Source organism: Zonotrichia leucophrys, chromosome 1A (genome assembly GCF_028769735.1).
Source record: "Zonotrichia leucophrys gambelii isolate GWCS_2022_RI chromosome 1A, RI_Zleu_2.0, whole genome shotgun sequence".
Taxonomy (NCBI): Eukaryota; Metazoa; Chordata; class Aves; order Passeriformes; family Passerellidae; genus Zonotrichia; species Zonotrichia leucophrys.
In genome coordinates this window covers 39,978,937-40,105,919 of record NC_088170.1, presented here as the reverse complement: position 1 = coordinate 40,105,919, position 126,983 = coordinate 39,978,937, and the positions used below count along the sequence as shown (strand labels likewise).

Here is a 126,983-nt window from a genome sequence, read left to right as displayed (position 1 = left end):
CTGTTTTGAAATGATCCTGCGTGATAATCCTGGACACAGCCCTGCCCCTGCCATGCCCCACGTCCCTGGAATGGGTGCCTGCTTCCTCTGTCCCTCACATATCTCTTTGCTCCCAGGTTATGGGAGAGGAGCCACAGAGAAGCTGCTATCTGGTCTCCCTCTGTGATTTTCTCCCTAATCCCCTTTCAACCTCTGCCCAAATCAAACCTGTCAGGTCCCTTCCTGGGGATGTGTTGCCAGGCTTGGCTCTTCCTCGGCGTCCCTCTGCAGCCGTGCTGTGCTCAGGGCCGTGCTATACCCAGTGAGAGGAGCAGTCCTGCAGGCACACTGCACCTGCAGGTCCCATCCTTGTCCTGACACTCCCATGGTGGCAGTGGGGCCACCTGCCCTGCACCAGTCAGCCCCACAAATGCAGGTGCTGGGCCCCGGCCCCTTTTCTGTTCCAGCAGTTCTGGTTTTCGCGCCTGCCCAGGGCAGCAGTGCCAGCAATGACCTCTGGGGAAGGCAGGGCTTTACTCCCGGGGTGATTTCCTCCCACGCTGTAGAGATGCTCTGTGTTATCCTCTGGTGCAGCAGGGCTGCCAGCTGTGCTGGCCATCCCTCCTCTGAACCAAATTCCTTGGCTGCAGCACAGAGGTGAGCTCTTCCCTTAGCAAAGGAGGGGTGTTGGGATGCAGATCAATCCCCTCCAGCCTCACAGCAGGGCCCTGAACAAACACAGACAGCCCGAACCTGGCGCCTTTCCTGTGTGGGGGCCCGCTGCAGTTCAGCTGCAGATCCGTGCTGGAGCATGAGCCATGTCCTTGAAGTCACCTCCCAGAAACTTTGCAGGTGAGAGGGAAATGGTGAGCTGAGCTTCAAACAAAAGCTGATCAAGAGCTTTATCCGTGCCTTACCCACAAGGACACATCAGGGCAAGACAGCCGGGTGCCTCGTGCTTCCGAAAATGATGAGCTGGTGAGCTGTGAGCTGCACAAGCACAGCCCACAGGATCAAAAGCCTGCACAGCAAATTGGGCTGTGTTACCTCATTAAAACTTGTTTTGGCTGTGCCCATAACCTCAGCTTCAAAGCCTGCTGCAGTTCCTAGCAACAACACTAATACCCAGGCAGAGAGCCTCACCTGAGGCTGGAGCCGGCCTGGCCTCCAGAGCTGAGCTCCTTGCAGCTGCACCAGCTCTGGGAGGCAGAAATGGTGTCTGAAAGAGCCAGCTCTAATCCAGGGTGGACTTGGCAGCACAGACAGGGTGCATGCAGCCCCCATGCCCTCCCAGCTCCCATGGGGAAGTGCTGAGAAGGAAATGAAACAAGCTTTCAACACATGCCTGCTGGCCGTGGGGCAGCCTGGGCAGGCTGCATCCAGCCTTCAGCTTGCAGGGCTGGGAAGTTTTGCCAGGGTCCTCTCAAATCCCAGGGATAGCTCAGGATTGAGTGAAGCATTCCGGAAGGGAAGAGCCCGGGCTAGGAGAAAGGATGCTTCCCTTGCTGCTGCACCAGGAGTGCTTCAGTGCCAGGAGTTTGGGGGAGGAAAAGTGAAAGGTGGGCTCAGCTCCTGTGTGATGCTGTTTCTTTATAAGGCAGCACAGGGAGATGTTTCCCTGGATACAGTGGGAATGAAAAGCAGGAAGTTCCTTTGATCACAGTTCCAAGAGTTTGTTGTATTTTTTTCCTTTCTCCTTTTCTTTCCTCTACCAAATCATTGCTTCACCCACAAAGCTCGTGGAGGCTGCCCCACATCTCCTGGCTGTACAGCACAGCATCCCTCCACTTGTAGGCAAATCTCTCTGCTGGCACCACCACCCTCTGCCACCAGAACTTCATGTCTAGTGAGACTTTTTCTTGCCACAGAGCCCTCCTTCAAACTCAGCCTTAAATGAGGTCAGGGATTTGAGCCATGGCTCTTCTCCTAAAAAGGAGCCTAAGGAAGTGATCTATTTGTCCCAAGTGATACACCCTGCCACAACACCCTCTTCCATGACATTCTGCACAAACTCCATCAGAAGTCAATTAGGGCAGTGCTGAATTAAGCCATTCACAGTGTAATTCCAGCTTAATTAGCAGCAAGCAACCACATTATGAGTAACATGGCATTGTGAGGCCAACCACTCCATCATCATTGGTCCTCCACTTCCTCCCTTGCTCTTCCTTAGGGCTGGAGAGCTGAGCAATAGTGAAACCTCCAAGGCAGACTCTGCTGCAGGGTACGTGTCCCACAGCCTCTGCTGCTGCAGGTGAGCAGAGAAGGTGGCCTGCCCTCAGGGCTCCTCCTGCACACCCAAGCCCAGTCCAAAGAGTGGCTGTAGTTTTACCTAATTGGCTTTGCAGTGTCCTTCTCTGTATGTTTTACCCAAATTCAAAGTCTCAGAGAGGGAGGCTGCCCCAACACAGGGAGCTGGCTCCCTGCACTGTTGTAGTGTGTTGTAATGTCCTGTTTTAGACTTCCGGGTCCCGGGTCCCTTCCCAGGTGTGCCAATACCCGTCTCCCTTCCCCCCTCGCCCCCTTGCTGAGTGAGTCCTGTCAATCAGGCTTAACATTCCAGGAAAGGCGTCGTGTGGTTGGTCAGATTCAAAGGATGCCCCTCAGGCCCAGAGGTCATTGGCCTGTCTAGGTGTCCCTCGTCCCTTGAGACCCCGCCCCTCCCACCTGGTTGGTGGCTCACCTGTCCCCTCCCCTCCCCTCCCCCTGAGCTTAAAAGGTGAAGCAGATCATGTGCTCTCTATTCTGTTGGAGCTCTTCCCAAGATTCAGACCTCTGTAACCATGGAATAAACCACTGCATATAACCCTCCTTTTTTCTCTTCACCATCACCTGAAGTCTTCTTCCTAAGGTAAACGGAGTTCCTGACAAGCCTGGACTTGTTTAGTGCCCAGCTGAAACCATCAGCAAGCTAAAGGTGTCTCTGGGGTGATACACCACAGAAGCCGCCTTCGGCCTAGCAGCGAGGGTCAGACTGGCCCAGACACAATCTAACTGCTAATACTGGGATTCATATTCCAATACTGCACCTCTCTCCTCTCATGTACCAGACCAGCATTGCTTCAAGACATTTCACTTTTCCACTTGCTGCATGGCTGCCCAGCTCTTTGTTCTGCTCAGCCACACAGGCTTGAAGTGCTAGCAAGGATGGAAGTCAGAAATTTAGGACAAAAAAGGTTTTGGTTTAGTTTTTTGCTATCCTTATCCTTCTGCTTTTGCTCCCACTGCTGGAGCATCAGGGGAAAGACAAAATTAAACCCAGACAGACAGCAGTTATGCACTAGTACTAGCTCTCTGTCTTGAAACCGGGAATATTGTCTCCAGCATCTCCAGAACAGGCTGAGCTGCCTGAGCTCTAGCTGGGCTGCAGCAGCCTGCATTTTATTTTCAGATCACTCAAACCACTGCTCTGAGACCTCCCTCACACCCTAGGCTGGGAAAGCTGCAATTTCCACCTTAGCTCCCCCACTCCAGGGCCTGTCACTGAGGACTCCCATTCCACAGCCATTGAATCTGCATCCTCATTCTCCATTTACATTAAGTGGTACTTGAATCAATTTGTGGAAGAAATGGAAGAGAGCTAAACCCTAAACCTGGCAGGTCAGTGCTGCTGAGCCCAGGAACCCAGCTGGAACTGCCTCTAATGGCCACTGTCCTTGCTCTGCCCTGGGGGAAGCTGCAGCAGGAGCAAGCAGAGCACTCAGCTGCTCCCCAGGAAAGAAGGCTCTTTGCACAGGATGCTGCTGCAGGGCTGGTGATTCACCTCCATTTCCCAGAGGCTGGGGCTGGGCTGGTGGCTCTGCCCCTCGGTTCTGCTGCTGCAATGGCCTGCGAGGGCCGCACTGTAACCTGCAACAATTTAACATATTTTTAAAGCTTGTTTATTACCTGTAATTATCTGGTTGTCAATCCTTTGTCCCAAAAAAAGGCCCAGTGTAGGAACAGGAATGTTTGTAATCAACATCGTCTCTTACATCTCCCCAAAACCTCTCTATGTTCTTCCCTCTAATTTAGATCCCTTCCACCGCCTGCTGGGATCAGCCCTGAGGCAGGATGGTGTAGACAACAAACAGAGCTCCAGCAACAACTTCCAGAAACTATTTCTGTAGGCCCTATAGAAAAGGTCCCAGCTCAATCTCTCTTCCATGCTGATTACCATTGTAACCATTCACCTACTCAGACCATCCCCAAAATCCCACGAAAAACCACTGTGAAGCATTTACCAGCTCTGGAGAGCCACAGGGGAGCAACTAAGCTGAAGCCATGAGAATCTATCTCCTGGCTTGAGGTTGCACTCTGCAAAGCAGAAAATGGTGAACAGGAGATTTAATTTTTTCCCTTCCATTGGGATGCATAAAAAAAAAATGGAAAGCTGAAGAAAAATACTGTGCCAGTTAAAAGAAAGACACAAGCCTCTTCCATCTTGCACAGGACAGAGCGGCAGCCAAGCAGTGCTCTGGCTCACACTCTGCAAGGCTAAGGATACAAAAAGCAGCCTGAGCTTAAAAGGGTCTTCACAGCACCAGCACAGGTTCTGCTCTGCATCACTGCAGTGCCTGGCCAGTGCTGCCATTTCAAGTTGATCCTCTGATGGGAAAGAAATTTCTGTGCAATTTAAAGGGCACAGTGGTCTCAGAGATAGCCTGCAAGTTTCTGGAAAACACTTTGGGAAAAGATTAAAGCAGCTGAATCAGTAACCTCTCAGATGACACTAAGTCCAGTCCTGTTTTTAACAACAGTTCTATATGTAGGACATTAGCACAGCAATGCCTGTATTCCACACATCATGAGCCCACCCAGCCCCTCATGCCTTAATCCCTACCCAGACTTTCAAAAACTGCAGCCACCATAACAGCTTCAAAAGCAGCTCATTCTCAACTGTCCCTTTATAAAGGGGCTGCACCCACTCGTGCAGCACCACATGGTTAACTGTGCCTGCTCCTCCTGCACTGCCCCTTGGCTTTTTTAACTTCTACTTATGCTGAAGTTTCTTAATGAGCAGCTTTTTCCCCTCCCAACATCTGGTTGGGCCGAAACGCCGTGGGCAGCAGCCACGTGTGCTCCCCAGGGAAGGAGTTTCCTGTAAGCTGCACCCTCCCTGTCGTTGTTTGCCAGACTGGCCTGGCAGCAGCCCCTGCTGGCAGCTCAGGCCCCTCACACTGAGTGCCAGAGCTCCCTCCCCATCGCTGCCACCCAGGGCCGGCCCAGCTCACACTTGGTCAGCAGGGTCTGAATCGCTGCCAGCACAGGATGGGAGGGACGAGCTTGGAGTCAGGAGCTGCTGCTGCTGCACTCCAGCTTCTGCCCTGGCTGGAAGACCAGAATGTGGCACTTCAAGGGACCAGGAAGACCAGAATATGGGCACAAGTTTCTTACTCAATTTCTGGCAAAAATGTAACAAAAAGCAGAGTTTCCACGGCTGCACAGGGTTTTCACTGCACCCAGGAAAGGAGGGAAGGGCAACACACACACATGACTGCAGCACAATAATCTTTATTGGTAACATCAGTGGAGCACCAGTAAACCATTACTGAGTGTAGTGGTGACACACAGCTGAGGCACATGCTAAGGCACTTTTATTATATAAAAAAATTTTAATTCTTCTGTGACAGCAATCTGGACAGGAGGCTCCTCCATTAGGGTGCTTCAGGCATACAGTATGATGCTTTGTATTTAAATCTTACTTTGCTCATAAGTAGGTCTAAATGCAGCATATACAATATGGTTAAGAATACAGGTAAATCCAGCAACCAGTGTACGGTGTAGAAAAGTAAAGACTATCTATATATAACCATGGTCCCAAGAGAAAGGCAGTGATAAAGACCTTTATTTTCTTTTTCTTAATTACTTATTACAAGAAATACAAAGGCCTTACATATATCTGTGCAGATTAAAGGGTTTTTAATATACTCTTAGTCAACGGTGCACAATAACTAATCCCAACCCCTGGTTACAGAGCAGGTGCAAGAGGTTTGGAAACGTCAATAAGAGGAATTTCCCTCCCCTTAGCCCCACCCTCTGCCCACTACCCTATTAAATTCCTCTAGATTCTGTCTATTACCATTAAATATATTTGGTCCCCCAGAGATTCTCAGACAAGCACAAGGACATTGCTCTGCTCCCCCAGCCTGTCATTAACTACTGGTCCACACTACCTTAGATGAAACCGCTCAGAGGCAGAGACACAAACAGGACATCATTGCACTTCAGAGATCTGTCCAGACAGGAAAAAGAAGGAGGGAGGAAAAAAGAAAAAAATGGGAAAAAAAAAGATGCAAGGGAAAAAAAAGAAAAAAAAAAAAAAGACAACTTTGGCAAGTCCCCCAGGTAAGCTATCCCAAGAGGAGTTTCCATCTTCAGCCCTCCCTGGAAACACAGGGAAAGAAGAAAGGGCAAATTGCCATGGCCAAAGCACACCGTTTTTCCTGAAACTGCTCCCAAACCACATGGGTGGGCAGATTAAAAGAGGCAGAAGTCTGAGGTCACTGAACATGATTGCCGAAAGCAAACGAAGAGGGAGGGGAAAGAGTACAGGATGAAGCTTCCCTGCAGCTAGAATTGAAGACAAAAGGAGATTTACAGCAAAAATAATCTTTTCCTAGCCCCACTCCCTCCAAACAATAAGGATTTACCAGCAGACATGGCACAGACAGTTCTACAGGCCTTTGCAGTGGCCAAACTGCTGGTCAAATTTCGGAGCCCTGGCTCTTTGGCATTAAATACAAAGAGGATTAGGAAACTGGAAAGAGGAGAAAACTAGGAACACAGATGCCCGATGGCTCCAGACACACAGACCTGGGCTTGCTCTGCAGATCCCCAGCCAATTTAGGAGGAGAGGGATTGCTGAAAGTCCAATGGAAGAGGGGAGGGTAGGTGGGTCACTCCCTCACATGTAACCTGGGTCAAATGGGAGGAATTATTCAGTAGCTTTGGCATCACCAGCATCTGCTTTGCCATCCACTTCCTCGTCGGACACCGACTCTCCCGTTCCCTTCCTGACCAAGCGGCGCGTCATGACAAAGGGCAGGTCCCCACGCCTAGGGGAGGACACACGGCACATCAGAAGCGTTCCACAAACTCACAGGGGCGGGCTCTGGGAAGAGGCAGGGAAGCACCTGGCCCCGCTGTGTGCTGGGGGCAGCTGCACACAGCCCACGCTGCACTGGCTGCCACGGCGTGGCACAAAACGCTCCTCCTTACCTGAGCTTGCTCTTCAGGGAGCTGACTTCTCTGTTCATGGCATCTGCTGTCTCGGTGGCATCCTCCAGCTCCCGCTGCAGCTTCCTACGGGACGCGTTGGCTCGCTGGGCCTCCTCCTCTGCTTCCTCCAGCTGGCGCTTCAGCTGCTTCAAGCGCATGTTGGCCTTGTCCGCCTGAGCGTGCACGGGGCAAAAAGTGATAAGAACTCAGTGATTGCCCAGAGTTGCAGCACAGTAGTAAGAGCAGTAAAAAACAGAGTTTTCAAAGCCCCCTCTTCCATTTCTGAAGGGAATTTCCTAGGTCTTGAGGGGTCCTAGCTTTTCTTTAAAAGAATCACATTTTTATCTGTCTCATCTTGTAATTATTACAGTGACAGAGAAGAGGAGAAATCTACAGGATGGTGAACGCCTTGGTCGTAGAAGGAAACGCCTGCCCCCCAGAAGACTCACAGACACTGGAGGTATCTGTCAGGTGTCTCACAGACACATCAGGTACCCACCTGATCTTTGAATTGCTCAGCATTACGCCTCTCATCATCCACCTGTAGCAGGATGTCTTTCAGCTTCTTCTCGGCACGGCGCACCTGTTTGCTGGCAGCCTGGCGCTCCCTGAACACAAACACAGGGGGGCTCACACAACAGCTCATCTCCCACTGTTCCCAGCAAGACCACCTAACCTGGGCAAGTCAGAAGTGAGGAAGATAGCAAAAGTCCTCCTTAACTTAGGAAGAAAGGGGGATGGGAAACAATGTTCCCCAGAAATGACCAAAAGGCTGATGTCACATGGACAAGAGCTACAGAGGGGCAACAAATGTACCACAGCTACAGTTTTAGGAGTGGTTGAATTCAGAAGAAGCTGTAAGTGTTTACTGTGAAAAACAAGGAAGATGTGCCAGGATCTTACTTCTGTGCTACCCTGTATATCCAGGGTGAAGCTCTCACTCAGACAAATCAGAATTAAGAAGAGTTTAAAATTCCAGAAGGGATGGAAGCTGGTAAAGCACACAGAGTTTCTTCTAGTACATACTTGGTCTCCATGTCCAACTGCTCTTCCAGCTGTGCTATCTTTGCTTCCAAGGCTGTGATGGTAGCCTTGTACTTGGACTTGACGGCGCTCTCCATCTCCTGCAGTTTGAGCTTGAGCTCCTTGTTCTGGCGCTCCATCTGCTGGCGAGCGTTCTCGTTCTTCTGCGCGTTGCTGCGCTCGGCGTTCAGGTCGGCGTTCATCTGATCGATCTGCACCGAGACACAGATAAGGACTGCTCAGCACAGCCAGTGCTCCTGCTCAAAGGCTCATTTATTGCTCAGAATCAGAAAGAACAATGACCCTGAGGGTGAGCTGAATTCTTGGAATAACTCGGATGCAGAGGGAGCTATCTGTAGGCAGGACACTTCTCAAAGTATCTTAGTTTACCCAGATTTTCAAAGTAATTCCTTGAATAACAGGTTTATCAACTTCCTCTTAGGGCTAACTAAACTTGCCAATCACATTCACTGCCCTCTGGGGCTAAGGCCATGGTCTGGCACTTAACAGTAATTATCAGTCTCTGAATTGCAAAAATCCTGAAGCAAGTGGATTCAATACATGTGCTTTACCAATTTGTTGGTTTTTGGCTGTCTATTTCCAGTACAAAGCAGCAGCTTTAAAATACTGACTTATAGAGGTAAAAGGACAAGAACTTGCCTACTTTCAAGCCAGGGCTCTGGCTGGTAGTCAACCATGTAGAGAACTACACTCTTGTCTATCAGAATTAATAAGCCCTTTGGAAAGCCATCAGCCCAGATCCTTGGCTTTGGAGTGCTAAGAAAACAGCATGCTTGACTCTCAAAGTTGGGCAGACAAAATAAGGCATGCAACAGGCAGACCAAGATCATGGTTTCTATAGCAGCCTAACAAATTTCATATGTTCAGTCCATTTGAAACAGCATAGAACTGGCAGAAAAGTAATTTTCCAAACACACTGTGGCACTTTTCAGCATGTCAGGTTGGAGCAGCATGCCACAGATCATCTTTCTCAATATCCCTTTGTACAGAAAAAATAGACTGGGAGGGAGGTGGTTTGGTTTAAAATAAGCTTGGGAGATTGTTCCAGCTACCCAATGATTTTAAATGGTCAACGCCAGTGAGTTAACATAATTTTGGCTGCATTTTCTGTACTGTGGTATTCAGCTGTTTCATCTCACACCTATGGCCTTCTGAGGGCCTGCACTGTGCACAAGGCAGCTGCTGGCATTACTCAGAGCACAGCTGGACAATTCATAGACACCAGAGAACCCCCAGGGGCTGCTGCAGCCTGAACAGGTACCTGAAGATTTGCCTTCTTGAGCCGGTCATTGATTATCTCTGTGTTGCCCTGTTCTTCTTCCAACTCCTCCTCCAGCTGAGCTATCCGTGCCTCCAGGCGCCTCTTCTCCTCCATGGCCAGTGCTCTGCAGGACACAGAGCCAAGAGAGCATTAATGCAGCACTGATGGCATCAATGCCTTGGGGGAAAACTCACCACTTGTACACAAAATTAGCTCAGTCTTTAGGGACCAGAGGGGATACAGTGTGTGCTGCAGTGTACATAAAAAAAAACAGGCCAAGAAGTGTTCTCTCACAGCAGCTCCTCCTCCCTCAAACGGGGAACATGACTCACCCTTTACCACTGTTGTTGGCAATCTCATCCGCCAGCTCATCCCTCTCTTGCTGGGCCTGGCGCTTGGCACGCTCAGCAGCTGCAAGTTCCTGGAATGAAAACGAGACGGACACTGATCCAATAGGAAGCTACCAATTAATGCAGCACAGGAAAAGGGAGTTACTGGTAATGGCTGGTATGGTCTCCAGCATGATCCAAAGCTAATTCTATGACATGGCCTGTTCCCTGTCCACCCCACAGCTTCCTTTGCTTTGCACACTCCTAACACAGCTGTCAGGAAAGGGCCAAAGTCTGCATTTTGAATTGGACCTCATATTTGAGCAGAGCAAAAAGTACAAAATAAAGGAAATAAACACTCCAGCTTAGACTGCTACATATAGTTCTTGGCCAAAGAAAACAAACCAACTCTTGATTTTCATGCATATTCCATTACCTCCTGCAATTGGATCATCTCTGCCTCCATGCTTTTCAGCTTCTTCTCGTTTTCTTTGGCCTGTGCCAAGATCTCTTCTCTGGAAGTGCGTGTGTCCTCCAGTTCCCGCATGTAATCCTTCATTTGTGCCTAAAACAGAGAATAGAAAGAGATGAATTTCAGAGCATTCCTACTAAGAGATGTGGTTTGTTTGTCTTATGGGAAACATGGATGGAAAACAAATAGGGATTCATTATTCTTCAGCAACCACAAAGGTGGCTGTACAAACAAAAGGATTCATCCTTTTTGCATTTCACAAGTAACATGTAAAAATACCAATAGAAGCAAACAGGATTGCTTTTTGTAGAAAAAAGTTTTGTCAGATAAATAGAGAGGGGAAGGGAAGGTACAAGGAGCTTTCTAGTGAAGCAATGGCATGAACAGCCTAGGGAGGATTTAGTGTTTCCTGAGAACAGGTCAGACAACTACCTGCAGGAATTTAAAAAGCACAACAGAGCCATCTTGGGGCGGGAGTAGGCCTAAATGTTATTTAAGGTCCTCTAGTTTTGCAGCTCTGTAATTCTTTTCAAAAACAGGGACCTTGAAGCAAGCACTAGAGTGGACTTTGCCCACAGCTTGTCTCCCCGGGAGTTAAAAAGGCAGATTGGGATTAGAAGGATGCTTGAGATTGCCAAAAAATCCTTCACAGTGAACTGCTGCAAGATACTGCTGCTCTTGTGACACTGATGCAATGTTCTGGCAAGGTGAAATCTTGCATCCTGTTTCCCTGGGTAAAAACTCTGCCCTGACAGCTGAAACAGCTGCAACACTTCACCTGCAGTTTGCGCAGCTGCTTGATGGCTTCTTCACGATTCTTGTTAGCAGTGTCTATATGGCTTTCCAGATCCTTCAGGTCCATCTCGAGCTTCTTCCTGGCAGCCACAGCCATGGAGCGCTGTTTTCGTTCATCCTCCAGTTCTGCCTCCATCTCCCGGACCTGTGTGGAGCAGCAGAGGCATCAGCATTTCAGCTCCTTCCTTTCCCAGCACCCACTTCTCGCATTCCCCTTTCGAAGGCTGTCTAAGTGCAAGCACGTGACTTATCCTTATTCTCCCTAGCAGGGCATGGGGCTGGCATTCCTCACTAACAAAGTCCCACAGGTTCCTGTGACAAAGACTATTGGAACAACCACACACACAAGGGAGGAAGTCTGTCACAGCTTTGCAATATTGCCTGGAGTATTTACATTAACAACAATCTTTGGATTGGCACTGTCTGCCTGACTGTCTCTGGACACAAGTGCCTTTGTGCACAGAATGCATTGAGGATTTACAGAGCAGTTCTTACTTGTCTGATCAGCTGTTTCTTCTTCTCTTCATTCTGTTCATCACGGCCCTGGAGGTCCCGGTCAAACTGTGCCTTCATAGCCTGCTGGTTCACTTCTAGCCGCAGTTTGGCATCCTCTGTCGCCTGCAGTTCATCCTCCAGCTCTTCCAGCTGTGTCTTCATCTCCTCCACCTGCTGCTCCAGGGCCCGCTTAGCTTTCTCCAGCTCATGGACCTACAACACAGTACCACACGGGAGGTTTCTGCAGAGAGTGCCAACAATTTAATCTACCCTAACAGAAAAAAAGGCTAAGAACAGCCACTCACATCAGACTGGATACAAGAACACTGCACCTTGTCCCTTGTATTAGGGCAGATGCACGCTGCCAGTCTGAACCACAATTACTGTTAGTTCTTGCTGTTAGTGTGTGGTGGTGGGGAGAAAGAGAAAAGCATTTGTCAGCCCAGTTCTGACTTAGTGAAGACTTACCAGAGCTGGACATTGCTGGTTCTGACAGAAATCAAGAAAATACCTCTTAGCCTCTGAATTTATTATTTTCCTTAATTAACATTTCTTTTTTTTTTTTTTTTTAATATTGGAGGTAATGTCTTCCACTGCCTGGCTAATTGCTGTATTTTACATATCAGGTTCACGCCATACCTTCATCTCTGCCACAAGGATACCAAGTAATTTTCAGCTTTGATAATGCCCCATTTGGGTCATTTCCAACCCACCTTTACCACTTAGTGATATAATACAAACATAACATTCACAAACTCACAATGTATCCGGTACTCTCTACAATGTTCGTCTGTGTTACCACTGGCATCAGCTTTTTGCAGTACAGAAGTAACAGTATCAACTATGTGACATTTCCTGCCCAGACACTTAAACGAATACTTACACTTTTCCCAACATCATCCTTTGAGCTCATGAGATCTTCCATCTCTGCACGGAACTGCTTATTCATTCGTTCCATCTCAGCCTTCTGCTCTATGGCTTCTTCCAGGGCTCTGGCCAGGGACAGGGCCTTGGTCTCCTTCTCCCGGGCCTCTGCCTCAGCGCGGTCCCGCTCCTCCGCGTACTTGGCAGAGATGGTCTTCTCCTCTGCCAACAGCTACAAGGGCACAGCATCAGTATTCTGAGAAATTACTGATCATTTGCTAACAAGGTAAACATGCCTCTTTTCATCAGGGCCTTCTTAATAGTGTTCTTCCATGGATAGAAGGAATCAAGAAAATGCAGCTTCAGAGAATGAAGCGCGCCATCCCATCTCTAACAACTGTGCTGAGCCCAAGTAAACAAACCCCTGATTTCCTAGGCCTCCAAACTATTATTTTCAACCTTCTCTGAGATGATTTTCAAATGACACTTCAAACTCAATCTTGGTTTTGATATAAATGTTATCCCTTTGGGAAAAGGAACATTGCTTATATTCCTATTCATAGAACAAAATTAATTCACTTCTATTAAAGCTTTTTTCCTCCACTCTACGTGCTCTGCCTTAGCTCAGAAATAAACTTTATTAAATATCCAAGCAGTATCGCTTGGGTATTCTTAAAGCAGACCTATCAATAAGATGCACCTACTGAATGCTTATGACTGAAGTCATACCTGATCAAACTTCTTCTGCTTTTTCTCTAGGTTGGAGACGATCTGCCGCTGATGGTCCAAGTCCACAGCCAGGTCATCCAGCTCCTGCTGCAGGCGGGTCTTTGTTTTTTCCAGCTTGTCATATGCAGCTGTCTTCTCGTCATATCGCTGGCTCAAGCCCTCCAAGTCCTTCTGCAGCTTCTTCCTGGCTTCCTCTGCTAACTCAAGGCAGCCCAGACCATCATCCATCTTCTTCTTTGCATCTATTGCCTAAAGGACCAGGATTGCACATGAAGCCACAGAAAATGTTCTGTGCAGTTCACCAGCACCAGAAGTTTAGGACTTTCAAGTAAGAGAGTCTGAAGGTACTACTCCCTGCTCAGATAATACTGTATGACTGAATTCCCAAAGGAATTCCTGGACAGAAATCTACAAGCAGCTCATATGATTATCATCAGAGACCACCTCATTTCTTCTCTCACCCAAATCAGCAAAATCTCCCTTGCTCAGGAAAGGCTGTGTTACTAGAAGTCAATTCAGCATTTAAATTTTACTTCTCTCAAGACAGATCTGTACTTATCCTTCCTCTCTACAGTCACTGGTTTATGGGATGCAGACTCTGTACCTGTTGCTGAAGAACAGAGATCTGTTTCTCCAGGTTTCTCTTTGCCTCCTCCTCTTCTTCCAGTTGCTCCTTGAAAGCATTCTTCTCATCCTCCATTTGCTTCAGCTTAGTGCTGAGGCTCAGTTTGAGGCGAGTCTCCTCCTGCAGCAGCTCCTATAAAGCAAACACCCCAGTGGAATTCAGCACCACTCGTTGGATTTAAAGGCTCACAATCCTCATCCACTCTCTCTAGGAGTGCTTCTGAAGTTGAGTTTAAGCATGCAACTAATTTCACAGATAAGACAACTGAAGACAGAATTTAAATAACTGCCTTTCAGTGAGTCAGTATAGAAACAAAATATTCAGAAGGGTCCTATTCTCTCCTACACTCTAATAATTAAAGTAAACTCCCTGGCACACAAGCCTTTCTCAAGGCCTTACCACACAGGCTTTTCCACAGTCCTTTCTCAAGTCCTCCAAGCAGCACAGAAAGTATTCAGACCTTTCCCAACAACAGCATGACTGTACTCTGCTATGTGTCTCTCTCATATTCCAGTATCAAAGGAACACACAACAGACTCAAGTGCTCTTGCATGGTTAAAAACAATGCTGGTCTCAGCAGAACTGTACAGCACTGGTCATTTACCAACTTAGGGCACAACAACATTGACTGACTTATGCTGCCAGTGCTTGAGCTGAAGGATATGTAAAGATTAACCAATCTTCAAACCTAGTGCAGAATTTTTGTATTGTGCCCTGTCTTTGAGTCTGTTTTTTAAAGACTAGTAAGTAGACAGAACATCAATGACTGTCCAAGGCTACTTATTATTGATGTGCTCTTCCTTTCCTTTCCAGCCTTCTTAGCACTCCATGCTTGACCTTAAGAGTCATATTCTGCTAACTGTAAAGGCATGTTTTTCCCAAACTGTAAGACTAAGAATTATTTAACTCCTGAAAAAAATACAAAATTATTTGAATCTATCACTTCCCCAACATCCACTGGGAAATAAAACTTTCTACTTAATTTGACAAATTTACTGGAAATCACACACACATGCACACAGACACCCTGTCAAACACTCGACTATGAAGATCTCAAACAAAAACTTCAAACAAGCATTGCAGGCAGTTGAAGCACTTAAGTGCTCTCAGGTGGAAGAGTGATAAAGGAGGACTTCTAAGCCCAAAACAGGTAAAGTGACATATGTTCCACAGGCTGAAGAAGCAGAAGGAAGATAACCAGCTTTTCTGTAGAAATGCTCTCAGTGCCGTGAAGTTAAAACCCCTTAGCAGGAAAAAAAAAAAAAAAAACCAACAAAAAAACCCCAAAAAAACACCAAAAAAACAAAACCAAAAAAAAAAAAAAAACCCAAAAAACTCCAGACCAAATCCTTTGAATTGTTGTATAATCAGTACTTAATGGCATCCGGAGTGATTTCTCCCTTTACCAATATGTAACAGACACACAGTTGCCTTGGTTTCCAAAGCTCTCACCTGTGTATCCTGAAGCTGTGATTCCAGAGCAGAGAAATCCTTTGCTAATTTGATTGATTTACTGTCAGACTGGTTCAGAAGACCTGTGACATTGTCCAACTCAACCTGAAGGAGATCAGAGTATCAGTTACTGAATGCATCATCAAAAACAAAGACAGGAAGAGGTGAGCAGCTATGAGACTTAAAACTGTAAATGGAGGCACCTCTCAACAGGAGGGCATATGTATAATCCTTCAAGGAATGAACACATCATTTCCACAGACCCACAAAGTAAATATGAGAGGCTGAAATGAGATTTCATTTCAGATCACCTCTATTGCAAACGCCTTCTGATTTTGGTTGGTTTGGGCTAAGGCCTAGATGAGATTTTAGCCTGGTAAGCAATTGTAAAATTTTTTACTACACTCATTCTCTTCTATTTTATACTATCTGCTTCAGGATTATATCTAGAGTCTCAAAATTACATTTTCCTGCTTCAAAAGGTTGTGCATATGCTAGTAGTGTTTGACTTTTAATGGTGACCCTCCATTAAAGGAGAAGGCCAAAGACAATGTTTCGTGTCACCCCCTGTCAGCAGGGATTTGCTGCTCCTTTGAAGAAACCCATAAATTTCCACATCAACCATGTGGCAAAACTTCCAGACATCATCTCCCATAAGAGTTACCCAACCACCTGTTGTGTCTGTGTGTGCCACTCCAGGTGCTCCAGCAGCTGAGTGCTCACAGGGCTGTGCTGTGCAAACCACTGCCAGTCTTCAGGGGGCACAGGCACTCTGACTCCTTGAGCCTTACAAAACTCAAACTCCAACAGCAACTGGTTATTTCACCTTTCCAGGGCTGCTCAAAATAAGTAACATCAATCCAAATATTCTGGTCTGGCAATGAGTTAAGGAGTTTGCATAGCCCTTGGGAAGCAAATGATGGATTTGCCATTTTTATCCCCAGGAGGAGCAGAATTTTTGAACTAGCCATGGGGAAACACCACCCTACAACCTTTTCTCTTGAGAAGCCATGCCACTCACCTGCAGTTTGTTAACCCTCTCAGCCAGTTCAGTCTTCACTCTTTCCCCTTCTGTAAATTTCACCTGCAGCTCCTGGAGCTGAGCATCCACTTTTTTCCGCTTGTGCTCAGCATCGCCTTTGCCCTGCAGAAGAGCCTTCACCTCATTGGACAGTTCAATCTTCTCACTTTCCAGAGCTTGTTTTGCTTTCTCAAGATTTGCTTTCACCTGAAGAGGAAAAGAAAAGGCAATGAAACCCCTCAGACTTTACATATGGCAGGATCCAGTGAATACATGTTTTTCCAACAAGCAAGCTAATTCTGTATGTTTAGCAGTTGCAGACTGCTTACTCAGAAAAAAACAAGATGAACAGCCTGTAACTGATTATCAGGAGACAATCTAACAATCAGAGAACACAACAATATAGAAAAAAGTCCTGCACCATCAGATTTCCAAATTAGAGGTTGTACAAGCTAACAAGTGCTAGCACTGAGAATGTCTTGGATAAGCAATCTAACATGCCTAACAGGAGAAAAAAGAATGAATGGCACTTTTTAGAACAGCTTTATATATGCTTCATGGAGAAAAACGATCTACCAAGGGAAGAACAACACATGTATGAGTATCATGAACACTTTGTGCTCTTCTGCACTGTCATTTCAGGTTGACTGCTTTGACCCTGTGTTTTTTGCTCCACATACCCGTTTGGTTTGCTCTAACTGCTCTGCCAGATCTTCAATAGCTTGTGAATGTTTCTGCCTCATCTCTTGGATTTGAGCTTCATGACTCTTGGCCTCATCTTCAAGAGTCTTCTTCAAAACCGTTACTTCTTGCTCTCTCTTTGATCTGCAAAATTCACAAATTCCATTTAAATGACAAGGAGGGAATCAAACAGAGGTGCATATCCACCAGCACCACCTCTAATGCATGAAAATTTCAAGGTCTGTTTAGGCTATAAAGATACTTTTCAAAGAGGTAGCATTTAGCACTGCATCCTTCTTAAGTGCAAGCTTAAGCTGGCAGCATTATTTCTGCCAAAGAAATAACAGCCTGAAAGTACCAATGCCTCAGGGGAACCACTGATACTTTGGTTAGGGAGCAAATCAACTTTCTGACATCAGGTGAGGTAATACAGTCCTGACTAGGGCTTGCACACCACCTCCTTCTGTAGTCGCTGAGGCTGCTAACCACTGATAAAGGCAAAGGTTTGCTATGGTAAGAGACTGAATATAGCAAAATTATTAAAAACAGCCAAAACCAATCCCCAATAAAGATAACACAGCCGCATGTTGGAGTTACCTCAGCTCCTGCTGGGCAGCTGTAGAATCTAATGTGTCTTCCAGCTCTGTTTTCAATGCCTCCAGCTCTTCTCCCAGATCCCGCTTCTGTTTTTCAGCTTTATTCCTGAATGCTCTCTCTGACTCCAGGTCTTCCTGCAGCTCAGTGATCTGGGATTCCAGTTCTCTGATCTTCTTCAGGGCCATGTTCTTCTGCGCTGCCTCTTCTTCCACTCTGTGTTCAACACAAGGTTCTGGTCAGAGCAAACTTAAGCCATACACAAATTAAGACAACCTGTCCTACCAAAAATAATCAAGAAAAGCTGGTATTGGTCAGCTCTACAGTGTTACATTCAGACTTTGATCCATATATGATCTACAAATCCTAAGCTCTATCTCCCAGTACTTGAGACAGTGCAATTACTCACCTTACAGAAGGGGACAGAGAGGGACTGACAACAGAAGAAAGCAGAAGAGAAAGCACCATTTTACAATGGAAATCAGACACTTTACCGAGTAGATGAATACAGGAACTACCAGAGGGACACCAGTGTGCTGCCACTACTTTTTAATCACAGCTTAAGGATTACTACTCCAGTCAAATGGATGCAGTGCCTACTGCATCCATAGTCTAGTTCTGGACAGAGAATGTGGCAGTGAGCAGCAGCTAAAGAACTCTAATGCCAAGGACATGGATTTTAAATAGTCCACAGGCCAAAATACAACATCCACAGGCTGCATTTATGCCTATTCACCCAATTCCAAGTGACACAAGACAAGAAATACTTCCCAACCAGGTGGTCCCTGAACCCCAAGGTCAGGTTCTCACCTAGCTAAAGCTGCCTGCAGCTCCTCTTCCTTCTTGGCCAGCTGCATTTTGAGTTCTGCAATCTGAGCCTGCAGCTCAGCAATCTGGTCATGCAGATCAGTGGAGTCCCCTTCAAGCTTCCGACGAGTCTTTTCCAACTCCTGCCTCTGCTTTTCCTCGCGTCGCAGGCGTTCTAATGGAGATGGGTCACATTAAGTTACACACTCAGAACATTGTACAAGCACAGAAAAATAGATTTAAGCAATACTTTCTTTCCTGATAACACAACTGTTCAAACTGTAGCTGGACTGCATTATTTTGTCAGGACCTATAGAGTCATCTACTGCATCTACTCTATTTTGCCCTCAAAATTTATCAGGGCGATTTCCCTTCCCCTCACCTTACAGCCAAACCTCCTTTTCCCACTCTCACTGTAACGATGCACACACAATGGCAGCCTCACACCACGCAGGCGTAAGCCCCCATTTAGTGGTGCTGAACACAAGGTCTGCTCTCCCTTTACTGAAACTAAACAGGCAGTCGCCAGAAGAGTATCTTTCTAGAACTCTGAAGAACTTGTGCAAACAGGCTAGCAGAAACAGCACTAACCCTGACAGATCGATGCTGCTGGAAGCAGAAAAGTGGAGACACTTCCACAGCAGGAGAAGAAAGAGAACCAGCCTCTCTTCTCCATTGGCCTGGCTGCTTTGGAGAGGATTTTTATTTAGATCTAGGGCTCAGCTGACAAGGCACATAACCTTCAGCCAGACAAGAGCACAGCTCTATCAAACTGATCAATAGCTCACACACTATAGACTAATTTTTAACCCTTCAGAAACTTGGGAGGACTAAAACTCTTTCAGAAATGAAACTGAAGTTCAACAACTTTTAACAAGAAATCACCTAAAACTAATTAGGTAAGCCTTTACAGGATCTATCTTAAAAAAAAAAACAAAACAAAACCCAAAACTACCTTCAAGGTCAGTGATCATGGCCTCATGCTTGTTCTTCAGTTTGGCTAAACTCTTAGATTTTTCCTCTTCCTCTGTTAGGTTTGTTGTAAATTCAGACATTCTGTCTTCCAAGAGTTTCTTTTCCTGCAGAATTGAGAAAGAAGAATCAAAAGAGTTGCTGGAATAACAGGGTATTTTTCCAGATCTGACTGCTTAGAAATGTCAACGTCATGAGTGCCTATTCCTGCTACAAGGACTCTCAAAGAACGAAATCCTTTCAGAATCACAAAGAGAACTCAAATAAATTTAAAGTTCATTTAAATTTGAATTTAAATGAAAGATACGATAGCCCTTTCAAAACTGAAAGGGAAGTTTGTTCATAAAATAACTTAATACTGATTGGCATAACAATGCATCAGAAAATGTTTGCTCATGGATCATTATTTAGTCAAAGTTATTTACATATCATACAATACTGACTGTTGAGAATACAGGCAGGCAGTTACTTTCAAAAATTCAGGTCAGAATTCTCAAAGACAAGACTGAATTAATTAGTAAGTTTCCCTGTAATAGGGAAAAGGTCAGCCTGCAGTGGTTTTCTCCAAGAGAAACACCAGTGCATCTTTAGCTTGTGGAAGATGATGTGGGAGTCTTACCTTAGCCAATTTGAGATTCTGATCTTCCAGAACTAGCACATCTTCTTCCAATTTCTTCAATTTGGCCTCTGTGGTCACTTTTTCTAGCTGCAGCTTCTGCCTTGCACTTTCCTCTTCCTCAAGCTGCTCCTCTAGTTCCTTCACAACACCCAAAGAAAAGCAAGGTGTTTGTCAGTGCTGCTCACCAATCCATGAACTAGCACAGTAACAATACTAGAAAGGAAAGTTTCTTCACCCTTCCTTCAAGGTATTATCAGTAGGTCCCAGACTGACATCTCTGCCATGACTTAATGCAACATACAGCATTGCCAATCAACAAATTTTCTAGCAGAATAAGCAATGCTATTTTGCAAAGAATACGACCATTCCTAAAACAAAGCAAAGATTTGTCTAATTGTTTGAGAAGTGGCCATCACCTTCAAGAATGGAGCAGCTCATCCAGAGGACTGACGGAATGCCTCAGGCTCAGCACCAGAACTGCTGCATTCTATTGCTGTTTCCACAGATGGATTTTCCCATGCCTCTTTCCACCCCCTTCTCCCTTTCATTTCCCTCCAAGCTGAGGCAGAAGAACCACTCTAACCCTCACTATCCTCTTTACTGACATAGACAGCATTCCTAAGGCATTACCTGGATGTTCTGCTGCATTTTCTTCTTTTCAGCCTGCAGATGTTGACACCGTTCTTCCTCTTCCTCCACCCTTGCTTCCAGATCATGACATATCTCCTCCAGCTCTTGTTTCTTGGCTGTCAGGCGAGCTCTTATCTCCTCAGCTTCAGCACACAGTTCAGTTTCTGCTTGCAACTGTTCCTGCAGCTGCATCTTCTCTGCCATGAGCTACATTGGATGCAAAGCCAGAAATAAGACAAGCTCCAATTTAGCAAAGCACTTAGCAATGTGTGTTAAGTGAAGTTCTGTGCTCCTCTGTTCCACAGTTAGTTTTAAACATTGCAGCAGTCCCCTGCTGTTAACCAAAACCTATCAAAACATGGTTTTAAGTGTGTCTTCTCCTTCACAAATCAGGAGCTGCAACCACAAATTGTTCACAAATTTCTCAAGACCATATCCACTTGAATTGTCTATTTCCACTTACAAAAGTAACAAATAATTATCAGCTCTATGGGAAAAAAACCAACCCTGCTCCCACCTTCTGTGTTCCCAACAAAAAGGATTCCATTAAAGACAAGACTGAGTTCAATCAGCTTGCTGTAACACTCGGCAGCCAAAGGAGACTTTTCTCCTATAATGGCTACAGAAGGGCAATAGGTAGTAACTGTACAGAAAATGAGTAACTGCTGCAGGAAATAAGCTGCAAGAAGGGCAAAGGAAAGTGAACAAAAGGCAGCCAAATCATGTTCCAGTAATTTGGAATCCTGTAGTTTGTCCATCAGACCAAGAAAGCAAAGGAGGTGCTCTCAAGCAGTTGGACAGGCAGAGAGAGAAAAATTTTTACACATCAGATTTGCAAAACTCACCTGAGCCTGGAAGGTCTCCATCTCACTCAGTCTATTTTCTGCAGCCAGCTGCTTCTCCTTGACCTTTATCAGTTCTTCTTCCTTGGCCATCATCTCCTCCTCCTGTCTGCTGACTTGCAGAAGGGGCTTCACCTGAAAGGGAAACCAAGGGAATGAGATGTGTATAAGGAATAACGAAAACATGAAGAAATGCTCTTGTACTTGAGAGAAGCATTGACTAAAATAACATTTTAGGTAAGTTTTTAATTTGAAGGGGGGAACACTGGGGGAATTATACAGAACTAGATGTCATCTACTCTGCCAATAGCACGCTTTCTGCCAGTCCATTTATTCTCCTCCAGGATGGGATGCATCAGGAAAGGGTTCAGTAAATTCTAGACCCTCAAGGGTTAAGTAGTAATAGTGAGAGAATAAAAAAGTTGCCATACAATGGGGAAATTCATAAGTAAGTCAATGTCATATAAGGGGACTTCTGTAAGGTTTTTGGCATGGTACCCCAAGATTTTTCTCTCTAAAATGAAGAAAAATTGATGGATGGAGTGTTTGGTGATCAAAGAACTGTCTGGGCTGAACCCAGAGGAGGATTCTGCCCCTCTTCTCTGGTGAGCCCCCATCTGGAGTGCTGCATCCAGGTCTGGGGTTCTCAGCCCAGGAATGATATGGACTTGTTTCAGTGGGTCCAGAGGGTCACAAAAATGATCAGAGGGCTGGAGCACCTCTGCTATGAAGACAGGCTGAGAGAGTTGGGGCTGTTCAGCCTGGAGAAGAGAAGGCTTCAGGGAGACCTCAGAGCACCTGTCAGCACCTAAAAGGGGGTTCACAAAACAGAGGGGGCCAAACTTGTTAGGAAGGCTTGTTGTGACAAAAAGGTAATGGTTTTAAGCTAACAAAGAGTAGATTCAGACTTGATACAAGGAAGAAGTTTTTTACAATAAAGGTGGTGAAACACCAGAACAGGTTCCCAGAGAGGCGGTGGACAGATGCCCTATCCCTGAAAACATTCAAGGTCAGGTTGGATGGGGCTCTGAGCAAACTGATCTAGTTGGAGATGTCTTAGCTCATGGCAGGGGGATTGCAAAGGGAAAGCTCTTACCTTGGTGAAGAGCCTCCACCACTGCCAGTTCCGCAGCTTCAGATAGGCAGCACAGTTTCTCTGAAGCACTTTCATAGCTGTCAGCTGCTGCTGGCGCTTGGCAAAGGCTCTGCAAAGCAAGTGCAGATAAGACAAAGGAACCCAGAGCAGCACACAATTCACACCATCGAGCCTTTTCTTAGATACTTCTGTGTTTTTTCTTTAGAAGGTTCCCTCCCAAAAAACTAGTGGTTTCCAGTGAACTTTCTCTTGATTTTCATCTTTTTTTTTCTGCTCACATAAGAGTGGCTCTTTTTTCCTTAATCCAGCTTCCTATTTTAACAAAATTTCCCTCATGTCTTCTACTCTGAAAAGCTTTACTATCTTCACTTCCAAGAAGGGAGATCTGAAGCAGAGGTGTGTTTTCCCACCAAACTGACAGGTACTACTTTTGATCTTAGAACTGGACCAATTGCAGCCCTACCTGATAACTTAAGAGAAACCCCACACCTCCTGCATCAGTACCATACTAAGACTTGGCCATTTGCACCTTCACAGCACTTCTGTGAAAAACTTGATCTGCTGCATAGCATTCTTACAGAGAAAAAAAGGCTTTACTGCTCAGGTAGTTTTTTGGATACAGCACACAGAGATTCTTGCACGTGCCAGAAGTCTGGCATTTACAGAGATGAGAAAAACCTAAAAGACCATCAACTGTCGTATACAATAAATAAGTCATGGCCTTTCTGACAAAAAATAATTTCTAGACAATTATTTCATTTTGTTGAAGATAAATTTGTGCTTGAATGGGAGAAATACATGTTTATGATGAAACACATGATTATGACTTCAAAAATCACTGTACTTACTTTCTGGCCAGGTAGCCTCTGCAACATGCTTGGAATCCAATAATGACATCTGTGATCTTCAGGTCTCTCTCTTCTTCAAGATGAGCAAGGACTCCAGCTCGGAAAAACACTTTACTCTGTCCAATTCTGTAAAGGTTGGAATCCAGCTCCAATGCTTTGATCTAAAAAGAGAGAGAGAAGAATTCATGTCCTGCAAAGACTGTTTCATGTGAAACATCACAAAACATATTTGTGGCTCGTGGCTGTAAGACAGCCCTTCTCTACAATGCACCACTCAGGCAAACCAAAGTTGCCAACTCCCAATAAATTCCTGGCCTATCCCAATTAGAGAAGCTGAAGCTCAGCCAAGCACGGCATCAAATGGAGGTAATCAGAGACAGAAAATATGACTGAAAGCATAATTTAATAGAGGTATCACATAAAGTATTCAGAATACAAGGATGCTGTGAGGAATGCATGCCTAGTCTTGAGAGTCCTCTTCCTTTTCTAGAAGAAACACATCTGTTGATCCTTCCCATTTACTTTTTCTCAATCCTATCTTTGTCCAAAAAAGACACCCCAGCCCAACCTTCCTTTCATGGATTTGCTGCCAATGCTTATATTAACTAAGCTAGAAAGAATCAGCTATACTCCTGTAAGACAGAAAAGTGGGAATCCCGTATGATCAAGCTCAATTCAAGCCTAATCATCAAGCTAGAGCCAAAGCTTTCCCTTTGAAGCAGGCAATTCCACAGAAACTAATTGGAGCCTTTGCTGAAAGCATTTGTCAGCAGCAGGCCATTACAAAAAGTTTACTGAAGCTCATACTTTAAGCCTTTGCTAAAGATAGCATTAATGCTTCTGAGCATTTTGATTCTATGAATACTGCTGGCATCTCAAAGTATGCATCTGTGGAAACAGAAAGGACCTCTTGCCTAGGATTATTGAATCTCATGCCAGACAAAAGCCTCCATCCATGAAGCCAAGAGGAAGCTTTTTGCACCCTCCTCTCAGACAAAACATTTGACTTTGGAATTTTGGTCTGTGAGTACAAGTTATTTTTAGCCCACACAACTCCAACTTCTAAACCACACCCATCTAGTTTATTCTATTCAAGGAGAGTTTCTGGGATGTTTTACCATCAGCACACAAGCCTGCTTTCCATCCATAAATCCTTTGGGAATTGCATTTGGAGTTAAGATTTCGTATCTGAAAATGAGAAAGCATCAGACTAGTCACACAAGGGTATTTGAAAACAACAAAACAAAAGAAATCAGTATGCATTCCTATGCTATTGTAAGGTCAACAGTTTTTCAAAAAACACTGCACCTCTAGACAGCATACAATGAAGCAGCAGCCTTGGACATGGTCCTCTATGCCTCACCTTAACTACATCCTTACTGGAGAAATCAAAAATGCTTTTGGGAGGCTTTCTGCCAGGGCATACCAAGGTACAGATGTGTTGTCTTTGCCAATTTTTCCATTTAGTTGCAATAAAAGACTTCCACTTTTGTACTTATGTCTTAACTTTGTCAGGCCAAAGACTGCTTCAGATTCTTTTCTAGAGCTCACCTTTGTCTGAATTCCTGGAACACAACTCTGTTGGGGAAGCCCTGACGACAAATACGGATTCCCTCCAGCACTCCATTACAGCGAAGCTGGTCAAGGACCAAGTGGGGGTCCAGTTTTCCAGCCTAGAGAGGAAAATGTATATTTTATGAATACCACAAAGTTTTTACAAAAAGGTCTTACCCCCTGCCTCTCACCCTCTCTTTCTTGTAAAGGAGCCAGATCTCTCTTCCAGTTAGAAGGAATGGAAAGCTTTTATGCCACCTTAAGAACTGCAAAGATCAGTCCCCACAATTTTAGTAAGCATACAGTTATTTAGGATGATCTTAAAAAACACCCTGAGAAAAGAGGGCCTCTTCCAGATCTCTTGCAAAACCTGACAGAAGCCATCAACCCAGCCACACGCCCAGGAAGCCCATGTAAGAATGCATGGGCTGTGCTGTTATAGCTGTCTTACCTTTTTCTCATGGTTGGGGATAATACAACGGACGAAGTTGGGGTTGGTGTTCCTCAAGGTAGCCATCAGCTTAGCCAACTGTTCTTTGTAGAGCTGTCCCACCGTCCGGAACATTCCCTTCCTGGTTTTAAAGGCCCCCGGCAGCGCTGTATCTGACATACCAGCTACTTGATCCAGCCCAACAATACGGTCCACTAGAGAGAGCACAGGAAAGAGCATTAAAATCCTCCCACAAACAGAGGAAGCATTGGGACATACAAAGAACATCTGGGTAGAACAGGATAAATGAGAGGAGCTGCAGGATCCTTTTTGCTTCATCTCTACACAGATGTTGAGTCCTGTACAAAATTTGTGCAGGGATAGGAGCAGGAAGGAAAAGAAAGCATCAGCTCACTACAGGAAGTTTGAGTGATGGAGTCAAACTTAATCCCAAACACATTCTACTGATGCCCTGGAGGGCAGCACTGGAAGAGCAATCTAGAAGTGAGTTTCAGATGCTTCTACTTGCTTAGCTTAGAATGAAAAACAACAAGAGCTCTAGCTGCTAGCCCACCAGAGTCAACTGTTAGTTAACTCTGATCCAGGAGGGGCCACAGATAGAGAAAAAGCCCAGCTTCACTCTTGCATTACAGGCAGGTCATAACCAATCATCAGAAAAGTCATATCTACTTGTAAACTGAACAAGCACAGTAAAAGGCATGACAAAACCCAAACCTCAGGATACCACTGCTTGAGCTGTTTTTGGAGTACAAGTATTCCATGACACAGACATGAACAACAGCACTAGGAGAAAGTCAGAACTCCCTGCCCAAAGTTTCTCCACTATGCCACAGTGACATCCAAGCATTGATGAAACCATCACCTTGATGAATGGACACCACAGATTTTTTTTTTCCTCAACAGAAGTCAGCTAGATCTAGCTAGTCAGCTAGATAGTAGCAGGGGCAAGAAGAAACTGAAGTTTTACTTTTTCACACTGCTTTTCTACATAGAGATAGAAATTCACCCATCCAGCAAAAACCAACTGTATCACTAGAAATTTCCACACTTCCAATACACTTTTCTTAAGGGCTTCAAGCTACTCTCCACCACCTTTAGTGGTTGGCTGATGTCTACACTCAGGCTCTCAATCTTCACTTCAGAAAATACACCAGCTTGTGCTCAACTGCCTTCTGATTAAAAAAAAATGCAGCTGTTAAGAGACACCCTACAAAAGAATAAGCTAGAAAGAGTATTCTCATTTACAGCTAATATTAGCTAAAAATTGTTCACTTCTAGAGCAGCTGTTGGAATAGGGTCAAGGTTGCCTTATCAGAAAGAAAAGAAGGCTGTTACTAGATGACATCACAGGGAAGTCCACAGAAGTACATCCCAGACTGTGGCTGTGCCGATACTTTTAATCTTGAGCCCTGCAATGTACTTCAGGATAGAGAAAAGAACAGTCACTTCAAAAGAAGATCCATCTAAGAACAGTAAATGAAACTGATAAGCTGTGGTCAGTTCACATTTCAAGCCCAAAAGTAGTCTCACACAGCAAAGGCCTTGTTAGGCACAACTTGCTGATGGCCATTTTTCATCCAGGACGAGTCCTTTTGCCAAACCCTCTTTTAAATTATCAGCTGCTGAAGTGAAATCCCAGTACTAAAACGAATGCCAAACTGGAATTCAGTTTCTATGCAGCCTCAGAAATCTTCCTTCCATATCTTGCAAGAAATACAGCTGAGCTAGCTCTACATTTAAACAGTTGACAGGGATTTGCTCCTACTCAAGTTGTGCAAGAGCAACTTTAAGCACCTGAATGTGTCTGTATTTTTGTATCCACTTTCAAGGTGAGTTTTACTTTTGTTTCAAAGTCCATGAGGAGCTACTAGCACAAAGCAGAGGAAATGAAAAAGAAAGACAGGCAGGTATGACAAAGGGACAAAGAGAAGTTAACGGAAGCATTTCTTGCATGGCTCTAGGATGCATCACACACATGACACGACAGCTGGGTTTCTCAGTCACCTGGTTCTAGATGAAGAATAGGAAAGTGTTGATAGAAATAGGCTCTCTGAACCTTCTGCATCTCTGCAACAGACAGAGACGTCAAAGAAAACCTACCACAGAAAGTGACAGTAACAGTAAGACTCAAAACCAGATAAAACCCAGAGAAGATAGAGTAAAGTACTGAACAACACTGCAGAAAAGGCACACTTAGTTGCAGGATTGAAAACAGGTTCCACTTCAGATCTTGAGTGTTGCAGCTATACAAGCTGCTGGCTCATAATGGTGCATTCATATTTTATCCCAGTATTCCTCACTTAGAGACAGAATTGCTATATATGCAGCAAGTTTAACAGAAGTTGATGCAAATGAACCTTTCTCTTGAGTTACAGTGAACTTTTAATGAAATACCATGACCTAAGTAAAGGATGTTCCAGATAATGCTCATCTTGGTGGCTTAGTCTTCAGAGGGAAAAGCAAAACAGCTCATCACAGGCTTTTGATGCCCAAGCTTTTCACACAAAAAAAGAGCAAACAAATGAAATGCAGTTTAGTTACATACCATCTTTCCACAGCTCAGACACAAACTTATCCGACGACTGGTGCAGAAGAGTGGCGATGTTATCGTTCAGTGGATCCATGTTCTTCATCAGCCATTCGTCTGCCTTGTAATCCACCTGCAGAAGATAAACACATCAAGGAGATTGGGATGAGCAATTTTCTGCAGACCAGTATCCAACATCATCTGGCACAGTCTAGGAAAGTATCACGAAGGTTTGCACAACAACAGATTACCTAACCATTCCTGGATTTACCATCTAAGTAAGCACACCTACAAATTTCCAGCCCTTACAAAAAGCTGCATGTTCTGTTCTGTCACTAAAGGGAATGGATTTGCAATGCCAGTTTGTAATATTCAGAGTGTCACACAAAAAACAGCTGCATCAGCATTTTTGGTGATGAAGTCTTGATGCAGGATTCCTCTGAGCAGTACCTCCAATCTCACCAAGTCACACAGAACAAATTTAAATTGCTGTCAGTCTGACATGTCTTGAACTATAAATACAGATAAAATCGCAGGCAAGTTAGGCTTCCTTAGACCCTGTGAGCTCCTCTGCAATGGAACACCTTCATGAAATCTTCTGATGGTTTCTCATAGGCAACCATTTTGGTAAGCAGCCATTTCTAAGAAGTAATGTTTATGAATTAATCATTCCAACCTTCACATTTAAGTTATTAATTCTTTACCTTGCCAGCATAGTGTATGATACAGAAGTCAGCTTTGTCTTTCAGCTGTTTTGGCTTCTGAAATTTGGGGTGGGTGCCTTGTTCTTGAACAACTTTTTCCACAAAGCTTTTGTCTGTTGCTTTTGGGAACCAGCACTCTTCATCCAGCAGAGCCAGTATACCAGGAGGCCCAGCCTTAAGGAAGGAAAACATCAAAACATCATTAACTACATGACTACAACGATAATTAACACCTTTAGACAGCTAGAGGAGGGGAAAAAAGAACTAAGCCTGATCCATATCACATTCACCTCTTGTGTGATATCAGTTAAACTACTTCCAGTGTAATATAAATTGCTAATAGTTCTTCAATATCCTCATCTGAATTCTGACCATTTTAATGAGAAAGTCTCTTCTGTAACATTTGTCTAGGTTATTTTTTTTGAAAAGATATTTTTATTAGAAGAAATATTATTATACAGTTCTCTAAATATATTCAGGTGTCTAAATGCAAAAGGCCATAGCAGAAAGTTTCACAAACTAGTTCTTACTATTGGAACATCTACTATGAAATTGGCAAATTCTTAAGTATCATTAGAGCAAAATGAAAGCAACAGAGTTCACAGCTTCTCATCACACCTGTAGTTAAGTAAGGAGGTTCACACTACTTATGGCAAGCTGGACGTACATCTAGCATCATGCAGACCTAACAAGTGAGGACAATACAGTGAGAGGGAAAAGTGACCAATTAGATCCATTTTCATGCAGTGTTTCCTACAGAACTGACACTAACAGCTTATTGGTGACACACTTTCATACAAAGAAGAAACTGTTCACTCCTGCTTCTAATTATATTACAGTGCCAGTAGAGGATAACAAAAGCTAGAGGGGCAGAGATGATGTCCTCAAATGACAAAATCAGTGCAGCAATTTCCTGCTTGACAGTAAAACAAACTTACCGGCTTCTCTATGAGGTCAATGCAGGGCTGCAGGTCCAGGCCAAAGTCAATGAAATTCCACTCTATGCCCTCCCTCTGGTACTCCTCTTGCTCAAGAATGAACATGGTGTGGTTAAAGAGCTGCTGCAACTTTTCATTCGTGTAGTTAATACACAGCTGCTCAAAGGAGTTCAGCTAATTAAGAAAAAAGCAGAAAGATGTTTGAGCAATTGTTTGTGAAGACACACCTAGCATCCTATTAGCACAAAAGATCATGTCTGTGGTTCAGGAATCTAAGCTAAAGTGGGGCAGACAGTCCACTGTCAATAACCCCTTTGGATATGAACTGCCTGTTCTGTCACGTGCCACTGCACACTGCTGCAATCCCTAGGGAAGTTCATACACACTGGTTCTCAGACTTTGCAAAAGAATGTTTAGCTGTAAACAGCAGAAGAGTTACTGCAACTACTTAACCCGGGACAAGAAAGGACTCCGTTTTTCTCACAAATGCAGAGCCAGCAAGTCCTCTTCAGAGGAAGAAGCAGCAACAGAAGCCTGAAGACAAATTCCTAAAAGTGTGTGGACTGGAAAGTCCCTTTTTAATTCTCATATAAAATCAGAGCAAGGAAAGTGAGAGAAATTTCTATAAAATTTCCAGATTTCTTTTGGAATGGTAAGGACAAGGTTAATAATCCACAGTGTATTTTTACGTTTGACCACACAAATCTTAATGCAGCTTCTAAAGAAAGTGGTCCTTTTTTAATTCCTCCCTATTTAATAATTCCTAACTATGGTTATTTCTTCTCCTCTTCTTTTCATGAGATCCAGCAACTGTGAAGCCAAAGATATACCAATAAGAGGGAGAAGGAAAAAAAATACCCCCCCAAAACCCAACCAACAAACAAACAAAAAAAACCAAAGCCAACTTTTCTGTGTCTCACTTTTCTATTTCATTAATAAATGGTCCAATTCACTTTGCAGTTGTTCATGAGTTAGACCCAGTGTAACATAACACAGGTTGACAGGAGCTGCCTTGCTGGGATAATGGTAGGATACTTCTTTTTTGATGGCAGTCTGTGGCTGCTTCAGATTATAATGCAAACCACATCCTAAAATTATTTAATAGAATCCCATAACAGCTTGGCCTAACAGTTCACCGTCATCTAGAGAAAGAGCTCACATTTTCCCTCTCTCCCATCTCTCCCTCAGCTTTCCTTCAGCTCCTCCTCTCCTACACTTATCCTGAATGAGACTTGATATTGATTCCCCCTTTTGTGGGCTTCACATCCTTATCAAGACTGCGTTATTTTCCAGTTGTAAAGCTATTTCCTTCTGCGGTCTTTGCTCCATATTAAACTGTGCTGAGTGCAAAGACCTGACATCTCCTTACCTCAAAAATCTCAAAGCCAGCAATGTCAAGGATTCCAATGAAGGAAGCACCCTGTCTCTTGGTCTTGTCCAAAGCCTTGTTGATGCGCATAACCAGCCACCGGAACATCCGCTCGTAAGTGGCTTTGGCCAGTGCTTCAATGGCAAAATCAGCCTAAACAGCAAACACATCAACATCAAAAGCTGTATTATAAACCAAAGAAAGGCACAGATTACACTGCTTCAGCATCTAGCAGCACAACTGTAGTCTGACATTTTCTCTCCACCAGGAAATCCACTGAACAAGGCTTATTTCAGCTTATTCCAAATGAAAAGTAGATGGCATAGTGATATTCAATATATAAGAGCAAAAAATTTGTCTCTAAATTAGTGTGTCAAAACCAAATTTCAGGATCCTACCTGCTGGAGGAAACAAAACCTCGTATTAAAGAAAGAAAAACTATGCCCAGTCACTCCCAAAGACTGTAGTAACGTGGAGTATTTCATAGGCCCAAGGAAACAAACTTCAATTCTTTTCTAACTTTGGATTTATGAAGCCCAATCCCTCCCTGCCACTACCCCACCTTTGCTTGACACAAATACTACATGTAGTAAGAAATTACACATCAAAAGGGACAAGCAGCATGGAAAGGCAACCTCTGACTTTTTCCAGACTTCAATCTCTTACCAATCCTTTCCATGTTACAGGGCCATGTTTCTTTATTTAGAGTATAATGCTGTGTTCATAAAGAAGCCAGGCAATAAGAAAGCACAGGTGTTTGCTCGATGCAAGCAGGCCACAAGCTCCTAGGTCAGGTTTCATTTACAGCACAACCAGTCAAGAGTGTTACCAAATTTCTAGTAAATTTCAAGGGTGAGCAGCAAATTCTTCTATCTTAGTAGCTGACCCACTCAAAAATAGTGCTTTCTGAATTGCACCAACTTGCAAATGTCACCCTTGCATACCACATTGAAAATAACTCCCCAGGGACAGCCGGTTACCAAATTTAGGGGATTTGTGTTCTCTTTTTTTTTTTTTTTTTTTTTAAAGAGAAAAAGTGCTAAGGGACAGGGGTGAATTCCATCTTTACACAGATTATATGAACAAAAAATATATTATGTTAGAAGCAATATATTAAGGTACATCATTCAAGTGTGCTTTCCATGTACTGCCACCATAAAGATGGTTAGTAAACACTACAGAAACCTTTGAAACATTCATTAGCAGTGCAGCAGTAAGATTAGAGACCAAAGTGGTCTCATTCACATTTTGAGAATTTGAGAATGCCTACCTGCTCTTTGGTCTGAGCTTTCTGGACATAATCTCGTCCAACTTTGATGCGAGGAGTCAGGATACCTCTAGTGAAATCTGTCACATTGATACCCAAAAGGTGAGACACCTTCTGAGCAGCTAAAGATAAGGTAAGAGGAGACAAAAAAGATTCATATTACTCTGTTTTTCTCACAGAAAGAAAGAGAAAAAGAAAAACATTCTGACAACTGTCTTTAGAAATGTCAGGAAACAGCTTACAAAAAACACTAAATGAAGAACAGGTTACTAAGACAAAATACCTTCGTAACCAAAAAATCACTCTAAAAAAACTCTCTTGCAACCCATACAACAGTTTACTGAGTTTCTCCAGAAGCCACTAGAATATATTTGAAGTAACAGCCTCATTCAACTAAATTGTTACACAGAAGCTTTAGAAAGGTCATTGTCTGTAATCAATCTAAAAATACATCAGATAATGGATTCTTAATCAAGCTAATTGTTCTGTCTTCATCTACTGATTAGGCTTTGAGACAGCTCTGTATTTCAGATTCAAGATCCCAAACCCAAACAGTTTATTCTCCTCCTTAAAATGGCATTTAGAGCATATTTTAAATAATAACAGCCAAAAAAAAAAACAACCCTTAGTGATAAAATTAGCAACATTTGCACTTTTGCAGTACATCTACAATGAAGGTCTAAGAGTTAAGTCTTCCAACAAATAGTCTTCTATCACGTGAAGCATGGCACTATTTACACATTCAACAATGGGCAGAGCAATTAAAATACGCACACATGCTTCTGTACCCACCATAAAGCTACCCACCACCTTACTCTTACAGTTACCAGACTACCTACAAAGGCAGCACAGAATTAAATCCTTAAAATCTGATAATATAGGTTTGAAGGAGCAATTACTGTAGCTCGTTTAAAGCACACACTCCACATATTCAGCAGAGTAATCCTTTTCATCTGTTCATGGTGTGCACTTCCTGCCTAGCCCTGCCACAGGAACACTGTCACATTCCTGCCCGTGGGTGGCTGCAAACACACGCCTGGCAGAACACTGTGTATTTGTATGGGGCACGCCAGCTCCTCTGACAAATAATTCACCCTGTAAAAACAGGGCTCCGGCATTCCATACATACTGCAAGACATTCTCCCCCTTGCAAGAACTTCCTGGAGGCTTTTTTGCTGCACTTTTCTTTGGTGTGGGGCAGGGGATTGGTTACCTGTATTGTCTGGCATAGAGGCTTGGTCTGTGTTACGCTCCTTCTTGAAGACTATGTTGCCAAGTTGAAGAACACCTGAGATAACCTTCAGCAGACCTTTTAAAATAGTAATAATAACAACAGCTTAGTGTCAGACATCAACAAACTGTGACACAGTTATCCATATCACCCAGTTATCTTTCTTAAGGTGGTAAAGAGGCCCATCTCAGCACCCCAAAAATTGTTCTGAAATTTAGGAAAACACACCAAAGGTTACTCCTCTAAACAACTCTCATTCAGGACAAAGGACTTGCCTTGTCATTCCTATGCAAGACTACACAGCCTAGCAATTTACATATTCTCAACATCTCTATAAAATAGCAAGAGACAGGACTGAGGGTTAAGTGCTACCTACAACAACTGTATTTTTTAATAAAACACTTTCTTCTCTGCTTGAAGATAAAAACTCATGCAGTGAATTCATACTCAATTTTCCTCAACGGTTACTGATGAACAAAGGAAAGAGACAGTTAAGAGTGCACCTCAATTAAAGATTTTGTTTCTTTAACCCTGTAACACTTTCAGTTCCCTGACCAAGATCTGCAGTCCTTACAGACACACATTGTAAAGTACAGAAGGCAGCAGGATGTGGGCGAAAGTGTCTGTACCGTAACTATTACTAATTATATGCTGAAGCACCCCACCCCATTGCTAATGACACATTCATACTCTTCAAATGATGCACGTCACAAAAGCCAAACTATCAGATGCCAAGACAGGGAAGATGGTGTCAATTCAATTTTCACCACATATCAAAGCTCATTGCACAATAGCTTCCAGTTGCCTCGAGCAAAGTAAACTGCCAGTCACTTGAAGGGAATCTTCTAATAAAGGTATTTTTTGTCCCCCCAATTTCTACTTGTTTAGGCTGATTTTGGCTGGGGTAGAAATAATTTTCTTCACAGTAGCTGTTATGGGGCTGTGTTCTGGATTTGTGCTGGAAACAAGTGTTCATAACACTGGAGGAGGCTGGGGGTGCACAAGAAGATGGGGAAGAACACAGCCAGGACAGCTGACCCCAACCTACTCAAGGGATATTCCATACCACATGGCATCATGCTCAGCACATAAAGCTCAGAAAAGAAGGAAGGGGAGGACGTTAGCAGTGATAATGTTTGTCTTCCCAAGTCACTGTATGATGGAGCCCTGCCTTCCTGGGTGTGGCTGAACACCTGCCTGCCTTTGGGAAGTGGTGAATGAATTCCTCATCTTGCTTTGCTTCACTTGCATGTGCAGCTTTTGCTATACCTGTTAAACTGTCTTTATCTTGATCCATGAGTTTACTCACTTTTACTATCTCAATTATCTCTTCCATACTATTGGGCAGGAGTGAGTGAGCAGCCATGTAGGGCTTAGTTGCCAACTGCAGTTAAACCACAACACTCACAAAAAGATTTGTTTTAAGAAAACATCCTTTTGAGGATGAGAGTGAACAAAGGCTCCATTATATGCTACATTAGGAGCAACAGAAAAGAAATATATGTTTGTGATTGTCCCACTCTGCTCTGCACTGGTGTAGCCTCACCTCAGGTCCTGGATGCAGTTTTGGGTACCACAATATCAGAAAGACAAAGCTGTTAGGGACTGCCCTAATGATGGCTATGAAGATAGCAATGAGCCAAGAGAAAGCCACAGGAGGAGTGACTGAGGTCACTTGGTTGTTCAGCCTGGAGAAGAGGAGACTGAGGAGGGGACTTCACAGCATCCTACAGCTTCCTCAGAAGGGGAAGTGGAGGGCGAGGCACCCGTCTATCTGGTGACCAATGACAGGATCCAAGGGAATGGCATGAAGCTTTGTCAGGGGAGGGTTAGGCTGGATCTTGGCAAAAGGGCACTGGCTCCTCAGCAAGTGTAAAACATTAAAGCTATTTTTTCTGTAGTGCCTGGAACCAATAACTCATCTACATGACAGCAAAGACATACCCTAGAGCATACATTAAAAACAACTCAAAACACTGAGCATAGCAGGACACCCTGACAATGAATTAGGCTACCATTTCTTTTTTTTTGGTTTTGACAAATTTCTCTTCACCTCCATACAGAAGTTTCAGTCTCAGATGATTCAGGATATCAAGAAATGTATTAAACTGTCAATAACAACAGCACAGATTTTAACAGCTGGACTGTAAACAGCAGAAGGCACAGGTAAATAAATGTTCCCTACAGCCACAAGAGCTGCAGACTCTAGCAGAGGAGATGATGTCAAACCACAACAGATGCCTGCTTGCTTCAGGGTAGAGAGTAACAGTCCTAGCTTTAGAAGACTACACACATTTCGAAGGTGAGACTTTGCAGAACACTGATTTCCCACCAGCGGGGCAGATAATGAATGAGCGAGCATGAAGCTCTGGTGAATGTGTATCACTGCTTTGTGCTGGCTGTGTGCATTTCTGTTTTCACTGTCATGCTACTGTGCTCCCAGAATCAGACAATATTAATTTCTGATCAGCAGTTCAGTGTTAAGCTGGAAAGAAAGGAACTATGACCAGCCCATTCTCAAAGGACTAATCCAGCAGTGGTTGGATCAGATGCTTTAGAGCCACTGCTAAGGGGTAGGGGGAGCACACAAGCCATGCATTGCATAAGAGCATAAGGGGATTCTTGTATCTTCAATGTGTTTTTCATAAACTGGGTATACAAGCCTCAGATTGAGAACAAAAACAGCAAGCAGAAGCATGTTTTTATTAGCTGCTTGTTCTAGAGTTAACTGTATAACCTGAAACTGTGCTGGTAGATCCTGAGATGGGTCACTCCAAAGGCACTGAATTTTGTTACTTGCACACTGTTCACTCAGGGCAGGGGGAGCAGGAATGGACACAAGCAAAACAAAACCAACAAAATCCCTACACAAAAAGCTAACAAATCAAACCAAAACAAAAAAAAAGAACACCAGAACAAAAAAAATCTCGAGACACAGCCTGTTCCCTTTTTCATTCCTTGCATATTCATACCTATCTGCTCTTCATCTGGGATTCCCATGATCTTCATTGCCTCCATGGTCTCCTGAAACATGTCCTTGTCCTGCTGGCCCGGGATGGTAACATGCCCATTGGAAAGGAAGCGGTATTTGTTGTAAGGCTCCAGCAGCAGGTCATCTTAGGAAAGAATTGAGAAAGAAGTTGCTATGCATTTTTTTTTTTAAACAGACAACAAGCTACCACCAATATCAAATTTCTGACTTGCATATGCTACCAGCTGCTGGATGAATCTAGGATTAAGCTCAGTTTTACTTTGGGCTGAACATTTAATATATTTTAGTAAACACAGGAATTTTCTGTGTTATTTCTTGCTATTCCTTCCTCTGGCCTACTCCACCAAAGCATCATTAGGTCCTCAATCTGTCAATAGTAGGGATTAACTTGAAAGTAAATCTGTCTTTAATTTCAATACCTCATTTGTTTCAAGTCAGATAAAAGTTCATATATTAATTCTTAAAACAGTAGCAGCTATGAGAAAGTCCTCTCCTTGTGTCATTCCTGCAGATTCATTTGCAGCTCTTGCACAACACAGACCCACATTACCATGCTGAGGTATTAAAACAAGGTGTGCTGGGATCCCAGACTGCTAGAGGTGCTCAGAGGCTTGCAGATTTGCTCCACTCAGTTACACACCGAGTGCATCACAGCAGGACCATTCCTGCACCAGAATGGTTTACATCATGCAAGACTAGACTAAACATGGGACAGCGATTTAGATAAGGAAGGGCGTAGAGTCATTGCTGGCAGGGAGACAAGTGCAGGAAGGAACCAGAGCAGCAAGTTTTCAGGAACTGAGAAGGGCAGGGGGAGGACACATGGATGTATGAGTGTATGAAAGAGGTGGAGGAGAGCTGACCATATCCAAAAGGCAGAGAAGGAGGAACTGTGAAGGAACAGGTCTTTGTCTACAAGTGTTCTGAACCCTCTGTTGTTGTAGCTATGGCATTCCCTCACCACAACACAATCATACTTACTCTTCAAATGCTCCCCTGCCCCAGAGAGCAGGTAGTAAAAGATGTGGAAGGTTCTCTCCTCTTTGGCCTGGCGAATTGCACGTGACTTCTCCAGCAGATCTTCAGAGAGTCAAGGCCCATGACAGGACATACAAATCCCTTCCTACTCTATGGCAGGAGAAAAAACTACCTGATGTTTTCTTCATACCAATTGACAGGGGTATCGATTTAGCAATCGTTATCAGTCAATAACCCATTGAGCTTCTGGTCTCAGTTCTGCCAGCCTCTGAATGACAACTATGGTAAGAGAGACTTAATTGGTAAGAAACATAAAAACTGATGCCATCAATCCCCACTTGCCTTGGAAAGAAGCAAGAATGACTTATGAAATTCCATACCTATTCATATTGCTGCAGTTTATGCTTGCATTTCACCTCTTAAGATTCAAATTCATTCATTAACTCAGAAAAGGTCTGCACCATGATCACAAAGATCACAAAATACTACTGAGGAAAGAGGAGACTACAACAGTGATCTTGATAGCAGAAATTTAGAGTGGTTCCAACTGCTTTCTCAACCTAAGTCAGTGGTGATGAGACTGCTAGGTACCATTCCTGACGCCTCTAGAGCCTTGAAACTTTCAAGGGGTTACAGAAAGGATACAGGTTTCAATGTTGGCTCCAACAATGTAGCCGTTGACATCAAAGTTGATTCTGATAAATTTGCCCTAAGAGGAAGACAATAGCATTAAAATTAGTATTCTTTGTGTTTGTAACAACAGTAAACAACAGAGGTAAACCTTCTCTTTTTAATCCAGGAAAGGAAACTCCAAACAGGTCAGGCAGGTTTTAGGCAAAGCATAAGGTCAGCCAATAGGCAATGCCTACTGATCACAAGAGCAATTGAACAAAAAAAGACACCAAGCACTTCCAGACACTTCTGTCATTGTGACAGCCTACAACTCACACTCACTTATGTTTCAACCTAGATTTCCCACAACCAGGGTCCCTTGAATTTCATGTTACACTACCCTGACAGTTCCATCCCTTTCAGTGTTAGCTTCAACCATTTTAATTTGGTTTTGCTCCAGCTCTGCCACCTGCCTCTCAGATGTTGTCCACTGTTCTCCAGAACAAGCAAAATAAAGACGAGTATTTGCTCTCTAGGATACAACCAACTGTAATGATTACAAAAAAAATCAGCACAGGTGATCCTGGCACAGGATCTGGTTTCTTCATTCTAGAGATCTAAAAGATCTATTCTGGATAATTCACCAAATGAAATTAATTTCCCAGATTAATTTTAAAAAAGTCACTCAGTTACTCTATCTCTGACAGCAATTCACCCAAAAACAGAACACTGGAAAGTATAAAATACACTTTTGATGCACTTTTTGAATAAACTCATGACATAATAATACTCACAAATCTTGAGGAGTTGTCATTCTTCACTGTCTTGGCATTTCCAAAGGCTTCCAAGATGGGATTAGCCTGGAGCAACTGTCTCTCCAGTTCTCCCTAGAGAGAAATCCAAAATTAATAAAGTAGGTAGTGGTTCACAGCATTAACCTTGGGTCAAACCAGCGCTGCGGTTTCAATTCACACTAGTTTGGCATCTGTTGCAGAGAAGCCATATTAAACCTTAGGAGATGATCACTTAAACCTTCAAAGGAGACTCATTAGTTATCTGGGTTAAACAGAAACATTCATAAATAAGCCTCATTCCCTTCCTCCCAGTGTGTCTTCCTGTTAGCAAGAAGCCCTTCAAAGTCACTTGGCTGTAACATCCCGCAGACTTCCCAGGGACAAAGTGAAAACCATACCAGCATCCAAGACCAGGCCCTCATCCCAGAAGTGTTCTGCCACAGAGCCTGCAACAGTGAGGCAAATCCTATCTTGCTACTAAAAGACAGCTCTGAACACTGCTACTAGTAGGTTAAGCAGTTAGTCTGAAAAAATCTAATGTTTTGTAAAACCAAACACAAAATGCTTGCACTTCTTATAAGTCTACATCTTACAAAGTACAAACAAGCAAAAATCTCCTTTGTAAGGAGGAACACACAAAAAAGAGAATTAGTGGTATCCCACAAACTGCATGATTGTTTGCAGTCTGCTGCCATATTCACACACTTCTCCCCTCAAGGAATACAAAATGCTAGAATTGTAGAAAAAAGAAATTCAGAAATTTTATCTCTACCCAGTACTAGGCCACTGCAGCATATACACCTTTCCCTGCAGGCTCTACATGTATCCCTAGCACTTTTGAAAAATTACTTGTCCTCTGTGCAAAAAGCATGGTGTTCTCTATATTTCAAGATCAACTAAAAAGCTTCTGGAGACACAAAATTACAGTTTAGATTAATGTTTCTCTTTTTAGCAGTTATCAGTAAGTACTCAAGACTGCCTGTGCATAACAGATGGAAATGAAGTTTGATTTGTGAGAACTGGAATTTATGGGGAAACTATTTAAGGTTACTTCTAAAGGAAAATTGTTCCCATTTGTTCTCAAAGACAGATTAGTTCTTACACAGTGTCTCTAAAAATACAGGCAATAAAAAAAGGAGGAAGATATATGAGAACCTGTACAATGAACTACAAGTCTTGATTTTTTACTTCCACAATCACTTCATGCTTGCAAAGTGCAAGTCCAAACAAGATCCCCAGCCCTGGTGGAACTGCACATACACAGAAGGGGCAGCTGCTGCAAACACCTCCATTCACTGTCAAGTATATGTAACAAGGGGCTTAGCCCTGGTAAGAGAACCTGAGCTGGGACATCATCTGTCTCACAACAGAGCCAGCATCTGGCATTGCAAGGAAAAAAACCCTTGAAACTAGGGCTCAGTCCTTGAAACTGTGTGGTGGTCACATTTCCCCTTGTGTTCTGCCACACGTACTGAAGTTGGAATGCTCTTTGCTCAAACCATTTCTCTTCCCCATCCTGCAGTGAAGCCCTAGGCCTCTGTTTCTAACGGCAATTTATTCCTATTCAAGTGAGAGGTGACAGCAACACAGCACTTAAACCCAGTTAAATGGAACAAGGAGGGAAAAGAGATCAGGCTTTGACATCAAATCTATTTTAATTATTTGGCTATAAATAAAACTGAGGCCATAGTAGCTACACAAAGACGGGAAGTTTATGCAAATCCACATATAATAGACCCTACTGTTACTTAGTACCTCAGGAAAAAGTGTCATTAGTTTCAAGTAGGTGTTGGTAAATTGCAGTTTAGAGGTGATTAGGCCTCTTGAAACACCAAGGTAGCAATATGCATAGAGAATGACAGCTTGGCCTCACAGCAATATGAAGCATTTTCCTTTCCTGGGGAAAGGAAAATGCTGAAGAGTTGGTCAAATCACTGAGCTCTCCTGATTTGCCTCAGCACCATGACACAGTGGGAAAATCCAAGTTCTCAGCACGCCACAGTAACAGCACATAGGGCTACGTGTCTGCAATTACTGTACCCATTCCTCACTGCATGCTGTCTTTGTTTAAAAGGCAATTCCATTATGTTTTAAAAATTTTAGTAAGTTTTTGGGTGGAGTTTGTTGGAGATTTTTTACTTTAAATTTTGATTATCACCTTTCACTGATGGAAGATACTTCATTATTTTTATACAATAGGTAATTTTGCAAAGCAAAACCATTACAAGACAGAGCTGTCCAAGCTTTCTAAAAATCCTAGGGTACCTATCATTAAGATGCTGCCAATTTCCTGGCACTTGTAATTCCCATTCCTTGACCTGAAACAAATTTGTTTAACACTTGGCATTCATTTGAAGTATGTGCAATATTCCTCATGAAAACAGCAGCAGAAAAAGCCACTGGGTCTGTTAGCCTGTGGCTGGCAGTTCCTAACACTTTTCAGTATGCTGTCTTTCTACTGCTCTGAAATTACAAGACAAATTTAAAGCAACTAAAATCCTTGACATCTACCTTGCACTGAATTTTTTTTTCATCTCCTACACTTTTTGAAATGTTTTTTAAGCAAGATAGAAGTCTTTCCAGCTATTTATTCTTCAGAAAGTATGGAGAAAGGCATCCAGAAATCATATCTACCTTTAACAGCATACAATTAAAAAAAAAATATGGGGGTGGTGTTTGGGCTGTTTGGTTTGTTGGAGTTTGTTGTTTTGTTTTTTACGCATTAGGGATTTGCTTTTGTATTTTTCTCTGCAGTCATGTGAGAGATTATCAAATAACTAAATCCCAACACCAGTGGCTGCATGGGGAAAGGAGAAGGATCATCCATAACCAAAGTTTCATTACAAATATTTAAATATCAGCTACTATTGCCCACAGATTTCCGATTAGCTGCAAACACTCACATCTTGAAAAATCATTACATGATTTAATAAGGCAGTAAAGAAGCTGAGATTAAACATGGAAAAACACTGACTTCAACTTCCATAAATAGAAGTTTTAATAAATGAAAAAAAAAAGTTTCTATCATTAGATTCAGTACACCCCCCCAAAAGGAGTCTTAGTGTGCATAGCAGTCACACCATGCAGCTAGAAGCTTATTTAGCTGAATATACTAATGCACTGGGAATGGTGGAATGCACCACTACCTCCAAAACAAGTGAGCTAAAAAGTATGTTTTATAAAGCTGATTTTGCTCTGGCATTTGGAAAAACACCAGTTTACATCCAAAAGTTCACAGTAAAGAAAGTACCACTACTTTCTACAATATCCTTTGCTTAGTTCTGTGCCTAAAGACAAAAGTCTTCCATGACCAGTATACCTGAGATCCTCAAAAAATTAAATGTATTCATCTTCATAAGTTCCTATATTCTGATTCCAAGTTTGCACCATAAGGAAGTGCTGCAGAGCACTCACTGCTGATTAACAAAGTCTTCAGCCTAAATCCCCTCTGGTAACGTCAGTTTAGTAACAAAATATGGGGAGCAGGACTTTTTGAAAAAAATCAAAACTTGGGGAAAAAAATTTGATATCAAGCTTCAGCAAATCACCAACCAGTCCATTACTTAGGACTGTTTTATTCTCCTGAGCAGATTGTCTGTCCTGCTTCAGCAGTTCAAACTTTACTCATGGACAAGCAGTGGAAGAATACTTAACTCAACCCCATGATTCTATTTTCCACACTTAAAAAAACTAAAAAGAAGAATGTTTCTAAATACAGCTACTGACAGACCATGGAAAAAGCCTTCATATGTCTGAAATTTTGGCACATAGAACATTGGGGTTTTTTGGTAGAATTCCAGAAGTTAGTTACTACTATGTGCATGCACACACACAGTGTGCCTGCATGCAGAAATGCCTTCTTATTTATATACTCTACATGCATTAGACATGCCTACACATTAAGCTGCTACAGGAAAACTCTCATGTAGAGATGCAGTGGACACACCTAGCACTTGGCTTTCATTAATAAACATTTCCAACGTGTTCAGATCTGGCTAACAAGTTCTAAAACTCCCTGGCTAAATACTTAAAGACATCAATATTACTAGGAACATCACACACAATATATGCTTAAGAGCCTAGGAAAGCCTTGTCCAGTCCTATCGTCCTGATGGAATACTTCTAAGATGGTATGTGTCTGGGAAAATCCTGCAAGAAAAACTTTAAAGGCAAACTAGTATTGAGCACAGAACACAAGTATTCTTGATATCACTACAGTCTCCAACTGAACATCCTTACAAAAAGATTACTGTGCACCACACAAAAAAAAATAAAAATTGTGAATTGTCTATGGATTTGTTTTAGCTGCAGAAAGTGATATTGGTGTGGAGTGAAAAGCCGCTCAAAAAAATCACACAATGGGACAGAAAATGCATTCCTGGTGCAGAACGTGCAGTAAACGTGCAGCTCACCTACGAGGATACAACTGAAGAATTCGGCAATAGTCCATCGGGGGAGAGGGAGGGGAAAAAAATATAAGTGAGACATCTTTAAAGTCCTCCCACCATCATCACCACCCTCCTCTCATGTGCTGCTAACACTTGGTTTCCCCCCTTTTAATGTTTTCCTACAATTTTTAAGTTTTCAGCTGATGTCCACTAGCCTATCATTGTATTCTCCAGTTCTGAGACAGTACATGTAATGGCCAGACCTAATCTATAATGGCACAGAAGAAAGGAGACAACTTCCCCACAGAAGGATCAGTTTTAAACCACCTACACTGGTTATAAGCAATACAACCATGTGAAAAGATCAGTACAGATGATGCATTTACAGCAGCTCTTACCCATGCATTTGCCCATGAATCCAAGGGGTTGTGGATGAGTTTATGCCCACTGTAGATCCATCGAATTCAAAGGAGTTATGGCTTTGAACAGTGTTCCCTGACTTGCAATTTTTGACAGACTTGTTGTTTCATAGTTCACTGACCTCCTCAATCCCCTGACAGATGTTACCATCTAAGCTTCTACTGAGCAATACGTCTTTTACCAACATCAGCCAATACATATTTAATGTCCAAAGTCTGCAGAGCAATAAAACACCATTAAACCTAGGTCTTACCTGGTCTTTTTTGGACTTGTGCGAGGAAGCAACATGAGCCAGATACTGAATAACCTTCTTGGTGTTCTCTGTTTTACCAGCTCCTGATTCACCTCTGTAAAGAAAATCTACAAGTTATCAACAAACAAGATGTAAGGGGACGTTATCATATTTCTAATCCCAAAAGGGCTACTGACATCCTTAACTGCATTCTGGCCATTACAGCACCTCCCTTAAAACCAAGGGAAAATAAGCTGGGCTGCAGCTGGACTGCAACATGGAAGGCAATAAAGAACAGTGCTTTCTAGTCACTTGGATACAGAGACTGTCAAAGAGGCTGAGGAATAGCTTGGAGGCTGCTGTAGAGGTTGGGGTGAAAGGTAATGAAGTAAATCTTTCAAACAGAAGCCTCCTGACTGCAAGAAGAAACATACCAATTCCTTAAGCATGGCTGAGGGCCAATCAATTTTACTGTGTCTAGAAGACAAACTGCTGCATCAAGAGTATCTGTTACTCTATCAGCCTCATCAGTATGCATGCACTTAAACATAACAGCTGCATCAAGTCTGAAGGATCACTCCAAGCCTTTTCCATTGACAAAGCTGTATTTCTTCAGTAGTTTGAGCACAAAGGGCTGTTTCAAAGCCACCCTTCCTCCATTTATTACAAAAATTATTTTGCAGAAGGAATTGGAGGAACTGTAGTGGGACTTTCCTTGACTCTCCTAATTCTGTAATTCCACTTCCAGTACTTAAAATTAAGAGAGTCCTTCCTTTTTACAAAAATGTAAAAACACAAACTTTGACATGCAGATAAACTGACAATTGGAATTACTCACGTGCAAAGGATGGACTGATCCTCTCGATCTAGAAGAAATTTTAAAAGAGTAGTCAGACTAGAACTCTAAAAGAAAATTTCTCTGACAGAATGAAATCAACACCAAAGACACCAGGAAATAGTAAACACTGAACAAATATCCTCAGAATCACAGTCAAGTAACCCCCTCTCTGGCAAGACACCCACCTCCTACCATATGCCAAAGTATAATGGTATCACAGCAATTTAGTTTTCTTCATCCAGGAAGAATATTATTTGCATTACAATTTTTCTACAAACACTAAAGAAGTCTCCTACTGAATGTTTCTTTACCACACAGCTACAGTGTGATGAGCATCTACTTGTTCTTCAGCCCCTATTGCAGTGGGCCCATACTGACTTACAAAAGTTATCAGCAGAGCAGTGAAAATGGAAGAGGTACGGGGAAAGTGGGACAGCAACTGTTACAAATCCCAAAGTGCCAAAGATTCACATCAAACAGATGCTTTCAGACCAAAACAAACACTGGATACTCAGTGACAAAATATTTGTTACTTATTTTGTACAGACAGGACCCAAAAACTGGAAGACTAAGCAGCAGCCTACATCTTATACAGCTGATTGTTTGTGGCATCATCCCCTATTGTATTAACACAGCAGTTGGTAACAACAGAAACCTTTTCTTTTCCATGTTGACATACCAGCAGACTTACTAATGCCTGTGTTCAATTCCCAGCTGTGGATATCTTTCCAGTTACAGAACTTAATTCACCCAGCCCATTCACCACTATCTTCTCCCACATCTTTAACCTCCTGCCAGCATTCACTTCGTTATGCACAGTCCTGACCAGTCCTTCCACCATGCCTTCATCCCGCAGCTCCTGCACACACTCCACCTATTCTGCCCTGTTTCACTTCCTACACCTGCCCTCCACCCTGTGCCCACCTACCTCCACCCAGATTCCATCCCATTCCTTCACACCACCAGGAATGAGCTGGGAGCACTAGGAAGACTGGAGAGTGCCTGTGCCTACACCAGAACAGCCTCAAGTAGCTTGCAGTCATCACAGGGACAGTGAAACACAGAACAGGTGGGCACAGCAAGTCATTGACTGACAGCCCACAAGAGCCACTGGGGCACTCAGAACACACTGTGCCACCAAACTCAAAATCCCCATTAGGCTGGGAGGCTTTTTGGTTTGATATTAGGTGTTTGTTTATTTTTAAATCAAGACCAGAGGACTCACAGATTATTTAGTCTGAGAAGCTCAGTAACACTGCAGCAGTTAGATGTAATTCAGGCATTCCCACTTCCTTTTTCCACTCATTGCATTGGGCTAACATCTACTCTCTAAAGAGAGAGAAAGCAAGCCCCAAACATCCATGAGAGTATGCAATTCACTGGATCTCTCTAATAATGTTTTTCATTATTAGTGACATCCATTATGTTTGTGTGACTGTCTCCACATTTTAGCTACTGGTTCTTTTAATTCTTTTTCCCCGTAGCTTAGAGAAACCAAGAACGCTCAGTATTCTTCCCACCAGACAGTGCTTAGATGATATAATTAAGTCTGCATTCAAGTTGTTTTGTGCAAGATAAAGAGATTGAGCTGTAATTAGAGAAGGCTTTCTAGTCTGAGAGATCTCAAGTACCTGAAACCTTTTCTATACCATTAAATACTGCTGCTGCAAGCACATTTAGCCTTCCAGTACTAGCATCCTGAATGCCACATTAATCAAGAAAAATCTCCCATACACACAGTTTAAAAAGAGAGGAGTTTATCTAGCCTTTGCACATATTTTTGTGGAATAATGAAAGCTGACAAACCTAACAGGTTTGAGATTCCATCTTAAAATATTCTGAAGCTGATAATGGAAGCATTAAGCTCACATGCTAAGTATATGCAGCTCCTGCTCTTAAGCATCTTTACTGGAAACTGACTGTATGTAGATGAGCACAAAAAATGAGAGGAAAATAATCTGCTTTTTTTCCTGTTAAAACTTAGATTACCTGCCATTACCCTGCTAATACTGTTCTCAGAAAGAGCTGATCAGCCCCAAGCCTGGAAGAAAGCAAGTAGAAGAAAATCACCACTCAATTTTGGCCTGGCAAATTCTTAAGCCTTCAAAACTAGATACTGCAGCTTTATTTAAATTGCATATTCATTTTTTCAAGTGCTGAATTTATTCACTGCCTTTGAGATATACACCCCTTTTGCTGAAGGCCAGGCCAATAATAGATGTTAGCCAGCTCCAAAGGCCTCACACATTTAAGGTTCCCAGTGGGTCAAGGGCTCAGCAGGCACATGCCAGCCCTCTGCATGACTGGGCACTTTGAGGGTGGATCAGGGGAATAACTAATGACTCATTTATGGATTGCCTAAGGAAATGTATTCTTCAGTAGTACAGCACCTGAGTACAATTCTGCACCACAAAGCAGCTATGTGAAAGGACAAGACTGTGCCTCTGAATAACACCTGACTTTCAAAAGCTTGAATAAAAACAAGCAGTTCACTTGTCCAGAAAAGGTTATGCTCACATTCAGGTACTACAGAGGCTCTTCTAAGAAGCAGATTTGAGAGAAAGAAAAAAAAAATTTAAAAAGGCAATTCTAAATAAGGTGGTCCTTATTGCTGGTAACCAGCTCTGACCTTGGAATTATGAGTTGGGGCTTCTCAAACAGGCTGTGGAGCCCCAGGCACTTGAATAGCACCTGCCTTCCCATTTCCATCCTAGAGATGATCCAGCAAAAGAATACCCATAAGCAGACAGATAAACTGACTGTTCAACAGAAAAAGAGATTATCACCATCAGATAATAACACCAAGCAGTTCTTTGGCACTGAACACTCCTCGATCATGCCAAGTTTTCTCATACTTGGTTGAGAAGTTCTTTCCAGCCTTGTTCCAGTAAGGCAAGATAGCCACAGCACCCTGGATTGACCCTAAGGAGTCCCAAAGGCAACTACAGGATTTTTCCCCACCCTAACACAGAGCATGGTGTTGAAAGGTGGTCAGGCAGGAAAAGTCACAGTGTTTGAAATCCTCTTGGCATGAAGCTTTCCTCCCCCAACATACTTTCCTGGTGGCCCACTGCAGCTGCCTTAGTCACCTCTGCTTTAAGTCAGCAGGATCCTACCTGCGAGTGCAGGCAAGTCTCCGGGAGCACGCAGACACTGCCATAAAAGGCAACATTCCTGTTTGCAATCCGGGGGAAATTCTTTCCCAGGACTGCAAAGCAGCACTCATTGGGATAGCTGGAATTCTTCTAATTGTGTATAGACAGACAACTCAAATAATGTGTTGAGCAACAGGAAACTGGAGCCGACCAAAGGGGCAAAGAGCTAACGCATACAAAGCATAACTCTTAGATACTCTTCAAATTAGGAACAGTTTCGAGTGCCAATATTTGTTCTCCATATGACACTGACTTGTGCCATCATGAATCAGAATAATTCAGTTGTCCAGGCAAGAGGCCACCTCCCCCCTCCTTTTTTTTTTTTTCCAAAGGATCATTCAACATGGGCGTACTGCACTACTTCAGTCAGCACTTGCCTTTACTTCATTGTCAGTTGTGCAAGCAACCTACTCAGCAAAAGAGAATGTGCTGGGTACCATAAACTCAGTTGCTTATAATAACACAATCAAGAAACGTCTGATTAAAAGAAATCTGCACCTGCTTTTCAGTTCTAAACAGAGTCACTTATTAAAAACAATCCAGAATAACAACTCATTAGTAATTATAGCAACAGTTCTGTATTTCAAACCAGCTGACAAGGAAAGCTTTTTATCTAGGCTCTTCTTCAGCTCTCATCACCATAGCATTCAAGTGATCACAAGACACAGCCGCCTCAAACATCCAGAAATTCAGGAAGTAAAATATCCTTCAAATTTAAGCTATACAGCAGTATGGTATAATAAGATCAGATTAATTTTACTATGTAAAAAACCCCATAATACGTAACTTATTCTTGACCAAGAATAAAAGACTGCATTTGAGACTGCTCGCTGGTTTAGCATACTCTAAAAACTTAATTAAACCAAAATTTGTTTTCACAAGAGAGACATGTTTTTACATAGAAAGTGCTCAACCAAATATACTATTGCAAAACACCAATGAATGCTGAACTGCTGTGGTCAAATACATTGGCATAATTAATAATTTAATACAGCTCCAAAGTCTCGAATTTTGTTTTTAAATGTTTTGGGATGGGAAAAGAAAAACGTTAGAAGGCTAGAAGAGAATGTGCAATTTAAGCTCCTCATCTCAGTTACAGAACATCCTACCAGGCCTTTATCACCCACTTCCTCTGCATGAGTGACTCTCGTTTCAAGCCTGTTCATCTCCATAAAAGGAGAAGTAATATAGCATTCACACAATGGTGACATCACCTCTGCAGCTAAGAGGAAGTGGAGCTGAAAGGCAAAGGCTTGGCTTGCAGTCCCCTGCCTATAGCTGACTCATTAAGGCTAAAAGCTTAACCATAGCTCATGGTACCACCCACCCCTGAACCACAGCGTCTGGCAGGCCGGGGCAGCCCAGCCCCGCTCCCGTTACTGCTCCCAGCCCAGCGCCCGCAGCCCGGCCCGGCCGGCCAAGCTACACAGCTGGCCTAAAGCACGAACTGCTTCAAACATGCAGTGCTTCCAGCTCTTTACTGCCTCCTCAAAATGCTCTACCAACATCAACAGAATTTTACATCCCATGTCCTTTCCTCAGGGCTCTTAAGGCAGGAGGAGCCCCGGGGACCTGACACACTGTGCTCCGCAGTGGGAACAACCCCACTGGCATCAGACCCAATCAAGCAGGTTCACTGTGGTGCCTTAACCTACATGCTGGCTTGAATGGGATCAGAAACACTCCAGGGGACACCAGAACAAAGCCCCAGAATCCGTTTTTGCACTGTCATTTAAAGAACCTATTATAGAGAAGTCTCAAAATGCTAACAGCTATCATCAAGTACAAAAAGAAAGAGAAAAGAGAAATCAAATGGAGAAAAATAGCATATCCAAGACAGCTCTCAACAATACAGCTTCAAGACGTTTGAAAAAAAAAAAAAAAAAAGAGAAAAGAAATCACTTGAGTTTGCAGAAATACTGCAGTGCCAAGATTTAGCTCTGCATTAGCTGAAGTTTGAAAACAGTCACAAGGAGAAAAGTAAATTTCATTTTTCAAAATGAAATATATCCTACGGGCTCAAATGGAAATATTTATTCCCCTAAGACATTTTTGGACTAGAGCCCACATCTCCCCTTCTCTAGAGCTCTTGAACTGAACCCGGAGATAGCAGAAAACAAGTTGTAAGCTGTAATTTTAGGTTATGCAAATGTTTATGAAGTTCTGACAGAAAAGAAAAACTAGTATACAGCCTGCAAAAAGCTCAGGCAGCTCCTGGTACTAAAACAGTGAACTGGAGGGAGACTGGCAGCAGGGGCTGAACCATTACATAAGTGACTGCCAGAGAAATCCTGCTCTGGTCCACAGGAATGAAGCAAAATGGGTGTGGTAACTACTAAAAAACAAGTGGGCAACTGGACTCTTTTTTAGCTCCCTGTTCTCATGAAAACCACATCTCAAGACACAGATTTTTAGAGCTGGATTTAGAAATTTCGAGTAATTCAAAGCATGTAAACATTTCTTAAGGAAATTTAAAACAATGTACATACTTTCTTGTCATTTGCACCAAAACAAGTATCTTCCATAACTAGCATCCAAATTTCATGTTGCCCTTTGCATGAGAAATTTGGACCAATCTGGAAAACACACTTCTGAAACCACAAGTTATATTCTTTTGGGTTTTAGTGGAAATAGAACTTGACCTTTACATGCAACTTGAAAGGGACATGTGTGCCTCTACATAACCTGAGCAGGTCTCAAGTGAGAAGCACTGACAGAATATTATATAGAAAAGAAAAATGCACTTTGGGCTAGGGCATTATATAGTGCAGCATAGCAGCCCAATGCTAAGAAGCAAGCTGAGAAATTACTTGGAAGCAAGAAAGTTAGAGCAGAACTGTTCTGCTAGCTAGGAAACTTAGAGAACTATGCAAACATTTAAGAATTACAAACAAAACACTTGAAGGTCTATATTCTACAGGAGCAGATCTAGAGGACTGTCTTTTGTGAAAATCAGATGTGGTCCCAAGGTGAGCGTGAGGATCTACAAAGCAAGTGATTTGTCTTACAATACTGCGGTTCCTCGCTTAATGTAACAAGGTATCACTAAAAGATCACCAAGGTACTGTGCTTCAGTTTTTTTTTCTTTGAAACACCAAACCCAGAGACTACCTAACTGCCAAGTGAACACCAGCACAGTTCTGGGCATACAGGTCCCTTTGCAGACTAATCCATCAAGGTCAAGCAGGGTTTAATCATTGCGCAGTAATTTTCAGAGTTTTGTTACGTGAAACATTAGGAGCTCTCCAATAATGTGGAGAAAACCAGCTAAGAAAAAAGACTGAATATATTCATCAGCTATGTGCTGACTATTCCCTCTCCTACCTATCATCTTAGTTGAACAGGTCTAACCTTTGTAGACCAGAATCACCATACTGACCTAACCTATCCCGGATGCTTCAGATACTTTTCAGGCCATTGAAACAGATACCGTGTTCCAGATACCAATGAAATTCACATCTTCTATCACTATCTGACACAGAAAATTCTCTATGCGTGTTCCAAATAGACAAACAGGTGCTGTTTAACAGCTTTAAAATATGTTTTTCTAAATTGAGGCCCTGGAGACTGTGAATTGAGGTAAAGAATGTATCTCTTCAGTATACTGCATTAGAATAATGATTTGTTTGCTCAAGACACCACTCCACTTGCAGGCACTGTGCTTCAATCATTAGCACCAGAAGAATAATTCTTCTGAATGCAGATCTGTTCCCAGGTTACCCAGGGAACAGAAACATTAAGACAAATCGTTGTTTTCTCTAAAAGCAAAAATGTTACACTTTTTTGAGAGTTCTGTCTTGAAGCATAGGAAGTTTCTCTAGGTAACATGTAGCAAAATAATGTTTTCATGTCATTTCTGAGTCACAGTCTTGGGTCTGAGAAAAAAAAGGAAAAAACCCCAATAACAATAAACAACCCACTCTGAACATGCCCTTCACCATTTTATTTCTTCAAGAAAGTACTTCTGGGGAAAATTAACAAAAAGCAATATAATCTCTTGGAATATCTAAGTGCTCTGACACTTCTGCCAATTAAGTAACCAGAAGATACAAAAAGATCAAGCTCACCCACAGTACATCAGCACAGACGCCTGAAAAGTGTTAAGCAGTTTGTGGATTAGCAGAGGTTGGAACAAAACTCTAATCTTCCTCTCCCTTCCTGATGAACCATCCCTTTGAAAGCCCTGCTTATATAAGTACCATAAATTGACTGAAAATCAACAACAACAACAACAAAAAGTCTGAGTCCAAATAATTTAACAGGCAAAGCTTTTCCACACTGTCAGTTTAAGAGATAACTACACCCTGTACTGACAGAAGTCAGAGTCAAGTCAGCTTGCTATCCTTCTCCAGGCCATGAAGGATTCCCAGTCTTCAGGGCTCTGAAAGTAACCTAGGGAAGGCAGCCTAATCCTAAATGCCTCTGGCTCATGTGGAGCACCCGACCCTTTCATCTTCTATTCTCTGCACAGATTCCTGCCATACCACTGGCTGCAGCACCAAACCTCCCCCACGCTGAGCAAAACCCAGAAAGTGGAATAGGAATGTTGCTTTCCATTCCCCTCGAGGCTAGCCAGCGCCAGAGACACTGCAACAACCTACTACTCACCCTCACTCCCAGTAGCAGACATTGGAATGCTACTGCTACCCTTTGAAACAAGGAAATAAGGCAATAAATAACCCTAAAACAATCTCTACAGGTCTTGTAGCACACACAGGTAACTGTGAAACCACACAAAAAAATCTTTGCCAACCTAGTTAAACAGATCAAGGCAGGTAAGTTCAAATGCTAACTGGGAATGATATTCATATCAACAAGCATTACAAAAAGTCTGCAACAAGGTTTCTAAAACTAGGCAAAGAGCAGGGGTAAGCCTCTAGACAGTCAGTACTGCTGAGAATACAGCAGAGCTAGAATTGTTCTGGGAAAGGTAAACACTCCAGCAGACCTCATAGCAACTTTCCCATGCTTGGAAAACTGGCAGGGCTGCCATTCTTCAGCTCTGTACAACAAAGCAAGTCAAGTCTGGGGTTTCCAAGTCTTAGACATCATCCAAGAGGTGGTCTGACAGACACATCACCTCTTTTCAACAGGAAAGAAAACACCCACATAGATTAATCACTACCTCTGAACCACCATCACACCAAGGAAGGTCACCTGTCCCCTGATGTAGAATTGCAGCTGTTTGGGTACCTTCTGTCACACACTGATATACACCTGGCAGGGACAAAGGACAAGATGCAGGCACATGCACTTTCAAGTTTAACTGTTGTCTGTAAGGGAAAAGGACTTCAGTCTCCTCACAACACTGCCAAAGAAACTGTTTCTGATTCTGTGTAGACAAGATTTCTTTCTATGGAACAGTAACTTTGGTACAGCTAAGTTAACAGCTTGTTTAACAAAAATACAACTTAGTGCTTCAGCTAACAAGGAGCAGGCAATGGAGGGAAGGAAGTAAGAAAAGAAGGAAAAGTGCAATGAGGTTTATGGACAACATTCTGCCATGTAAAATATAGATGGAGCATCTATTCTTGACCATATCATGGCAGATTCAGTCTTTCTCTGAGGGAAGTGAGATCCTTTAGAGGTGCAGGTTCACAAGTTTTTATCTTCTGGATGCAGCATTCATTTCAGAGTAACACACCAGCAGTATGGCTGCATTTCTCAAGACCTGCCACATCTCCAGCAAACTGCCACCAACACCCTGCCACCAGTCCACTTCAGCAGGTCTGTGTACTCACCCCTCTCCATCCCAGGCTTTTATAAATATAGATCAGCTGATCCATCACATTAGCTCACCCCTGTGCTCTGCCCTGCATGGCACCACTTAAACAACCTTCATCAGCTTTCCCCACACCAAGTTTGTTGGAAGACACTAACACAGGTTGGTGGGTGGAGATTTTCTCTCTTTTCCACTCTGGGAACCTGTATCATTATAGTCCTCTTATGCTTGGAGGTCCAAGTGGTAGCAAGGGCAGGTGAAAAGCAGAACTCAAACTGAGACTAATGAGAATCTTAAAGCATGATTTTATTACATCTGGACTTTGCTCAAAAATGTGATGCTAGTGACAAGACTTAGGAGGAACAAACACCTTAGTCATTTCTAGACATCAAAAAATAAAGGAGTAGTAACATTCACTTAGGCACACCAAATCAAACTGTCCATTACACCCTTTAAACCTTACAAAGTATGCCTCCTCATAAAACCCAGGTAAGAAACAGGAAGAAAAGCACAAAATACCTCCACACCTGAACCTCTCCAAGCATCACAGACACCACAACTGACTTTGTGAAAAACCTCCTCTCAGAACCAGGGATCTGCACAAAGCATTCAGAGTTCCATATTTAGAACTCCTCAAGTGATAAACAGGTAGCAGATAATAGCCACAGTTCTCTGATTCTCAGCTGTATAATGTGGAGTGAAATAGGTCTATCCACTTGCTTTCTTTTATTCCATGAAAAGGCAACAGATGTACTTAATATTTCCTGATAGTGAGTTTTATTAACAAAGTAAGAATATAACCAAACAAGTCTCGACAGTAAAGCTACCACTGACCATCATACTTCAAAATATAGGTTATACTAAGCTTGATCCCCCCAGCCAGACTGTGCAATTGGATTTTAAGCTGGCTTTTGTTAAAAGCCTCTATCAAACAGTACACATCCCTGCCCACCTACAGCTATGTCAATTCATAGGCTCATCACTGAGATGGAAAATTTGCTACCTCAGTTCTGCTTGCCTGCTTCTCCGAACCCCATGCATTCACACCAGCCTGTTCTTTATGTCCAATTTAGCTCTCACCAGACTTTTTGTAGAGCTCTTCAATCCACTACAGCAGGAGAGAGCTATTCACCTGAACACAAAAGCTGGTACTAAGTAGTGTCTGTAAGCAAGGACAATAATGCCTTTTGATAGCAGTGAGTTGTTGTTCTCCTACAGTGTTTTGACTGCAACCTTGATTTGTGATTTCAACAAGAGTCATTATCTCAGTCAGCACTCACCTTGCATCATACTTCTGTAGGCTGTGTCTGTGATGGCATAGATATGAGGGGGCATTTCATGTCTCTTTTTGCCTTTGTACATCTCCACTATTTCTTCTGAGTATATGGGCAGGTTCTTGTAAGGATTGATTACCACGCAGAACAGGCCTGAGTAGGTCTGGAAAGAAAACACCCCAGCAAACAGAGACAGAAATTAAAAATGTTATATACTTGCATATTTTAACAGTACATGACTTGAAAAAACAAACAAACCAAACAGTGCTTTTTTAATTACTTCTTCCAGTGATGCCATGTGGAATGTTTCCCACTAAACAATATTAGAATCTGAGGAACAGCCCAAGTACTCTCACCTTGACCAGTACTCAACTCTTCCAAGTGTCCACCAAACACCTACTGAGCCATTAGTAATGCTGATATCACTGATCTGCTCCCCAGCTAATTAACAGTCCACTAGGACTGGCTTTTCCTCCTTTCAAACTAAGTGCCATTTCATGATAGAATGTAGGTGCTTAGCTTCAAAATGCATACATTTTGTGTTCTGTCTCATGTTTAATATCCATTTATCTAGTAAATGATCACTAAACAAAATAGAACTGCAAGCCAAAATAGTTACTAAAAGAAAAATAAGACCAGCCTACTCCTGAGAGGTTTTCAAGACCACTATACCATGCCAAAGGCAGTGCCATCCTCTTCTGAAAGGAAAGCTGGATTAGATGGCCTCCTGAAGACCCCTCAAGCCTGAACACTTTCATGATTTGTAATGTAGCAAGTGGGACTAGAACTAGATTCAAATTGTAAGGTCAGCAATGTATAGTATGTTCAGTATGTATGTTTAGAATGCTCAGTATTGTTCCAAACCAGTCAAAATAGAAAAAAATTCTAAAAGAAGTCAGTGATATATGCCAAAGTTTGCTTCTAATACATATAAAATGGTTAATTCATTATCTATGACAGCAAACTGCCATTTCTCAATTGGTTTCCACTGGCTTAAATTGCACAGTTCTGAGGGAATACAACTGTCAAAACACTTCCAGTGAAAATATTAAGTCTCTTAAAAAAAAAAAAAAACACAAGCCCAAACTTTGAGATCTGAGTACCTGAAAAAAAAAAAAAACCCAAAAAACACAGCAACAATTTTTTTACTTGAAAAGGGAATAAGAAGAGCAGAGGCTTCTTAGATATTTCCTAGACATTCTAAGAATAGCATTCCAAGCCCTGCTCCTGGGGCTTAGTGCTATCCTAGCTCCCTGTCAACTTTAGAAGCAGCTGTTTGGAACATCTGGAGATGAGAAGCTTCCTACAGCAACTTGCAGTGCTACCTGAAGAGAGTACATTTGGCACTTTTTATTTCTATTGCCAAGACCTCTTCTATTGTTTGCTCAATGAAAAAAAGAGTGCTTTGGAGTGGTAGAGAGTTCTCCACAAGGAGCACAGAGAGTACTTAATCAGATTTACCTCCTTAGCTAAAGGTAAGGATTAGACTGCAGTGATCAGAAGGGTGAAAATAGCATCTACTACACAGTTTGTGGTAGCAGATGCAGTTTATGTCCAATCTTTCTACATGCTGGCTTAACACTAAGTAACAAGTCCACTGTTATATGCAGCAGATTCAGATATAGACTCAGACAGAAGTCCTCCAGGAAGTGAGTTTTTCATTGATGTTTAAGGTTTCTTTTCCACATCCCAGTATAAACAATCAAGATATGTTTCCAGACCTACTCTTTTTTCTCCCCTCCTTTTTTTTTTCCATTAATTTTTTAAAATATTTGAGGACTACTTGAATGGCTTACAGAAAATACTAAATGTCTTTCCAAAGTGGAAAACTATGAAAGTTGGCTAAAAACCTTTTGGCATAGTACTTCTAAAGTTCCAGGAAGCTAAGCTTCTAGTCAGGTTAGGTTTCAGGTGGTGCCTGAAGAGAGCAGTTTAAGGAGTTTACAGCAACCAAGCCAGCAATGTCAGTTCCTTCTGCCTCAGTTTAGTTCTTAGTTCTCCATCAAGTCTGACAGCACTTGCACAGCACAGAATAAAAGCTGGAAGTCTGGATGATGCTTTCCTGACCTTTGACTACACCAGTGGAACACAGAGTAGGACAAAGAGACAGAAATGGGTCAATGCAAGAGCAGCATGTTCACAGTGCACACAAGTCCACAAGGAAGGCAGAGCTTTCTTAGCTGTGTATGTGTGACTCCTCATGGCTGTGACTGCTGATAGATTAGAATGGTTGCTTTTCCTGTAAGTACAGTTCATGTCTAAAGCCACCTTATGGATGAGAGCAGCAGTTTAGAAAAGGAAACACATTAATTTCACTCAGAGTGATGAAACCATGAGGCAAGTATGTAAGAAGAAGCTACCACCTTCTTCCAGCATTCTGCTTGCCAGGAGAAATACCTAAGGGAAGTTTCCAGGCAGTAAAACGACCTGAGCTGTGTGAAGGGATATTTTTGTCTAATAAAGACAGGCAACTAATTATGGCTGGGATAAAAAACTGAGTAAGACCACCATGTCATGACTGCTGGTTGAGGTAACTGACAGTTTCATATAGGAAGCAAGTTTAGTTGTATGTATAAGCAGAAGCTGCCAGCCCTACCACAGAGAAGAGTTATCTTCATCTTACTGAAGTACAAATAAAGACTCATATGCATAAATCCCTGAATTGAACCCAAGGTTCCAATTCAAAGGCTCATCTATTATAAGCATAACTGGCTTGGAAATCTGCACTTTGTCTCAGACATTACTACTATCTCAAAATAGAATTCTGGCATTACCTTTCACTAACTATTTCAAGTGACACACATGCCAAACTGGAACTAGTTTTATTTTTCTAACTGGTAAACTAACTCTGAGGAGTTGAAAGGACCATCTGCAGCAAGGCACAAAGCTGACAGCATCAGAAAATTTATTTTCCAGTAACAGTTAACTTCAATAAAATAACTGGAACATGTAAGATTGAGTTTTGAGTTTCACACTGAATACAAACAAAGCAGTTCAGGTAAGCAAAAATTATTCACAAAAGCTGAAAATGATCTTTTGATAAAGGATTCCCAATAGAAAGGGTTAATATGAAAGCCAGTCTCTTAGCAAGTCACCTCAGTGCAGAACCAATCCACACATGGAAATAGCAAAATGGTGTTTGGAGTCAAGCTCTTAGTTCTTGAATTGTCTGTCACTCCTCACTCAAAATTTGCCCGCAATTACCAGCAATAAGATTTCCCCCTTTGTATTACAGGATGAAAAGACAGAAAAATAAAGATAAATAAAAAGGCAAAAAGATAATAACTTATAAAAACACACAGCCTTGCTGCCATATAAGAAAGAAAGCAGAAGAACAGAACTGAACTATGCCTGCAATCTTTACAGACACATTTCTGCTGGAGATGCACTGCGTCTACTCCCTTTCTTCAAGCGGATTAATGATCAACCAACAGCCACTCCAATGAAAGTATTTTAAGCCTTCCCATAAATCTCCTGACTTGCTGAGAACTGCTGACAGGTGAGATCAGTCCATTTCACAAGTGCACAGGAACACAGTTTTGGCAAGACTCAGATTCTGTAATAGAGAAACACTATGCAAGGTTTGCTTGGGTGAAGGGTGTGGGGATTTTTTACAAAAAAATCTCAATCTTCTTACAATCCAATTAGAAGAACTCAATTTATTAGTCACAGGCCATGTCTGAAATTTCAGATGGTATCTTGCAAGATATGTGAAACAGCCCATTGCACAGCATAGAACAGAACTTGAGACACTGCTGAATTATTTTCAACAATTATTATATAATGTAGCAGTATTTCCTACTCTAAAAATGTTACACATGGATCTTGCATATCCTATTTCATCTGAATACAAAGAGTTTTCCATCTGAGAGTAGATTTTGACCAATAGTGGAAGGAGTTGTTAACTACAAAAATAATAAACTACATAAACCTCCAATCACATTAGCTCTCAACTTTTGACATCAGACTGTGGAAATCAGACTAAATTTGTATTGGCCTTGCATCTTCCAGATAGTCTCTGATAGTTTCTCCAAGAGTCATTTGTATGCCTTCATGCCACTCCAGAAGAGCAGACACAGCACTAGTAAGTCATGGGTTTCTCCCTTGTGTTCTCCCTAGTCCTGTTTTAACCAATCACTGCACACAAATTTTACATTATCACTAAGTTTAACAACTTATTCTATAACTGAAGAGTATTAATAAAGCAGAAGCTAGCATGACCAACATCTGCTTGCTAAACATAGGCAACATGAAGGGGAAAATCAGAAGGGAACTGAAGAACCAGGTCAAGGTTCCAAAGTCTCCTTCCCCTATTTATTGCCTTTGGTATTGAGTGAAGTGGTTGCTGCCTGCTTCATTGGGTATGACCCTTGGTCCCATAAATAGTGTCTGTTATTTACACAGCCATGAGAAACAGGAATCTCTGCTCTTGTCCATTTGGGGATGGAAAGAAAAGGAACATTTCCTATCTGTAAGTACATGCAGGCACACATGTTTCCTCTCTAGAAAGATGCTCTGAGATCCACACAAAAAGCTTGGCACTTCTTTCCCACTGAAGCTTCAGACATGGGAAACACATTTCAGATGCTGGGTGGAATAGGACTGTGTTTTTATTATTATTATTTGGTTAGGTTCAGAGCAAACTCGCTGTTCACCGCTACCCAACTGCTCTTGTGTCTTGCTAAGAGAAAGTTAAAAGGCATTCAAAACATCCTGCAAACAAAGACATTAAAACATTAAAGCCAGATTTACCACAGCATTCTTTGAAACTTTCAACATTAACTAGAGGGGAATTGGCATAGTTTAGTGAAAAAATTTTAAGTAGAGGGAGGAAGGTAAGTCACATGATGAGTTGTGTATAGGGGCAATGAAAGGCTAACACATGCATTTAGGAGCAATTACATTAAGTTCACACACTATGTCATCAGGAACTCCTACCCCAACAGACAAGATTACTTACGTAGATCAGTCCTGAGTAGTATCTCTCCTTCAAGTTGTGAAGCACAGAAGCCTCATTCAGGCATGTCAGCTCTGCCATATCTTCTACTTTAGAGAATTTGGGGGGGTTCATCTTCTGGATGTCATCCTTATTTACTTTCACTTTCTTTCCATTCTCTGCCAGTTCCACGATGGCTTCATCTCCCACTTCTTCCTTCAGGCTAGCTGCCTCAAAGCCATTCTTCTCTGAGGGAACCCATACCAGCTTCTTAGCTGCCCAGTCAGCCTGAGTCAGGGGGTTATTGATGATGTTTTTGTCCACATAAAGGTACTTATCTGCGTCTCTTTGCGCCATTGTGCTTTACAGCTGGGGACCTGTGAACAAAGGGGGAAACAAAGAAAAAAGTTATTTTTACAGCCTCAAATTGCCTTGCAACTTCTCAGAGGCAGACAGGCACATGCTAAGTACTCTGAATCCCTGGTCATTAGAGCATGCCTCTCCCTCCTTTAATTTCATGTTAGTAAGCACTGCTAAAGTTGTCAAACTTCCAATAAGGCCAAGGTTTTGCTTGCCAAGAGTATGAAAAAAACCAAACTAGCAAGCAGTTTATAAAAAACCCAAAACCTACAACAAAACACCGACCGTTAAGCATTTGGAAGCCATTATTTGGCAGAAAAGAGGAAGGACATTAAAGTGGCAAGCACCAAACAATTTGTGCCAATCCTCATAGCATCAGACACTATGTCAGTAACATTCTGGTCAAGAGTAACCCTTCACTGCTCTACTTGGTAGAGATATTGGCTCAGAAATAAAATCATAAATGTGGAATCAACACTTTTACTTTGTATCTCCTTATCCTGATAAGCTATAAATCAAAACCCACAACTTCTCAGAAATGTCAACAACCAGCCTGAAATGCGAGGTGCAGTTTACTTCTAAAAGATAGCAGTAATTTACAGACACCAGTTAAGACTGATAGTAGATACTTTCCATCACCAGCTTAGTAGTAATACCCAACCCACCATTTTATATCTTTTTTTTTTTCCTAGATAATGTTCAGTAGCAAAATATCTCCAAGATAGTAACAGAATAAATCAGGAAGCTTTACAGCTAAATATCTTCTATTATCATCCTTCTATGAAGCTGCGGTCAGATAGAGGAGAGAGTTTCATCCCTACAAAAAGGAGACTTAGGCTGCATACTTGAAAAATGGCACCCTAGATTCAGTGTTTCATCAAAACCAGAACAATACCGCCAGGGATTTTCCAGTTTATAAGGCAGCAATTTTATTAGTGCCATTCAAAAGTCCTTTCAATCAGAAAAGGACTGCATGCATCAAGGCTCATTAACCATGTAACAGCAGCCTCTTTACCAGATCCCATAAACATTACTTCTCAAATTCTTCCTCACAAAGATACAGTGTCCTCAGTATATGTTTCTCATAGCTTGAATAGAAACTAGAGCTCTTTACTACCTAAAGAACAGGAAATTAAAATATGAGTACTCATGTCCTAGAAGGCTATCAGGAGCTATATGGATAACTTCTCTACAGAATTCATATTTACAAACCTGCAGGCAAATCAAGTAAGTGAAGTCTGACTGCACACACTGCAGACAAAAAGATATTGAAAGCGGGACAGAAGCAGCTCAATTCCCAAAACATGCATGAAAGCAACAATAGATGTAGAGTCCCAGCATTAGCAAACAGTGAATGAAGCCAGAAAAGCATCAGCCATAATAATGATGGGCACCAATGCCCACACCAGTCATTTGTAAGCGTGTAGGGAAATTCCTTTTAACAAATGTATCACTGGAGGGGGTATGTAACTTTGTGCCAGAGACTGTATGGATAGCTGTATATTCAGTCAAAAATTCTTCAGCAAACAAAGAGAAAATCACTCTATAAACAACCACTTCCTTTAGTTTGAGTTTAAAATCTTTGTCTTAAGCCTTACTGGATATGCCAAGCACCTATTCCACACTTGACCTCATCTCTCCTTCCCCACAGGGTCACTGACACTTCCAGCTCAACCACAATGGTGATTCTGAGAGCAACTCCTCCTTTTCATGTTATTCCTGAAAACAAGATTTTCATGGATACATGATGAAGAGATATGTTGTAAAGACAACATGTAGCAGTCTGGAGGCTGCCATAAAAAACCTGAGCTGTCAGAAGAGCTCCAAGACCATCCTATAACAGCAAGCCTGACAGAGTATATAGCAAATAAAGAAGGCCAACAATTCAACAGAGGATATTAGGATTTCATGACACTGCAGAGTATCATCTGCAGGCTGTGATCAAATGGTTAAAAAAAGGGAGTGGAAGGAAAGAGAGGAAAAAGAAAAAAAAAAGAAATAAATATTCAATTGTGTTCAGAGTTGTATCAGGTTTGGCAAAGCAACAGCTGTGCTCTACCCTCCATTACACAGCTTCCTGCCTATGCAACTCCCAGAATGTAACCAGTTGCCTTTTTTGGCTATAATCAGGCAGGACACAGAGGCACTATGCTTCAGCTAAATTCAGTTTCATCATTTCCTGAGGAATCCAAAGTAACCAGCCATCTGAAGTGTCCTACATTACAGTGAAACACAGTCCTCCTCGCTTCCTCACTGCTAGAGTACATGCATGCATTCAGTATACCTTCAGATACATTCTAGGATAAAGACTAATTCTTTTTTAGGCAAAGGAGTAGATAAGATCACAATAAATCTTTCAAAGAGTATCCCCAGTCAGTCCTAGATCTGAAGAGAACTAAGAAAATAAGATAGTTACAGAGAGGCTTATTACAAATTCCTTGCAGGAAGAGAACCCCAAATTATCTCACATATTACAAGAGTGCATTCTTCAGCCAGTAAGAGATCATTCTAGAGCATCTATACCTTTTTATTTTCAGGGCTCAAAACAACTTTCACAGTAAGAGGAGAAATAGCCTAACACAGCTATTCTAAAATCTCACCAAACACTAAGTTCAAGATATTTTTAATATATTAAATATATATTAATATAGTATAATCTAGTGTATATATAAATATATATATTTAATATAATTTTGAATATTTTAAGTACTACCAAACAGTAGTGAGGAGATTCCAAAAGGGTCTGTACCTCAGACTTGAAACAGACTTGAAAATTCCCCTATTGCATGGCAGCAGCAGCCTTCTTACCATCATCTTAAACCAGCTCTCCTGTGCTCCAGAACAGAATCCTCATGTAGCAGAAGTAACAGACAGAGGCCCAAGCTAAGATAACATGGCATCAGAGCTATTCTCGAGGCTGACTGCGAACCCACAGGGCGTCTCAACTAGCAACACCACAAACCAACCATTAATCTGTCTTCTCCACAAGAACAGTACCAGAGGAATCAGATTCAGCAAGCTCCATCTCATGGGCTCCTAAACTTATCTTCCCAGCTTATGCTGCATTTCACTGGGCATTTCTAAAAATCCCTTAAAGTGGTCAAGGAAGGAAGCAAGCCCAGTAAGCTCTTACACCAACTAACAATGAATGCAAATCATTGCTCTTTTAGGAACAAATTAGGAAGCAATTTGTTTGCCTGGTAGTTTGCATTTGGGGTGTAGATAATTATGTAGCACAAGGACATTTATCTTTACACAGCTATTGTGCAACTGCCAGATGAGAATACCATTAACAATATTCTTTTTGATCCCAGTCTATAGGCAAGAGGACCAAAGAATACAGAAGGAAGACAGACCATCCTTGTTTTGAGTTTAAATGTCTCCTTCCTAGTATTGTTTCCAAAAATGACATACTACAGTCACTTCCCTGTTAACCCAGTATGTTCCCTTATTGTGGTTCAGAACAGTCTGGGGAAGAGGCTGGTCCAGCTTTGCTTGTTTTCCATTATTTCTGAATCCAAGAGATATTCTTTGTCATTTAACTAACTACATAATTGCTACAAAGATGCCATACAGTCACAGAGAGAGACAAAATGTTCCTTCTGTGTCATGAATGGGATCAAGACATCAGTATGTAGTGCAGCCTTACAAAATAATACCAACTGCCCTGATGACATACATATTTCCCAGCAGACAAATTCTTTTGAGAGGAACAAGTCAAACACTGGATTTAACTTAAGATGACATGCATTCCCATTGAATTAGGCAGAATTACTCCAAACCCTCACTGGAATACAGTCATATGGACAGAAGTTTGCCTTAGTCTCCTGCAATTTCATAGCCTTAAGGCTTGAATTAGAAGACACTTCACACACACTCTACTTAAAGCAACATCAAGTGCTTCCCATAAACCTGGGAACAAATACTTTATCTGGTTTGGAAAGGTCTAAAGGATACCTCTGCTGTAAGGTCCCTTTCTTTCAATAACAAGCATTTTACAAGTGCTAAAAGCACAGAACATTACCTATTTGCAATTAAATTTTCAGTAACTATTTGTATTTCCCCCCAGACATTCACTCTGTCAGTAGCCACAGAACTGTTCCTGGAGTGAGCCACTGCTCAATTAGATAAGCATGAGCTTTACTAACTATTTAGCTAACAGCTGAAGTAGAAATAGAATTCACAAGAATTCTATACTTATTTCATAAGAGCATTAATGCAAGAGTTAAAGCATCACACTTGCAGGTACTAGAGCACTGGCTGAGCAAGGAAACACCTCTAATTTGAGTTACCTAAACCATGGTTAAAGTAGGGATCCCCACACTGTTCTTTCTTGGCTTCAGCCTCATTCCTAGCAAAGATGCATTACTAAACTGGAAAAGACAGTTTTACTCACACACCATTTCATTTCCCTGCTTTAATGAATTATGAGAAGTTTGTGAAATACTGTGCTAGCAAGGATGCAAAACAGCCATATACATGCACAGAATCCTTGGCAATTGAGATCAACACTTCAGAACTTTGCTGTAAGACTGAGCCAGCCTGAAAAGGGATGTAAATGGATAATTACTGGAAGTTTTCTTCTGCTTCGTATCTGCCAGTAAAACACTGTTACAAATCTCCTGTGATTTCATATTAAACAATCCTCCCACATGGTTTGCCTAGTGGCCTTTCTACTTGCAGTGCAACAGGAAGTAAAGTAATTGTTCACTCTTTCTGTCACCCTTTAGGTGACAAACTTTTGTCACCTAAAGGGTGACAAAAAGAATGAACAATAAACAGCAAACATATTTAGACTACAAGTTAATTTCCCTTTCTTTAAATCGTTCACCACTTAAAGGCAGTTCATGAATACAACTTTGCCACCATTTTCCAGACTATCTTACCTTTAGCAGCTTGTCGGAGGGTGCAATACAAGACAAAAGGCTCTTTCCCAGAACAAAAGGACTGTACACCATTTCTATAAGCAAGACAAGATTTTTGCACTAGAAAGTTACAGCACTGCTGGTCACTCATGGCCCTATTTTAGGTACAACTAAGTTGCACTCAGTGAGAACTTGGATTATTTGTTAATACACAGCATTTAAAAAATAATCTGAGAAGCTGCAAATTATTCAAACTAAGTTTGGTCAGCAAGAGTCATATGATGGGAATCCTTGCTAAGCTATGATCTGAACAGCTAAAACTTGTATTATTCCTACAATTCAACTATTTCACTTTCCCCAGCCCGCTGAATGAGGTTCCTCAAATTAGATTTAAGAGCAGCTAGAACACTAGACTAAACTAGTCTAAAATAGACTTTAGTGGCCAGGCTAGCTACAGTGACCATGAACTGACATGATAAAACCCCTAACCTACCAAGAAGAAACTTCCTATAATTCCCTTGTATTCACTAAGGAACTGTTCAGATCTCATTTGTTTAGGTTAGAGTGACACTTTACAGCTCCAAGTGACAGTATATTTATGGAAAAGAAAACTGTAAAGTTTGTTAGCCCAAACTGCTCCAATTTGTAAGCAACACCCACATAAAAACCGGAGTTGAAATTACTAAGGGTGAGAAATGAATCACAAGGAGGCAGAGAGAAAGGAAAGGGAAAAGCTGGCAGGAAGCTGAACTGATGGACAGGTTATAGCTGCTTATTTCCCAAGTTCAGTACATTGAGACACACCAGTGCCTGATGCTTCAGGCTGAATGCAAGAATCACGAATTTCAGTTGTTCCACAGAGAATACACCACCAGGCAAGTACCTGAGCTCGCAATTAACACCCCCTCACAGGCAGCCCCGCTGAAGGCACCGAGCTGCACTTACCCTTTCCATTCAGAATGCTGCCATGCAGACTCATTTCTTCTATTTCAGCTTTATTTGGGACTCATAATGACTGCTATTAGGCTTACTGGAGTTCACTGCTTTCCTCTCCAGTCACAGTCTGACGCACACAATACATTGTTGAAAGATTTATTTCACAACTGGAATGCAGTTTGCTGGCAATTATTGTTGCATATTCAGTTTGACTGTAGTGCTGCCCAGACTTGCCAGCTACCCTGTTTATTACTGTAAATTAAACTCAAGGTAGAGCACTAAAGTGCCCTCTCTGTATGTGGGGCTCAAAGAACCAAGAACGAGGAATCCAATTATCTAATGCATAAGTGAAGCTTCTATTGCACAGAAGTGACCTACTGGCCAGACTACAGGTAAGACAAAAGAAAGAAACTGAAGGAAATTCTGCACCTTCCAAGTGGCCTAAAGGTACCCAACACACATCCTCAGAACAGTGAACATGGAATAAATGCTTCTCGGTTTCTCCATGTCCAGCCCTCTTCATCAGCTGCCAAGCACCACTCTGGTATGTGTGAAGCAGCACTTTCATATATTCTGCTGTAACAGCTGACAGAGGGGGTTTGCTCCGGCAGCTGGGACACCCAATAGCAAAATGCAAAGGCCACAAAGCCACATACAAGCAAGACGCTTCCATGCCACTTAATAATCACCTTTTCTCTCCACTGGGTTCAAACACAGTAGGAGTGTGAGAACAGTCCCACAAGCATGGCATATGTTCATTTAACAAATACTAATGCCAATCTGAAGTGGCTACTGTTGGGTACCAAAGACTGAAAACAGGGTAATAACGCAGTGGCTTCACCACGGGCTACAGAAGCACAGGAACAATCTTGGGCAACCACACTGCATGCAGTAATTAACCACTGTAGGTTACAGGCAAATAAAGGCAGGCATAGTTAAGTTAATGCTAGGGAGGGTATGCTTGCCTCTATTTTAATTGCACCTTGTGAGTTCAGGGAGACAAAGACTACTACACTACCATGTAGATGGCACCAATACAGTTAACCAGCTCTATGAAGCCTGTGCATGCTGTTCAAACACACCAAACACTGATTTAGGGAGGGGGAGGGCAGCCTTCTGTTGATTTCAAGTCCAGTCTTTAGCATGACAAAGCTAGGCTGGCTGCCACCCAACCCCATTCAGTTTGAATAAATATTCAAAGTTTACAATCCTGCATAATACACTTTCTGCAACTGTTGTTTCTCATTAGTGGAGTACAGTACATGCCTTCTCAGCAGAGGAGAGAATTCCTCTTACAGAGACAGTGTGCCCACAAGGAAAACATTCCGGGGGGAGAACACATTCTTCGTGACCACTCAGCAAAGTAATCCCACTTAAGGAGACAGCTGTAGTTCAGAAAATTGCAGCCCATCCCTGCTGTTCAAGCTGTTTTGCTGGAAGACTTGTTTTCAGGAGGCATAATGGCCTGCATAAGTTCTGATCAGGCATGCAGAGTTCCCTACGGACATGGCAGGAGAGAGGGGGGAAGAGCTTAGAAAGTTTTAACCTTTGTTACCTCGGGGTCACTTTTCATCTCTTCCCTGATATTCTGATTTAAGGCAAAAATGTATCTGCCAAGAACTCTGAGGAACTGTGTAAGGTAGCTCTACATACATCAATTAGCACTCTGTCATTTTTGTCAATGCCAGGTTTCAATTCACTGCAAGAGCAGACAAGAAATAAAACAATTACATCTAAATACAGAGACAAAAAATACAGGGCTGGTTCATCCTTTTAGATGCAAATATTTAGCATTTACCTGGCCAAGATAAAGTCATCTTACAGGAACAATTACTCTTGCCAACATTAACTGACAAATTGCTTTGATCAATACTACTAATCATCTTCCAGTTCACAATGAAAAGAACAAATCATCAGTGTAAATGTGTCCAGTAAATAATTATAAAAAGTATTATTTTTACTTTGCAGCAGAAGTTTCTCTAAAAACTTCCAGTTTGGCCTACTGTGCCAAACTAGGACTGTGTACAAGCAGCCTTCTGCTACATCTCATATTTTTATTTTTGTTTCAAATCATTCTGCTGCACACTTACAGCAGCTATGGGGATGGCAGGCAAAAATCCTGGCACAGAGAAGTGTACTGTCTTTACAGGGTCTAAGCTGGATTCTCAACCCTTCCAGCAATACATAACAGTTCAATAAGAAGACCTATATCATCTCTGTTTATGACAGTGATGTCTGAGGTAGGGGTCTGAAGAATGACTTTTTTTGGACAGGAGAACACAGCAACTCTTACACAAAGAAGAAAAAGCTACATAGCCTTTACGTTCCAAGATGAGTAAGGAGGCCAGGTTGAAAGTATTTATGTTTATTTTTATTATATTTGTTTTATAAATACTTATGCTCATAAATATCATGTTCAAGAGGGTCTAAAAATCCAGATTGTGGCATTTCCGTACTGCATTCAAGGTCTGGCACAGCCTCTTAGCTATCCATTATAAGCATTGTTCTACAGAAAGCTCCTGGTGCAGTAGAGCACACGAGGAACACTCAAGTTTGTCTTCTGGTCAGCTTGCTCCCTCCCTGACCTGTGCTTTCTTCTCTCATTGGCAAATATATCAGTCTTTAAAAAGGAACAGCGTTAGGCATCACTAATTTTAGAATTCACCCAACCGTGCCCTCCTGTCTGGATCTCCTGAAACACAGATTTTTGTGTTAGAGGAGAAGAAAGGACTCATCTTTCAATCTCAAATGAATAAAAGCAAGGGCACTTGAAGTAGAAACTTAGTCTGGACTATTACAATCATGGCTATATGGCATATAAAATTTTCCATATTCCGGCAATTCTAGAAAAGACTTTTTTGGAAAAAAAAGAAAATTATCTCCTTTTGACAGGTGACTGATAAGACATTCCATGATTTCCATAGGAGGAAACAAATATAATTTGAAACTTTCCAATAAAGTTTTGCTTTCTGCCCTAAAAGGACAAAAAAACCATAAGGAAACACTGACCACACAAAACTGTTTTGTGTGTTTCCACCATAGTTAGCAAGACTGTCCACGCCCATATGGACATACAGCAGTGCTGTGGTGGTGAGGCACTGGAACAGGCTGCCCAGAGAGGTTCTGCATGCCTCATCCCTGGAAGTGCACAAGGCCAGGTTGGATGGAGCTCTGAGCAACCTGGCCCAGTGAAAGGTGTCCCTCGTGGCAGGGGAATGGAACAAAATGATCTTTAAGGTCCCCTCCAACCCAAACAATCCTGTGACTCTCTGATATTCTTCTCCTTATCTACACAAGCAAGAGCTGAACCACTACTGCAGCTGCACTTTTTCCTAACAGAATTAGCAGTAATATAACATGGTGATATTTATCATTTAAGTCTACATCAAGTTTTTTGAGCACTAAAGAACTAGAATTTATTCATACAGTTCTGCCCATTATGAAAAAAATTAAGATTTGCCACATAACAGATTAGCTCCCACCATGTGCAAGAAGAAGATAAACTGATTTTGCACATGTATATGTCAGTGCTACATGGACAAATGCAGATAGCTTTTAGAAGTTACATTAATTTGCCTAATAAATTGGCAATCCTTCCTTTATGACTAATACATCTTTCTCATCACATTTGTGTGTTCTCATTTTACTTTTCCAATCATATACTGCATTAAACTTGGAAAGGGCCATTAAACCAATTCACAATAATTTACTGTGTAATGAAATGTCACAGAATTTAGTGTCTGCTATAAAGATTCATACTGCAACATAAACCAGTTCGCTTAGCTTTTATTGCCTGGGTAAAGTCACAAATCTTAAGACACAATTTAAAGAGTTTTTGTGCTTGTAGAGAAATCTTACTTGGTATTTATCCTCCTCTAAGAAAGAAGATTTACTTGGTCAGTATGCAGACACTTACACTTGAAACACAGCCGTTTCAAGAATCCAATTATTTAACTATTTTAGGTAGTCAACAGTGTATCTGCATCCGTACTTCCATTTATTTAAACAATTCTGAGAAGTCTGAATACATTCCACTTGATGTCAGAAAGGGATAAAATCATTTCTATCTCTGAACAATGGGGAGAAAAGCGACGTCTGAACCACAACTATGAAGAACAAAATATCTTTAAGTGGCATTCTGCTAAAAAAATAAAATTCCACTAATACAAAAGAAATATTTCTTAGACTACCTCATATGCATTTACAAGTAAAAAGTAAAGTTGTTTTCTAGATAGTTACCACAATGAGGAATTTATTAATTAAATTGCTGTTTCTGGTTATCTTCATCTCAAATCCTCCCCTTCTGACCTGTTCCACTCACTAACTGTTAAACACACAGCTAACCATCCTCACAACCACCCAAAAAACCCAAAGCAAAGTGTCAATACCTTCCTCTACATTTAGAACTATGACTGATATAGCTAAAATAGAAGCCTGAGAGTATTTTTTTATCTACATTTAAAAAAGGTGTAAAAATCAATTTACCATACAAACCAACTAGTTTCAAGTGCTTAGCCAGGAATTTACTAATCCAGTTCACTGGTTTGATTTCAGATTTACATTCTGTATTTCTTGAGAAGTTCTTTCATCTAGGCACCCTATACCTGTTCAAGTATGTCTAAATTCTAAGATAAGGTTTCTTTTTCTTAAATTGATAGCACATCAATTATACTTTGTTCACACATTCCAAAATAACTGATTTTATCAATTCTGGCACAGAAAGACTGGAATCTCTTGCAATAAATGGCAAGCAGACCTACATTTAACAGTCTCTGTCAAAAAGAACTTACTAACAATTGACCTACAAACTGATACTACAGTTCTGTTAAGTCAGTCACATTTCGAAAGAAACAGAAGCAACTAAATTTTTAATTGAAATTTGGCTGTAGGTTTCCTTTCTGTTTTTTTTTCTTGGACATTTAAAACAATTCTGTTACTAAAACTAACTGGGTCGGTTGTTGACCATAACCAACTTTAACCAAAGTCAAATCTACTGCACCTCCAAGGTTGAGTAAAAGAGTCTAAATTCAAATGAACTGGTCAAATCTTGAACTTAAAAGAAAAACACAGGTGAATGTACTCTCATCACTACAAACAATAAAAAGTGAAGTAAACTATTACAAGAGCATGCTTTAAGGCTAAGATTTTAAACAGGAAGCTGCCCAGCAGGAAAAAAAAAACCTCTGATTGCACACAAGTGACAAAATAGAGCTGTAAAATTTCTCTCAACCCTTTTTCTTACAAGTCTGAAGGCCCATTTTGCTTTCACACAAACCAGAACTCCAGTTCTGAGCAGAGGGATATATCACAATGGATTTCCTGCCGAGACTCATTAAAATGGTAGCTCTTGATGAATGGAAGTATTCATCAGTTAAGAAGACTTCATGATACAGATTTTCAAGTTAAGTTTCCCTTAACATATTAATTATTAGCCTGAGATTACTGAAGTCACTTACCCATGTGGTTTTATTTACTGCTCTCAGTAAAGTCAGCATACATGCATTAGGAGAAATTTATATTTCTAGTCATGAAGACAAGCAGAATCCAAACCCTATGCACACAACTCTAGAGGCATAAATTTCATAAATAGGTCATGGAGTCAAGACACAGCATACAGCATTACATTTCATTATACCTCTCTGCAACCAGCAGCAATACATTTGTAATATCTCTACAAGAAAAAATTTACAGCAGACAAAGCATGCCAGATCAATTTTCCAGTTTCCCTTTTGCTATGGTTAAAAAGAACATGACTTAGCAGTACTAGCTCCAAAAGTATCACACAATGAAATCAATCACAGCTCCATCACCAGAAAACTGCACACTATTGTTTCTCCAGACTCTTCAGGATGCTCAGAATGGCAACAGATTGTGCAGAACAGTAACAGGCCAAAGGACCATTAATTGAAAATGGGGACTAACCCATTATGCTGAACACAACTGGGCTGGAGTGAGGTCAGAAGCTTTTAAACCACTACAGTGGCCTGGCACTACAAGACGAATCAGTGTTGAGATTATTGCTTCAAGTACTCCGAACAAGTTCTCACAGCCACTGAAGAAAAAAGCGAAGCGGATAAACCATAATTAAGATGAACTTGTAAATTGATGCATTTCATTTAGTTGGACAACACCCATTTGCATTAGCTTCCAGGGCAGAAGTTGCATTTGTGTTTTCGCTTCAGCTTACTCTATTAAAATCAGGTTGCTAGTTTCCATCTCTTTCTACGCTAGAAAACTCAATTAGAACCATGCTGTGGTTAAACTGAAAAGAAATTTAAGGTACAAGGTCACCGAGCCACCATTAAGTTAGAACAACTGCCAGCAAAAACAATGCTGCTGTAGGCAATCCTCTGCTATTATAGTTTTGTTCCAACCCACAGAAGACTTAATGTCAGGCACACAATTTCTCTACTTAACATGCAAACAGCTCTGCCTCAATTATAAACTAAGAAAGCAAAGAGTAACGAGATATTTACACAAGAAATCAAAGAAAAAATTTATGTTAGAGGGCACTGAGTGCATTATTAAGTCAAACAAACAAAAATACATTATATCATACACTGAAGATTAAGGTTTTGGACACCTTTTAGTAGACATGCACACTAATTATGAGCGTCTAAAATGCACTCCAGTCATCAGTTAGTTTCAGCATGTTACCCAATAACCCAAAGCTACCACACCAAAAAGCAGATGTACTGTGGGGGATAACACAACCTTAGCTTTGACTTCCCCTTTCAGTAAACCTTGCATTAACTAGATGAGTTCCTGTACCTCCCATGGGCCCACTTATAATCTCACCCTATTACGGTCACACTAATCCATAAGCGACATCAATCTGGGCAAGACACAGGCCTAGGGATGGGGTGGAAGAGGAAGACTGAGAAGAATCAGCTCAGAAATCATAAAACCTCTGACACATGTCCTGTCTCCTTTGTTCTGGACATTAACAGAACCTAATCTGAAATTTGGATATAGACAGACACAATTGAAGTGTATTTTCACAAAGCCAGCAGTAGCTGATATCCATGCACTCCCTCGTACCTGCATGTGAATAGCCTGACACACGACCAGCCTGTGAATTAGTACAGTCAGTGCACTGTTTTTAAAGACCTTCCAAGATGATAATGGTTCATGTTTTCAAGACAGTTTGTTGAAGTGGTAAATGCAAGTCTCACATTTGTAGAAGATACATTTACAGTGCAAAGTAATGTTGCAAAGAGAGTTAAGCGCCTGTGGCATCCAACTGCAAGGCAGTTTTCAACTTGAAGATGAGTGAGTACTAGAGCTACCACTGGCTACACAGCTTGAACACTCTCCAACATTTTTCATAATACCTAAATAATATGCTGGACAACAAAGATTATTTTAGCTTCCTAAGTGAGAGATTTTTCTGTTCTCTTTCCTATGATTTTACTGGACAAGGTTGGTTTTATTTTTATTATTATTACTTTTTCATTATAGTCATTTAAAAGATTACAGTATAGCACTCACAAGCTATTTGTCTTCTTAAAACATTCTGAAACACATAAAAATCTATGCAGAGAAAATAATGAAAAAAAAATCTTATTCTTTATCTCTTGAGATGAAATTATCATCTGGCAACATTTTTCTTACAAGATTAACCTGAAAGAAAAAAGAAACAAAGAAACAACCAAAAAACCAACCCACAACCATGGTAGAAATAGCCCAACAATCTATGCAAAAGCCTATAAAAGTTTCTTCACTTATTCTTTTGGGGCAGACAGAACCTGACTATTAAGTCTTCCTGTTTATACAGAAACAGACACAGGCTATTTGGCAGCACAAACACTTCTCCAGAGGTCTTCCAAAGTCAGACCTTGGCTACACAAGTCAAGCATCCAAAGGATAACACCAGATTCCAAAAAGAACCACATCACTCACCAGCTTGGTGCCAGTCACATTCACCTGGACGTTTCAGGTCAGTAAAGAAGTTACACTACTACCAATTTTGCTTCTACTTCAGTACTATAGAAATTTTTGCCTGTCCACCTCCATAAAGACAGTGGACACAGTATGAATAAGTGCAATAACACATAATTTCAGCAGTTCCACCTGATATGGAGCATCATAGAACTGTTGAATGATTTCCTTGTAGTTATTTTCACAAGGTTAGATTAGCATGAAGCCTTGTGTTTATACAGTTTGAAAAATTGTGATTAACAACTTCAAAACCCTTCTGTACCACTTACATTTATCAATTGCTTTCCTCTCATTACAACTTTCTAGTTAATAAAATATCAGTTTATCTCATTGAAGCCTTCTGAGTCAATACCTATCTGCACCATGATTTTTGCTGGAATGCCATCGATAAGTGAACTTAGTCACATCGTGACCTAGTGACTAATTTCAAAGGCATTTAACACAGGCAGTAACTGATTAGAGGGTTGTTACTTTGGAGTTAAAACTTTACCATACCTAGCCTTATGAATAGGAGATGTATACAAGAGTCAAGAATGTGTAATTTAATCTTCCAATCCACGGTTCAACAGTCTCCATATAAGTTACCTTGTATTTCCTTACAGCAGGCAAATTATAAATGGACCTTGGCCTGCAGACTACTACAGTATCTTTACAAGTTTGAAGCATATTTTTTTAATGCATTGTTTGAGAGATTACTGTGTTTTGGAAGACCTGCCCAGTTATAAAAAAAGCTTAGGTTCTTAGTCCACTCTGATGGAGTATGGCTCAGGACATCGTGACAGGATATGGCAGAAAAACCTACAGAAGAAGAAAGATCAAGAGCACAAACAGTGCATCGAGAGGAAAGAAAAGAAGGAAAGGAATTGTAAAGAGGAAAACAAAGTGGAATTAAAGAGTCACTGCCTGCAGAGTTTGCCGACCAATGCAGTTCACTTCTGAAAAATCCCCTTTTAGTACCAGAAGCGTGTTATTCTTTTAAAACTCATTTCACCCTGTGTTTAGGCGAATTAGGAGCAATTCTCATTAAACTTCCTGGGCAGGCACCGCGCTCGGGGGCTATGAAACTCGTTACCTTCCGCACCTACAAGTCGGTAAAGATACCACTCAAAGCCGGAGAACTTTTACTACTCTGTTGGAGGTGATGCCTGAAAGCACAAGCTATCTGCAAGAGCTCTCGGTGCAAGCTTCATCTTGCCCTGTCACTCCCTCCTCCCTCCCTCCCTCTCTCTCCTGGCCCAAACGAACGAGGAAGTGGAGCCGGGCGGGCGGGCGGAAGCCAAGCCCATGGCGGTGTCTGCAGGAGGGCTGTCAGCCCGTGACTCAGGCTGCAGCCCTGACAGCTGCGGCCCCCGGCGGCCCCTGCCCGCTGCCGCCGCGGGCCGGGCAGCGGAGGGCAGCAGGGAGGGGAAGGAGCGGGCTACGGTGGCACAGGGCGCCAGTCACCCACCCCACCTGCGGGAGGCCGGTTCGCGGGGCGCGCAGGGAGCAGAGCGGCAACTCCGCGGGCACGCACGGCCCCGGGGCACGGGGGAGACACGGGGAGCACGCCAGCCCGGCAGGTCCCACGGGGACCGAGCGGACACGGAGAGGCGGGACAGCGGGAGCCTTCTCGCCCGGCCGGACAAAGAGGCGCCAAACCCGGCGAGGGAGGGAGGAAAGCGCGGCGCCAGGGGGGAAAACCAGAGCCCACCCGCGCCCACCGCCCCGCCCGACCGGCTTCACCTGAGCCCGGCTACGGTGGAGGGAAGGAAACGCCGCGGCGGCGGCTGCGCTCCTCACGACAAGAGTGCGGCGTCCTCCGGCTGCGGCTCCTCCCGCGGCACCGCGACCGCCGCTCGCTCACCGGCTCTGCTGAGCCGCCCGCCCGCCCGGGCGGGGCCGCCCCACCCCTTACGCCACCGCCCACCAATGGTGCCCCCGCTACCGAAGATTGACGGCCAACACGACCAATCAGAGCGGCCGAGGTGTGCGGAGGCTGAGGAAGCCGTTGAGCCGTTAGCAACGCCCGTGCGCCCCGCCCGGCCCCGCCCCGTCCCGCTCAGCCTAGCCCGGCACCGCGGCCGCTCGGGCTGGGAGCGGCGGCTGAGGGGCTTCGGGGGCTCCGAGGGCTCCACTGTGCCGGCTGCGGGGTCGGGTAGGACTCCCCCGCTCCGATCCGCTCGGGTCGAGCCCGGCCGAGCCGCCCCCACAACGCCCCACGCCGCGGCAGCCCCACAATGCCCCGCGCCGGTCTTTGGTGCTGCCGAGGGCAGCGGGTGCGGCCCCGGCCGGGAGCAGCAGTGGGTCCGGGGCCGGGAGCAGGAGAGGGGATCCGCGGGGCCGTGGGACGCGGCCCCGGCCCCGGCCGGGAGCAGGAGAGGGGCTCCGCGGGGCCATGGGCTGCTGCCCCGCCGCCCGAGACCGTGCCAGAAGTCCTCCGAGATGGGGGTAGGGGTTGGGGGGTGTCCCGGCCAAGAGGTTCCCAGTCAGCCTCGTTGTAGTGCAAAATACCTGCAAGAGTCAAAATTTTGTTTCACAGAGTCATTCAGGTTGGAAAGGTCTCTGAGATCATTGAGTCCAACCTATGACCGAACACCACGACGTTAAGCACACCATTGCACTGAGATTGCGCCACATGCAGCCTTTCCTTAAGCACCTCCAGGAATGGTGATTCCCCCACCTCCCTGGGCAGCCCATTCCCATGGCTAATCACTTTCTGTGAAAAAATTCCTTCTAACGTGCAGCCTGGCTCAGCTTGAGGCCATGATCTCACCCTGTCAGTGGCTGCCTGGGAGAGGAGACTGACCCCCACCTGGCTACAGCCTCCTTTCAGGCTGTTGTAGAGATTGATAAGGTCTCCCCTGAGCCTCCTTTTTTTAGGCTCAACAACTGCAGGTTCCTCGGCTTCTCATAAGACTTTTCCACCCAGGAATGTAAAGGATCCTGTTTCCTTTCACTGGCTTCTAAGGGACAAAGCTGAGGCAGGCAGGAGCATGAGTGTAAGCAGCCCCTGATTCTGCTGAGGTCTTTGAACAGCCAGTGCACCTGCTCACAGAGGTCTGAAATGTATTTTAGAAGGCAGGCTGAAACACTAATGTGTGAAAAGACAAAAGGGTGTAATTCTGCCCCTTATATTTAGTGGAACCTCAGGATGAGCTAAAGGAGGAAGCAATAGCCAGGATGTGAGACCAAAGTCCTTCTGAAAAGAGTACAGCATATCTTAATCCATATGCCAGATCCAGAAAAGCAGATAAGGTTTACTGCACCCTTTATGAGAATATAGAAATGCAAGGGTCCTTCCCTTTATGACTTCCTACTTTGTGCAAGGAGGGTACATTTGCAGATGTAGTGCCAGTGACAGAAAATGCAAAGCAGAATTTACTGGTGGCAGTATCAATGCTACAAGCAGAAGAGGCAAATGAAGTTAAAGAGGCTTGAATAAAGAGGGAAGTTAATGGAGAAGTATCTATAGTAAGTGTTTCTTGTCTGAGTGGAACACTTAAAGCTTAGAAGGGTTCACTGCAGCAGTTTGGAAACAATCCTAGACATTTTTATCTCAAGACACAGCAGACAGTGGGAGAAATCACTGAAAGGTGATTGTACAGCTGAGTATCAGGGACACAGAAGTGTCACTGTTAGAGGCAGAGGTGAGAAATGTAAATACAGATGCAAAATACAAATGAGAATTTAATTTGGCCACAAGAAAAGAATATACTGGGTAGGTCTCCACTAGTGCTTCAAGGTAGAAAATGAAAGGAGGCTGGAATTGTGACAGACAGCTACCTACATAACCAGATACCTTTGGATTTACTGTGAGGGTGATGAGGCACTGGCAGAGGTTGCCTGAAGAAGCTGTAGATGCTCCATCCCTTGAAGTGTTCAAGGACAGAGTGGATGGAATACTGAGTAACCTGGTCTAGTGGAAACTGTCCCTTCCCATGTCAGGGGAGTTGAAACTGCCTTATTTTAATGTCCCTTCCAACCCAAGCCATTCCATGATTCTATGGTGCATCCAGTGGCTCATATTGAGCCATGAAAAAAATGACCAACATATGGAACAGATATTTATTAGCTGAACAACATGGTTTTAACTTCTCCCACAAAAATGAAGCAGAATGAAAATAGTGGAGGTAACCAAATATATCAAAGCTTCTTAAGAACATGAGAAGCTGCATCGTTAGCCATGTGGCTGAAGAAAGGAGAGGTAAGCAAAGGAAAGCAGTCAGTATCAAGTCTAAACAGAGCTTTTAAAGGAGGAAAAGTAGCAGATCTTAGCTAGGAAAGCTAGTACAAAAGGCAATAGGAACTGACAGCCATAGTTACTTTGGAAATAAAAGATAATGACTGGAAGCATGAAATGCAGACATAGAAAGGTTGTCACAAAGTCATTTTTGAAGAGTGTATATTATTGGTAGTTTAAATTCTTTTATTTTTCTCTGACTCTCACACTCATGAATGTTCTCTGCTCTTCCTAATCTGCTCAGATTTAAGGCTAAGGTTAGACTGGACTGCCTTCTTAAGGTTTGGCCCTTTTTTCTTTTTCTTTTTCTTTTTCTTTTTTTTTTTTAATATAAATCTAAGAACTTGGTCCCACTCCTGTTTAATTGATATTAAAACTTTCTTGATGGCTTCATCAGTAAAGCATCAAAACTGAGCTCAGAACAAAGACTGGTACAGGTTTACACCATCCTCCTCCTTCAAAAAAAGTGTATCCCACCTCTATAGAAAACTCTGTGTTTCCCTCATGGTCAGATTTGTAGATGTGCTGTACTTAAGGAAAGTCAGATTTTAAATGTCAGTGTTCTGTAGCTTGATTACCTTGAAAACAAGTGCAATAGGTTTTTGTTGGCAGGAAGTTACCCAGGAAAGGGGACACGCCTCAGAGAAAAACAAGAGTGACTAAAAGAGCTATCAGACTGATTTTATACATCTGTTACTTTTTACAAATTCACAGGATGTCTAGGTGGATCTTTCTGATCAACTTCACTCATATTTTCCATCTGTGTTTGCAAGCCAGCATGATTTGGAAGAACAAACCTGTAATGGTCACTGAATTCTGGAAAACATCTAAACTTACCAGTTTGATGGGAATAAATTGATGGCACTGTAGAATTTCCAGAGGGAAACAAATCTATGAAGCAGTGAGCATCTAGAGATACTTTGTCAACTTTTACACACCAGACAAGGGCCACTTTGCTCAACTACAGTGTTTTCTCCTACACTGGTCTTATCCAAGACCAGTGTGGTCTTAAGTTTGTTGCAAACAAACTTTGCTTAAATTTGTTGGCAAACAGCAAGCACTGGGAGATGCCTGCACTTCATCAATCAGGAATAAATGTAGGGACATTTGATTTTTGCATCTGACAAGTAGATAAAAGTGGCAAAAATAATTTTGATGACTAATTTTCAATGCTTTGAGGAGCAGAAAAAAACCTCTTCCAAAGGTTTGACAAGCTGGAGAGAGTGAAACAAGAGGAGTGACAGAGACAAAAAGGTGTTTACTCCATGGAAGGAGTCACATTGCTAAACTCTAACCACAGTGGCTGTAGACAGAAACCACACATGTACAGATCTGGAGAATGTCACAATCTGGTGTTGCTAAGAAGCCTGAGCTCTACTTTTGCAAAACTTGAAACCTTAGTTGTTTCAGTGCAGATTCATAATTAGAATTTCTTTAAAGAGGCGGCTCTGAAGTGGCTTTAATAGATACACCCATACAAAGCAGCAGCTATAAATGCAGATGAGAACTTGAAGTGTTTTCAGGTGTTGTAGCAAGAGGAAGTGGCTCTTTGGAGGCAGGTCTGTAGAAGAAAGTCACTCATGTCTGCGGACTTTGTGCCTCTGAGCAACCTGAAATTTGTCCGCAATTTAAGCACCACGTATTAACACATAACTTCCTTTTCCCTTTATACCAATTCTTTATTGTTCTCCTCCCAAACCAAATGCCACATCCAAACTGTGAGAGTGCGAAATAAAGGTGGAAAGCCATCTTAAGAGATGTGGAAGGAGTGAAAGCAAGTGATGTTTCCCCTGAGGGCTGGGAGGGGTGTGTGTGTCAGAGAACAAGTCAGTGAAATGTGTCCCGGCTAACCTGTCTCAGAAGCAGCCAGGAGCAGATGTTAGGAGGAGAGCAGTCCTTTTCTTACTGAATGGTGTTACTCTTAGCAGAACTACCCAGCTTCTGGCATGGCTGTAAAAAAGGTAAGGCTTAATTGGCTCATTTTCACACATCAAGGTGCAATTCCATCATGCCCTCTTCATCAGCAAAACTGGTTTAAGGTGTTGTCTGTTCTCCCACTAGACATTTGGTTTTAGTGCTGTGACATAGCTTACCACTGCTCCAGCAGTGATGGTGAAGATGTTTAAAAAGTCATATTGTATACTGGATCACTGAAGAACAGCTAAAAAAAGAAGGTCAAGAAAAGAAGATCAGTTCACTGATCTAGTTTATAGGCCCTCAGAGAGATGCATCAGCACAGCTGAGGCTCTGTGATGGGAGATTTTTTTAATTGACTTTGCTGATGGAAAAAATTTAAGAAGGAAATATATGTGCACCCCAAGACAGGGGAGGAAGGGAGGAGCTGTACCTGGCATACTCTAGCATTTAAAACACTTATTCTATTTTTCACCTCTCCCCAACCCACCACCCACACAGTTCCATGTGAACAACCTACTGAACTCCTGCTCTCTCATTGTAGTTCTTGCTTCAACTTTAGTAAAAGAGGAACATGTTTTTACTTTCTCAATATATTAATGACAATATCTGCTGCTGAAAACCAAACCATTTACATACATGTGGTCACTTGGGATACCATTCAGAGGCACACTTCTTTAACACTGTACTGCAATAAGTGTATTTATCACATGCCAAAGTCCCTTCTTTCAATAAGATGCAGATTACACCATCCTGTAGAAAGGACCCTACTGGAGAAGCGGATGATCCAACAGCTGTGCTCTGAAGTCACGAAATATCCTCAGAAACACACCTAGATGAAAACTGTCTGAGGCAAAGGAAAAGTCTTCTTGGTGCTTGTGAGTTCCTCCAGTCCCTGAGATGAGATTACAACTCCATTTGGCATGGTTACAGACACCACATTCCTGATCTGACATAGTAAGAATAATGGCCCAGAGCTCTTTATATCCAAGAGGTACCTCTGCCATTTAAATGGAACCACAGTGCTAAGCAACAGACATTTTTTTAGTTCATTATATCCTCTTCCAAACTGTGTTTCCTCTAGCCCTGTTCTCTTGCTGCTCACTGCATTCTAGTCAGCTTTAAACACTAGTGGAGGTAACCAAATATATCAAACATCCAACACTAGTATGCAAAAGGACCAAAATGAATACAAGCTATCCAGCAAAAGAATCTTTGTCCTAAAACTCAGTTTTAGAACTCAGGAATCTGAGTTTCCTGCCTTGGGCCTACCCAGACTTGTCCTAAATGCCAGCAGAAAACATCCTGTTACCTGCCTCAAAAAAAGCACAGCAAATGTTGGATTTTGTTTTTTTTGGTTGGTTGGTTTAGTTTGGTGAGGTATTTTTCTGAAGAAAACAATTTTCACAGCATCTGTTAAACCTTAGCTCCTTCAGTGATATTTCAGCAAGTACAAAAATTTAGGCTTGTCTGCCCTGGCCTCACAGTTCCCCAGTTCAACAATTGCAAAAGAGCCTTTATTAACATCTCAAATACCTCCTTTTCCTTCTCTCCTTCTCAAAGGGGTAAGAAATGCTTCAGATTCCTGAGTTCAGAAGGGCTTGGGGGCATTCCTCTTAGCAGAGGATAAGTTGAAAGGAGAATAGCATCCTGCCCTGCTGTCACACTGCACCTGTCATGCTTATGACAAGCCCGGCTTGGGTGAGGTATTGATAAGGAAAATACACTTTAAAAAGACTGACAAATCCATCTAAACACTGTTTAATTCACTCTGATAAGGTAGGGCTGTGGAGAGCTTTTTGTCACCTTTGCTTCTCTTTTCCTTCTGTAGGTCTCAGGCTGGGCCATGTTTTCACAGAACCAAGAATTCAGTAGCAGAGTGATTGTGTTATAACAAAACCAGGACTTGGTTCAGAGAACACGTAAGAAAGACAGCATTTAACTACGTCACAAAATTTATTCATTGTTTTAATTGCTTTTCAGCACCAGCCACCTTTAATGGACCTTTAAACAAAAGGCATCTAGCTGAATGTTCACTTCCCTCTTCCAGGCTGAATTTAGTCACCCTTTTTTTTAACACCCTTCTTACAAAGAACCAAAAAAGCACCCCTACTTTCAGCTTGCTGCCTTTCCTGGGGTTACTGTGTGAGATTCTTCTCCATTAATGGTGCCTCTCAGTTTATCCCATGTCCGCTGTTTGTTTTTGGGCTCAGCCTGCTACAGTAATCAAGGCCAAATATTTGCTCAAATGAAGTAGCCCTGTGGTTCTCATTCCAGGAAACTGGCTGAGGACAAAGTGAAACTAGCTTGAAATTCTCTAGTATGCCCAAGAGATGTTAAGAGCAAGGGATTTTTCCAGTGCTGTAGAAAGTCATCCAAATTCCCACTGTAGCTCTGTTGTGGGAACTGCAGGGGAACTAACTCGTTTATAGCCTACCCCAATTAAAGACACCACTTTTATCTGCCAGAAACCAAAGTTGGTCCAGTCAAAACCAAACTTTGGGATCATTTTGTCAGGCTACAACCAGAATGGAGACCCAATGTGAAGTTACCCAAACGTTCATACTCCCTCTTCTGCAAGGATGAAGTCCACATTTTTCTGATAAGAGGAGGCTACATCCTTAGTGCTTGCAACTCGGTGGCAGGTCTTATAAACACACCCCCAGATTCTCAGCATAACATATTGCAAGCTCTGTGCATCTGGAGCCAGTGCATGCTTTGCTGAACAACCCCCCTTTCATTTCTGCCAAGATTCCCTCCCACATTTAGGACTTTTTTCCTGCTCCCTTGAGAGCCTCTTCAATTCTCCCAGCTCCTCCTGCTTTCTTCTGTAAGCACAGACTGTTCTGTATGGCTTTGCTGGTCTGCTCTGCCTTTGGGAGCATATGGACATTTTGGGCAGGAAGCCGGGCACAAAGATCTGTGCACTACCCTTTTCCTGAACTCCAGTTTGGGACAGGGGGATGCACCAGAAGAGTTCACTGTCAGTGAACTGACAGTGCTGACACAGAAAATTCACCAGGACTTCCTGAGGCATTAGCTTTGTAGGATGTGAGAAATTGCCAACACAGATATATGAGGTGCCATCACTGTGGGAAGCCTCCTTTCAGATGAGGTGAAGATGAGCTCCATTTAACACAGTCACCTTCTCTCCCATTTATCAGATAATCATTTCCTGGGATTACTCTGGAACAAAGAAAACAACTCACTAGGCATCCTGTGTGCTTTTATAACACACGGATTCTGGTCAAAAATCAATAACTCACTGAGGAGTAGCAGGCTTCTGAGCTGCCCAGGCTAGCACCTGCTACCAAGAGACAGGAAAGGAATCAAACCCACAGGAACAGAGGTGCCCAGGGACTTCTGGAGTTCCTTCAGGTGAGGTAGCAACTGGTGTTAGGCCAAGATGTAAGAAGCCTTGCAAACACTGCTGCCTTCTTGTACTGCACTGGTCCCAGGGAAAAAAAAACAAAGCAAAGCAAAACAAAACAACAACCAAAGAAAGGATGTTAAAAGGTTTTCTGTGGAAGAGAATATTATGAATATTATTTGGACTTTGAGTTATAAACCCAAGCATGACACAGACCTAAAACACAAAATAAGGTAGCACTGCTCTCTTCTATCTAATGGGGTAAGTCTTTCAACCTGTGGTAAATCCTGTCCTCTCCCTCCTTAACTTTTCTGTTTGTACATAAAGTTAAATCATCCTTAAGCCTCTTACTGCTCTACCACTCTCCTGATTACAGCTGCATCTAACACTGAGCTTGAAACACACACCTATGCCTAAGTTTGCAGCTAATTGTGAGACACTGCAGAGGCCTGTAATTCTTTGCCTCTTTATAGAGGAATGCACATGTATAAAAGCCTTTTGAATTTTCATAAGCTGTCCCTTAGATGTGGGATAGCAAAATAAAAAAAGATGAAAACAAGATGCTCACCCAATGATTCAGCTTTCCTGCAAAGTTTCTTCAACCAGCCATCATAACCCTGAAAATAATCACCCCAGCCCATTTTTCCTGTGGGCTAAAAACACATCAGCAATGAGGATCATAATTTAAGGGTTTTTTGTTGCTACTAGGAACTAATAAGAAAGAGCTTTGCATTACATGGAGAAAAAGGATCACATGCAGAAAAAGAAAGCGAGTATGTGTATGTTTGGTATTGTTGGGTTTTGGTTTTTGAGGATTTCATTTAGACCTTTTTTTTTTTTTTAGTTTAAGGAATGCTAAATCAGGTTTAGCTTTGCTAGGGGACATACCAGCTGTCTCCAAGCTCTTTTTATGATGATCTCTCTTGTACTTTAATTGAAAAAGCAGGGTGTGGAAGTTTCAACAAAGGCTCCCCTTTGTAGTGTGTTAATTAGGCACAGGAGTTAACAAAACCCCTCAGTTATAAACAGTTACCTTTCCCCAGGCTTACTTTCATTTTCCTGCTATTGCATTCTTACTAATTTTCTATTAGGTTTCCAGAGTGGACAAGACTAATTTCTGAAATTAGTTTTCTAATTAGCAAGGAAAAAAAAAATCCAAACCAAACCCAAGCAGGAAAATAAGTAAAGGAGGAGGGAAAATACCACTGTAATTAAAAGCACTTAAAGATGCATATTTTTTGTGCTTCTTCAGGATACAAGAGACCAAGGTCTTTTAAGTTCAGTGTAAAGTCCCCTCTAAAACTGAAAATGGAAGTGATTCCGGGTGTAAATGCCTGGGCATGAGAAAGACTGTGATCGGAATTTGTGTGCCCTAAAATGATTGCTACCCTCACCCCTCCAGGAGGAGGAAAGAGAGGAAAGTGAGAATGGCTGCAGTTTCTCCAGACATCTCCTTGCGTGCCGGGGTCCCGGCTGGCTGCTCAGCATGTGCTCCAAGTCGGGACACACAACAGCTGGGAAGGGAGCGGCCCCTGCCCTCCTCCCTGTTGGCGGTGACCTCACCCATTGGCACCGCTGTGCCCAGGGCAGCGCCAGCCACCCAGGCACTGGAGCCCTCCTCCTCCTCCTCCTCCTCCTCCTCCTCCTCCCCCCTCTGCCTCCTGCCGAGGGAAGGAGCAAGTCCCAGGGGCTCGGGGCCCTGCTGCCTCAAAGAGAGGCAGTCCCGATGATGGAAAACTGTACTATAAGAATGACTGCCATCTTAACACCAAACGTTTTTCACCCTGTGTTAGCATGCAACCTTTCACGCTGCTGCTCTCTAATCTTGTTTTCTGATTAATTTCTGGAGAAAGGTCGAGCAAGGCATGTGAATCCATGGTATTGGAAGAAGCAAGTCATGATTCAGTCTCCGGTCAGCGCCACACTTCTCTTGTTGCCTCTGATAGTGCTGTTTGCCCAACACCTTTACAACATGGAAGGCACCACATATTCAAAGTTGCCTTTGAGTCCAAGGAGCTGCCCAGAAAACAGGGGAGTAACATTTCTGTGGGACTGGGGAAATAGTAGCTCTGCCTATATTCCCAATGGAGGCTGCGTATCCCATCCTGCCAGCAGACCTGGAAAAGACTGTCTAGGGGGAAACTCATAATTCTTAGTGGCAGCTTCCCAAGCACAGCAGTTCTTATTGGGAACTTGCCTCTCTTCCCTGGAAGAGACTGCAGATAACCTAGGGAAGATAGGCATTCCGACCTTTATTGCTGCACATCACACCACTCTTCCCTTCTCCCTGTATTGCAGCAGCACAGACTGACTCTGAAGCCAAGGTCAGCTCTTGCTACTTTCCCCAAAGAGCTTTAAAGCTCAGACAGACCAGGAAAGCTCAGTGTGAGAGCATGCTGAGAAGTGAAGGAAGGCTGGGTGTGGCCTCAGTGCCTGCAGCAGGTCTCAGGCAGGCCGTGTGTACAGGTCCTACCCTGAGTGACCAGGCAGGAGGGAGCTGAGGACCCCATGGCAGCACAGAGCTCCTGCACGTACATGGAAAATGTTTAAATGCTCTACTTGGGGCCCACAGGAAACTTTTGAGAAACGTGTGCTGGGCCTAAGACAGGAACCAAGAAAGTCAGTGTTTAAAATATGCACTGACAATGAATTGCTTCATTACTTAGAGAAAAATTGAGAAGGGGGGAAGGGATAAAACTCAACCACATTAGGAAACAGGCAAATAACTGTCTGACACCAGGTCTCCTGATTGCTGGTCTAAGACTTTGCTGCTGCTCAGCCCACAGTGTCTCACTCATCATGATCTCCTTCCAGGAGATATCAAGGTCTTCTCTGCATTTAGGTATGGATCCCGCACTCTGGAAAAGAAACAAACAAAAACATAGGGCAGCTTGCCATTTTTGCTAAGTGTCTTATTTTGCCCTCATTTACTGTTTTGTGTTCTCCTCCAACACCATACCCTGTTCATACACCCAAAACTGAAGAAGGAAAGCGACACCCTTCAAACCAAGGAAACTTTTGGCCCATGAGCTGCTGGAGAAAGACACAGAGTGGACCACAGTCCCTCGTCTGCAGCACTTTGTAAAACAATTGAACAGTCCCAGGCTCAGGAGGAGACTTTCTACAAAAACCAAGGCAAGGAGTCGTGCAGGGCAGAGCACCTGGAGAAACTGAATCTCATGACCTGGACTTGCACATCCATGTGAGAGACATGGGAAACACCGCCTTTCTGGAGCTGGAGTGGGGAGGGGAGCTCTGGAAGCTGCAGGCAGGAAGAGCCTGACTTGGGAAGAGCGAAGCAGGTAACAATCACACAACTGTTTATGGCTTTTTTTCCTTGTGACAATCGCAGCCTTATAAGGGCAAGAGCGCTCCAGTAGGGGCAGAGCTGCGGAGGTGGAGCCTCCAGGGGCACTCCTGATGTTTGCTCCCAGGCTATCTGCCTGCCCAAGCCGCTGACCTCGTTCCCGGGAAAAACCCTGGGAACCCTTGCTGAATCCAGCTGTTCAAATTTCAAACTACAAAACGCCTCGGCTGCCCTCCCCTTCTCCCCATACCTCCTACTAGCTGGAGCTGTGGAGAAGCAGAGACGTCTGCTTTTGTAATATCGTGGGTATCAGGGAGGTGGGAGAGTGCCCCCACTGCCGACGTGGGAAACATATTCTCATCTGGTTGTGACAGTACTGAGAACCGGAAGAAAAAAGAAAGAAAAAAAAGAAAAAACAAACAACCCTCCCCATGGACCCCCCCAGCCTTGCTCATTGGACACAAGGGAGTGTGTGAAAGGCTGCAGCTGGAAAATCTGGTGCACAAACTCATTTGCAGATCCTTTTGCCCATGGATGTGCTTCAAGAGCCCCCCAGTAACTTTGGCTGAGCTTCCAGTATGTGTGTTGGGTTCTTACACATTTCAACCCTGTCCAGTCCACCCAGCTGAACTATGCTGGAAATGGTTTGCAAATAAAACTGAACATAAACATGCTGAAAATGTCACTGTCATCAGATAAGGTTGCTATGCACATGAAATTCCTGACACGAGTTCACTAAACCAAGGACATGAAAAGTTAAGCCACATGCCTATGTTGCCTGGGATGGGAGGAGGATATGGTGAATGTGGATTCAGGCTGTAACTTTATTTTTTAGCCTTCTACCAGCACATAGCCATCACTCTGGTGTGATTCAATTTCTCCCAACAGGAGGGGGAAAAGAAAATAAAATAGATTGTTAGAGCACCCACCTCCCTCTGTGAATACTGGTATGATTTGGGAAGGAGCAGGAGGCAAGGGTTAGCCATGCCACTGGGAGCTGTAGTAGGCTGGTTTTCCAGAGGGAAAAGCACACACTGACAAAGCCAGGCCTCAGCAGCCTTCACCAAAACCAGTCCTGTTTAGCACTGCAGGAGGTAGTTAATCTCTGCATTATGAAACAGGCACTAAGAGCTTCCTCTATGGTACACTTCTCATAACTGGGGCTGTATTTGACTTGCAGAAATGCCTGGGCTAGATGCTCCTACATGGACTTACCAGTTCTCAGTCACCCCAATTTGCAGAAGTGCCAGATGTAATGACCTTCCCTACTGAGCTGTTATAGATCTCACACCACATATTTTAAGAGAGGGGCAGGAGCCCTCTCCTAAGCCTATCACTCAGTCACTCTTTATCTGCCTTCTCTTCTCAAGAAAGATGAGCTGTGCACACTTTGCCCTGGGATGAGCAACATGGGTTATATTAACCTGCAAAAGTGGAACATCATGTTCTCCTCACCCTCTCAAGGGTCAGGGTTGGGGTTTGATGACTGTGTAAAGCCAACCCAAGTCTGAGCAGTCTCTGAAGGAGGGTTATTCCCCTCCCTCCTCTGATCTTAACACTCCCACTGCCAATTTCGGATGACAGCCAGCTGATTCAGCTGGAAATAACCCTGAATCAAAAGAAAGACAGACGTTTCAAGTGTGATAATTTTCTTGGTACATTTGACTACGTGCCTGCTACAGAGGTGCTGAAAATGCACAGTCATGAGCAGCCAGACCCACAAACTGCTCTGAAACTATGAGGGAATTGAAGCTCAGTAGAGGCCAGAAAGCCTCCTTTTCAGGGATCTTCTGAATTAATTGAATTCGGCTGTATGGCTGGTCAGAGGTCTTCTTATGGCATCCCGCAGGCAAGTGGTTGCAATCAGTATCTGAATTAAAGAATGCCTACTATCAAATATGTCCCATTACCAAAATCACAGCATTATTTAGCATAAGAGGTAATTTTGGAGATCTCCAGGTCAACCATCTGCTTGGAGGAGGACCAGCCTTAAAGTTAGATCAGGGTGCTTAGGGCCATATGCAACTGCGATTTGAAAAACTCAGAGGATGGCAAATCCACCATCTTTTCCCTCTTGTCATTCCACTGAGCACATTTGGCAATGTGGCTTTACCTCCCACATAAACCCCACTTGGGTAGTAGAAGTCAGTGGTTAGACAGTCCCCCTTGTGAGCTTTCTTGTCCCTTTGCAAACCAGCCCAGCTCCCTCAGACTCTGCCTGTGTGTCAGATGGTCCAGCTCCCTTGGGCAACTTCATACTTCTGCCCTGGAGCTGCTCCAGTTTGTCAGTGTCCCTCTTGCAAATGTGCGGGACCATCCTGAAGCATCCTGAGGAGGGAGGGCAGGTGTCTCTGCCTGCTTGTAGAAGCTTGAGTCTTTGAGTGTCAGTGTTGGGGTGTGCCTGCACAGCACCAGCATTTGTCCGTGTACGTACACAGCATCACAGGGCAGCTGTGCATTTGCCTCTTGGTAAATATTGACTCAGGAGTTTAGGTCATAAAAATGGGTGCAAATTCACTCAAGGCCCTGGAGCTGTGGTGGTTTTTGTAAGCAGAGCTTTCCTGCAGGTGTGCTGTGTGAATGCCGTCCACACTGAGTCCCAGGGATGTCTGTGCGTGGTCCTCCTGTAGCAGCTCTGCACCTTAGCAGGCACAGATCCTCCTTCCCATTATTGTTGGAGAAGATGTTTACAGTCAGGTTTAAATCTGGTCAGGTAGCTTCTTGATTACTCATTTCTCAGCTATTACTCTGCTTCAGTAACCCTGAAGCTCAGGGAGACAGGGTGTACCAGTCAGTAGCCACGTCTGGAAGACAACAGAAATCATTTTCTGCTCTGGTGATGTTGCCAGAGGGCAACACACCTCTGCTGTGATGTCATGAGCATGAGGCACAGCCTTCAAAGCATTAAAAAAAACACCCATTACTGAGGGGGCCAACAGGTGTTTTTGAAGGAGGAAAGTGAAAAAGGGACACCTCAAAACTTTTATCTGCTTGCTGTCTTGGGGTATGGTAGGCAAAATGTGTAACTGTGAATCAGCAGTGCCTTTTGAAATATTGGGATTGTGGCTAAATGAGCAATCCCTCTGGTGCCTTCATAAGTCTTGGTAATGTGGTGTTGGTGGACAGGGCAGGGTAGAGCCAAGGCTGGGCCAGTGACTGCCCCAAGCTACAGAGGCAGCAGCAGCAGCAGCAGAAGAAAGCCCTGAGGTGCTGGTTTTTAGCTGGCCACATCGACTCCTCATTTTACTACATGAACTACATCAAGTCTCTGTCATAAGGAGCTTTGGTGCTGCAGCTCTGGGTGCTTGGATGCCTGACACAGAAGGAAAAAGGGTGTTGGGTAAAGAACTCCTTGGTGTTAATCTCCAGGCTGGAGCTGTAGTCTTACATAGAAGAGGAAAGGAAGCAATGTAGTTTGCTATGGGGAATGGAGATGTAAATCTAGGCTAACAGAGGGTGAGGTGCTCAAAGGTCTGACCCAGATCAGAGCCAGGCAAAGTTTGTTCCCCGGCTATAGAAAATTATTACAGAAATGCAATAAAACAAGGTTTTACTATAAGTCAAGGGCAATATTCACCAGCTGTTTATGTCACCCAGCTCCCTTTATTCTGAAATAATTTAAGGACTGCTTAGGTGACATGAGGAAAAGATATTCAGGTCAGATTTGAAAGGCAGAATTTGTTTCAGGGATCAACATCTCCTTTTGAGACCCTTTTGTGAATACCAAAAAGCAAGGCAGAGAGGTGAAATACAAACTCAGCTGATCTTCCCTATCAGCTCCACATCTGGATCTGCAGAATCCAGCTGGGATGCCCTGGGATGTGTTGGGACAAGAAGCTGTGTCTGCACCACAGCATCACATGTTAGAAGGCCCAAAATACGTGCACAGCCACCATGAGCCATGGACCTTGTGCTCTGCCCAGGCCAGGGTGGCCAGTCCTGCCCAGCTTGGCAGCCTGGAGAACCTCACCAAGGCTTATGTGGTTCTGTGCCCTCCTCCCTCCCCAAACGTACCCCTAAGGCCAGGTTTTCCTGCTTCACCCCAAAGGCTTATTTTTCTTATTTTAAAACAAACAGAGTTGTGTCTGTTTTGATTTCTAGAAGAAGGTTAGAGGGAGGTCAGAGCTGACATCTGGGCTGGAGATAACATTCCCGTCTAATTAGCAAGCCCTGGATAATGAGGGCCTTCCTGTCCCATCCCCCTGCCCTGATGTGCGAAAGGACAGCCAGCTCAGGCTGGTGCAGAAATGGGGCAAGAGAACACCCTGTAGGGCAGCATTTCATCTTCTGGTGTCTCCAGCCCAAGCTCCTGGGCTGCTGATAGGTGCCCGTGGGCGATGGCTTGAGGCCGCTCCTCCTCCATCTTTATGAGGACACCATCATTTATGAGGTGCTCAGCGTCTGCAGATTCTTCCCAAGGCAAAGGCCATGGCTTTCCAGAGTGCCAACGGTGCTGCCATTCACCTCTCTGCAAAGCAGGGTTTATGGATTTAGACACCCTGGGTACTGCCTGTGCTGCTGTGTGTGTGGCAGGAGAAGGCACTGGCAGACACAATATTGGTGGGAGACAGACGAGATGTGCACAGTGAGATTCCTGAAGCATGGCTGGGCTATCTGCTGCTCTCCCCTCAGCGCAGGGAGCTGTACATTGGCAGCTCCATCCCTGCTCTCAGGAACTGGGTCATTTATCAGGGCAGTGCAGCCCGCTGGGCTGACACGATGCAGCTGTTTGTGCACAGCAGTCCCGCAAAGAGGAAGCGGCCACAGCCAGAGCCAGCTTTGGCTGGGATGCTGGGCTGGGGGGAAAAAGGGGCAGAAGTGCTGGGGAGACCCAGTTTGTGAGGCTCCTGCAATCTGCAGACACAGCCCCTGCAGCAGGACAGGGAGATGCTGGAATAAGGCCTGACTCAGCTGACAGAAGCTCCTCAGCTGAATCACCCCGAATGCCGTGCCTTCCCTGCAGCTCCCCCGCTGCGGGCTGCCGGCGCTCTTGCAAAACCCTGGGACATGACAGGCACGGGCAAACGTGGCAGGGCTGAACTGCAGCCAGGAGCTCTCCAGGTGAGAATACACAGTGGGCACACCTGATCCTTGGAAAACCCCGGCTGACACCCCTTTAGCAGAGCCGGTGACACACCAGCCTCCTTGCCTTGTCAGCTCCATGGCAGAGGGATTTGCTGCCAGCAGCCTCAGATTCCGCCCTCAGCGGAAATGCCACAGCCTGTTGATTCCTTGGAGGGGACGTGACCATCATTCCTGGCCTCAGTATAAAACCCCAGGGAGGGAAGGAAAAAGGAGGCAGGGAAACAGGGCTTGGGATGTAACAGTGGCAGACCTTAGCCATCATGACCCCAGCTGCAAGCTAGAGAAACAAGGCTGGGAACAGTGCCCTTGGGTCAGTCATGTGCTGCTGGCCACCACAGGCTGGACACAGTGTCACAGGGAGGCACAGCATTGTGGGGGAGCGGCAGAACAGGGAGATGACAGCAGCCTAAGGAGTTTGCTTGCAGACATGGCCACATGGTGCCAGTTTCTGTGCTGGAGGCTCCAATGAGACCAGCAGTGATGGGTCCTCATGTTCCTGCATCCTTTCATCTCAAGGATGCTGCCAGCTTCTGCCTTCGTGTGCGATGCCAGACAGATTAAGAAAACCCCAAACGTGCTTCCTCCTGAGAGCTGCCAAAAAACTGAGAACAGAACTTGATCCCAAGGTCAGGGAAAGGGGAACAAGAACTAAACAGGGTTCAGACAGGTACAAGGGGGTTGGAGCGCTGGGCAACCGCACAGTTTAGCATGAGAAATGCAGTAGTAGGTGTGATAGCAACAACTTTTAGTCTTTCCTGAGCTCTGTGAAAAGTTTCCATGCTCTTGCCAGGATTTTAAGATGAAGCCCATGGGACCTGCCTGGCTGGGAAGGGGAAGCTGGATCTCCTCAGGTAGCGAGCTGAAATAGCTTAGGCTGAAGGATCAGCCCCTTGAGAACAGACCTGGCAAGCAAGAAGGAAGAATGTGGGGTTTTTTTCTTGTAGCTTCCTGCCAAAAACTGGCATAGCCATAAACACAAGTGCTGAACAATAAGGTCTCCTGCCCCAGCAGCTGCTAAAGCTGTCACCTGGGAAGCTTCCTGCAATCAGCCAGTGGTAGGACAAAAAGGAGCTCCCACATGCTTTCCTGCAATTTGTCATATGTCTGATCTCTGTTCTGCTCCGTGCCTGTCATCCTCCCTTCCCCCAGAGCCATCTCACGCTCCAACAGGAGGATGTGATTATGAAGACCAACCTCTGGCTCATTGTTCAGCCTTGCTTCTCCAAACAGCAAGAAGTGCTTCTCTTTATGGCTTCTGAGTCACCCTATAGCCTCTCCTCAGAAAGTATCTCCCTTGGGCTGGTTCTGCAGGCACTGGGTGGATTTCCCTGGTGCCTCAGAGATCCACAGCCCTCTGCAGATCCTCTCTGCCTGCCACGTGTTGAAGCTCCAGGGCTTACGGTGACCGGAGTTGGCAGGAGACTGCCACTGGCTTCCTTTTCAAATCACTGCACCTTTCCAAGGCGTTAATCTCTGGGTCTGAATAGTGCCATGCTGGATCTCTCCTCACGGGTAAGTATTTTTAGAAAGTTTGAGCTCAGACTATGCAGTCACTTCTGAGCTATGCCAGGACTAAAAGAAAACAACCACTTCTGCCTGAACAATACCAGCACAGAACAAAAAGCTACTGTAAATGAGGTTTTGCGGCATCACTCAAAACTAGCCAAGCTTTGAAAGATGAAACTTGCAGTCAAAAAAAAAAGAAAGAAAAAGGTTCCTAATGAACAAGTGAACAGAAAGGGCTTTGACAGTTTACTTAAAAAGCCGGATTAAAGCAAAACGATGTTATATAAATACCAGCGGGCATGCCGGAGCTTGCATCACTCCTTCTCCATCCCGTCTGCTGTGACAGCCAGAGCCAGGGCTGGGTTTGTTACCTGCTGCTGCCTGTGCCATGGCCCCGCGGGTAAAGCCACCTGCAGGGAAAGGAGCCCGCGGCTACGGGCGCTGCCTGCGGGGAAGCGTTATTGCCTCACCATGGAGCAAGACAGCAGCCCCGGGGCACAGCTCCTCTCCTTCCCAAGGCCATGGAGCTCCATGTGCGGAGCCTGCCAGGACAAACACCCTCTCACTGACAGCTGTGTGGGGCTGCCATGGAGGAGCTGCAGCCACGCGGGTGACCAGAGGTCACCATCTCTGGAAAACACCGAAATCTCTGATGGATGCTGTACCCCCTGGATGACTTGAAGTCAGTGTTTCTGAGGACTCTCACTGCAAAAATTTCCTGTTTTGCAGGAAGTTGCTCAACCACTTGTCCACTCGTAAGAGAGATTGAGCCAGAGTGCCTTTAGCAGCAGAATGAAAGAAGCATGGAGGGGCTCAGAACGGTACAGGGAGCTCAGCTTTGCCTTGGGTGGGAGCAGGCTGGCCCCTGTCCTTTTCTGTCAACAGCTGCAGCTGCTGGGGACACCTGTGAGTCACAAAAACTCCTGGCACTCTTCACAACAGAGAACCAGAGTATGGGAGTAGATAAACATGTATGTATATACACATACACCTGTAGGGACCTACCTTATTTCATGCAGGCCATGGGGAGAACCCATCCATTTTAGTGCATTTTTATTGTGACTTTTGGATCATGAGAGCCTAGGAAGTCAATGTGAGGTGGGAAACTGGGTGCTGCCCTGTCGCCTGCAGCTTCCAGCTGTCCTCCACCCTCAGGACAAGAGCGGCTCCAATGTCCCCCTCTGGCCTCTCCTTGTAGGCTGTTTCCCTGTCTCACTTCCCACCCTTGGGCAAGGCACCCTTTGCCACCAGGAAGGCAGCCACAGGGTTTCTCCTCACTCCATTCCCACTGGGATCTGGGCTGACCCATTTTCAGTCTATCCCTGTAGGCCTCTTGTTTTCACCCATTTGGCTCCTCTGGTCTAAGACATTCAGGGTTTCCCCTGCTGCTCCTGCCTCCATCCTTCCCTGGCTGTAGAATGCACAGAGGGAGAAAGCAACCAGGCATGCTCAGCACAGCCTCTGCCTCCAGACTGCATCTAGCCTGGGACTACCACTTTCCTGAGAGCTGCAGTCTTTGGTTTTTGCCTACAAAAGGTTTTAAGGGAAAAAGTGTTGCCGAAGTTACAGAGCTGCTGAGGCAGAGAAACCACAAAGCTCACACAGGTACCCCACATCCTTGAAAAAAACAGGACATGGCAGAACACCACCCTTACGTGGTGATGGACAGTGTCCTGATTTAGACTGGGACAGGGTGAATTTTCTTCCTAGCAGCCAGTGCAGTGCTGTGTGTTGGATTTAGTATGAGAATAATACTGATAACATACCAATGCTCTACTTCTTTCTAAACAGAGCTTACTTTAAAGCAAGGACTTTTCAGTTCCCTATGTTCTGCCAGTGAGGAGCTACACAAGAAGCTGAGAAGAAGTGTGGCCAATAGAGCTGATATAAACCGGTGGAGTTATCTGGAAGGAGCCAGTCACTGAACAGGCTGGGCATCAATCAGCCAAATGGTGAGAAATTATATTGTGTATCACTTGTTTCTCTTGTGTTTTCTTTCTTTTTGTAGTTTCCCTTTTCATTACAAGTATTTTTACATTATTCTTACATTTTACTTTATTCAAATTATTAAACTGTTCGTGTCTCAACTTTTGGTTTTGCCTTTTTTCCCCCGATTCTCCTTCCCATCCCACCAGGAGAGGTGTGAGTAAGCAGCTGCCTGGTACTTAGTTGTCAGCTGGGGTTAAACCACTGCTTGAGCCTGGGTGTGTTGCAGGGGCAGGTAAGGAGGACAAGAGACTGTGTAACAGGTGATCTAGGCTGGTTTTGGCTTGGAAATGAAGCCTATGGTAGCTTTATCTTATCTTTTTATTGACTAGACTATTGCAGCTACTGTTATTCTTTAACTTGCAGGAAAGTCACAGCAAACACCTGCCACCATTTAAGCTCTGAACAACACAGAGCTTAACATTGCTGCTAACAGCCTTGCAGGGCTGGAGAATTTAACTGCTGATTCTGTCTCAATTCTATAATTACTTGGATGAGAAAAATGAGGTGTGTGAGGGGAAGCTCAGAGTGATTAACAAACTGTTTGGGCCAACAGCCTGGCTGGGCTGGTGAAAGGCCCTGCCTAAGGCAGTGTCAGTGGGGGCCATTTCCCTGTTGACATGGAGCTGGTCTTTGTTTTCTTCTTTGCACAGGAGCAATCTTATTTGTTGATAAAGCAAAGGATTTACTAGTGAGGCTGCCAAGGTCAGACCTCACTGGAAACAAACTGGCCCAAACTATCCCCTTCAGAGGATCATATATACACAGCCCACTGTGTGCCGCAAGCCAAGCAACCTGAGTTTTCCATCCTCTACCAGCCCTAGACGCTGGTCTTGGCATAGCACCTCTAGTAGAGAAGACAGCAAAGCTCTCCCTCCCTCCTTGCAGATATTCACTGAGCCAGAGCAGCTGGAGATGAACTCGGAGTTCAGCAGCCAGGCACAAACATCTTGGGGAAAGGAGCAGCTGTGTTAGGGCTTGATACAAAGTGTAAAGCCAACAGAAATGAATGGAAAACCTTTGCTTGCCTGGAATCAGGCACCTTGGACAAGGCTGTGAGGACAGAGGCACTGTGCCTGACCCTTGGCGTTGGCTTCAAAACATGCATGGGGAAGAGACGTGGGCTTAGCTGAGTGTTGCTCCCCTTGGGAAGGCACTGATTGCCATGTACTCAAAATAGAAACAAGGAACATTAAGAGCTGAGAAAGCTGCTGTGAAATAGACAGGCTTGGGTAGGAGAGAGCAAATGCTTGACAGATCAGAGGAGGATTCAAAGTGCTTAACTCCAAAAGGGAAAACAAACTTCATCCTCACTGGAGAAACATTCTCCCAGCTGACATGGAAAAAACAACTACTGCTGAGGAATTACCCAGTGCTTCAGCTCCCTTCAATTGGAAAAGGCCAACATCACATTCAGGTGCCATGAAAATTGCTGTGCAGCCCCTCTTTAACCACTACATAAATACACTGCTGGCACTGCTTCCTGCTTGCACCTCCTGTTATTAACACCGCTGTGGGAATCCCTGAAGCCTTCTCCAGCAGTTGGCAAACAGGGAGCTGAATTAAAAACCTGGCAAAGAAAATATCCTTCTGCTCTGAGTCCTGTCCTGTGGTAGAAACCTTGCAGGCTACTTGAGGAATCTCAAGCTGTCCCCAAACCTTTCCTCCTACTGTCCACCTGTTACACTGTTCTGAAGGATTCCCACTAGGCATCAAGTACGTGGGTCTTCAGCATTTATCTCAAAGAAACAGTTGTGGCTTTCCCATAATGCACCCTAAAATGTGCTGGCACTTTAACAGCTGAGTGACACTTTAGCTCTGCTTTTCCTTAGAAGGAAGCAATAAAATAACTATTTTGTACTGCCCCTTAATTACACAATGCAAAGTCACTGTGTTTTTTCCTGTTCTGTAGGATGGTAAGGCAAGAAAGTTCATTATTCTTGGGTATGTGACGCTGTTCCCCTACTTTTCCTGCTTGTGCAGGAAAATGGAGAGTCTTTACTAGAATTGTTTACAGAGCAGGAACACTGAAACTGCAGGGGAAATTGCCCAGCCTGAAACCCAAGGAGGTCAGGAGCAGCACAGCCTCTGTGATCTCTGGAATAAAATGAAATGCCAGTTTTTATTGATTCTAACTGCCCAACAGTTCTTTACCAGATTACATTCAAGTGACATCACCTCTAGTAGCGTGCCAGCGGTGAGGTCAGCCCAGCCCCAGTGGGAGGCACCCACCTCAAGAGACCGGTACCACCTTGTGCTGTGGCCTGGCTCCAGGGGAACAGAAGCAGGTGGGAGCAGTGATGCCAGCCAGCTGCACTGCAGTTGCAGCAGGACTTGGATCACCACTCCCCTGGTTCCTTCAAAAGTCATAAATTGTTACTGCAGAGCTGCAGAAAAAAAATTACCTGGCTGCTCATATACCAGGGAGGTAAAATGGAGCAATGCCAAAGCAGATTTAAGACTGACTGAAGGAAACAGAAGCTGTGGTTAAAAAAAAAAAAAAAAAAAAAAAAAAGGGAGCTTGTACATAGTTATTAAGCATTTACAATGTTCTCATGCAGCTTAGATAAGCAAGCTGGAATTAAACAGTACAGTAATCATCAGTGCTGGTGCTGTGCTCTGCCTGCAAGCTCAGGAAGAGGCTGGGAGCACTCCGAAGCCAGGTTGACAGGAAACAGGTGTGTATGTATGTGAGGAGGAGGAGGAAGAGGTTAGAAGGGCTGAAGGCTGCTCAGACAGAAGCCTACAGCTGGTACCCTTAGTCCAAAGGTCAGGGCAATTAAAGTCAAAAGGCTGCCTTCTGGCCGGGTGTGGCCACACTGAATTATTCACGACAGGGAGAGGGAGGCTCTCAGCTCCACAGACAGGGAGGGGTGAGAAAAGCACAGGGGGAGGGAGCACAGCTCAGGTTCCCTGAGTGCAAGGAGCAGCTGTTCTGTGCATGAGAGGTGAGTCCTCCTCTGGCCCCCTGCATCCAGCAGCACACAAAGGGGGTCCTACTGAAAGTCCCATGGAAGGAATACCCTATTTTGTTTTCAGCACATTACCTTTTAGTAGAGATCAAGTCATAACCTGCACACACCCAACTCATCATTAGAAACTGTGCTGCTGATACTCCCAACTCACCTCTCTGCACAGATTTGTGAGAATGAAGTTTTATTCTCCTGGCTAGACAGCAGTGACTGATAAAAGTTCTCTACTGCTGCAGACAAACAAAAGGAGATCTATAAAATACTTCTCCCCTATTTTCTCTTATTAAATTATGGTGGGAGCCCATGGATTTGTGGAGGCGTTGTACCTGTCCCATCAAGACAAGGACAGAGGAAGAAAGAGACAGGTTTCACAGAGGCAGAGGCATTCTCAGCTTTAAAGGAACCCACCCAGGGCAGGTATGTACCATCATCTTGCAGGGAGCAGCTGCCCTCTGCTCTGGGCTATCAGATGTGAGGCAAAGACAAAAACATTCCTCCTCTTAACTCAGCAGCAGCAGCAGCTCTGCACGTCAGCTCTTGGCTGATAAACACAGGCTCCTAATTCCAGCCACATTCCCCATTTTGAGAATAAGCAGCCCTGCTCCTCAGTGCCCTTTGCAACTACTGCTGCTCATGAGAAGGGGGAGAAGGAGGGAAGGGTTACAACATTTTCCATCTCCTAAAAACATCAAAACAGAAGAAACCCCCGGGTTGTACAGGGCAGGCAATTGACCTGCCCACATCTCTCCCAGGCAAGGAATGCACAACATGGACGTGTCCAGAGGCAGGGGTACAGCCACCCTTTTACTTCAGGCTCCAATGAGTTTCTTGAGGAACGCCTCCAGCTGATCCTCGTCCTTTATGCCCACAAATTTATCCACAACGTCTCCGTTCTTCATAGCCAGCACAGTTGGTACTGCTGACACCTGGGGCAAGAGAAACAGGGAGACAGGTGAGCACAGCCTGCAGGAAGCCACCTGCCCCTGGTCTCCCAGTGAAGTGTAAGGACGTGGCTACAAGGGAGCTGAGCACACACTCCTCTAGGGTAAGATGTCCACTGGCAAAACAGGCCAGCTGAGCTCTGTGTTCCCCCTCTCTGCACTGACTTACACCACTCTACTGGAGATAAGGCTGAGCTGCTTTTGAGTTTAAATAAGACCCAAATGTTTAAAGACAAAACCACAATTAATACAAAAACCATCTCCAGTAAAAAAGCTTCTTCTCCTCCTTCCCTTTTGTCCTCTCATAAACAAACACACCTAGGACACATCTTAGACATAATGACCTTTGGACATTTTATGGCCAGAGTAGCATGAGACTGGACCTGTGCTCTTCTCCAGACAGGACTGGAGCTCTAACCCTAACCCACCCCACCATTGCACAGGCAGATTTCCTGCTCATATTATGGCAATGACAATCCCCTCCAAGCCTTCTTCCTTTCCCCAGTTCTGTTTTCAGTTGTTTAACTGGTCACAAACCAGTGGTCATTCAGTGCAGATCCCTGATGATGAGGTAAGAAGTGAAAAAGTCCCTCTGACCAGAGCTAGCAGGCAGCTGTGCTGCTCTGGGCGCTGCTTTTTTAGCTCAGAACAAAGATTGCTGGGAATTATCCAAGAGAACAGTGTTGGAAATGACAACATTCCCCAGGGACTTGCTGGTTGACTGGTGACAGCAGAAACCCCAGGGACATGACTGAAAGAAGGAGCAACCAGAGCTTGGAGAGCTACAGCAATGGAAGATCTGATCACATTTCTGACCCCACAGCTTATCTCTGCAAAGTTTTCCCCCCAAAACACATCCTGTCCTTATCTTGCCCGCTGACTCTTCTCCAGCCTGCAGGGCCTTCCCGTATGCACTGCCAGCCCTGCTGCCAACAGAGATCTGTAAATCCCTCTGGAAACCCATCAGAGGGCTGGCTTTTCTTCCAATGGGAGCCTGAGATGAAAGGGACATTTTGTCTTCCCTTCCCACCCGGTCCCAGCTGGGCAGTCCAGTGTGGCTCCCCACAGTGTCCTTCAGGGCTTGTGCAGTCTCGTCTGAAGGGATGGGAGTGCTGGGGCTGCTCAATGCACAATCTTCAGCTCCTCCTAGTGACTGCAGGGAGCAGATCCAGAGGGCTTGGGCCCCAGCACCGCCGATGGTGCCAACATGTTCCCTTGTGATTTTGTGAGAGAAAAAAGATGCACTGCACTCAGCTGCTCCGTCCCTGAGAAGGCAAACCTCCACTGAGCCTCCCTCTGCTTTGCACAGTGGGTTAATATCCAGCAGAGTTGCTCCAATCCTATCCAAAAAAACAAGAGCTCGCCCCTGTTAGGGCTGGGGTGAGGAACAGGCAAAACTCCTGGAAGCTCTAGTGAGAAGCAGCCAACACCATGTTGCCAGGCCCTGCAGGCTGACCAGTGCACCCACGAGTTTCACATGGCCTTGATTCCTCTGTCTCTTTCCCTCTTTGTGCAGGGGAGCAAATCCAAAGAAAGAGTGGAAGGTCTGGGTCTGGTGCTGCAGAGCCAGATGAGAACTGAGGGCACAGAGCAACTTTCCTCTGCTCAGAAAACACGATGTTTTTGTCAGCTTCCTTCCTGCCAGCTGCAGTAAGGGCAGCCTATTAATGGAGCATGTACTTTGTTTTGCTGGTTGAAAAGCAAATATCATGGGAATTTCTAGAATGCAAAGTTGAGGGCACTTTTTCTTTTTTTGGGTCCCATCTGCACTGAACCTAAACCAACTTTACTCCTCCCTGAAGAGCATTTCTATAGAAAAAATCAGTCTGCTTTTGATTAGTGTTGACCACAGATAAATAAATAAACATGCCCATCCAGGTTATTTGTGGCAACACCCATACCAAGGGAATTCTCTCCCATCTGAAACTTTTATACAAGCTCAGATGCCACACAACAGAGCAGAGGGAAGTATTTCACCCAGGCCTCTGAGTGAGCAGGTAACAGGATGGAGCTCCACTGATGAATGACCACCTCTGTACCCAGTGGCTCTCCTGAGCTGCCCACCCACAGTGGCCACAGAAGGGGCTGCCCTTTCCTGGTTACCACACACAGAGGCAACTGGCTAAGGCAAGAGATGAATCTGAAGAATTTTAAGAGACTGCAGATAAACAAAAGTATTTCTTCTCCCTTTCTGCTCTTGGGGCGAGAGGTCAGGATCTGGCTGGAGCAGTGGAGAAAGGCCACAACCAGAGATGAAAGGTATTTGATAAAACAGGGAGTCCCCAGAGAAAACACTTTTGTGCTGGGCATAACCGGACAGGGAAGGGCACAGGGGACATTCCTAGTTGCAGGAAATGCATCCGTGCTTTGTGCTAAGCTGGGATGGCTAAGAGCCAAGGGCTTGTATGAAGGAATGTGCCAGCATTCCTCAGCTCTTCCAGGGGGCCTCCCCCTCCCACTGCCTCCCTCTGCACCCAGGAGGCTGCTCAAGAGGACATTGTGCAAGCAGGCAGCAAGCTGGGGGTGCGTGTGTGTGTGTGGGCAGGGGAATAAACATGGATGAAGTGAGACTTCCTGGCAGCTAGTGAAGGAGTTGTGGGGGTGGCATGGACACTGAAAACCCCAAACAAAGACTTCCTCAGCGTGCAGACATCTGATTCCCTAAAGAATGACTTTAAAATAAATGTTTTCTGGTTCCCTCTAAACACCACCTGTGGTTTTCCTGATCTCTCACAAACACTCTGGTCCCTCTTTGATCTCAACTTACTGCCTTCCCATCAGCCCTTACACTTCTCCTTACATGGTAACTTCCCAGAAGATGAAGCAAAACCAAGCACATGCTCAGCACATGAATAAAACTTCTGCCTCAGAAAGGATGCTCCAAACTTTGAAGATCTGAGCACAAAATTCTCCCACCCCCCTACCTGTTTGCAGCTATGGTACATGCAGACAGTCTAAGGACAGTGTTTTAGCCACAGGGATAATGGCCAAGACAAGACACACACGCATCACTCCAAAAGTGGAGGAGGGCTTCTTGCAAAACAAAAACTTCACCATGTTTATAAATAAGGTTCCTGAATGAACTGCTAGCTGACCCTTCCCTGCAGCCTCAGTCCTACCTGCACACAAACACACACAGCAAGCAGTGCTCCCTCAGCACCCGTGGGGAGAGGACACCCAGCACATTATCAAAGCTGCACAACTTCGGGCTTTCAGCCTCTTTTCACAGACCTTTCTCTGCATGCACACACCCTGCTTGTCGTTTTCCACTCACCTGAGATTATCCTCTTGTAATCTCAGCTCATTCTATCTACTGGAAGGTTTGGAACAATACATGACTTGAGCTAATAATCTCTATTCTCTTCTCCTTAGCATGGTTGCTACCAGAGCTTTCCCTGCATCTGTTAGGATTTACACACTTTCAGATCATCACTAAAAACACCTCATCCTCTTCAACTTCTCACCAGCACCCTCTGAGCTATGCAGGGTTTTGGGTTTGCAGCAGCCAGCCTGCTCAGGAGCCAGCAGCCACCTTCCTTGGCCTGGGATGTATCTGCCAGCACGCCTCCACCCTGGAGAGCACCCTGGAGGCTCTCATGCTGAGCTTGTGGGAACTGCAAATCATGCCTGTGGCCACCAGCCATGGGGGCACTCCACCACAGCACAGCAGAAAGGTCTCCCTGGGGAAAGGGTGGGAGGGAACAAGCTGTTCCCGCTTCCGTCTGCTTCTGGCTCAGCAGGGTGCAGGAACGGCATCTTCTCCAGGCTCAATAAATTGACAGCTTGCTCAGGAGATAGTTCACACTTTTCAGGGCGGTTTGAGGAGCTTGCTGTGCTAGTTGTCACCCTGGGAGCAGGACTTAATCTGCAGAGGGGGAGCAGATCCATCTGCATGATACCTAAGTGAAAATGAGGCATGTTTTTCCCCTGTAAAACATAACAGCAGGATGCCCAAACTTCATGGGCAGAGTGGTTGTTTGCAAGGAGAGACAACAGAGGCAAGCATGGCCCTCAGAGGAGCTTTTTTGTTTCTTAAACTACCTAACTACTGTCAGAGGGCACAAATAAATGAATCATGTAAACTAAAGGCATGGCCTTCTCCAGTCATTCTGCTTCTTCCTGGGAGAAAGGCAGCACAGGGAACACACCCAGCAGTAATGTCAGACACTACTGTAAGCAGCAAGGTCCTCCCCTTTCAAGAGCAGGACGTGTGCTCCTGTTATTTTTTCTGACCTGGCTTCTACCTGTCCAAACAAAACTCACTGTGTCTCCTTGTGCTGCAGCTTAAGGATGGGGATATTATGACCCAGCTCAAGATACTGAACAAGGAAGAGAAAGAGAGGACAGGCTGGCTGCACAAAGAACCATGTTCAGTAGCACAGCAGAGTGGGGTTTGTAACTTCAGGATCTTGCCCTGCACCTGAGCACCCCAGCTGGCAGCAAAATGCCATGTGTACTCCAGGCTCCTCGAAGCCAGGGAAGTGTTTACACTCACAGCCACTTGCAAGGCCTAGAGACACCTCCCTGCAGAATCAGAGGTGGGGATGCTGGGCACGACCAGCAGAGCTGGAGCAGAGCCAAGCAGCAAAATCCACCTACTGACAAGTGACCCAATGGATCAGGAACCTGTAGGCTCTGGGCTTCCCCTCCCCTCCGGTGCTGCTGCTGTGCAGGCAGTTCTCCTCAGGGAGGCACCTCTGCACTGCCAGCCAAACAAAGTGTTGCTCTTCCACCTCCTACCTCGTACTCGATGGCGAGGTCTGTGTGATCGTCAATGTCCACCTTGGCCATCAGCACCTTCCCCTCCTGCTTGGCCACCAGCTTCTCTAATCTGGGCCCGAGGATCTTGCAGGGACCACACCACCTGATGGAGCAGGAAAAGAGAGGGCACATTAGGAGAGGCAGGTGCAGCCATAGAAGGCATGCTGGAACACCAGTGCCTTTGCCACCACTGCTGTTCCACTCAAGAGCCAGCCTGGAAATACAATTCCCAAACCACGGCTTAGAAAAACACTTCTCTCACAAAGGAGCTGTCAAAGGTTAAGGAAGCTCTGCGTCCAGCTTCAGGCTTCAATTAATTGTCCTCTCCTCCCTGGATGATCCCAACTAGTGCTCACTGTGTTTGTCAGTTGGTTTATTTAGAGCAGAAGATTTCTGGCTGCTTTGTGTTCTCTTTGCACCAAATCAGGTGTAACAGGCTCACATAACAGTAAATGGAGGACTATGAAAATACATGAAAAACTCAAAGATAATCAGTTAATATTGTTAATTATCTTAATCAGTTAAGATAATTGTTAATAGAGCAGATAGCATCTAGGAATAGTTTTACTGGCAGGTGGATCACAGCATTTTTATTGATGACAAATGCTGTCATTGGTGTCACATGGCTGTTATTAACACATAAAAACATTTGCTATAAAGAGCCTCAAACCCATGCAGCTTTAAGAAACATGGAATGATACACCATAACAATGGTGAGGCATAGCAAGTGCAGAGCTCCCCGAGGACATTGCATCCATGAAGCCAAATAGGGTAGATATCAGAGCTTTTTCCTGAGGAATCTTTTGTAGGATGATGCAACACTGGGGCTGGGCTGACACCTGGAAGGTGCAGCTGTGCCACCCTGGGGAATGCCCTCCTGGCACTCCTCTTTGACACTGCTGCAGGGTGTAGCTGTGAAGGGAATCTTCATGGATTGAGCCTGACGAGCAGAAGCACCTTTCAACACTGGACTCCACAGCCTGGGAAGCCCTCAGGCATGCTCCTACGTGGTGAGCCCGGAGTGCCACCACATCAGGAAAGTCACGGGGACACACCTGCACGGGTGGTGGTGGAGAGGGGTGCAAGAGCCACGAGTGGAACTTACTGCGCATGGAAGTCCACCACAACGGGCTTGGGGCTGTTCACCACCCGGTCCTGGAAGTCGCTGCCATCCTGCACGTTGAAAGTGTTCCTGCGGCCGGCCGAGGTGCCGAAGGCCCTGCCGTGGGATGGCAGGGGCCCCCGCGTGGGGAGCGCCAGCAGCCGCTGGAGCGCCAGCCTCTGGGCCATCTGTGGGGAGAGTGGTTGGTGGGGCGGGTGCACCCCACGGCTGGTCCCACTGCAGCAGCGCCCCGATCCCGCCCCCAGGCAGAAGTTTATGGGGTATGACGGGATTGCTTCCTGCCCCCTGCCCAGCCCCCCCCGCTCTGCGGCTGCAGCCCAACGGGCACGGGGCTGCCGGCTGGAGCCCGCCTGCTCCCCGTTCACAGGGAGACAGCCCCAGGCACAGACTCCCCGTTTCTCTCAGCCCTGCGGAGCAGGGCTGCCCCCACGGCCCGTTCCCCCACACCCACAGGGCAGAGCCAGGCCCGCTCCGACACCGCGGGGCTCCGTCAGCCCTTGTGCAACAGGTGGCACAGGGCCCCAACGCTGTGGGGGAGAACGGCCCCAGAGGCCGGTGCCCCGTTGCTCCCCGCGCCCGAGGGCGGGAGGGCCCCGCTGCACCAGCCGGGCCCGCGGCCCGCCCGCACCTTCGCGGCGCGGAGGTGACCGGACACACCGAGCTGACCCGCACACACCGAGCTCCCGCCCGCCTGCGCCGATTGGCCGCTGCCGCCGGAAGGCTCTACGGACGGGCCGGCCGCCCTCGCAGCCCATTGGTAGTCGCCCGGAGAGCTGGGCAACTCTGATTGGCTGCCGTGCCTGTCCTTTAGGCCGCTTCGCCCCGCCCCCGGAGGGCTGGTGGGATGTGTCACGTGGGCCGGATCGTGGGTGCTGATTGGCGGCGGAGCCGTCCCCTGGGCGCGCTGGCGCAGCCCGAGCCGCGGCGCGATGCCGGTGGCACGGCCGGTCCCTCCGGCTGGCGGCTCTCTTCAGCTGGAGGCTGGGCAAGGGGCTGCGAGCGTCACCTGCTTTAAGCTTTCCTGGCAGTGCACAGCTCTACAGTCCCCCGACAGCAATTAACTCCGTTCCACAACGCGCCCACACGGGACGGGCACCGGGAGCAACCTGGACCCCTGCACTCAGGGGTGACCACAGACCAGCGGGCCCATGCCACCCTCTCCAGCGGCATGTGAACAGGCACTGCCTTCCAGCAGCAGCATTGCCTGCAGAGCCCAGCATCCTCAAAGAGCAAGAACTCCCCTGTCACTGCCTTGACCTCTTCTGCTTCCCTGCCTCTCCAAGGAACTGAGATTTTAGGGAAACAGTAGCTGAATTCAAAGCACTGGCAGAGCTTTAGGTACATGTAAGGTACAGCCTCCTCTCAGTTTGGAGGCAATAGTGTGCATTTTTCAAGAAGCTAGAGAGTTGAAAAACGTGTGGAGATAAAAGCCTGTTCCCTTCATCCCTCCTCTATTTCCTAGAAATCACAGGGACATCATGAGGTCAAGCTCAAAACTGCTCTTGCTTTGCAACTCCAGGCCCACGGAAGGAGTCCAAAGGGAGGTGATAGCCAAGCATATGTGGCTGACAAGGGGAGCAGTAAAGTGCAGACAACCTCCCTGTCAGTCCCTCTAAAATCTCAAGATGACTGGAGGGGAATAAAACAGAGAAAGAGCATTTTAACAACATCAAACTTTCTTGATGGGACATAGTGCAAATAGGAGAAATATTGGTCATGCTTTATAAAAGACAGGCTAACCTTCTAGGCTGCTTGGTGTGGGAGAAAAAAACCATGAGGACAGCAGACCCAAACTCTGTAAGTCTGTGTCCCAGGCATTCCAAGCAAGCTACTCATCTGTTGTGGAGGAAAGAGTCCCTTGTAGTGTTCTCTAGAAATTATAAATTATCTGACCTATACAGCAACTAAAAGAAAATCATCTTTCCCCACTCAAGCTACACAACTGCCCTAACTCCAATGCAGGAAAAATACCAGGAAGTTTGCCTGGAGTACCACTTCAGGATTCAATGCAGAAACAAATCTTCAAGTATACACAGCGTAGGGCATCCAGGGACCAGAGAGCCACAGGCTGTGAGCAGGCCATCTCTGAGGGGGACGTGACAACTGAAGTTTCCCAGGCATTCCTGCGCTCACTTCTGTGGCCTCTGTACGTCACTGCAGATCCCGGTCAGTGAGATAAACACCAACACCATCTTCAGGCCACTCTGAACTCTGCAAGGACAACATGGGAACCTCAGCATCGCTGGATTTTGGTCCCTCAGTCCTTCAGAGGATGTTGGTCCTCTTTGTAACAGCAAGATCTGAGCAGGTCTTTGGCAACTCACGATCAGTGGGAGGCATGGGGATGGAAAAGGGATGCTGGAAAGGGCAGAATCCTGCTGTGGATCTCTGTTACAGTACTGTCCACCAGAGTACCTATGGATTTCAGTGTGCAGCAGAAAGGTTAAAGCTCATCCTTGGCATTAACAAGATGCTGCAGAGGACGAAGTGGTATCCCATGATCTCTCGTCAAGTGCTCCTGTGAGCCGTGGTGGCTGTCAGGGGGTCTGTCACCCGACAAGTCTGTGGGAGTGTAATCCTGGAGCAGCCCAGCCTGTACCGCGTGCTGCCGGAGCTCCTGGCTCCCCAGCAGCCCCTGCATTCGAACGTACCCCTGCTGGCAGGAGGGAGGCAGCTTCTGGTGGGTGAAGGCAAACAGGAAACAGGACTCTGCAGGGGAAAGGAGCAAAAGTTAGAGTCAGCAGAGACACCCCGTAGGGAAATACTCCCATAAACTATCAGGGACTTGTTCAAAACAAAAGGCAGAAAGGATGAGGGAAGATGGCTGGAGTTTCCCACTCGCTCCCCTTCCCTGGGTGGCAGCACAGTGATTGATGTAATTCTGCAAAGCTCAGGAGATGCAGAGAGGGATCTCCAGTCTGCACGCTGAGAGAAAAAGGGGCTGGATTTGAGCTTGCATCCATCTGGCATATTTGTGCTACAAGATGGCTTCCCTCTGCGTGCCACGTGGGCTTCCTGCAGGAGGGCCCCACACCAGTGTTAATACCAGGAAGGGAGGCAGCAGAGGCTCTTCACCTCTCACATCACAGCACTCCCATTTCCCATGGGAAAGCAATCCAATCACCAGTACATGAGATCTAGTACACAATGGCACAAAGACATGTTCAGATAACGAAGAAGAAAGGAAAGCTGCAGCTAAAAAAAGGATTGAACCCGACCTTATATGCCTTTCTCTAAGTCCTGGCATGCCTGGGCCAGTCTCCTTCTAATGGTGACAAGAGCAAGGACTCTTTGGGAACACACACACAGAACAGCACTTTGTACCATCTGGTGAGTGCCTTGAGGAGGTGTGACTGATGGTGAGACACAAGCAGCTCACCACAGGGAGATCTCAGCTATTTGCATACGAGATCATTCCTGTCCCTTGTTCCTCACATTGCTCCTCTTCTTCCTGCCACTTTGACCCTGTGCACAAATTACCTGCAAAGAAATTGCGCAGGTCGGTGCCGAGGCAGTTCTCCAGAAAGCGCCTCAGCGGCAGGATGTGAGCATTCGGGGCTGTCCAGTCTGTCAGAAAGTCCTCCACAATGTGATGGATGGCATTTGGCCGGGGCAGAGGCCAGTCTGGGGGACGGAGTCTCATCTCACGCTCTGCCAAGAGAACATTAAGGGAGGCTCTTAGAAACAAAATGGCATTAAAAAGAGCTTGGGGAGTGGAAAGCAGCTGTGACAGCTGTTTCCGCTTTTGTCCTGACCTTTTAATCTGTTACTTTCATTTGCAATCCCCTCTGCTAGCTCTGTCCTCAACAGCCCTGCCACTCCACAGCTGCCCTCTGTCCCTGTCTGTAGCATTCCTGTCATTTCACTCCTGTTCCCCCTGGGCAGGGACTGCCAGATGGGCTATGTTGTGTTTAGTGCTGCTACCCATCATGCTGATTTCCGAGAAGGCAAGCTGGACCCTAACCCTAGGTTTCTGGAGATGAAGATTTCAACACTCTCATTTCCCAAGGAAGTCTACCCTAAGCCTGCTTGCTGCTGGATAGAACACTCCTCTTCAAATCCTTGCCTTTGGCTGCCTCTATGTCTGTGTGACCTCTCAGACCTGGGCCTGCCAGAGAGCAGCTTTTTCTTTGCAGCAAGATGGCCAAACAACAACACCCTCATCTGTCAGGTTCTGCAAAATTCACATAGAGTGCCAGCCAAAGTGAAGAACTGTTCCTCTTTTTGGGCATGGGGAAATTTCCAGCACGCCTGTTTGTTCCTATTTTCAAACGTGAGGTCTCTGGTACAACCCTCCACTCCCTATATCGGTCTTACGGATGGAACTTTCTTGCCAACTCTCAGCTTCCTTTTCAGCTCATACAGTGGTGGGAGGTGTCTCACAGGAAGGGGGAATAGTGCTTTCAGGTACCACCCCCACTCTGGCTCTGATTTATCTTTATCCCTCTTCGTTTTGGTTGTGTCACACAAGTAGCAGGAAAGCTTACCTGTTGGGAGGTGTTTGTAATAGTAAATAACAGGATGTAAAAAGTTGGACTGCCAGGCATGCTGCGCCTCTCCCACAGCACGGTTGTAGTAGAAGACATCCTTGTCAGCCCCAGAGAAATTCCTGCCATACTCCATAATGATGACAAAGAGCCCATTGCGAGCCTTTCTTCCCGTCTGCATTTCGAGCTCGGCCAGGACTCCAACGGGGTACTCTTCCAGGTATTCCAATGCTGTGGCATTCCTGTGAATTGAAACACCATTGGAATTTTCCACCAGAGAAAGCCAGCTGGGATCCAACCCACCCTCAGCTGGTCAAGGCTAAAGCCAAAAAGTCATCAGATAGTAATTTTGTTTGGTCATTACAAATCTGAGCTGAACTTGATGCAGAGCTTATAAAGGCTGCAGTTACTGTTACAAGACACCATTATTTTCCTGGATTATGGGAGTCTCTCTACAGTAGCACTGCTCAACAAAGTTTTTTTCCTGGAGTCAGTAAAAGAGTGCTACACCCCTGAGCCTAGAGGGAAGGTCTGGACCATTTCAGCCCTTTAAGAGGGAGAAACAGAGTGCACAATTGGGCACCAGTTGGAGCAGTAGTACAGGTTTGGGGTGGCTACCTATGCAATGGCAAAATCCTTAGGCAGGAACAGCACAACTGGTGTAGGGGCAACATGGGAGGCAGTGGTAAAGAAACAGAAATGAAATTATGGAGTGCAGTGCTGGGAATAATTACTCACTCACTCACTCTCTCAGCAGTATGATGTCAGCCAGGACACTGAACATCTGGTAGAGGCCCGAGGCCTCATTCACCCTCTTGATGATGGAATTGGTCAGCTGTGTAATAGGGTAGACTGTGGATGGCCAGGGGACACCATGGTGACGGTTTTCCAATAGGCGATGGACTGCCCGAGCTAAGACATGAAGAGAAACAAAGACAGCTTATTTAACAAGGCAAGCTCATGCTTTAAGAAATCCAATCTCTGTGCTGCAGCAGGAGGCAATAAACAACCTTTACAGCTCCTCTGAGCTCAGGATCTCCCACCCCAATCACCAGTAACTGCAGTGGAGATGCCCTCAGAAAGCTGATGTGATGCTAAGTGGTGGGGGAGGGGGCAGGGGGTCCTTGGGGACATTTCATTACTTCTCAGCAGTCCTTTAATGATAAGGATGGGCACACACACATAAAGAAGGAAATTCTCTCTACTGCCCACAGCTGCTGGGTTTTCACTCCACAGCACAGACCTCTCACCCACAGCCTGTCACAAGGCAGAGCGTCTGGCAGGAAGAAATCTATTGTGTTACATAAATAACAGACAGCGGGCAAGAGAGATACAAGACAAAACAAAGACAGACAACCAAAAACTTCATATATGACCCCAAGTCACTTCTCCTCCACTTCAGATGATGCAGCTGCAGCTTGACTGTGTTTTGTCCTTTTTATTGCCAGAACAAGACTAAGGGCAATCTCTTCCCAGCAGTAAGCTATGGATTGTTCCTTTGAAGGGAGGGAGGATTTCCACCTCCGCCCTTTCTGTACACCCCAGTACTCACTTGTATACCGGAATCCATGGATGAAGCCCCCAGCAGATTTCCTGAAGTCAACTGAATGGCTAGCAGTGCCAAGAACAAAGAGCCCCCGAGTGCTTCTAGACTCGTAGCTGGGTTTGATTTGAGGATACTTCTTAATATTCCCTTTTCCTGGCATCATTCTCAGGGATCTGATATGCAAAAGAGAAGAGCAGGCTATCAGGAAGGATAGGAGTAGAAAAATAAAAAGGGTTTTCTGATACACATTATTTTGCAGCCACTGCAAGATTCTGCTTCATACCCCTGCTGCCTTCAGTGGAGTTTACTACTAAAATGAGGATCTTAGGAGAGTGTTCATCTCAAGACAGCCGTGAACAAGGTCTAATTCTCAGCTGAGCCACTAACAATGAATTTTGGAAGACAGTGAAGTTAGCAGTATCATTTTCAGCCGCAGGATGTACCAAGGTGGAATGAAGGTTGCATCCTCAGAGAATTTTTTTTCCTTGACAAAACCTTTTTGTAGCGATCTGTACCTTTATCATCCTCATTTCAGAAAAAAACCCCAAACATTGCTAGTCTTGTCCATGTGATCTGGCCGGTCAGGATGTTAAGTTCTAAAGGTACAAGCTTTTCTGTGTCACTCAGGTCTCATTGCTCCCATCAGCACAGCCTTAAAGCCTGCTGGTCAGAGGGCAGTGACACACATTCCTGCAGGATAAACAGCCTTACCTGCAGGATAAACAAAGGACTGCGCAGCACCAAGCAGCTCAGAGCACACAGAGGTCCAAGCAATGCTGCCAGGAGAAGACCTGTTCTTCCCTTCCTCCCTACCCAGGCCCTTCATCCTAAATACCTTTTTTCATGGAGATCCTGTTTCTCCCTCACCTGTTATAGATAGAGAAGTCAAACTTCCAGCCCAGGCAGCGGATGACACGGTCGTAAGGTGCACGGGTGGCAAAGTTGTCCAGTTCATCCTGAGGGAGGGTGATGGAGTCGATGCCTGCGCTGAGGTTCCTGTTCTCCAAGTAGAACCGCAGTGTGATGTGCAGCTTTCCCTTTTTGTCCTTCACGATAGCCAGATCTTCCAGGTCACCCTCCAGAAGCCCATCCAGAGATTTCAGCTGGTAGGTGTCCAGCAGGCCATTGTTAATTGCTCTACGGAAAATACAAGAATGTAAAGAAAGGAGGTTCTGTCTTAGCTTCTGAAAATAGGATAATTCATCAGGCATCCCAACTCCTCTTCAGTGTAAAGGTTACTCCCAGAGTCTCAGGGCTCACAGGAACAGCAGAGGTAACATTGCCTGGCTGTCCTTGCAGGATGTAGCCAACCTCCTAACTTTCCTCTGTAACTAGAAGCAAGGGAATAACTTGAGAGCCAGTACATTTTAAAGATTATAGTTTCCAAGCAGACATGTTTCTATTTTAGGCTCTCACCAAGCCTCTGTGTTCAGCAGCTGAAATCTGGACTGCTTTAAAGCAAGGACCTATGGAAAGCCCCATATTTCCCCTATGGCCCCCATGACCAGAGCACCAATCCAGCCTGGTGCCTGGGAACAGGAGCAGTTCCTTACCTCAGATCCCCGACGTAGTGGGTGGCCCAGGAGAGGCGCACGCGGGAGCGGCTCACCATGTGGATGAAATTCGTGACACCCAGGATGTTCTCTGCTGTCTCGAAGGCCGAGTTCCCTCGGCCCAGGATCAACACGGTTTGGCCAGTGAAGTCCTCTGGGTTGATGGACACGGTCTCATACCCCTCAACATACTCTGAGCCAGGAAAGTTTACCACATTGGGAACCCACGTCCCAGCAGCAACCAACAAAGAGCTGCAAGAACAGGGATAGCACATGGGAATGCAGGAATTTCAGGAAAGGGGCTCCATCCCCTCATTCCTTCCTCCTCCCACTGTGGAAGGTGGCTGCAATGTGACCCCCACAATGACAGCTGCACAGGCCATGGTTTCAAGAGAAACCTCTACCTAGCTTCAACTAATGACATGCTCCTCTCTTCCCTATCCTCAGGACAACCAGGAACACTGTTATATATAGCAACAGCCAGTGTGGGTGCTGTGTATATATGCATCTCCCTCGCCTGTTCATGAATGCAACTTCTACTCGTATGAACTCACTGACAGTATCACAGGTTGATTACATGTTGCATAAAAATGATTTGGATTTAAAATTTGAGTTGACATTTGGCAGAGCAGAAGTCATTTTTAAGACAGACAGGAAATAGTTTTGATATTTTGAAATGTAACTGCCAGTCATAAAAATACATTAGCAACGTCGCTAATTGTTAACGCCAAAAATAACTACAGTGATCTTTTTATATCACTCCATAAGAGCTTTTACTTGATTCTTGAGGAAGTTTTTGTGACTTGGATGGAAGCACCAGGCGGCTGAGGCAAGCAGCACTGCCTGCTGTCCCAGCCTTGCTTACACAGCGTCCCGAGAGCAGCTTGCTCACGGTACGTGGGTGTCCGGGATTGCCTTCTGTCCCCTCGGAGCCTGCCAGCAGCACACCGGCAAGTGACAGCCAGCACGACCTGCTGTCGTAGAGCTGAGACTCTCAGGAGAGGTGAGAAATATACTCCGTATGTTCACACGAGTAACTTCGAGGTTTTTAGGAACGGAGCTCAGTGGTGGTACGGGATACACACACACAAATAGGACGAGTGGAATGGGAATTCAGCGACCAGCAGCCCTGAGGGGTATTCTCACAGTCCTTGCCCCTCCCCAAAAAATTCCCCACTTTCCTCTGCTTCCCCGCTGCCTGCTCCAGTTCTGTGCTAACCAAGGGCTTCACTTGTCTGGGACACACCCCTGAGCACATGCGGGAAAACGGGAGCAAGATGTCACTGGTCTGACTCAATCTAGTTTGTAATAAAGGCAGTGCTGGCTTTGAGTACAACTGAGTTACTTTTTTCACAGACAGCAATTATCTAGCGATAAAACAAAAGTGCCTTCAAGCATAGTTATCAAGGACAGACGCTGCAGTGATGGCCATGGCAGCCAATTTGTGTCTGCCCTCGCAACCTCCTCAGCTGCCCAAAGCAAAACACTGTTCGTGAAAGGCAATGCCTTCCCAGGAGCAGTTATTCCACCCATCTGCCTGCCAATTCCTAAAAAATGTTTTCTGCCCCTGATGGTGATTAAGGTTCTAAGAGGCTGTGAAATCTCCATCCTCAGAGGTACTCATGCCTCAATAGGGCAAAGCTTTGAGCTGCATGTCAAGCCCATTACCTGCACTTGTAGTTCTTCCTGTCCTGGTCGGTCAGGAGAAAATAATGGCCGTTCCAGGCCTGCTCATTCTTCTCCAATGTCACATGGATGATGGCTGTGTTGTACTGAACCCGCAGCTTCAGCAGGGAAGCGAAGTCCTCCAGGTAACGCACCATGGTGTCAGCGTTGGGGAAGAAGTCGCGAGAGTAGCGTCGGAACAGCAGCCGCCGGTCGTGGCTGAGGAGCGAATTCCAGTCGTGGCGGAGGTTGAACTCGCTGTTGGACTTGCCCGTGTACTGCTTGTTGATGCTGATGAGTTTGCGGTGCCGAGGGTAGAGCGCGAAGAAGCTGCCGGGAGCATGGCTCCGCTCAAACACGACGTAGTCCCGGCCGGCTCTCTGGAGGAAATAGGCAGCCTGCAGGCCCGCGGGCCCGGCCCCGATGACGCAGTAGTCGTGGTACAGGAACGCGGCCCCACTCACCGCGCACAGGCCGCTGGCGTACATGGCCAGCCCCAGGAGCGTCCCGCAGACCGCCGGGGCCATGGCGGGGCTGGCGCAGCCGGCCCTGAAGGGAAGAGGACCGGGAGGCATCACCCCGGGGGCTGCAGCCTCCCCACAGGAGACCCCCGACCGCACCAGTCTTGGCCCACCGCCGCCCAGAGCCGGCCGCCATGACGCCCCCACACAGCGTGGGGAGTTGGAGCGAGGCCCTGCTCCCTGCCAGCCAATAGCAGCTGGAGTCCTGGACCTTCCAGCCAATGGGCGCACAGCGGCCCCCGCCACGCCACACAGGTGGCAAGGTGGGGCAGCACCTGTGGACTGCTGGTCGCAAGCGCCTCTGCGCCTCACCAGCCAATGGGGACGGGCGGCGCAAGAACCCCCAGCCAATGGGAGAGGGGGTGCCCTGCGCTGCCCTCCCTCCCCCGCCAATACGGTCCCGGCCCTGATGCCCCCGCCCCTGCCAAACGGCGCACGAGGCGCAGCGCACGTGACGCGCGGGGCCGCCGCCGCCGCCGCCCGCCCGGACCCGTCCCGCCCGGGGCCGTACCTGCACCATGAAGCTCCCGCCGCTCCGCTCCGCTCCGCCCGTTCCGCTCCCTCCTCCTTCCCGCGCCGCCCGGGCAGGGCAGGGTGGGGCGGGCACGGCGCTGCTTCCCGCCCGCTGCGGGGGCGACGGAGGGGGGCGGCGCGCTCCCCGCGTCACGTGACGCCGCCACCGCCGCTTCCCGCCGCCGGCACCATGGCGGCGCGCGCACCACGTGTCCGGGGGCGGGCGGCGCTTAAAGGGACAGGCGCAGGACGGAGCCGTGACCGCGGGCGACACCCGAACCAGGCACACACACACACACACAAACAGCGCCGGCAGTCGGCAAAATCAACTTTATTCCGCTTTCCCCCGTTTATGATCGATGTGCAGCACAGCCGGGGCAAAGGTACTGCCACAGCCCAGCCCCGGGACTGGGGCTGCCCGGGCACTGCAGCCCCTCCCCTCGGTGCTGGTTGCAGGGTTCAGCTCTCTTCCTCTGAAAAGGAAGAGAAGCAGAAATTAAGCGAATGCATCCGGAGGAAGAAAACCCCAAAATTAAATCCTCGCTGTCAAGGAAATGCCACAAGGAACACAAAAAACCAAGGCTGTCACTTTGGGAGATGCATCCCACCTCCAACTGTCTCCTTGCCTCTGTCCAGCTTCCCAACAAACCTGCCCATCAGCCAAGACCACACACTCGTCATAAACAATTTACATTCCTAAACAAATTACGCAGCAACCCAACTAACATTTCCATAATAAAATCCAGAGCAGCCGGGCTAAGCTTGCAGCCTAAAAATAATCTGGGAGATAATTTTTCTATCACAGAAGCAAGAGCTCTAGGATAAATGATTTTCTTCTGTCAGTGGAGCACATACAGATCTCACATCAGAGATGGTTTTAGGCAGCAAAGGGAAGGCAGCAGTTGTCCACTGGGCACCGCTGATGCTCCAAAACTCGCACCCAGATCAGCCAGTGATTGCTCAGCTTCAAGAGTCACTTCAGAAAAGCCTTCACCACATTACCTCAATTGCGCTCTGTTACCACGCGTTTGAAATGTGTCACCTCATAGTCACAGCCATTTCTAAAACTGCAGTCCAAAAATATCCCAGTACCAACAGAAATCAGCACCCACCCACTGCTGCAGACCTTGGGGCCGCTGAATGGAGGGCTTCTTGGCAGGCTTCATTCTGCCAGGCAGTGCTCTGGATGTGGGACCTCCCCTCAAACCCTGCTAAAATCAGTCCCCATCAAGTATCTGAACAGAGGCACAACATCTGCATCTCCAACTCTGTGCTGTTCTTCTTCCAGCTGAGTACTCCCAATGTCACCCACACCTTTTCAACAGAGTCTTATCCTTGGGACCACACATTCTCCAGCCTCATTCCTCTCCTGCCATTGCACTGGTCAGACTGACCCTTTAACTCTGGTCTTAATCATACATAACCCCCTTTCATGCAGACTAGAACATCACTTTAAAGCATAAAGCACCAAGTAGGCTACAAACCTTCCTCTTCCTCTTCTTCCTCCTCATCCTCCTCATCTTCATCAGAGCTAAAGGTGCCATCAGGCAAACTGTAGATGCGGATCACCTGCTTGTTGGGGTCCTTGAGGATGAGGTACTTCCCCTCATCCAGCTTCATGCAGATGTCAATGACACACCGCAGGATGCCCCAGGCGTTCTCTATGCTCAGATTAATCTGGCTGGCAAATTCATTTGGCTTGAACTGCTGTGTGCCCAGGATCACGTGGCGGGCAGAATCCTTCACGTGGTAACGGGATACGTACCTAGGGGGGCAAGAAGAAACCACAGGGGTATCAGCAGATTACACCCACACAGCAGAACACCACCAAGAAAAGCAGCGTGACCATCTTATTTTTGTTTTCTGGGCTGAAAAATCCTAATACTCCAACACTGAAAGCTAAGAGGATTTCTTGGCTACAAACTGTCAATCTGCAATGCACCTGGAAATCCCCAAATCGGATGGAGAGGTACAAAAGATAAAGAAGAATTAGCCTCACAGATAAAATTAAGAAATAGCACGATTAGCTGGGAGTTTGGAATGAAAAAGACAGAAAAGAATCAATTCTGTGTCTGTGGATGGAACTGAGCATGGCAGAATCACTAGAATTCATTTAGCAAAAGCCTCTTGTTCATTACCTGCAGTACTCAACTGATTTTAAGCAGACAGTTTAAAAAAAGGTGTGGCTGTATCTCCCCCCACCACCTAATTTCTCAGTTACAGGGCACTGAGGATCTCAAGCAGATTCCTGGCAGGCACCACAGTGACTGTATTTATTTCCCTTGTTGGTGACCACAGCAAAGAGGCTGAGAGCCCACACAGGCCACCTGTCCCTCGTGTGTGGGTCAGTCACAGCTGGATGCTGAGAAGAAGCAGCTTACACCAAGGCTGGTGCCCTCACCACAAGCTCTCCTTTTTTGGCCACTCAAACACTGGGTGATTTTAGCATTACTTGTTCTGTAAAATGCTTCACTCAGCCATACACCAAATTTAATACTAGAAAATGCACCTGGAAGACATTTGGTGTGAACTGCCCCCCTTACCCGAGTTTAAGGTACTCTGATCCAGCCAGCAGTGCACAGCATGTCCAGCGGGCCAGCTTGTAGCTGTTGTTCTTCAGCTCCGTAGCAATGACAGCCCCTCTCTGAGAGTCCAGCTTCTGGCGCCAGTCCACCCCATTGCAATACTGAGAGGAGAATCAGACACAGGGTCAGCCTGACAAGCCAGCAGCAGCCATCTCTTCAGCCACCTTGTCATCACATAGGGAAGCTGTCTAGCCTATGGTACCACGTGAGGGAGGGTGAACTGCAGCCTATGGAGAAAGCTCTTGCACTGGGAAGGGAGAAATGCAAACAGCTGGGATTGCTCAACATTTGTGGCACTGGTTAGAAGGGGCAGTTTGTGAGGAAAGAATTCTAGAGAACCGTAAGAACAGACTGGCTACTATGCTGAACACCCAGGGAGACAAGAGGGTTCAAGCCAGCTACCTCACATTTAGAGGAGAATCTCATCAGCATGGCTTGTCCACCAGAGTTATACTCCTTAGTGGAATGTAACACCCGGGGAACACGGCCAGATGTTTGTCTCATCTTCCCTGCTGTACCTGGCATGTCAGGCAGCAGTGAAGCAGTTAAGAACTAGCTTGGGGATCCTGTTCTTCCTCACCCTCGAATCCCACTCGTTCAGTGTTTTGATGTTGATGAATGACACTTCTCCATTAGCTCCTGTCATCACTCCATCATGCTCACAGCGGACAATGAGATCTATATCATCTCCCAGCTTCCACCTTCGGTACCTGCCAATAAACAATCCAGCTGGTTATTTCTGACCTTTGTTCTCTTCCAGATCCATGTAAGCATTCAGCAAAATCCTTTCCTCCTTTATCTGTTCACTGTGAGGTCATCCATGAATCCCTCTCAAGGTAAAGCTTCTATCAATAACACTCCCAACCTGTTTTGCCTCCGTATCACACTGACATCCTGCCCCCCTGCCAAATCTGGGTATCAGAAATATCAACTTACCTGTATGCAACAGAGGCTACTTCATTTTTATCCATGTCATCCTCCACAAAGGGGTTTGGGTTGGGAAACTTGTACTTCTCCTTTCCCTGAAGATGAAAACAGCAGAGCATGTTAGGAGACAGCTTTCCTCTATTGGAAAAATATTCTTTTACAGTAACAGTACCTGATTTCCCTTATGTAGAGAAACACCAAAACATTAAGACAGCTGATGAAAGCCTCATGCCCACATTAGTCACAGCACTATAAGCAGTACTTGTACTGGCACTTAGGCTTCATTAAGTGTACTTCTGAGAAGCCTGTCTACATCATCAACAGGAGTAGGATGATTTCTCTGTGAAATCAAGGTGAAAACCTTTCAACAACAAAGTCACACCGCTCACCAGAAATAATCCCACCTCTTTCAAAACTGAAAGACCACTGGTATAACACAACTGTCAATTAAAATGCTTCTGTTCTGTACTACAGCAGCCTTAATGAAATCTCTTCTCGAGACTCTGGAGCACAGACCCACTACTCATCACAGCTCCACCTTACCATCCTCAGACACTGCTGGGAGAAGTTATGATTGATGTAGGTAGCTTCCATGGCCAGGTTGCGTGGAGAATTAAAAGAGTTGCCTTCTTCCTGAGGTGGTTCATTGGCTGTTTCACTCACTGTCAGGAGGTCTGGGAAGAAAACCAGATGCAAATGGTTACACGTGGGGGAGTGACTATGTCAGAGTAACTATGTCAGTTTTAGTGAATTTCTAGCCCCACATCAGAGCAGATCAATACTGAAGTTCCCCACACAGCTATCATACATACTGCAGTAATAAGCTCGTTCAGGAGGCTCAGTGAAGACACCTAAATAAGCATGAAGAAAATTAGACCCTACAGCTGCAGAAATTCCTTTCAGGACTTTTTCTCACCAAAATCTGAGTTGTCCCTCTTGTCAAAGAAAAGCTTGGATCCAACTCTCTGGACAATGATATCCCAGGAATAAACAGAACGAGTGCAGCTCATCAGTGTGGCCAGGATGGCATCTGTGGCAAATACATTCCCTTGTGTCTTGGCCAGCTGTGAATATAGAAGGAGGAGAAAACTGTTTCAGCAATACGAATAGATATCCCTTCCCTAGGTAGGACAAGAAGTTCTAGCAAACCAGATCACTGACTTCTTCTGCTGTTCTGACTGAGAAAGCTGTACTGATGAGTACCCCATCGGCTGCCAGCAAAGCGTACCGTACTACACAGCAATCCTGGCCCACCCTCACCCACACAAGGAGAAAGTAAGAAACTGCTATGAAATATTAATTCTGTTGGAAAATGCACAGCTTCTCACTGCAAATCAAGTCACAAAAAAGAAATGTCTGAGCCTTTCTCACCTTCAAAAACAAGGCCCAAGGATCATGTTTCTGACCTAAGTTTTCTACCCTCAAGTACTGGTCTGCTTGCCCTTCCAGAATTTTAGCTTTTCCTTGGCCAGTGTTCCTACCTTTGCATTAATCTAGCTCTGCCTTCCACCTCAGAAAAATACTGGTACCAGTAATGCTGGTAACTAATGCTTCTTGCTTTTGCCCTTTGGTCTGATGGTGACAGCTGGTCTCCAACAACAGCCCACACTGAGTTTCACAAACTGGTGAATACCTTTCGGATAACTGGGTCATCCGTAGTGGTGACGGTATGGAAGATACGCTTAATGCTCCTCAGGAGTTTCTCGTTCCTTGTTGTAATGCGGTCGAAGGCTTTGTCGTAGTACTCTAGGGCTCCACAGCACTCTCTGCAAAGATAAGAGGACCATCTGGATACCCCTCTTACAGATAACACCACCCATGACCCACACAGGGCCTGCTGGGTGTTCCTTTACCTCCCCTTGGTTTTGGTACTTCAATGAGAACACTGGGACCAGGCAGGAGACCCCTGAGCTCCCGCTTTCCAAAAATCCTGTCACCTCAAGGAGCAAGCAAGGTCTGTCTCAGGAACTCACATGTCCTGTGGCTCTGACACCTCCAGATAGCGCATTTTCATCAGCCGAGGGAAATCCATCTCCTCCTTCACCTCCCAGTCGCTGCGAACTTCAACAGAGGAGTCACGAGGTTTCTGCTGCGCAGCCAGAGGGGGGACACGTACAGAGAGAAATGGAGACACATCAGGATTTGTGTGAGAGGAGCTGCCCTGTCAGTGCAGCCACAGAAACCTAACCATCAGAGGGGGCACAATGCTCCTCAGTTTGTCTACCTGTGATTTCTGGTCCCACTTCTGCCTCACTCCAAACTGCTTCTGAAACTTCTTCTGTAGGCGCAAACGATCTCTAAAATGACAAATGTGAGAAAAGCCGTGATTCCTATATGCCACAACCACTCCTCCACTTCCAAACCACTACCAGAGAAGCACTGCTTTCAGACACCGAGCTGCTGAAACATTTGTTGAGCCATCTGTCGATCAAGACGCCCAAGGTATTAAGAAGTCTGTTCTTTGCTCTGAGCAGCTCTTTATATAGTTCTACCTGAAGACTGAAATGCAGTTTTCAGAAAGGATATTCTCTCTTGAGAATGCCACAATTACTTTCTAAACACGACTAAAATATTTTCCTAAATTATTAGGCAGCCATTTGAAATCCATGCTTTTAAGTACTACTGACACTAGAACAACACTGGACTCAAAACACCCTGAAATTCTTTGCTGACTGTTTGCTCCAGCAGATTCTGTTACTGTAAGTTTGCAAATTCATCAACAGTATGTTCACACACTCCAACCTGAGCTCAGTATGCCCATCTCTGCAGGCTCACCTCTCCTTCTGCTTGGCACTCTTGGGCAGTGTCTGCATGCTGAACTGCAGCATGTTCCGACGGTCCTTGTCTCTCCGAAGGTTCCTCTGCAGAAATGACAGAGAGAAATAGGAACAGATCAATTGGGAAGAATCCTGTGGGGCTGAAGCTCCCTCTGATCCCGTCTCAGGGACACTCTACCTGTGCAAACCTCATGCGGTTCCTCTGGTAGGCCGTTTTCTGCGTCCGGGCCGTGTCCACCAGCTGGAAGCTGGTCTCATCCTCCTCGTGGAAATAGGCATATTGGCTTCCGCCACCAAACTGTGACGAGTACTTGTCTGGGGACAAAACAAAGCAACTCAGCACCAAGGTCCTAAGGAAAACCCCTGATGCTTTGCCTCGTTTTCTCCCAATCTGCCTTCACCAAAGTCTGATATCTAAACTAAGACTCCTGCCTTACACCTGCATGTCTACTCCCCCTCCACACCTCCTGTACAAGCCCAGGCAGTACAAAAACCCAGAGTAAGCCGCAAGGACAGGGAGAGCCCCACAGAGCTCTCCCAAGGGTAAAGCACACTTCCTAAAGTAAGCTGCCTGTCTTGCTGAGGTGTGCAGGTAATTACAGGGTGGGTATGAGACATGAAAGCAGGAACGACGCTTGGAAGGAAACTTTGCAGAAAATAAACCCCAGAAGCAGCCAGCAGACCACACGTACTTGTATATCTTTTATCCTGGTACGTGGCTCCTGTCCAATCAGCCACCTAAAAACGAGCACAAACAGTTAAAAGTAAGCACTAACACAACATATGCTCCATGTCTAATCCTTCTGACTCTCAGCTCTGCCTGCCAGCCCTGCAAGGTGTTCACAGTGTGTCAGGACGCGCTGCCATGCCGGAGGAGCAGCCAGGGTAACAAAAGCGAGCACGGCAGGCAGCGTGCAGGGGGGCCCAGCACGGCACAGGTACCTTGCCCAGGCGGTCTCCTTTGCTGAAGGGCTGGTAGGGCATGTCCTTGAACTGCTCGGGCACAGCACACGGGCCCCAGCCGGAGGGGTTGTCCTGGATCACGGGTGCCACAAACTTCGCCATTTTTTAATTTTCTAAAGGTGAAAAAATAATAAAAAAAAAACTTTCAAACCCTCAGCTGCCGCACGGTGTGGCACCGCGACCTGAGGCCTTGCTTCGGCACAAGCCACCGCCAAGGGAAGGCGCCTCCGCCAACCAGGCCCGGGGAGGAAGGAAGGGTCCCGGTGGGCGCTGCGTGTGCCGGGAAGGAAGGGCGGGGACGCGGCCCCACCGGAACCGGCGGGAGCGGCGGGGCGGGGCTGGGGGGTCTCGGTACACGCGGGAGGTGCCGGCGCGGCAGGCGAGCGGTTCTGGTGTGACCCCAGCGCCTCCCTCACCTGCGCGGCCCCGGCGCGGCCCCGATGGCGGCGGATCCAGCGGCGGATCCGAGAGCGGCTCCGGCGGCGGCGGCGGCGGGCGGGGAAAGGGCCGCGCGCAGCCCCGGCGCGCCCTTGGCGTCAGCGCCGCGCGACGGCAGCGCCCTGCCGTAAAGGCAAAAAACCGCCACCCCCGGAAAAGCGAGCAACCAGCGCGGCTGCCGTAAAGCGGCAGCGTTGTCGCAAAATGTTAACTATTAAAAAAAAATTCTTAAGAGAAGTCGTTCTTTAATGTTTGATCTTTGTGTACTTTCAACTCTGATCAACAAGAAAAGAGGTTAAATCTGTGGAACAGGAGCTAACAAACAAGCTCCAAGTGATGTCCAGGTGTTAGAAAGACGAATTACTTGACAGTAGAACTGCCTTGTTAAGGTTTAGGGATCAACGTTTTTCAGTGACCTCAGGGGAGGTTAACAAAGCTTGGGAAGAGGGATGTACCTCAGATAGTGGACACGAAGAATGCAGAATTTACAAGCCACAAAGACATTTGGCAGAACCCCCAAGGTAAGGAAGAAACTAATGAAGACAGCTCAGCAACTGTGCTGAATCAGCTCCAAGAGAGTAAAAGGTGATTGTGGCAGGGGGAGATCATGGCCACTGACCCAGGAAGCCAGCAGCTCGAAAGGAGAGACACGCTGAGCATGCAGACTAATTAGCATGAGCGGGAAGAGGCCCATTAACCAATAGAAGACAGAATACTCATTAAAAAGATACCTAGGTAACTTGTGGCCAAGGGTCATTAATACCTTCATTTGCCAAAATATATAAAGAGTGAGAAGTTTTGGTAGTTGTTGTGCTGGCTTTGTGGATTTGCCAGCTAGCACCTCTTTCTATGCAGAACTGTAAATAAATCAAATATCTGGATTATGTGTGTGGATTGGCCTCTTGCAGACTGGGTGAAAAAAACAATTTTGGGACAATGCAGTCATTTACCAAAATTTCATTCCTGCTTAATCACCACTTAATAGAGAAAAAAATATGCAGGAGTGGAGGAGAGTATTGTTAAGGATAGTGTAAATTTGCCCTGCTGATTAAAATGCTTGAGTTTGGCTTTAAAGTGTAGAAGCTGGGGGTGACGTGTGACAAAAGCCATTCACTTTGTACCCAGATGTCATAAAGAGGAGGAAAACTTGGCTTTCTGTGTGTGCTGAAGGCTCAGCAGAGCACAGCAGCTCAGGCAGTGGTGGGGTCAGAAACACCTCCAGTGCTAATGGTGGCTACACTTCCTGGAACTGTGGAACTTGGCAGAGGTATTCAGCCCTATGGTAGGCAAATGCCTGTTGGGAATCGTTTTGGTGTCAATGACTTGCCTTTTTGGTTTTTTTTTTTTTCCTTTAGAAAAACTTGAGTTCAACTTAATTTACAAATAATGTATTGGAAAAATATTGATCCTCAGCTTAGTCAAATACAGATTTCAACTATTAATGTGCAGTTCCCATCTGGTTAACTTTGCTGTACATACATATGATGGAGTTACTGTGAGGTCTGGTTGGTAAATTTCTGTTTTCCCAGATAAAAATGGAGATAGAGGTTAAGAGATTACTTTGATAGAGAACAGACTTACAGGACTCTGGACAAGAAATATGTCAACAAAATCACATGCTGGGACAGGAAACATGACTTAATGGTGTGCTTCTTCCTTTTCTCACGCACACAACTTCTTAAAATAAAAATTCATTCCAAACTCTGCAATGATGCTGTGAAAAATCAGGTACTTTTCAGGCTGTAGTTGTATGATCATTCAACCAGCATTTTGTTTTTAGAGGGTGTTACAAAAACCACTTGACTTTGAGAGTTAAAGATGGGTGAAGAATGGGAATTGCAGTTGCCCTTGCTGTGTTCACACAGTGTGATATTTGAGCTTTCCCATTGTGCCTGATGGCTTCCTTGGACCTGCTGGAGGCAGACCTAGGGCTGGAAGTTGGATTCAGCCCTACAGTCTCTCTAGGAGACCATGAACCAGTGATTTAATACAGCAGTGCCTTGGGTCCCTGTCTCTGTAATTGGGTTAGTATTTCTTCTCAGGGAATGAGGACAATAAATCATTAAATCCCAAATGTTCTCATGCCAGAGTGATTGAAATTTTCTCTACCCCTAAAAAGAGCAGGATCTGGTTTACAAATCTCTTCAGCTCACAGGCTAAAAAACTCTTTAGAGAATTTTACTGAGTATCTTTTACCTAGGAAGAGTCCAGATCAATATTTTCCAGGCAGAGAGGTTGTGCATTTTCTTCTTTATTTTCCACTTGTGATTGCTTCTTGAGAAAGAACCGAAGCTGCAGCGGTCTTTGCTTTGACAAGACACCCTGCCATTAATCACAAGTGGGATTATTAAAGTGCCTCTTCCCGCTAGCAAAAAAAAAAAAAAAAAAAAAAAAAAAATCCACTTATAGAAATACAGTTTATAAAATACAATTTGTAACTGTCTCACCTAAACAGCCTTTTTGGAGACAAACATCATTAGAGCTGGAACTGCCTGGCTTGTCACTTGCAGAGGCTCAGTGGGATGCCAGCTCCTCAGTGCCTGTCCCTTGTGCCCCCAAGCTGGCTTTGTGGGCTCAGAGGGACTCAGCTCAGGAGATGGTGAGGAAAAGAGGAAGAAGTTCCAAAGAGAGAAATAGACTTAGGAATGAAGGAATGAAGAGAAATAGACTGATAAAACAAAATCCTGTGCTGTCCTCCATTTCCTCTCCATTCCCGGGCCTGCGTGAGGTGCATGCAGAGAATGTAGTGCTGCTGCTGTCTACCAGAGATGGCAGATCATGTGCAGCTTGGTCTCAGCCCTTCAAATTTCCTTTTCTGGTGACACAGGTGGATATAGGTGTGGGTTGGAGGAGATGGCATGCATAGGGAGTGGCTGGTGCCACGGGATAAACACTCCCCTGGGCATGAATCCAACCTCCCATTTTCTTAGCAAGGAGAAGAAGAGTTCTATGAAAAAAAGAATCCAGTCTTAAGCAGGGGAGATTTTCTGCCACATTTAGAATCATAGAGTGTTAAGGGTTGGAAGGAACCTTGAAGATCCTCTAATCCCAGCCACCCTTGCCATGGGCAGGGACCCTTCCCACTAGACCAGATTGCCCAAGGCCTTGTCCAACCTGGCCTTGAAGACTGCCAGGGTTGAGGCATGGACAGCTTCCCTGAGCAATCTGTTACAGTGTCTTCTCACCCTCACAGTGAACAATTTCTTTCTAATATCCAGCCTAAATTTCCCTCTTTCAATTTGTAGCCATTAGTCCGTGTTCTATCAGTACAGCCCTTGATGAGGAGCCCCTCCCTGGCTTCCTGGTAGTCCCTCTTCAGATACTGGAAGGTTGCTATGAGATCTCCATGAGACCTTCTCTTCTCCAGGGTGAACAGAACCAACTTTCTCAGCCTATCTCAGGTCACATTTCCTAGGAGAGGGAGCAGGTCTGTCCTACTTCCCACTTCACACCAGGCACTGCACTTCCGTGTCCTGCTGGGGCCCTGCAGCTCCGTGTGCCTCTGCTCCTGTCCTGCTGACCCCACACTCTGCTGCTGCTGCTGCAAACAGTTCCCCTCCTGGCCTCTGGTTTTCATGAAAGGCACGTGAAATACATCGCTTCCTGGAAAAATACTCCAAATACACTTGCCTTGCAATCATTTGATCCTTGATCCATAATTTCATTTCATCAGTTAATTAATCATTTAATCAGTTAATAAGACTAATCACTCTTCCCTGGAAGATGCTCATGAGAACAGCCAGGATAAATTGCTCCCATCTGTTTCTCTGTTCTTGTCTCCCACTTCTCTGGCTTTGGGCTCTGTGCTGGTGTTTGCAGGCCCATAAAACAGGGACTCATTCCAGCACCTTAGATGTTCCACTCCAAAACCTTCTCTGCCATCCATCTCCTCTGCAGTTTGGGGCTCGCTGGAGAGCTGTCACCCCCTGAGCTGGCGCTGCGTTGAGCAGCCTCCTCCTGCTGAGAGAGGATAATACACAGCTCAGGC

General features: G+C 45.0%; 4 protein-coding genes across 8 annotated transcripts; all 4 read right to left on the bottom strand.

Moving 5' to 3' along the window:
- Window positions 1–5,453: 5,453 nt before the first annotated feature.
- Window positions 5,454–75,698, bottom strand: MYH9 (myosin heavy chain 9). Its single transcript, XM_064702479.1, has 41 exons — window positions 75,559–75,698; window positions 59,759–60,111; window positions 54,805–54,961; window positions 44,648–44,675; window positions 43,831–43,924; window positions 38,770–38,862; window positions 38,009–38,072; window positions 37,367–37,465; window positions 36,366–36,509; window positions 33,376–33,471; window positions 32,166–32,284; window positions 30,896–31,048; window positions 29,527–29,700; window positions 28,589–28,762; window positions 27,903–28,017; window positions 25,358–25,551; window positions 24,904–25,025; window positions 24,471–24,540; window positions 23,353–23,513; window positions 22,505–22,613; window positions 21,412–21,543; window positions 20,567–20,773; window positions 19,937–20,074; window positions 19,301–19,424; window positions 18,349–18,520; window positions 17,542–17,754; window positions 16,944–17,088; window positions 16,264–16,470; window positions 15,243–15,347; window positions 13,770–13,922; window positions 13,166–13,414; window positions 12,456–12,668; window positions 11,573–11,785; window positions 11,061–11,222; window positions 10,247–10,375; window positions 9,814–9,902; window positions 9,482–9,605; window positions 8,203–8,411; window positions 7,676–7,784; window positions 7,177–7,349; window positions 5,454–7,013 (listed from the first exon to the last, which is right to left on the bottom strand). Exons 2-41 carry the CDS (start codon window positions 60,089–60,091, stop codon window positions 6,893–6,895), a joined length of 5,886 nt encoding a protein of 1,961 aa, XP_064558549.1. The 5' UTR covers window positions 60,092–60,111; window positions 75,559–75,698; the 3' UTR covers window positions 5,454–6,892.
- A 21,621-nt stretch (window positions 75,699–97,319) lies between these two features.
- On the bottom strand, window positions 97,320–105,730 carry TXN2 (thioredoxin 2). Of its 3 annotated transcripts, none has more exons than XM_064702475.1 (4): window positions 105,649–105,730; window positions 105,003–105,187; window positions 103,877–104,000; window positions 97,320–99,121 (listed from the first exon to the last, which is right to left on the bottom strand). In XM_064702475.1, exons 2-4 carry the CDS (start codon window positions 105,185–105,187, stop codon window positions 99,005–99,007), a joined length of 426 nt encoding a protein of 141 aa, XP_064558545.1. In that variant the 5' UTR covers window positions 105,649–105,730; the 3' UTR covers window positions 97,320–99,004. The 3 variants fall into 3 exon arrangements, with proteins under 3 accessions (XP_064558545.1, XP_064558547.1, XP_064558546.1); XM_064702477.1 differs by having other exon boundaries at window positions 105,678–105,699; XM_064702476.1 differs by lacking the exon at window positions 105,649–105,730 and adding an exon at window positions 105,472–105,642.
- A 155-nt stretch (window positions 105,731–105,885) lies between these two features.
- FOXRED2 (FAD dependent oxidoreductase domain containing 2) lies at window positions 105,886–115,444 on the bottom strand. 2 transcript variants are annotated; one of them, XM_064702474.1, is made up of 9 exons: window positions 115,304–115,444; window positions 114,275–114,820; window positions 112,607–112,858; window positions 111,921–112,190; window positions 111,060–111,226; window positions 110,254–110,419; window positions 109,508–109,749; window positions 108,501–108,671; window positions 105,887–107,729 (listed from the first exon to the last, which is right to left on the bottom strand). In XM_064702474.1, the coding sequence occupies exons 2-9, from the start codon at window positions 114,796–114,798 to the stop codon at window positions 107,464–107,466; spliced, it is 2,058 nt and encodes a 685-aa protein (XP_064558544.1). In that variant the 5' UTR covers window positions 114,799–114,820; window positions 115,304–115,444; the 3' UTR covers window positions 105,887–107,463. The 2 variants fall into 2 exon arrangements, with proteins under 2 accessions (XP_064558543.1, XP_064558544.1); XM_064702473.1 differs by lacking the exon at window positions 115,304–115,444 and having other exon boundaries at window positions 105,886–107,729; window positions 114,275–114,940.
- A 176-nt stretch (window positions 115,445–115,620) lies between these two features.
- On the bottom strand, window positions 115,621–123,098 carry EIF3D (eukaryotic translation initiation factor 3 subunit D). 2 transcript variants are annotated; one of them, XM_064702471.1, is made up of 15 exons: window positions 122,974–123,098; window positions 122,537–122,670; window positions 122,287–122,332; window positions 121,773–121,909; window positions 121,593–121,678; window positions 121,042–121,114; window positions 120,791–120,906; window positions 120,451–120,583; window positions 119,734–119,881; window positions 119,361–119,491; window positions 118,827–118,912; window positions 118,471–118,600; window positions 117,849–117,991; window positions 116,790–117,070; window positions 115,621–115,778 (listed from the first exon to the last, which is right to left on the bottom strand). In XM_064702471.1, the coding sequence occupies exons 2-15, from the start codon at window positions 122,657–122,659 to the stop codon at window positions 115,765–115,767; spliced, it is 1,647 nt and encodes a 548-aa protein (XP_064558541.1). In that variant the 5' UTR covers window positions 122,660–122,670; window positions 122,974–123,098; the 3' UTR covers window positions 115,621–115,764. The 2 variants fall into 2 exon arrangements, with proteins under 2 accessions (XP_064558541.1, XP_064558542.1); XM_064702472.1 differs by having other exon boundaries at window positions 120,791–120,903.
- Window positions 123,099–126,983: the final 3,885 nt, after the last annotated feature.

Bases quoted from the DNA above. Each gene is read 5' to 3' on its own strand.
- MYH9 (XM_064702479.1), bottom strand. From the start codon at position 60,091: ATGGCGCAAAGAGACGCAGATAAGTACCTTTATGTGGACAAAAACATC. The intron at 31,049-32,165 runs GTAGGCATTCTC...TTTGCTGTTTAG, and splicing joins AAGCTCAGACCAAAGAGCAG to GCTGATTTTGCCATTGAAGC. The intron at 17,755-18,348 runs GTGAGAACCTGA...TGTTGAACACAG, and splicing joins CTGCAGGCAGCTTTAGCTAG to AGTGGAAGAAGAGGCAGCGC.
- TXN2 (XM_064702475.1), bottom strand. From the start codon at position 105,187: ATGGCCCAGAGGCTGGCGCTCCAGCGGCTGCTGGCGCTCCCCACGCGG. The intron at 104,001-105,002 runs GTAAGTTCCACT...CTGCTCCATCAG, and splicing joins GTGGTGGACTTCCATGCGCA to GTGGTGTGGTCCCTGCAAGA. The intron at 99,122-103,876 runs GTAGGAGGTGGA...CTCTTGCCCCAG, and splicing joins ACCTCGCCATCGAGTACGAG to GTGTCAGCAGTACCAACTGT.
- FOXRED2 (XM_064702473.1), bottom strand. From the start codon at position 114,846: ATGCCTCCCGGTCCTCTTCCCTTCAGGGCCGGCTGCGCCAGCCCCGCC. The intron at 112,859-114,274 runs GTAATGGGCTTG...CTGTTCTTGCAG, and splicing joins AGGAAGAACTACAAGTGCAG to CTCTTTGTTGGTTGCTGCTG. The intron at 111,227-111,920 runs GTGAGGGAGAAA...TTTGCATATCAG, and splicing joins GACTTCTCTATCTATAACAG to ATCCCTGAGAATGATGCCAG.
- EIF3D (XM_064702471.1), bottom strand. From the start codon at position 122,659: ATGGCGAAGTTTGTGGCACCCGTGATCCAGGACAACCCCTCCGGCTGG. The intron at 120,584-120,790 runs GTGAGTTCCTGA...TTATCTTTGCAG, and splicing joins GTGTCAGAGCCACAGGACAT to AGAGTGCTGTGGAGCCCTAG. The intron at 117,992-118,470 runs GTGAGGAAGAAC...TTCTCCTCTCAG, and splicing joins TGAACGAGTGGGATTCGAGG to TATTGCAATGGGGTGGACTG.